This window comes from Sphaerodactylus townsendi, linkage group LG03 (assembly GCF_021028975.2).
Source record: "Sphaerodactylus townsendi isolate TG3544 linkage group LG03, MPM_Stown_v2.3, whole genome shotgun sequence".
NCBI classification, from domain to species: Eukaryota; Metazoa; Chordata; class Lepidosauria; order Squamata; family Sphaerodactylidae; genus Sphaerodactylus; species Sphaerodactylus townsendi.
The window spans coordinates 112,261,140-112,383,035 of record NC_059427.1 but is presented as its reverse complement, the minus strand read 5'-3'; the positions used below and the strand labels follow the sequence as shown (position 1 = coordinate 112,383,035).

General features: G+C 43.3%; 3 protein-coding genes across 5 annotated transcripts; all 3 read left to right on the top strand.

The window, feature by feature from the left end:
• The first annotated feature begins 2,412 nt into the window (after positions 1–2,412).
• PIK3R6 (phosphoinositide-3-kinase regulatory subunit 6) lies at positions 2,413–51,336 on the top strand. The gene is made up of 21 exons (XM_048491935.1): positions 2,413–2,555; positions 13,612–13,801; positions 15,479–15,608; positions 16,267–16,350; positions 18,296–18,387; positions 20,444–20,512; positions 23,386–23,518; positions 25,544–25,613; positions 27,734–27,917; positions 31,422–31,575; positions 34,002–34,094; positions 34,744–35,188; positions 36,730–36,829; positions 36,965–37,087; positions 38,206–38,316; positions 38,807–38,897; positions 39,608–39,678; positions 42,379–42,469; positions 44,412–44,482; positions 47,328–47,440; positions 49,857–51,336. The coding sequence occupies exons 3-21, from the start codon at positions 15,554–15,556 to the stop codon at positions 50,011–50,013; spliced, it is 2,307 nt and encodes a 768-aa protein (XP_048347892.1). The 5' UTR covers positions 2,413–2,555; positions 13,612–13,801; positions 15,479–15,553; the 3' UTR covers positions 50,014–51,336.
• Positions 51,337–57,686: 6,350 nt separating this feature from the next.
• MFSD6L (major facilitator superfamily domain containing 6 like) lies at positions 57,687–63,577 on the top strand. 3 transcript variants are annotated; one of them, XM_048487723.1, is made up of 2 exons: positions 57,687–57,905; positions 60,623–63,577. In XM_048487723.1, exon 2 carries the CDS (start codon positions 60,657–60,659, stop codon positions 62,580–62,582), a length of 1,926 nt encoding a protein of 641 aa, XP_048343680.1. In that variant the 5' UTR covers positions 57,687–57,905; positions 60,623–60,656; the 3' UTR covers positions 62,583–63,577. The 3 variants fall into 3 exon arrangements, with proteins under 3 accessions (XP_048343680.1, XP_048343677.1, XP_048343679.1); XM_048487720.1 differs by having other exon boundaries at positions 57,687–57,996; XM_048487722.1 differs by lacking the exon at positions 57,687–57,905 and adding an exon at positions 57,949–58,082.
• Positions 63,578–72,075: 8,498 nt separating this feature from the next.
• LOC125428061 (bMERB domain-containing protein 1-like) lies at positions 72,076–96,819 on the top strand. Its single transcript, XM_048487654.1, has 6 exons — positions 72,076–72,380; positions 76,999–77,119; positions 87,412–87,485; positions 89,110–89,224; positions 91,264–91,337; positions 94,227–96,819. Exons 1-6 carry the CDS (start codon positions 72,275–72,277, stop codon positions 94,343–94,345), a joined length of 609 nt encoding a protein of 202 aa, XP_048343611.1. The 5' UTR covers positions 72,076–72,274; the 3' UTR covers positions 94,346–96,819.
• Positions 96,820–121,896: the final 25,077 nt, after the last annotated feature.

Sequence of the window (121,896 nt, the reverse complement as noted above, 5' to 3'; positions counted from 1 at the left end):
CTGATAACATTAACTAAAACCAAACTGAAATGAAAACGTTTTCTCTGTTCCCATGAAGGCGGTGTCTAGTGCATGAGGGAGGAAGTTCCATACCCTTGGGGTCAGGATTCCCAGTGTGCTATTGTGGGCCATCAATTAGTTTCCTGGTGCCTATTTGCTATTTCTCCAGAGCATCTCTGTCCCAAAGCAAAAAGTTGCTCCTGACTTTCCCCCACCTCACTAATACAGGAGGTGTGTAAGAAAATCCCTGGAAGCCTCACCTTTGTGTCTGCAGGGAGCACCTGTTCAGTAACATCTGCCTCGATCATAGGAGGATGCTTTGGTTGCAGCCTCCCAACATTTTGTGATTGGCCGCAGCACCTTGTGGCAGAAGCCATTTTGTGGTGGGTCTCACAAGACTGGGAACCAACCCTACTTAGCATTTGTAACTGGGCACTGGACCTCTGATGAAAGTGGCATACTAAGAAAGGCCTTTGCATATTTATGTTATTAAGTATATTTCTATCTCTTTCTTCCAATACCTCCCAGGGCGAATTACACAATTTAAAAATGCATCCAACGTTACAATAAAAACATCATCATAACAGATAAAATCTCCTAAAAACATACCTAAAAGCAATTAACTAAATGACAGTCTTAACCAGGTGCCAAAAGGTTATAACGTTGGTGCCTGTCCTACATCTAATGAGAGAGCATTCCATAAAGTGGGGTTATTGCATAGAAAGCCCTCCATGCAGCCCCCAGCCCCATCACCTCAGAGGGGAAAAGGACTGCTGGCAGCACCCCCCTCCCCTGTGATCTCAGCATCTGGGCCAGTCAGTATGGCAGGGGGCACTTCCGCATGTAGTCTGGTCCCAAGCTCTAAGGGTACCAGTGGGCTATATAGGGATAGGCAGTCCTACAGATAATTGTGCCAATTGTACTATTATACTAGAGGCTCCTTTGTCCTGTAATATTTAAGTCAAATCCTTCCTTAAGTGCTTCCTAGGTACTTTACTCCTCGGCATCCCTTCTTGGTTTCTTCTCATTTACTTCTACCTTTTCCTATTCAAATTGTTGCTTAGTGCTTGGCAAGTTTACGTGATATCAGTTTAGGGCTAGGTTAGAAATACTTGAAAGGCCCAGAAACAGTTGCATAAAGCAGCAGCTGTCTCATTTCTGCACCCCTCCTGCTTCCCATAACCCTGATAAGCTGCAAAACGGAACAGTCCTGTGTAGAAACCTCAGAGACGCTTTACCCTTGTACTCAGACGAAGCCTGTTTTGGATAATTGCACTCCGTTTTATGAAATGAATGTGTTTGACAATCAAACGCCTTCTGTTCACCTGTAACTATATAGGAGCCCGTTGCTGAATCTGTCTGGTTCAGCACCAAAGGACGCAGATGCCTGCTGAACAGGTCTGCATCATGTTGTTGTAGATCCACTCTTGCACAAAATGCTGCTGATCCAAACAAATCAGTAGGCATTGACATCACTAACAACCACTTCATACCAAATGGCAGGATTTTTTAAATTTATGACTGATTTATATGATTTGTGACTGTTTAGCTGTTCATGTAAACAATTGCCTGGTGAGCAGAGCAGCTGCGCAGTCAGGACTGGGGAAGAGCGGAACTGACTGTTGAAAAGCTGGGTCGTTGTTTGCTGACCATCCCTACTGTTTACTGGACAAAAGGATCTGACTGTCCCTCTTACCAGCAATCATCCCATCTCTTCATTGCAACCACTGTTGTTTGGAAGACAGAGCCCTTCTTGGGTCATTGTTTCTAATCACGCTTCTGTAGAAAGCACAGCCTTTCTGCTTCAGCCCTTTGTCAAAACCCCTGGAAGGAAAGTGTTCACAATTCCAGACGGAAGGTGGTGAGCACAGGATGAGCACACCCCATGGTGATGACAGTAGTGAGGGATGTGGTGGAATGCACAGGTGAGATCTTCTGTTGCCAGGTACTGCCAGCAAGCTGGCCAAGCGGGCCGAGCAGCTCCAGAGGACAAGCGCCTGCCTGCCTGCCTGCCTGCCTGCCTTCCTCATAGCAACCTTGTGTGTGTTTGTCTCTGTTTAGCAGTGCTGGTTTCCCGCCAGGGCGATGTCATGCCCAGGGCGCCCAGCAGCAGCACCGCCGCCACCGTTCCTTGTGTGAAGCTCCCGCACTCAAGAGCAGGGCCCGAAGGGTGGGCTGACTCCTGTCCTCTGCTCTTCGCGGGGGCTCCCTCGCCGCCGCCTGCCTGCCCGCCTGCCCGCCCGCCTTCCTTCCTTCCTTCGCGCCTGGCGCTGCTGAAGATCAGCCAAAGGGCAGCCGGCTGAGCTCGGCGCTTCCTCGCCCCGCTCTCGGCGCCGGTGGTGCAGGGGACTGACCCAGGAGATGGGCGCAGCCTTTTGCTCGCCGGACGCCAGCGGAAGCCCGATTGTCCTCTCGGAGGCGAGGCCAGGAGGCTTCCAGTGACTTCCTGAGCAGCAGCAGTCAGAGGTCCCTCCAGGTAGGAGAAGAAGCGCTCTGCTGGGACGGGTCGTGGTGAGACCCTCGCTAGACGGCGCGACCAGATCTCCTACCTACAGGTACGCCTTTGCATGAACTTTCTGCTCCTCCGATTGGGGAAATTGAAGGCAGATAAGGGGCGGTGGGCGCTTAAACTATTGCCCCCCGGGACATAAACTCTCTGGGTGCGGGAGGGAGGGGCGCCTACGGCCTCTTAGGGTTGCCGCGGAGATGTGGGCTCCTCTTCAGAAAGAGCGATGAAACTCGTCCAAGAAAGTGCAAGGAGTGGGGTGGTGGGGACGGGACGGATCGGGCTCAGTCAGATTCCCAAATCTCCCGCTGGCAGGTTGCAGGAGGACGAGGGCGCTGATGCCAGATCGGGGAGAGAGAAGCAGCACGGTTATTAGGACGGGGGAGAATGACTTGTTTGGGGGAAGGGAAGGGAAGGCGAGCGGGCGGGCAGGCGGGCGGGCGGTTGTTGGGCTCAGGGAAGGACTTGGAGGGAAGCCATCCTAACAGGATATCTCTGTTTCCTTTTCCTAATATCATGCCGGGAGAGGGGGGGAGGGGAGGCATCCGACATCCGCGCGGAGACGTCCCCGGTCCAAACGAGCGCCGAGGTAGGAGCAGCAGCAGGTGCTTCCAGGCTGGCTCAGGGCTGGAAACCCCGCGGCAGAGGTGCCTGTTCTCTGTGGCGCAAAGGCGCCTCGGGCTTGTTTCGATACAGTCCCGAAAGAGGCGTGGGAAAGATTGTGGCGGCTGCTGGTGCTGGCAACAAACTTAGGGAAAAAAACTTTGTTCCCCAGAGTTGCGTAACAGGGAGGGAGCTTGGGTTACAGGAGCCTTTTAAAAAAAAAAAAATCCCGAAGCACATTTCTTTGGAAGGCTGCCCTCGCTCAGGCACGCCCCCACGGCAGCTGCTGGGCTTCCCCGGGCCGCGCTATTTATACGACGGAGGGGCTGCTCACCAGCGCCTTCACAGTTTGCTTGCTCTCAGCTGAAGGTGGCAACTGGCCCGTTGCAAAGCTTTGGTTCTGCCTGTTGGGCTTGAATTAAGGGCTGATTTTCCCACGTGTCAATCATCCTTTGGTGGGCACATTTATGGATTTCCATGCATGTGAAGCAACCAGAGGTTTTTGGGAAGCTGCAGGTGCTTCACACCCACAGGACAGTAAGAGGGTCACCATGCGCACTGCACCACCCACAGGTGTCTCCTTCCGTTGGATGAAGGCCAGAGGAATGGTGTGCACTAATGTCCACTCCGAGTATGTTGGCTGCTGGAATGGAATCAAAACCGATGCGCAACTTCACCATTTCAAAAGTGTGGTTATGGTCACTTTCTGTGTAGTTACTTTCGAAGGCTAGGGAGGTGAAATGGCAGGATATAGCCTGGTCTTGTCAGATCTGGAAAGCTAAGCAGGGTTGGTATTTGGATGAGGGTCCATTGAGGAGGACCCTAAGGAAGGCAGTGGCAAACCACCTCTGCTTCTCACTTGCCTTGAAAGCCTTTGCTGGGTTGCCAAAAGTCAGCTGGCACTTGAAGGCACTTGTGGCACAGGCATATCATTCCAGAGGACCACTGTCCCATGTTTTCTCGCAACTGTGGATTCATTTGTGCCATGATAGCTTCTTATCATCTCACTGCAACTTCATGGGTTGACTGTTGTGACTGAGCACACAATGGTGGGGGTGGGGAGTGTTATTACTGCATTGTGGCTGACATGAACATGTTGCAAATGAGGCCACATTATAGCTTGCATCACCACCTGACCCACTGCTGTGGACTGCAGCATTCCCAATTCCAGCTGCTCCATGGTGCGTTTCTACAGCCTGCAACCAACAGTGGAAACAACCCAAGTGGTAAGCAAGAGGTCAGACTACCATATGTGCAGGGTCGGATGCCACAGAAGAAGTAAACTGCTCTTAGCAAGAAGGCTGTAGGACTCATTTTCCTCTTTAAAACACATGAAGGAATCATGTACTACTGAGCCATTGTGTTAGTGCACAAGCTGCATTCCAGCTCTTCGGGAACTTCAGAGGCAGATGCATCGCCAGTAATTTCAAAAGAACAGTTCTTTTCTGCCTTGGGGTGAGATGAGGAGAGCATTCGGCAGGCAAGGTGTAATGCGCTGTCCTGTGTTTGGTTTTCTTAAATTGTGTTCCATCTCAATTCATGACTGCTTTTTATGGAGCTGATTTGGCAACCAGAACTGGAATCCTCACCCCCTTTTAGTTGTTTTTCTGAAACTGTCAATGGAAATGGGAGGAGAAGTGCTACATTTCAACCAGCTGTAGCTTCCTGTAAGCCCTTTTCTTTTCTCTAAAAGTAATTAAATATGACGAGCTGGAAGAATTCTCTGAAGAGCCATTAACATCCAGGAATTGGTCTACATGTTCCTCTGTGGCAAAAGAACTAAAGTCCACAAAATGCCTGTTAGACAGACAGACAGAACTGGCTGTGAGTATTTTGACAGGAAATATGCAGAAATAGTAAATGTCCACCACTTTGCATATCTAAACTTGGGGGCTGATGATCCACTTGCAGTCTCTTTCATTCTGCATTTTATCTACCAACCTGCCTCCCTCTTCTGGGCAAAGGTGCGACTTCCCTTCAGTTTGTCTTAGACAATGACAGCATTAAAATCCAGCAGATGGCTTCCTCCCCTCTCCCCCTCTTATGATGTTGCTACACTTCAAATGTAAGATATGAAGAGAGACAAATATATATCATGAAAAATAAATAGTGTAATGATCTTGGACCGTTTCAAAAGACTGTATTCATCTGATCACCAGGGCTGGACGTTTGGTTAGGGAGAAATTTTCTTGTTCTTCCATGAAGGATCCTGGTCTTTGGAGTACAGGGACATGTAGTTTCTGCTTCTGAAGGTTATAGGGAAGAAAGACAAGACAGAATGTGTGAGGGATGGGTTAAGGGGCAGAATTGGAACGTCTGCAGAGAGCTCTACAAGACAGGGCGTGCTGGGGGGCATGTCTCAGCTGGATCTTGGGCCTGATAAACTCTTTTTCAGAGGGATCATTTTACATTCAGGATCATCTTCCCTTCTGAGAAATATGGTACTTTCTTATGTGTCTCGTGAGTCTTCTGCTCCCATCAATTTCATTAAGTGATAAAGAGTTCTGTCTTATGGGGGAGGGGAATCCCCACTTCTTGCTTCCTCCCCATCATTCAAAATTTGATAACCTTTTGTCTGATAACCTCAGATTGTGATAGTGTAATGATCCAACAGATTGCTTACTTACTTTCCCTGTATTTCCAGAGGCAATTCTTTCATTGAGTTATCTACCTATCCTGTCCTTTCAGCTCTGCAATATGATTTCTGATATGGAGCAACCTCAGTGGTGGGATTCAGCAGGTTCGCACCACTTTGGCAGAACTGGTTGTTAAAATGGTGCTTGTAAGCAACCAGTTATAAAAATATTTGAATCCCACCACCAGAACCAGTTGTTAAATTATTTGAATCCCACCACTGAGCAACCTGCACTATACATAGCATTCCAAATGAAGCAACACCATAGCTTTACATAAAGGTAGCTTGGCACTTGCTGCTTTGTCTATAGTCTCTTTCCTAATACTCCCTAGAATGGAATATGGCCTTTCCACCTTGATCAGAAATTTATTTATTTGAAACATTTTTATGCGCCCTTTCAACCCAATCAAGATTCACAAGGTAGCAAAATACAAAAACACTAAAATATTTGAACAATTAAAAAACTATTATAATTATGAAAAAAATCAGTTAAAACACAAAAACACACAGTGCTAGGAGGGCCAGAAACACTCTTTGGGGGTATGCCAGATGAAAGAAAAAGGTCTTCACCTGCTGGCAAAAGATCCCAGCAAGATAAATACATTAATCTTCCAAAGGAGCAAGTTCCAAAATTTTGGTGGCAAGACCCTTTTTCAGGTTGCCACCCATCACGCTTCAGATGCAGGTGTGTGTTTCGGGGGGGGGGGGACTCCCAAGGATAAGCAGGATGTGTAGGTAGGTTTCTATGGAAGAAGGCAGTCATTAAAGTAAGTGGGTCCCATGCCATACAGGGCTTTAAAGGTCAATATCAGTACTCTGAATTGAGCCTGGGTGCAAATTGGAAGCCAGTGTAGGTGGAACAAAACTGGAGTGATATAGTTCCTATGAGCTTCTCAGTCAACACTCTGGCTGCAATGGAAAACTGAAAGAGATCTTAACACAGAACTTTGGGAAGATAAAGTTCGAGTATATGCTAAAATGGCCAGATTTACTAATCTTGTAAACAGACAGTCAAAACAAAGAGTTTGATGAGAAATGGGAACAGTATTTTTTATTTGAAGCTGAGTCGATTATGTAAGAATAACAATTTTAGTAAGAATATTAAGTTGTTATTAAGATATAAGTAACTGCTTATTAGATACTTAGTGCTGTTTTGGAATTAAAGGTTAGAACTATCTTATCACCTCAGTTTGTCTCTGTTCTTCAGATGCCTTTCCCTATCCCTTCAGAAGTTTTTCAGGTATGGGAACCTATATGATATCTTCAATAGAAAACACTGATGCAAAGAATTCACACATTTTCTCTGCAATTTTCCTATCACTTCAGTAATCTTTTTACATTTCTGTCATGCAAGGGGGCTTGTGCTGTCCTAACTGGTTTCCTGCTTCTGATGTACTTAAAGACATTTGATTGCTCCTTTTAGTAATATAATTCTCACCTTCAGAGCTGTGCAGTGAAGTATACATGAGTGTATAATATAGTATAGTGTATAGCAGTGATGGCGAACCTTTTAGAGACCGAGTGCCCAAACTGCAACCCAAAACCCACTTATTTATCTCAAAGTGCCAACACGGCAATTTAACCTGAATACTGAGGTTTTAGTTTAGAAAAAAAAGGTTGGCTCCAAGGTGCGTGCTACTCGGGAGTAAACTTGGTGGTAGTCGGTGGCTACCCCGCGAGCAGCAGCCGCCAGCCTGCTCCAGTCTCCAGCAGGTCCTGTGTGCACCTGCAGCTCTGCCCTGCGCTGCTCCAGAGCCTCCAGCAAGTCCCTCGCGCACTGGTCTGTGCCTCTGTAGCATCTCCACCTCCTCTACCCCTTCCCCTTGGGCAGCAGCCACCTGGAGCACAGGCACCAGCCCACCCCCCAGCCGAGTCCTCCCTGCTCATGCGCACGTCATACCCAGCGGCCCAGGCCAGCCTAGGTATGTGTGTGCATGTGGTGGTGGTGGGTGGGGGTGATTTTCCACCCCCCACATGACGAACTCTGTGCGCTTGTGCCCACAGAGGGCTCTGAGTGCCACCTCTGGCACCCATGCCATAGGTTCGCCACCACTGGTGTATAGTATAGTATATAGCACATGGCAGGGTATAATATAGAGAATATTTGAATATGAACCTCCTCACCCAGCAGTTAAGGTCCCTGGGTGACCTTGGGCCTGTCATTCTCCTTTAGCCTAAAATATTTCATAAGGTAGCTGGAGGAGCATGCTAGGTGGAAATAGAAGGGCAAAGAACCATGCATCTTTCTTTGAGCTACATAGAGGAAGTGCAGAATAAAAATGTGACAGTATTTTTCCTGGCCTTATTTTGATACAGTTTGTATTCCCCTGAGCCCCACACCATTATGGAAACACCTCCAGGTGTTAAAGGAAACTTTTAAACCCTTTGTGGTTTCTTTGATTCTGTTCATTAGTCCAGTGAGCATCTTCTTGGCCTTGTTTGGATCTTTCTTTATGGAGTGAATTCTATCTGCTTGTCAAGTTTCAGTAAGTTGAAATAACCTCAAAGCCTTCTGAAGAGATACCTTTCAGTTTCTTTCTAACCAATAGCCTAATTTTTAAGAAGTTTCTGGGAAACTTTGACTTGCATATATGTTGAACTTGAAAGTGTTTTTGTGTCTGATTTTGTTCATGATCCTGGCACCATTCTTATTGCTGGGAGCTCTCTATCTGTTTAAATTCTGCCTCTGTAAATCTGGCATCCCAGATACCTGTGGAAACTATATTAGGGAGCAACAGTGGCATAGTGGTTAAGAGCAGGTGTACTCTAATCTGGAGGAACTGGCCACCTGAACTGTGGAGCTTATCTGGGGAATTCAGATTAGCCTGTGCACTCCAACACATGCCTGCTGGGTGACCTTGGGCTAGTCACAGTTCTTCTGAGCTCTCTGAGCCCCGTCCACCTCACAGGGTGTTTGTTGTGAGGGGAGATGTGAAAGGAGTTTGTAAGCCCATTTGAGTCTCCTTTTGGAGAGAAAGGGGGGATATAAATCCAACCCTTCTTCTTCTTATGTAATAATCTCTCACTCTTTTATGTTTGGTCCCATTTCAAAATGAGTTGTTATGCAGGGTTTTGGGTTTTTTTGTTTTGTTTTGCCTCTGGTGGCTGCTGTCAAAGGATAGTTACACTTTTTTTTCTTAACTATGTGTTTAGTTGTGTACTGTTTTTAACTTGGTGCTGGACACTTATGATGATTGTGTCATTGAAGCTTTTGCTGTTTTGTTAGCTGACTACAAATATTTTACATAAATAAATGAGTTCTTTCTCTTTATGCTATTTGAGACCCTAGTCAAATACGTACATTAATTATTTTTGAATAAGGGACATGGCAGTAAGAACCACATGTTACATACATGGTGTGGCAACACCAGTTTGGGAATCTGCCATATTACTAGCCCCTAACCATTTGATTTCTTTCTTTTGAAACATGGCTAAAATAATGTGGGAAGCAGCAATGTCCCAGCAGACCTTAAACCATTCAGACAGACCTCACATCTTTGTGCTTATTTGTATTCATTGATCTGCTATCTGTCCATCTATCTGTCTACATATTTTACTTTTCTTACACTTGCAGCTTAAAAACAAAATCTGTAACAACTAATAAAGGACAAGAAACAAGTCAAATAGATTAACAGTGATCTACAGCAACATTTTCCAGCTATTTAAATTAAACAAACCACCATCAGGGACAATTCTGGACTACTTCTATGAAGATATTCCATACTCCTGAGGCAAGTTTCAGAAAAGGAAGATGGTCTTACACTTTCAGTGATCATCCTTATCTCCTGCAATGATATCCAAGAAGAAGATTTCATTGGGCTGGGTACCTGTGGGGAGAATCAGGCTTAAAATTATGGGTCAAGCCAGGGTGTCAGACAGTCATTGAATACCAATATCCAGGGAAATAGAAAATAACTTGGGAGTTAACTAGTAATAGTTCCTTTCTCTTAATGTACTAATCTCTCTTTTTCTTTAAGCCCTGAGGCTGTCCACTTTCTTGGCAAGTGTTTTCAGATAGTATAGGGGCTGGTGTAGGGCCCTTGGCACTCCAGAAGTGGACATTCGGCCTTAGTCAGCCTCGTCCATGCATGGGCCAATTGGCCATGCTGGCAGGGGTTGATGGGAATTGTAGTCCATAGCATCTGGAGTGCCAAAGGTTCGCCTCCATTGGTATAGGGTTTCCTTGAAGATCATGTTTCAACATGATTGCATGCTCAGAGGAAGATGGCTTGGAAATTGATTTTTAAAATCACAGCAAAAGTGCTCAGGAAAACAACAGAGGGAAAATGAAACCAAATGGAGGGGGGGGGGGAAGTGTAGAATAATTAAAAACCATAGTATTTAGCAACAAGATACACTGTAAACAGCCCGTGCAAAAAGGTTTGGTTTTGTTAAGCAGGAAACCTCTGCTAATGAGGGTCCTTGGGTACAATGTCAATAAAAAAACACTTAGGTCGATTCCCCACAGTCAATTAATCGTGTGATACTCACAAGAAATATCCAGGTTTCAGCAAGAACTCCCCACTGCTTGAGCGACGAACAGGGATTCATCCTGTTTCTGGCGCTCGTCCTCCCCCTTATCCCGCGTCCCAGCAGAACCTGTTTGCAAGTACAACTTTTTCTCTTAGCATGCTTTTGATTCAGTTTCGTGGGAAGGAACGGGGGTCCAATCTGTGTTTAAAATTGCCACTGTGGAGCATGACACAAGTCTAGCAACCAATCAGCTCTCGGCGGGCGCTGAGCAATTCACACGCAGCCTCTTCCAGGTTTCGATTTCGCTGTTGGTCTTGGTGAGAGATGTTAGCATGATGAAAAACCACTTAAATATTAACCGTTCACCCTTCAAAATGAGCAAAAACCCGCTTAGCACTTAAACATTTATCCTTGCAAACGAGCAAACCTTAGGTTAGCAAGTAGCAGGGAAAAATTTCCCACCCCAAAAAGGTCCCGCCCCAACACGGCATGCCAGCCAATCAGGAGAGACCCACAAAGGAGATTGCATGGTTGTAGGGATTGCTACATTTCTGGGATCCAAGATAGGCCTACATGTCTTCGCTGAATACATGCTGCAGTGGGGAGGTTGAAACCCCGATGAAAAGGTGCGGTTTCTTTACAAACTTGGTTTGATCTAGATAGAATTTCCCCGTGGGGAATTGACTGTAATCCAGGGTTTTCCTGATGTGAATTAAGCATTTATTGAAGGCTCTATGTATAATACACTATAAAACAGTGTGATTGCATGCACGATACATGCATACCTGGTAAAAGGCATGGATATTAGAACACCAAAAAGATGTCTATGGCTACAGCAAATAACAAACCATGAGCACTAAATAATCAAGGAAGGCACGAGTTCACAGTTCTAAGCAAGATCCCAGCAAAGGGTGACGTGGATAACAGAAGAGAGACTTCAGAGAGATGAGTTTTAAACCTCCATGCGCTGCAAATAGGTTGTCAGATAGTGAAATCAAGTTTACTGCATATTAGCCATTCTAAAAAAAAAAATTCTTGCTAGGTCAGTTTAGGGCAGTTTGAGCCAGATTATCACTCAGACCATTGTATTACTTTCAAGTCTAGATTTACGGATGTGCAATTGCTCTCTTGGGGCACTTGAAAAAGGAATGAAAGTTGAAGATTGCAAACAGGTTATAAGTGTGATTCCCAAAGTGAGAGTGATGTGGGAGGAAAAGGACCCCTCACCTTCCTCACACACATCTCTGTAATCAAATGTAGTATCTCCTGTGACTGTTTTAAACTAAACAGAAATAGTAAAAGATCTTGTCATAGCTGGATCGCCTACATCACATATGGTTTAGCCCAGTGGTGGGATTCAGCAGGTTCGCACCACTTTGGCAGAACCAGTTGTTAAAATGCTGCTTGTAAACAACCAGTTGTTAAATTATTTGAATCCCACCACTGCTTTAGTTCTTATAAACAAACTGTAAATCCAAACTTTCTTTTTCCCAGCCTGTGTGCAAAATGGCCTGAATATAAATATGTCATATATGATTCTTTCCTGTAAATCATAGGGCACGGCAGAGGTGTAAGTGTAATTGGTCAGTGTTGGCATGATTTCTTCTTTATCTTTTAGTCATGTTTTCTGTGAGCCAAGGCCTTGGCCAGATGGGATACAAGAACTCTTTCCTCAGAACACTATGCCCAGTGAATTCAGGAAAATACCCTCTTTGTTGCCATTTCATCATTTGCAGTTTCCCTGTAATGTTTCTGACCTAGAAGACAAAAATGCCCAGACATTTTTAGTATTTTTTATAATGACACAGCTGAATAACTTGAGAGCTTTGTGGGCTGGAGTTTATTTGTAGCTTTGGTGGTCATTGTAGAGGAGGTGTGAAGAGGAAGCCAGGCGGTCTGTATTCATTTCCTGCTGAACAGGGCCCTAAAAATAGACCAGCGGAAAAGTTGAGGTGACAAAGGCTCCATAAGGTGTTTCTACACAGGCCATGTGATTCTACATTAGTGGTTGATGCGCCTCATCAGATGCAAAAAGAAGGTTTCATTATCTCAAGGTATAGATGCTGCTGGTACAAGTGGAGAACTTGTAAATGTATTTGCTATGTTCCATTCAAATATTATGTATAATTCATCCAGTTTTTAAAAAATTGAAATCTTAGCAGCTAGAATCCAAAGCTACTGTTTTCTATGTGATCCTGAAATTCTGACTTGGTTATAATTTGGAAGTTGCTCCCTGGATTTTGGAGGTTTGGTTATTTAGCACAATACCATGAGAACTCCTGAGTCCTTCATCCTAAATATGAATGGGACATTTTCAGGTTTGTGGGTGAGTTGCAATATAATGTTCTATCTATATCAGAGATCAAGTGTTAGAGAGTTCTGTGAGGCCATGGAGAATAATTTCCTATGGATCACTAACTGAGGTGCTCTTGGTTGCCTTTCCCATTTGATTGCCAAGCAGTGTTACATGCCAGGATCCCTTAAATGAGATGGGGGCCTAAGAACTTGCACTCTTCCCAATATTAGCCAAATGAGACATTTCTTAGCAGTTAAGGAGCACATTAAGTGAGAAGGTGAAAGAGCCATAGTTGAGAGTTTCTATATTACACCAAAAACCGTGGTTGGTCCTGTGCTTGTTATCCTCCCTTTCTTGTATAGGCAAATATCCAATATGTTCATTCCTTGTTACCTGCATAAGGATAACACTGCAATGAAAAGTAATTTCATGGCTATTTTTGGTGGCTCTTTATGCCTATTTGTGGAACAAAACTGTCACAAGCATCCCTGTATGCAAGCATGTATAGGAAAAACTAATGGTGTGAATTCACTCATATTTCAAAGACTAAGGAGACTGCACTTTCAGTCCTGCTACTGAGGAGAATTTGAAGCCATCTCTGTGTGTCTGCCTATTGGGTTGTACTATGAACTGGCTCAGGAAAAGAACTGCAGGAATCCCTGGGGTGAGAGCCAGGGATGTTTATGTGGAGGGAAGTCAAGTGGGTTTGTTTGTTTTTTGCAGTATGTGCCTTGTATTTGAAAATAAACTCACACAGCAAAGTGCTGGGGCATCCACAGTCATCCCAACAGAATGCACAGGAAAGCTAAACACTGATGAGATGTGGGGGGTGGGGCAGCTCTGACATCGAACCAGCTTTCCAAATGCCTGCCAGAACAGCTTCTGTGTCAAAAGGTGCAGAAAGTGCTTGGGAGAGAGTCAGGTTTCCTTTCCATGGCTCTTGTCTCACGCTATCACTTTGAAGATAAGGATGTTTTCAGGACTAATGCAAATGTTAGAATAACTGGCCTAGTTTTACTGGCTTCCCTTACAGCAAGGAGCTTCTGGGCAAGGAGGAGTCTAAGTTTTCCACATTTTGATTCTTTCACATGCTTGCAGGTATTGACTGGAAGAGGCGAGGCTGGTAAAGCCAGTTTGTCTTGGGCGTGCTCATCCATGAGGAAGATTGGCAGGCTCAAAAGTAGTCCAGCAGCATCTCAGCTGAGAGTCAAGGTGTAGTTACTGGTGGCTGCCTTGTTGCTGTCTCCTATGACTCTTCGTTCTTCTCATGCACAGTGTCGAGCACTGGGTAAGTGGCACCACACTTTTGGTTCTTGGTACGTCTCCTGCTGTTACTCCTCTGGAATGTGATTTTAAACATTTATTTTAAGATGCTTATATTCCACCTTTCAGTGCAGCTCATTCCCAAGGGAGATTACACAATAATTCTTGGGATACTAATTGGAGAGTAAGTTCCCTTAAGGGAGCAGCCTTGTTAAACCCTTTGCAACTGCTACAACAGCCTGAATGTCAATCATGCGATGCAGTCATGAGGTGGATGTGATATGCGTGACTGAGACCTGAATGAGGGAAGGTGAGACTGTAGCCCTGAAAGAACTCCCCCTCTAGGGGGTCTGGTCTTTCATCAGTCCAGGACAAAGGGCCAGGGGGAGGGCTGCAATATTAATTTGGGAGCCCTTCTCATTCAGGGCAATCCCTACCCCAAGATTTCCAGCACTGATGGTGTGGGTCTGGGATGCTGATGAGAGTGTGGCTATTTTGTTGATGTACAGCCACACAGTTCACCAACAGATACCCCATTGAACCTATTGAAGGCAGCATCCAGGTGAGCCTTGCAGTACCCTAGACTGAAAGTTTTGGGGACTTCAGTATCCATTCTGATGTGGTCATCTCACAGGCTTAAGATCTAGTGTCTTCCACGCAGCACTGGGCCTCTCCCAAATTGTTTCAGGTCCCACACACCAAGTAGGGCACATAGTGGATCTGATTTTTAGGGTGGGTGTGGATATGAGTCTGATTGTTATAGACAGAAAGCTGTGGTCAGACCAATTTGACCTGAAGGCCCAGCTGGAATTCTGAACCACTCCATGAATAAACAACCAGAGGGAAAACGGTGCCCGGAGACAACTCGCTAGGTCTCCGAGCGCTCTGCACCCTGACCCTGAAATGCTCTTCCAGGTTCTAGGCCCTTCTTCCCAGGGATCTCCTGGAACAGTCAGTCTAATGAGTCTGTACTTGGATCTTCAGTTTGACAAAGAGTTGCCAGTCTCCATGTAGGGCTGGTAGATTTTCTGGAATTACAGTGGCTCTCTAGACTGCAGAAATCAGTTCCTCTTCAGGGTGTGGGGAGGGCCTTTTCCTGCTAATTGAGAATGGTACATCTTACAGAGGTTCTTCCCTTCCCCAAAATCTGCCCTACATCTACAGGGTTTTCCCAACCTGGAGTAGGCAGTGGCAAAGCTACAAGGGGGTGGTGTGTGTGTGTGCACCAAACGTGCACCTGGGAGGTGCAAAAATCACCCCCTTCCCCCTTGCCCTGCCTTACCAGACCTGGCCCTGCCCTACCAGCCTTGCCCATTTTCACCTGGCAGAAAGCTGTTTTCTGCCGGCTGGAAAAGGCAAGGGAGGGCCACAGAGAAGGGGGCAGTGCCGCGGGGGGGGGGGGGGGACATGGAGTGCGCCCCGATTGCACTTCTGCCCAGCTATGCTTCTGGGAGTAGGTTACCATAGTTAGATAGCAGGAGTCAGAAGTTTTTGCTTTACTTTTACTAGCTCAAATGGTGTACTTGCAGCTCCTACAAGTCTGTTTTTTTCTACAATTTTCCTGTTAGATTTCTACTCCTCTCTTTCCCTTCTCCCCTTAGGACAAAGGTAACTGTTACTTAGGTCAGAGTCAAGGCTGTTGGGGAATGCAGTCACTCAGTCTCTCCACTTTCATACACTCAGTTGTCAACTTGTTTTCCAGAAGCAACAGAGGATAGAAGGCCATGCTGAGTGAAACCAAACTCTCTAGTTACACGCTTCTCCAACAGATATTAGGATGGATAAGCCCACAACCACGTCCAGTGGCTTTACTCCAACGGTGGAGAACCCAGGTTTGTGACTGTAAAGTGTAAGATGTCTCAGTAGGAAGGTTGAAGTGCTCCTGTTTTCACCACTACTACACAGAGGGGAGAAGCTAGATAATAAAAGTCTTTGTGTCAGTGTAAGGCCTCATGAGATCTTCAGCTGCAAACAATCAAGGCAAGCAATATCAGCAAAGATGGAAGTGACTAGATTGAGTTAATTGGTGGCCACCTACTCCAGGTGTTTCACATCTCATCTGCAGAAAGTGGTAATTTTTTAACCTATCACTAATTGTGTATACATTTTCAGAGTAGCAAAGAATAGTGTTTATATGCATTGATAAACTTAGGCCTTAGTTTTCTGCATATTTTGGCACAGGAAATGAAAAGTATTGTATATATGGCATTGTACATAAATGTACTACAATGAAAAGTATTGTATATAATTGTATACATGGTTTTGATTAATAATCATTGGAGATATGCAGATACTTTTTGATCAAAGAACAAAATGGTTATCTACGTAATAATTTCTGTGCTATTTCATATAAATGCTCCAAACATTACATACCATTTTTGGAAGGGAGTTAAATTAATTTGAGGCTGAAAAGCCTCAGCTTGTAAGATACAAGGAATGAGAGAATGAAATGATTCAGTTCTTTACACTGTGCTTTTTCTTTTTCTGAAGAGGTAGAGTCAGATTTTCTCCGAAGTGTGCACGCTCTTCTCCGAGAACTTGATGGTCACCATCCAGCCTTCCAGAGTGATCGAGGTAAGAGCCACTTTTCTACTATGGCTTTCTGATCTGGTGGGAGTCTGAAGTGTATGTCTTAGTCTTCCTGACCCACTGCAGATCAGAGTAGAAGAATCCTAAACTTTTGTGTCAGAAGGCAGTTTTGCTGGCAGCCCCAGAGCTTCTGTTTCTAATGTCTACCTAATGGAAATAGCTACTCACAGATTGTCTGTAGGAAGGCTGCCCTGGTTCCTTTGAAGGGATTGAAGCTAAATTCCTATTTTTACATTCTCTTATCCTGTGCTTGAGTGCACCTGTTCAAATTCCAGATAGCAAAACATTGCTAGCCATATTATTCTTTACAGGCTTCAAAAGTATGTGGAAGGAGTATTTGTTCAATAGTGAAATATGTGTTTTGCTAGTATGAAGGCTTCAGGTAGCAGTATGGTAGGGAAGGGACTTTGCCTGACACCAGGCAAGTGTGATCAACTACACTTAATGGCACATTATTAGCGTAGTTACTTGTATGATGGCCATAATGTCAGGTAGCATCGCTGAAAGTGCCAGTGATTACTGAATCACAAAATATCCCAATCGCCTCTGACCTTTATGATGACAAGATACTGTCAGTGTACCATCTCATTGTTGCCGTTTTCTCTGTTGATTATATTGGCACCTAGGCCATCTCTATGTAATGGCTTCTGTGAGCATTAGAGGGAGCAAGAGCTCGAGTGATGGATACATATTCATGGCCCCATGTGACTGCTTGTAAGAATACTTAAGCCTCTGCCAGAGGCCTAGGGCAGGTTTCCCTCTATTTTGCTTTCCTTTATACAATTTTCCTTTGAAGAATAGACAGGGAAGTTCTCATGCATCCCATGACTGAAGTCCCTCCCTCATGCTCTCTTTTCCTAACCTTCTCAAGATTACCACTCTTAAGGAGCCATCCAGGGGTTGAAGATGGCCAGTGGTGGGATCCAAAAATTTTAGTAACAGGTTCCCATGGTGGTGAGATTCAAACTGTGGCGTAGCGCCAATGGGGCTGGGCGGGGCATGATGGGGCGTGGCCAGGCACTCTGGGGGCAGGGCATTCCTGGGCTGGGCTGTGGCAAGGACACAGCTGCTGTGCCAGTCCTTGGGCGGGAAACGAATGCACGCAGGCGCAGGCTTCCACGCACGCTGGTGCACCTCCTGCTAGACTGCTTCAAGTTCTGCGCGCTACTGCTGAGAGGAGGGGTGTAACTAAGGCAAAAACCACGTGGCAAAATCACCAATCAGTAACCCCCTCTCGGCACACACAAATAATTAGTAACCTACTCTCGGGAACCTATGAGAACCTGCTGGATCCCACCTCTGAACATGGCCCCCAGCTTCACGCCCAATGTTCTCTTCCCAGGCCCAGTGCCAGAACTCTAGTGGAATCCCCTCCCATCAGAGTTGTAAAGGCTTTCCATCCGTGACCCAGCTGATTGGAATGTTGTCACAGCCAGCTTGTAGGCCTCCAGGACAGTTTCTGTGGGGAATCCCACAGCCTTGGGCAATTTTTCTCCTGGAAAGGTCTTCCACAGTTCTCTCTTTTGGCCTTCTCTGGTGTTACCCAGTCAGCAGAGTCGCAGATTGCCTGTAGGGAGGGTGCCCTGGTTCCTTTGAAGGGACTGAAGCTAAATTCCTATTTTTATATTCTCTTATCCTGGTTTTTTTGAGTTACCCCAGAAACTACTTTGTCTTCTAAACAGAAACAGTACATTTCACTATAGAGACCTGAGTAAACTAAAATGACTATGGAAATTAATTCAGTTAATTGTGCACATTGTTTGTCCAAGTAAGTCTACAGAAACACACTGCAAATCGAGCATTCCTACATGAAAAGCATCTCCATGGTGCTGCTGACTTTCCCTCCTCTATCACATAATTGCAAGGTCCCACCCTTCCCCACTTACTAGCCCAATGAAACCCTGACAGTTGCTTTGACTTGGTCTCATAGGAATGTTGCGATGGACCTTGCACAAGAAAACTGACAGAAGTCCAAGCAGTGGAGTCCTCCTGGTCAGAATCTTGGTGAAAGAATTGGAAAGGGTAAGAATGAACAGCAGAAAGAAGGAATTGGAGCAGGGTTTCTAAAAGCAGAAGCCTATTGTTTATTGTTCACCCTTTTCCTGAACATTTCAAATGGGGTGTCAAGCTGGCTTTGTGCCTGCTAGGGCATTGAACTGCATTTTTACACATCACAGCTATGTAAAACGCCAATAGCTATCCCCTTCATTGTAATCCATGAATGTGAATCCTGCTCCCATCCACTATCAGAGAAGTGCCTAAACACATGTCTCTTGACTTTTTAACAGCAAGTACACCAATGTCCTTTGTTGTGAAAAGATTCAGAATAGCACCATGTATCTGAACATCACAGGCTTCAGAGAAGATATAATAAATAACCACATACGTGCCTATTTCAAGGTTTGCTATCTCAATCAACCAGACAGGGAACAATAGATCTTTCTGCCCTTTGCTTTATCTTGATTTCTGTGAAGACAAGGCTATAGGCTCCCTGCCTAGTACTGAGTATTATACTAGTGTATATCCACTCTGTACAAAAGCCGTCCTGGCCTGCTAATTGCCTGTAAAAGTTCACAAGGGGAAAAGTTAAGGGACTTCAGAGTGTAGAACTGCTTACAAGAAGCAGCCTTAGCTCTCTCCAACAACATTAACAGCATGCCTGATAAGGCGACAAGCAGGGCCCATTCTTCATATTGCGGCTTTTGTCACCATTCAGAAAGGGAACCAGCTTGTCCTGCAACCAGGAAGTGTTTAGTAATGTTTATTGTCCATCTTTCTGCTGCTTGAGCCCTTCAATTATCTCTTCTGCAATAACTCTTTCTGGGAAAGAACTAGCAGAACAGGCATCATGACCTATGACACACATGCTCATTCCCAATTGGAAAATTCAGCCAATAAATCATGACAAATGGAGATATTGGGGAAGAGTGACCTCAGCCTCCACGGACTCTTCCAAAGATCTGAATATCACATATGTACAAAGCATGGTACATACAAACAGTAGATACGATACAAGGTGCAGATCACATGGAGAATGTCTGTGTTCAGAACTTCTGGGTGAATGTTTGGAGGCTGGAGCCAGAGACAGTGGGCACAATCACCCCGATGTATTCATTCTACATGCTTTTTTGCCTGTATAGAGTCACTGCTGAATATAAGGTCTGCCTCTTTTTATATTGTGCCAAAATACTTCCACCGTATTCCTTTCAAGGCACTTAAAAGCATTGGTGACTATAAACTATTTTGAACTATTAAAAAAAGTATGGCATGTAAATTTTTTTACAAGGATTATCCATCAGTTATTCAGTAGTGTTATTATACAAAGTGCTTTCCAATATTTTGCTTCTCTCTACAATACTTGGTGGCAGTAGTAGCTCCTATTCCTTTTGTGTTACTTGGAAGACATAACAACTTGCCCAAGCCCAGTTAATGGCTTTGTAGGAATTTGAACATCGATCTCATTGGAATTGGACTCTCCCCTGTGCTATCTGTTAGAATGTCTAAGCTTCCCTCTCCCTTTCCCACAGTTTGAGACATAGGCCCAGCTCTTTAAAACCTTCCTCCTGTGTTTTATTTTCACATGTAATGACTTTCCCATTTACATAAATACTCCTAGTTCATGTTACTTGGTAGAGTTGCCAACTCAGGGTTGGGAAAGTTCTGGGATTTGGGCGTGGAGCCTAGGGGGTGGGGTTGAGGAGGAGAGGGACTTCTGCAAAGTCTGTTGCCATGGAGTCCGTCCTCCAAAGCAGCCATTTTTTCCAGAAGAACTCATCTCTGTCATCTAGAGATCACTTGTAATTTTGGACAATCTCCAGGTCCCACTTGGAGGTTTGCAACCTTAGAGGAAGGTGACCTTCTTCGCAACACATACCTTAGGAAAGATCTGACCAGCTCCATGGTAATATCTCTTGTAGAGCTGCCACTAGTTGGGGTGCAGCTATGTTTTTAAATAGCTCTACTGCTGTAGTGATCGGGTTGCTTGCTCTGCTTTTCCAGGGATTGTGATAGTCACAAAGTGCCAAATTCAGTTTCAGCTTGTTAGAGGAGTTTGAACATAATTGTATGTTTTCTTCAGGCAGAAAGATGTGGCTATCGCCAATATATCATCCCTTTGCTTCATACACTGATGTACACGCTGGTGAAGGTGAGAACCACTTTTATGGGGCTGTAACATCTGGGGAATTCAATGCTGAACTCCACTGAGGCTTATGTGATGTGCCACGTTATACTGTGGACAAGTTTTCTAGCTTGGAACACTATGGTTGCTACTAGGACTCAGCCCCAAAATCTATTTTGAATGTGAGGACTAGATAAAATCAAGATTGGCTCTAAACATGTGTGGTATCCTTTTCTGTCACTACTGAGAAACTACAGCCATTGGTTTCAAGCCAAAATGTTTGACTTCTAGAATCTTCAGGTTCAGAAATGTCTAAGCACTGGATACTGACATATGAGCTCACCATCATAGACACAGACAACTGGGGCAAATGGATTTATGAATATTCTTTGTTTCTCCTCTTCTTCTACTGTGCTGATTATACTTTTCAAGCAATCAATTCACAATGTCTTTAAAAATCAATAGTAAAAAAACTGGATCATCCAGATGATTAATGATCCATGAATAACTAGACTTTTATAATAGTTGCATGTCTATGTACTTACAATATCCATATTTCATTTGTTAATTCTGTAAAGATATGTTCAGTTGCAATAATATCCTCTTTTTGTCTTTGTGTTCGGGTAATTCAGGAGAGGTGAACTTAACTATTCTCATTTTGGAAAATTGTATGAGATAAATATATATGCAACCTACTAACATATTTTTGTGAGAGTATGGATTAAATTACTGCAGTGTACTCTATGTAGGGCTGTCCTTCAGCACTGTTTGGAAGCTGCTATTGGTAGTGGTACAGAATTCTTTGATCACAGACTAGTTTATAGAGACAGTATCATACCATTCTGTTTCCATCTACAGGTGCTTCTAGTTTGCTTTTGGGGTCAATTGAAGATACTGGTATTGACCTTTAAAACCTTGTTTAGTCTGAGACCAACATACCTCAAGCACTGCCTTCTCCCGCATGAACCTAACTGTTCACTCTGCTCACCTTTGGCAGCCCTACTTCAGTTACTCCTGTCATCTGAGGCTTGATGGGTGGTAGCAGTGCCACACCCCTACCAAGGGGAGGGGACCCCCACTTTGGACCTCCTTGCCAGCACCATTCAGCCAACTAATGGGAGGTCATACCAGTGGGACACTGAGGCCTAGCCCGCACTTAGTTACCAACATATTATTTCCAGTGCTCACTGGAAGTGACATAATCACATTGCCAGTGATGTAGGGGTGCTCTGATATTTGGACAAAAGCTCTATGTAAAAATGGTTTCTGTTACAGAGTTTTTGCCCAGATACTAGACTGCTGGGGGTTCAATGCTATGGGCCCCCAAAAGGGTAGGGCCCATCTCTCACTGCCCCCTTATGCAAAGTTCCCCAAACCTGGATGGTGTCATCCAGAGATTCTCCTGAAGATACCCTGAAAGTTTTGTGACTGCGCGTTCAGAAATGTGTACCCCACAGACACCCCAGAAATTCCCCAATGACAGCAATACAGAAGTCACTGGCAGAACAAAGAATCTTGGGAAAATTTCTGGGAGCGCATTCTGGGGGCGCATTTTTAGACATATCAAGACAAAAATTTCAGGGTATTATCTGGAGACTGTCATGATGACACCCCTCAAGTTTGGTGCAGTTTGGATCATGGGGGGCCAAAGTTATGGACTCTCAAAGGGAACATAAGCATTTTCAATGAATGCCCTTTGGTTCTAGTATTGTGAGAAAGAGAAAAAAATTTCTCTCTGTCAACATTTTCTACCCCATGCATAATTTTATAGACTTCAATCATATCCCCACTCAGACGCCTCCTCTCCAAACTAAAGAGTCCCAAACGCTGCAGCCTCTCCTCATAGGGAAGGTGCTCCAATCCTTCAATCATCCTCGTCTCTCTGCACTTTTCTACTGATATCCTTGAGATGTGGCGACCAGAACTGAACACAGTACTCCAAGGCAGCGGTCGCATTCAATGCTTATATATGGGCATGATACCCGCAGTTTTATTCTCAATTCCTTTCCTAATTATCCCCAGCATAGAGTTTGCCTTTTCACCGCTAAGCCATGCATTGAGTTGACATTCTATGGAACTATCAACTAAGACGCCCCTTTCCTGGTCTGTGACTGATAGCACTGACCCCTGTAGCGTGTATGTGAAGTTTGGATTTTTTGCCCCTATGTGCATCACTTTACATTTAGCTACATTGAACTGCATTTGCCATTTCTTAGCCCACTCACCTAATTTATCAAGGTCGCAATCCTTTGTGGTTCTTACCACCCTACATAATTTGGTATCATCTGCAAACTTGGCCACCACACTACCCACCCCTACTTCCAGGTCATTTATGAATAAGTTAAAGAGCACTGGTCCCAAAACGGATCCTTGGGGGACACCACTCCCTACATCTCTCCATTGTGAGAACTTCCCATTTACACCCACTCTTTGTTTCCTGTTCCTCAACCAGTAGCCATCATCTCCTTAGCTCCCATTGGGAACAATGGGAGATAGGGGCACCCCTTTGAGGGTCCATAACTTTGGCCCCCCTGAGCCAAACTCCACCAAACTTGGGGGATATCATCAGGACAGTCGTCTGATGGTACCCTGAAATTTTGGTGCCGATACGACTAAAATGACCCCCTTCAGGCCAAAACATGAAAAAACAACAAAAAATAAGAACGCATCTGAATTTCTCGGATGTTCCCACAGGATCGGATGTATCCAAGCCTCAGGAGGTGTGAATAGGCCTAACTCCTTTAAGTTCCAATGAGAGTTACTCTCTTGACTTCAAGGTCAATTGTTGGTCTTCAGCACAGAGGTACTACTTGTTTCAGATGAGAACTGCTTTCCTTTGGATTGATGTGGCATGTTAAATTATTTCTGACTTGAATTTTACTCCCTCTTTGTTTCTGTAGGCACCTAGCATTCCTGACAATTTGTATGAGAGGGTGTATGATTTCTGCAAGAAATTACTCACCTTGCCCAAGCCTTACTGCACCATTGGACTGCACTATGCTCAGCAGTTAAAACTGGAAAGGACAATACCAGGTATGCAATATCTCTTTTGGTTTGTTTGATTCATTTCTGCAGTGCCTCAGAAGTGTGTATAGGGAGGGCTGCAGTGGCACAGCGGGAAAAATGGGAGCCTCGAGGGGCCAACAACAGGAAAGTGTGAAGAAAACCCCATGTAGAAGTTCAACTGCCAGTGCTCATTCCTCCGAACCTATTTTTTGCTTGTCATGATAGCAACATGGAGAACCTTTACTGTGTGGAAGCAGTTGGAGACACAAACAATTTTTTTCACTTTGTGATACAGAAAGAAATAACTGATATTGAAGAAAGATAGGGCAAATTGGAGATAAATCTCTTTCTTTCTAATAGATCCAGAAGGCCAGATTACCTGCACTCCTGGTTAAATGCTGTAACATGTAAGGCAGCAATTTTCTCAGTTATTTTGCTTCTGCTGGTCATTCTGTCAGCCATATCAGTTATATTTTTGGTGCTGCCTCCCAGGGAAGAGATACACCCTTTCCTCAACAACATGTTACTTGCTCCATGCTGTGATTTTTGTTAAAAACCCACCTTTAGAGTGGTGTGAAAATGATTAAAGATCAATTTGGACTTAGGTCTTTACTCAATTGGTCTTCCACAATCCATGGAACACTGAAAGCTATATGATCTTGCTTTCTGTTGGCACTTAGTTGTTCTGAAATGGATCTTCTGAGGACCCAAACTAGGGCCTTCTTGATGTGCTTAAGGATAACTCGAAGACATTGTGCATGTGACAAAATAGATATCTCTTCTGTACAGGAAATGGCATGTAAACCATCCAATATTAAAAAGTGTATGCCTACATTTCCCCCTTCATATTTATGGACTTGGAAAACTTTCTAGAGATGGCTTCTCACAGTTGTGTATATGAAATGTAATAGACCCATGATTGTGCTCCACATGTAGGAAATTCACCACATGTGAAACAGCCTTCTGGTAAGTAGAAAGCCAGATTCAGAGAAGTCCTTTCCATTACGACCCTCCTCCAAAATGTCTTGTGCTGCCTTTGACCAAGGCATGGTCGTCCCAGACTCATGTATATCTATTCTAGCCTACAGTTGAATCCCAAGGAAAAACAAAGGGAAGCACCTGTTTCCCTGTTGCTCACTTTTGTCAGCATTGATCAGCCCTAGACCCAAATCGCTGCTGGGATTCCTTGCCTGGAGCAGTGAGAAAACCACTGATCATGCTAAACAAAAACTTGAGTTCCCTTTAATGGAGACTGCCTGAAGGATATGTGAAAATACCCTACAAAGCTATTCAGCAACTCACTTATTAAAGAGTATCTCTATGCTTTTCTTATTCATTTCCATCCGTTAATTTATTGAATCACAAGATTAAGTGAACCTTGGTATTTGATATCTTTGATGAACTACCCAAATACCTTAGGTCATTATTTCAAGGAGACTTCAAACAGGAAAAGAACAATGTTCTAACTCAGTGCCATACACTGTCAGCCCTTTGGTTTTTACCCTTCAGCTTACTCCGAAAGACTTAAGTCTCTGGCTACCAAGGGTTAAATATCTGCAAACAAAAAGGCAAACAGAAGCTCTGGCTAGATGTTATTCAACTGGCAGAATAACTACCAAGAATTCCCCTCCTGTGCTGCATGTAATGTGGGCCCCTAAATCATAGGGAGAATTGTCATGCTAGTCAAGAATCTTTGGCACCAGAATGAGGAAAATCTCTGTAATTCAGAGGATTTTCTTGGTAAACATTGAATTGTGCCTCATATCTCTGAACCAGCCATCACCTGGAAGTGTTTCCTTACAACTTCCCCTTGGTTGAATTTGAAGTATAAGCTGGGCATTGACCTTTTCCCTTTGAAACCTTGATGGTTTTCTTAGGGCTAATTTCATGGCTTCTGGCTCTCAGGCCTTACATAATGTTTTATTTTTATTATTGAAATTGATTGCCTTCTGAAGATTTTTTATGATAGTACAGTTTACGATTGCACGGGTTAACAATTCCATAAACCTTTTATAATGTTATAGCAACATTCGTGCTTGTTTTGCTTATCAGGAATATTATATCAGAGACTGGTGACTGCAGAGCAAAATCTGAAGAATGACTCATTCCCTTATCAGGAAAAGTAAGTACTGGGCTTTCTACTTGACTTTGAAATGCCAGTTTCATTCTGCACTAAACTCAGAAATTATGCAAAGCAAAGAACAAGGCAATAACAAAACTCTGCAAAAGTATGTAAAAAGCCAGCATTCATCTAGACACATTTTCAGTTTGTATCTGTAATAAAGGGGTTCAGTAAGGATTTGTCAGACTTCAAGACTTTAAATATTTTGCCTCAAGAGGTAGCCAGATTCCCCTTTCTGTTATATAGAATCTATTGAATCTTGAAAGAGTGCCTGTACAGTATACACCAAAGGTGTATCTAGGGAAAATGTAGCCCAGTACAAAATCTGAGTCCCCCCTCCCCAATATAGGTGGCCGCCCTCCCTCACCACAACCAAACAACTTTTTTTGCACCAGGTCTCGAAGTCAGTGCATGGACCCGGGGGGAAGGAAGAGGGGTGAGGTGGGGGCGATTTTCTAACCACCATGTGACTAAATGGCCGCAGCCTGGGGACATTTTACCCCATATGTTCTCCTAGGCGGTACGCCCCTGGTATACACTGAATTCAGTGGTGATGCCTCTGAATAATGGGGTGAGCCAAATATTTATGGCAGCACCACATATTATGATTGCTTCTGGAAACACTAGTGTAAATGTGTGGACTTCATCCACACTTGCGTGGACCTTATTTATTTATTTATTTATTTATTTGTACATTTTTAATCTGCTCTACCTTCACAGATCTCTTTTTAATACTCCATTTTATCCTCACAACAACCTTGCAAGTAAGGTTGGGCTGAAAAAGAGTGACTGGCCCAAAGTCACTCAGGAAACTTTATGACAAAGCAAGAATTTGAGCTTGGGGCTCCTCAATCCTGGGCTAGCAACCTGTTGCAACTTCAAATACCTATGCTTGTGTATTAGGAAGCTCTTGACCAAACGCTTTGCCAGGCATGTGTACCAAGGTGTTTAAAAATGAATGCTCAAATGTGAGTGGTGTGCATATGCTACATGTTTTGTTCAGAGAGCAGTAGTGTGATACCTGTGCAACTGAAAGTGTGGTACTGCCTGATTGTTCTGACTGTGTGTTTGTGTGTATGTACACGTGCTCCATCAAGTCACAGCTGACTCAGAGGTGGGATCCAGCAGGTTCTCACAGGTTCCCGAGAGTAGGTTACTAATTATTTGTGTGTGCCGAGAGGGGGTTACTAATTGGTGATTTTGCCACGTGATTTTTGCCTTAGTTACGCCCCTCCTCTCAGCAGTAGCATTCAGAACTTGAAACAGTCTAGCAGGAGGTGCACTGGCGTGCGTGGCAGCCTGCACCTGCATGCATTCGTTTCCCACCCAAGGACTGGTGCAGCGGCTGCGTCCTTGCCACAGCCCCGCCCACGGATGCCCCGCTCCCGGAATGCCCGGCCACGCCCCCGTCAAGCCCTGCCCAGCCCCATTGGCGCTACGCCACAGTTTGAATCCCACCACATGGGAACCTGTTACTAAAATTTTTGGATCCCACCACTGAGCTGACTTGTGGCAACTCTGTAGGATTTTCAGGGCAAGAGACGTTCAGAGATGATTTGTCATTGCTTGCCTCTCTGTGAGCTGAGAAAGTTCTGAGAGAACTGTGACTGTCCCAAGATCATCCAAAAGACTTCATGTGGACAAGTGCAGAATCAAACCCAGTTCTCCAGACTAATGTCTGCTGCTCTTAACCACTACACCTCACTGATTATTGTGAGTCAACCAGAGTTCTGGTACAGCACAATTCATTGGTCTAGATTTGGTCCTTTTACTTCCAGCAGTAAGCTCTGCCCAGTGATGTGGAACTAGAAACTAACTTTTAGCAAACCTGTGGCTTTGAAAAAGAGTCATCATAAAGTGATATTGCTGAGGGGGGGAGGGATACACCAGGTGATACAAGACAAAGGTCCCTACTAGCATTTTAAGGAACTCCTGGCCTTGTGGTATGAGGTACTCCTGAACATAGTAGTTTCTAGGTTGGAACATGAAATTAAGTGTCTCCAGTTGCTTTTCATTTCTAATGTGAGTTCTATACTTTTGGCCATGAGAACTCCTGGTTTCACTTTCTACATTCTTCATTCTTCTCAGTTATAATAAATGTTGATCTTTATTTTTTTCAGGGTTTTTGTATTTGCAGATCCAGATTTGCTCTCTGAGACTGTATGCAGGGCAGTTGTCACTGAAATCAAAGCTGCTCGGACATGCCAGCACACCAGATCTTGCATGATCCATGTGATAGAACATGCCTTCCAAGAAGGGCTGAAAGAACACTGTGATTTTAGGACCTTGCAAGCAATTCTTCAGGTACTAGAAAGAGACCAGGAGTTATTGTGAGGCTGATGTTGGGTCATTGGATTAAGAAATGGGTGATGGCTGAAAAGAAATGGATTTACTTGAACCAGAATGTTATTTCCACATGTATCAAAAGAGGTGGAGTGGGGAGAAGTCCCAGGTTTTCAAAATGTTTCAGGTGTTTCACTTCTGCCCACTACAAGTTAGGACTGGCACAATAGTCAACTGATCAGACAAATATTCTCAGCAATCTCTTACCGTATATACTTGAGTATAAGCCAACCCGGATATAAGCTGAGACAACTAATTTTACCACAAAAAACTGGGACACTTATTGACTCGAGTATAAGCCTTCGAACTTGACTCAGTAGCAGCTAAAAACAGAAGAGTTGGGAGCAAGATGAGATTGAGTTGCTAAACAGAGTTTGCATTAGGGATGAGCAGCTTTCCAGCACTCTAGGAACACAAATGAACCACTGTTTTCCTCCAAATGTAGAATAATTCTGGGATTCATAGCCATGCCAGCCTAAACTTTGCTCCAAAGAAAGTCTTTGTCTTCAGCAACATCAGTATTTGGCAGTAAACTACTGTATGAAGAATTGTATTCATCTAGAATGCAACACACCAATAACCCTTAGGAGAGAAATGCCTCGGTTTCTTTTAACACACACACACACACAACCTAGTTGTAATGCTATGCAGGCTGTCCTTACAGCTTGTTTTTATGGCTCTCTGATGAGTTAGGAAAAAAGCAGCAACATGCTTACCGGATCCCCACAGCAGTCCCAGCTCCAGCCACCATCTTGGAATTACCGTATATACTCATAAAAATGTGCAGAAAAAGTTGACTTATACTCGAGAATATACGGTATTTTACCATGGTTAAATATTGCTTCATTATTCCATGAAGTCAAGAATACCATTTGGGTGGCAGCTTTTCCTTCTAAAAAAATCATCATCCTGTCATTTGGTGGCTAGGGCAGGGTGAGGGTTATACCCCTTAGCCTTGTAGCCATCTAAGCCATCCAGTTGACATAACACAGCAAATTCTATTAGCCAGTACTGTAGCTGCAGGCATATCCAAGCAGATTCTTAATATTTGCTGTTAATATGAAGACTTCTCATAAGCAAATTTTTTTCAATAACTTAATAAAATTGATATGATTTGTTTCTATTTTAATTTCATTTTTAATGTAGACTGACCCTGGTGATCCAGAATAAAATCCAAACAGCAGAACACTGACTCATTTGTAGTTATGGAAACATTATGAAAGACTGCTAGAAGTTATGTTCATTAATTCCAGTTTTTGTTACTGTTTCACAATGCCGGTTAACCAATTTGTTTTGTAATTAGTATAAATATCATATGATAATTAAAGTATTTGCTGCTGCTGTTGTTCTATCCTTGCCATTGGCAAGGTTCAGTCTGCTCCCGTTTGATCAAGGGCTTTGGGGTGCTGTCACCACCCTTATGAAATAGGTTGTCTAGCAAAATAACAGCTGTTTATACCCTTACCAATATTTTTGCAAAAGGGAGAGAGAGAGAGAGAGAGAGAGAGAGAGAGAGAGAGAGAGAGAGAGCAAAAATAACATCCCAATAACAAGAATAAAAACAGAGCTCTGCAGTATTTGGATGAGCTATGATAATACTGTATTCTGTTATGATGATCTTGTGTTTAAACAACATTAATTTTTTGGTGACATTTCTGGGATGGTATTTTTTTTCTTGTTGATCCTGTTTAAGTTGTAGATAATGTCTTATTTGTTCCCTTATTTATTCCATTTCTATCCCACTCTTTCTCAACACATTGAGTTCAGGACAGGTTCCAACAAATTTCTTGACAATAAAATGTTATGACAAAAATATTAATAATCATATTTAGAAGAGTAAAAGAATGCAATGAAAGCAAACGGAGCCAGCATGCTGAGTGAGATTTTATTTAAATGCTTTACTAAATACTACTAAAACAATTCTGGGAGATTTAACAAACTGGACAAAGCCCAAAGGCTGTGTCTCTGTAAATTTGGACAGATTTAATCTTTAGCCCCCTCCCTTCTTTATTGCTGAAGAACTGAAGGAGTCAGAGAAAAGTATGCAACCCATATTCCATTGCTTACCACTAATTCTGCTGATTCAGTTGTAATCTAAAGTCTTTTGAGTAATCCTGACCCTATATACAATGAATATCTTGCAAATTTCCTTCTTGAAATAATTAAGTGTAAATGATATATTTTAATGTTTTTATGCTTATCAACTGTAAATTGTATTTTATTCTCTTTTTATACTGTTTTAAATTTATGCCAGTAAAGGCTCATCCATCCATCCATCCATCCATCCATCCATCCATCCATCCATCCATCCATCCATCCATCCATCCATCCATCCATCCATCCATCCATCCATCCATCCATCCATCCAACCATCCAACCATCCAACCATCCAACCATCCAACCATCCAACCATCCAACCATCCATTCATACTACTAAAATAATATTGTAATCTTAATTAATAAAACTCAAATGGTGCTGAAACAACCCAGGCCAATCAAAAGGAAGGTTAGGCCAAATTAAATTTTAATAGAAAAACAGTACAATTTACAATAATGGATAACATGAAAGAGGAAAAGAGGGGGAGGGGGAAGGGAGAAGGTAGGGAAACAGCCACAGGGAAAGAGGAGAGGGGAGAAGGAAAAGGGAATCATTTTTGTTGAACTCTTCTTTCAGTGTTACTGAAAAGTGGCATATAAATAAAGTTAATGCTTTAAAAAAACTTGACCAGTATTTGATGGTCCAAACTGTTTTGACTGATCAGATGTTTAGCCTGAATTAGTCTTTTCTGGGACCACATATGTAATTACCACGAAATGAGCCCTAGCTGTTTATAGAATGGTTGTACTCAGAGCAAACAATCTCTCTAACAAAAGACAAATGCCTCAGGAGGGCTCTATCATTCTTCAGGACCCCATCTATTCAGAATCTGGAATTTCACCCATTCTTCTGTGTAAATAGTTACATTGGCTAATGAAAACCAAGTGAATCAGTCTTGATCGATGGCAGATTCTCTGGAGTTTTGTTACATTCCAACAAAAATATAAGCCTACATGGTTGATATTCCACCACTGTTTTGGTGGGCTCCTGGACAGTGATTTCTGGACTTAATGAATCTAAAAATTCTGGGAGTAGAAGATGAATTACAGCGTAAGACATTTTTAAAAAGTTTTTATCTTGGGAAAATTATATTGCAAGTAGAGCATTTTTATTAATGTAAGTTTGTAGCAATGAGGTAAATTTTTCCGAAGGTCATAAAAATAGTTTTTAAAAGAAATTTCAATGTGATACAAACTTTACTTTTTGAAGAAACCTGATACATGTGGTCACATTGTGATGCCATTAGCTCACAGAGCTCTCTTCCCTGTGTTCATTTCTACCCAGAGACGGACTTGTTTTCCAGTGGGACAAAGCTAATTGGGCATTTCCAGTCCATGATCTTCATTCCATTTCTCTCCCTATGACAGGCAAAGCCCCTAGATGTGATTGAGCACTGTTTCCAGCAGGTCGTAGCAGCTATGGAACATGGAAACCATGGAAGAGATATGAATGCAGAATACAATCAGTATGTTGAGGAACTGGAAAAAATCTATAGCGCATTATTAAGCACTTTAGGGAACGGTAAGTGGGTTCCTGAGAGAATGACATGAACACGCAATCTCTAGGCTGTGCTTGGAACTGAGTCCTGACCAGGGACGTAGGTATAGAATTTTTATGGGGTGGGTTTGGAGGGGCGGGGCTCAGGGGCGGGACTCCACCCCCACCCATCCCTGGGGTGTGGCCCCGCCTCCCCAAGCCCCGCCACCAGCCTGCAAGCCAGCCGGATCCCTGGAAAGAAAGTCTCGCCTCTTGTGACACCTGCTTTGTGAGCGGCAAGACTTTCTTTCCCGGGCTCCAGCTGGCTTGCAGCTTGCAAGTGTGCAATGCGGGCTATGCCTGTGTGGGTGTGTAACCTCAGCTTGTGGGTTCTGTGGGGCAGTACTTGGAATGAGTTGCAACAACAATTTTTAAACAACAAAATGGTTTACTTTTCTTTACAATTAACACTTTTAAAACATCAACATTTAACGTTACAATTCAAGGTCCTGTTCAGGTTGCATTTCAAGTCCTTCTATTTACAGTCTACTGATATTGCCAAGTCCAAATTCTTCTTTGCAAGTGGGTTGGCTCCTGAAGACTCCAAGGGCTTGATGAACAGGTTGCAACATGATGAAGGTCTCCAGGAGAACTCTCACCCATTACAACCACAAAAGAAACCCTGAAACAATAAACTCCAACATTTACAACATAGCAAAAACAACTACCTTCCCAGTAGTTCCCAATAATATTGCAATTACCTTAACAAGGTGTTAAGGGCTTATAGAAATCAAGGTCCGAGTCTGGTACCCTTGTCTTCTGCAAAGAGCTCTTTCAGCCTTTCTGCTGCTCTGAGTCTCCACCCCCTTACTGGGTCAACCCATTCTGGGCCAACCCATTCTGGGCATGGGGGTTACATTCTCCCCCACTAAAATTCTGTCGTCCCAACAGTAATTACAGTGCAACTCTTGAAATCATTCAACAATGATTTCCCCAGAGATTACTGTACTTGGAGGAACCACATTTGGTGCATCTGAATGCAGAACATTGTCTTTCCCTTGCAAGGCTTTCCAACTGTTCCAAACTTAGCTGCACTGGAAGTTTGCAAATGTTGCAATTCAGCCAATTAGTTTGCAGAAGGGATGGGGGGTTGCAACTGGAATCCCTTCCTTCATATAACTGCCAAACAGTGTTTCAAATTAATACAGCAACATCTCTTGAACTTACATAACAAAACAGTTTTATGGGGATCAAACCCCAACTTGCTGCACACTTCCATTGCAAGCAATTTATATTTGCAATCTCACTTCCAAGCCCCACGCTGGTTGTGTGCCATTTGTAACCTCAGCTTGTGGGTTCTGTGGGGCAGTACTTGGAATGAGTTGCAACAACAATTTTTAAACAACAAAATGGTTTACTTTTCTTTACAATTAACACTTTTAAAACATCAACATTTAACGTTACAATTCAAGGTCCTGTTCAGGTTGCATTCAAGTCCTTCTATTTACAGTCTACTGATATTGCCAAGTCCAAATTCTTCTTTGCAAGTGGGTTGGCTCCTGAAGACTCCAAGGGCTTGATGAACAGGTTGCAACATGATGAAGGTCTCCAGGAGAACTCTCACCCATTACAACCACAAAAGAAACCCTGAAACAATAAACTCCAACATTTACAACATAGCAAAAACAACTACCTTCCCAGTAGTTCCCAACAATATTGCAATTACCTTAACAAGGTGTTAAGGGCTTATAGAAATCAAGGTCCGAGTCTGGTACCCTTGTCTTCTGCAAAGAGCTCTTTCAGCCTTTCTGCTGCTCTGAGTCTCCACCCCCTTACTGGGTCAACCCATTCTGGGCCAACCCATTCTGGGCATGGGGGTTACAGGTGCACAGAAGCGCCCACCCCCACTGGACATGCAATGGGGGATTTAAACCCGAGAAACCCCCCTTACCTACGGCCCTGGTCCTAACCAACTGCTGTGGTCGGAGCTTCAGGATGACCTGTGGCAACAGTGTGCAGTGCTTTGGCTTTACATGATATAGTATTCTACATCCTTAAATCAATGTAGGAGGGCATCACAGGCTTCCCACACCATATTTGCGGTAGAATTTTACTACTCACCTGTGTTATATGGCACTTTAAATTTTATTGATTGGCTGGCAGGCAACTGTGCTAAACAAAACCATTTTTTTTTCAGTAGGAAAGATAGCATAAAAGTAAAGATTCTGAAAACAAAGATCTTTTTCTTGCTACCTGAGATCTCTGTTGTTCATAGATCTTCACAGAAGTTGCTCCCTATTGTACTAGAGTGTTTCAGTGCAAGGCTCGGTGAGAATCTGTCATCACATGTAGTGTAAAATCTCCTGGACTGTCATATCTCTCACTCATGTCCCTACACTGTAATCTGAATCTCTGTTTTTGACTGGCTGTTGCGTAGAATAGTATGATAACAAGCCCCTTGTTTTGTGCAGACGTGGAGGAGGCTGCATCAGATGGGAGCCCGGGCATCCCTTTGCCCAACCCCAACATCAGCTTCCACTTGTGGACAGATGAAGACCAGCTCTGTGAGTGTCTTACAACTAGGCTTGCCAACTCCAGGCTGGGAAATTCTTGGAGATTTTGGGCTGGAGCTTGTCAAGGGCAGGGTTTGGGGAGGGACCTCTGTGGGAAATATGCCATAAATTCTGCCCTCCAAGTCAGTCATTTTCTTCAGGGGAATGATTTTTATAGTCTGGAGATCAGTGGTAATCCCTTCAGATCCCCAGGCTCTACCTGGATGTTGGCAACCCTATTTATATATATATTGATATGTATTGTGACTTGTAGCTAACCCACCCTGCCAGGCCCAGCAGAAGCTTTTCAGCTGGCTGCTCTTTGTAGCCGGCTGAACTAAAGTAAGTGGGTGGGGCGAGGTGGGCACAGTGCCATGGGGGCGGGGCCCGGGCACCATTTTGCCCTAGGCGCCATGCCCCCCCCCCCCTCGGCGCCTCTGCTGACACAACATCTTGGTTGCAAGAGGCAGTCTAAACTATATTAAACACATACTACATACTTACACCTCTTTGGGGCACAAGATTAGATAGTCAGCCCTGGAGGAATAGGCAAAAGCTGTTTCAGTATAAATAACATTGACACAGTCCCCCTCTTTGTCCTATTGGGCTCCAAACTTTGTGGTAGTCTTCTGGAAGCCTCACAGCCATCTCCTCCTTTTAGGGAAAGAACTAGTGCTGTTCCTCCGCCCGCAGAGTCAGACCTGTGAGGAGATTTCTCTGAGTCAAGTACTGGATAGCTTTGAGATTCAAGACTTGGGACTTGACTATGACGACTGTGAGCAGGCACGCTTCTCTGTGCTGTCCACCGACAGTGGTATTGAGCGGGACCTCCCTATGCCCGATGATGAAGTTCCTGAGGCTGAGCACTCCAGACTCCAGAGGAAGGGGGGCGTAAAGAAGAGGGCTTCTAGTCTAGACTGCTTATCACTCCTACAGACTGGCTCCAATTGGCAAGGTGGAAAGCCTCCGGGGAAACTGTACCGGAAATATGGAGGTAGTGTCATGCAACCCATCGCTCAGATGAAAAGACTGCACACCGCTCGAGTCTTGGTGCTAGGTGACGATAGAGTTTTGGCACGCCTTGTCCAGGCCTATTACTCTTTGAGGTAAACTGACATTCTTTACTAGTTTGGGAAAATGCATTTCATAGGCAGTAGTGGGAATGGGTCTGGCAGCTTTTGAGCAGAGATTCATTGAAGCTCCTTTAGAACTCTGCAGATGCTTCTGAACACTGTAGATGTGAGTGCCTATCGATCATTTGATTAATGAGTTATTAATGGGAAAGCAGGAAGACATGTTATCATGCTAAGGAAGACTAATAAGGTATATTGGCTCGCGACTAGAGTATTTAAAGCACTACCTCCTTCCAGACATCCACTTGACCAGTAAAGATCCTCCTCTCTGTCCCCTGTTTGCATCTAGGGCTGCCAGCACCCAGGTGGGGTAGGGAGATCTCTCAGAATTACAACTGATCTCCAGACTATGGATCAGTTCCCCAGGGGGAAAACAGCAGCTTTGGAAAGTACAGTATATGCAGAGGTGGCCAACCTATGGCACTCCAGATGTTCATGGACTACAATTCCCATCAACTCCAGCCAGCATGGCCAATTGGCCATTCTGGCAGGGACTGGTGGGAATTGTAGTCCATGACATCTGGAGTGCCATAGGTTGGCCACCCCTGGATGGTGTTATGCCCTTGTGAGGTCCCTTTCCCAGCCTGGAGCTAAAACGCCGGTGAGCCAGATGACTTCTCTTTGAGGCCCCCCCTTGGGTTGACTGTACTGTCTTTTAGGGGTCAGTCTAAACCAGGGGTAGGGAACCTAAACTGCGAGAGCATGCGTAGCTCTTCTGCCCTTGCACCAATGTGGCTCCACAGGCGAGCGCGCATGAGCCCATCCTTGCCCGCCCTGCAGGCAGCAGGGCGGGCGCATCCATGCGCTTCTCAGAATGAGCGGAGTAAAAGGTTAAAAAAAACCAATAATATATGAGTGTTATCTTTATTTTAAATGTCAAAAGAAATTATTTTCGCTAAGGTTCCAGAAGTGTTTTTTCTTTTCACCTGCACTATGGAAGCGGGTCCAAATGAGCTCTTTGAGGGGTGTTAAAGGTTCCCCTACCCCTGGTCCTATGGCTTATTCTTTTAACCAGGCTATTATTTGATTAGGGGGCTGATCTTGTAAATTGTGTTCAATCTGCTCCAGCCTTTTGGGTAAGACTTTTAAAAAGCTGTTAAATGCGTCCTGTACTGATGCTATGGTTGAGTAGGTTTTTTTTAAAAAAAAAACATTAATTGTTAGTTATGAAGGGTTTTTAAAAACTTTTAAATCTTCCTGTTGTTTTCATTCGATTTTACTTATTAGCTGCCTTGAGCAGATTTTCCTGGAGAGGTGGCGTAGAAATGTTCTAAATAACGAACAAATAGTAAATCTTTCTGAAGTCTAATGGAAGAGCGAGGGAGAGGTTTCCAAGAGGTTTTATAGAGAACAGTGACACCCCTTTCCCTGGTTAGAATATAAGGTGGGTTTCTGAATTCCAATCCTTAATTCCAGAACACTGTATGCAGATGCCTTGCAATCTTCCCTCCTGCTGAAGATATGAAATTGCTGAGGTGGCAGTACTAAATGCTGTCTGTTTTTCTCATTCCCAGGAAGCGGGAGAGCAGACGTGCATATCTTACACCCAGGCTGAAAGTGCACTTTTATTATGTTCCTGTGATAGAAGAACAGTCCAACTCCTGCCCTGTGGAGGTATGTACAGTAGTGACTTCACTCAGAGCCTTGTTGGAAAAGAGTGAGTGTTCAGACTGTGATGGGGAATGAGGCATCCTTTTTTGCCACAATTCTGCACTAGGAGGATCTCCTGACATATTTATCCTGTTCCAGGAACACGCTCTGCCTGACCTTACAGAGCCTTGTGAGTTGGCTGCTTATCTTGGAAGAGCTGATCCATGGTACGAGAGCAATGTCAACACCCTGTGTCACATGATTCCGAAGCTGGCCACCATGGTAGGAGAGGAGCCCTTTCTTCTGCTTGTATTCCCTAGAACAGGGGTGGGCAATTATTTTTTCCATGGGGCCGCATAAGAAACAGAAAATATTGTGGAGGGCCGGGCCAAAAGGCTGAACTCAATTCTGCATAATATTTATTGTATTTCTTTATATAAAAAAGCAGTAAATAGCACTGTTTTGACAAGCGGGCAAGACTATGTTAAAGTTATGCAATGAAAAAGTGAGGTTGCCTTCCAAAAAATGTAATTTATTCACACAAATTTCTCAAAACAATGGTAGACAAAATGTTAACATTTTTTGCTATTTGTGACTCATACGGGCCAGTCAGAGACATCTGGCAGGCCGGATGTGGCCCGCGGGCTGTATAATGCCCAGGTCTGCCCTAGAAACAACAATGAGGCGTTCTGCCCTGTTCCTCTGATGATTTAAAGAACAAACAAAGCCTCCCTCACTGAGAATGGTATTTAGTCAGGAATGTGAGCTGTGCACCAAATTCAGAAGCTTGCTATGGACAAAGGCTTTTTTTACCTGGACTGAAATTTAGTTTTGTTGGAGGAAAGGCCAGTCCCTCTTCCTCAGCTTACAACCTGCATCCAGCTTTGCTAGGCCATTAAACTATCAATGGAGAACTGCAAGAACAATCACATACTGACATTGATCTCCCAGAAGTGTCAGCCAAAGAGTGGTGGAACTGCTCCTGTGTGGGTGGGGGAAGGCAGGGAGGAGCAGAAAACCCAAAGGAATGCAAACACACACCAGTCTGCTTCAATTTCCCTACTCAAGCAGAGGAAAAGTGACACTTTACCCACTTTCACAAACCACAGGGATTATTTGATCTGTGGCACAGTGAGTTTGAAAGGAAAATAAACATATGCACAACTGAAAATTTGACCCAAAGGAAATGTGGGCTTTACTGCAGGACAGATCACAAAAGTATAATTTACCACTGTAAAGATAAAGATACAGAGAAAGATACTGTAGGTGCCTGTGTTGTTCATGGCCTCCTGGAGGTGTTGGAATGTAGGGGTAGGGATTCCTACATGCCATGCAGGTGTAAGAATGGCAGGTAGCTTTACAAATGGTTTGGACTGATGCAGCTGTCTTCAACCATGCAGCCTTCTTCTTCAAGCAAAACGTCAGTCTCTGAACTGTTCATCATTGATGTAATTGCATATTATGTGCGTCTGGGTTTGCAGCCAATCTTCTTCCAAGTATATACAGTGAAGGTGAGTGTCCTCTGCCTTGATATGTAAGTGTTGAGAAGTTTGCTATTCATTCGAACAAAACTTTATATTTCCACTCTCTGCAAACATAGATTTGGATCCTATGGAATCTACACATAGGATGTGTGTAGATATGATTCTTTCCTACCTACCACCAGGAGCCCCACGAGTTTTTTTTAAAGCTGATGTTTGAGGCTGATGGGAACTGTATAAACAAATATCATACTGTCCAGCATGCTGCACTAAAGAAGAGAAAGGGGAGGGTACTTTCCTCTGGTACTCTCTTGTTCTTAGAGCAACTCACTGGGTTGTGTGGCTTTGTGTCCATGGATGTCCCACAAACTCCAGCATCGGCATTTTTGAAATCTCAGGGGACTTCCGTGGGAAAAGAGATAGAAAAGGACTATTTATTTACCTCTGCACCACATAGGATCCAAGCCTGTCTATTCTATCAGCAGGAATGATGCCCTGAAGCTTTCTTTTTGCCTTTCAGCTTTTCTTCCAGAATGCAAGTCTGGAACCAGCTGAGCACATCTTCCTCATAGAACTGCGTGTAACCCTGGAAGAATATGAACCCTCCAGAGGTCTGACTCTTATCTCAAGGGTCCCCAGCTATCACATAGCTCTTTTCAACTTAGGTTTATTTACAACATTTTATACATTAGTTTTCAACTGATGACTCCAAAGCAATTTACAAGAACAATAATTTATCAATTTAATCAACAATTACAAAAAAAGCAGAGCAGCAAACAGCAGATTTAAATAAGCAGGGGTTCAGAATTTTTCTCATCACTCTGGCTGTTTCTCAGGTACATGAGAAGCTTGAAAAAAGGAGTCAGCAGCTTAACTGGTTATTAGGAGATGCAGCCAGGTGTGTGTTCTTTTGTGACATCATCATCATCCCCAGAATTTATTGGTGCTGTCATTTATCCATGTGCATGTAAAAGTATCCAGCGCACAGTGTTTTTACTCAAACCCCATGGAGTGCCATTTGTTAGGAGAGGAAAGAAACACTGGGATAAAACATCCTGTTTTTCAATATTCACCAGTGGCGTAGCGCCAAGGGGGAAGTGGTTTGTGTGATGCACTGGGCACACGCTGGTGCGTGGATGTGGCAGAGGCATTCTGGGGCATTGGGGGGCGGGCAGGGGCAGGGCGTGGCAGGAGCGCAGGGTACATGCACGCCCCGGTACAGTTCCCCCTTGCTCCGACCCTGATATTCACCCCTCACTGTTAGTGTTAACTCGAAAATCCAAGTACTGCTACCCCAACTCACTGCAGTCTTCTTTTGCAGACAATCTGCTGATGAAGAAGAAAACTATGGTAGAGGTTCCTGGTGCAGATGTTACGCTCATGTATAAAAAGGTGAGAGAATTAGAAGTGTTACAAAGACCGAGCTTCTCATTAATATGGGTAATTCCTTGCTGAAATCACCAGCCACAAAGGATTGTTTGTAGTGTGGAATGTTGGGTAAAAACTAAGATGGAACTGAGCAAGAATGAACAAGAAATGGAAATTGTCATGAAATTCTGGCAATATATTTTACCTACATTAATAAAACTCACAGTATTGTTATAACTTATAACTTGCTTTCATCACTAGCCCAGAAAGTACAGATACCATGCCACTTTGTTAGATTTTCACAGTTATGTGGTCAGAAACCTTAAATATTCCAAATGATAAGATTACTACCAAGACTATTAGCTTGCCTTGTCTTTTATTCATTCACACAAGAATGCCCTGTCTTTTGGTTCCCCGTCTGTTTGCTGTGCTAACCAATAAAAGCATAAGGCATTACCTTAAGTAAAAAATTAATACAACTCATTGTACACCGTATGGCTGACATAATGATCCCTTATCTAAAATCAAAGTGATTTTAACCTACTTGGAATTCTGTAAAAGCAATGATTCTCAATGGTATGCTTTGGATCTACTAGAATGTTTTTGTGGATTAAAGGATCTCCACATGCAGAACCTGACTTTCTCATCCCCACTCACCCCTGGCCAAAATGCTCTGATAAGTGCAATCATACGAACAAAAGTTTTATTGCTTTTGCAGGGAACAACCTGTTAGTTTTATTTTGACACATTAGATGCCAGAATTCAGTGCAGAATCGTAGCACACAATTATCAGCTTCTTCGCCACCAGCTCAGGTTCCAGACCCATGTCTGCCCTGAAATCTAGGTCTGGAAAGCTTGCTGGAGAAAAACAGCAGAAGAAACAGAGTTCGAAGAGAAAAGCCATGGATGAAGGGGGGGGGGGGGTCTTGATTGCCTGCTGGAAGAAAAATGGCTGTAGAGGAAGTTGGATGGGGAAAGTAGTAGACAAAGCTACTTCTACATTAGAAATTGTATACTCCACAGGGAAGGAGAAGCAGATTTATTAGATTTTTCAAATATTACATAACATATGGAAACATGTCATACTCCAAGCTACAGAAAGAAACAAAAAGTCATTGTAATAGTTCATAAAATGCACAAGGAAATACTTTCTCTATTAATTTCTTATTAAACTAAAACATTATAAACAATACTGAGTGCTCAGCCAGTTTATCTGAACACTGAAAAGCATTTTGTGGGCACTCTGGTGATGTTTTGATTTAGCTAATGCAATATTTCACCTCGTGGAACTATTCACCTTGGGAAGGAGATTTTAACTTTTTTCCATTTTGCAGCTGTTGTTGAATTTACCGTGATAATTATGCTCAGGGAAACATTTAATTTTAAATAACCTGGTGGAATAACTTTTGGATTAAAGGTTATATTACAACCCAATGTTTCATTGACAAACTTAACTACTGATTTCTAAGAGGCTGAATTTTTGAACATGACCAAAAATATGTTTTAAAAAATCTGCCATGGCTCAACCACAATGCAAACACTGATCCTATGGATTTCAGTCGATAATTGCTAACAAATGTGCAGTGAGATACCACTGAAACAAACTTTTAGCAAATTTGTCTTTAAACCCTTAGAAAAACATGTAGGTGGTATTAAATAATTCCAAATCAGGCTCTGTTCCTCTAAATCAGTATTGATTTGTAAATCTCTGTTCCATTTTCCAGTGTAAGTTAAAGACACACTTACACTGCAAAATGGAACAGGGACTTACAAATCAAATCTTTGTTAAACTTATTCTTTGTTACTAATTAAACTCCCGAGTAGCTGATATGCTTCTGTTTTTGTTCTTGGTGGTGGTGGAAAGTGCTACCAAGTTGCCGCTGACTTATGGTGACCCCAAAGGGTTTTCAAGGCAAGAAATGCTCAGAGGTGGTTTGCCATTGCCTCAATCTGTATTATGACTCTGGTATTCCTTGAAGGTCTTTTATCCAAATACTAGCCAGTGCTAACTCTGCTTAGCTTCTGAAATTTAACAAGCTCAGTCTAACCTGGGGTTACCCAGGTCAGGTTCTTAAATCACTATAATTCCCCAACACCATGTTTGCCAAGGGTCTAATCAGAAAAAAAACCCTGGAATAATGGTGGTCTAGCCCCTGATTTTTAAATCATAATACATGAGAATCTTTTACTAACAGATTGTTCATTATGTCCAAATTGTTCTGTTTATCAAATCTTAAATTAATCTAGATTCTGAATTGACAGTAATTGTAGCTACAGGGATGGTGTGGATGTAGAAGTTCTGCCCTTAGTTCTTTATTCATTATGTAGTTCTTGTTGCATTTCAGTCTCATCCTCTTTTATTGGGTGAACTTTCCCCACTAACTTTTACAATCACTCTATAAATAGATGACCTTCTAAGGGGTACATTTTGAATGTATGCCATAGCTGAAAACCCTCATTTTCAAAAACTTGCATTAGAACCAGAATGTGGGTTGACTGAGACATTGATGCTACTTTGTTTTCTGAAAAGAAAGTACAAAAATTAAGAAGTCAAAGCACTGAGTTTGACTCAGAGAATAGAATATTATGGAGGACTTAGAAGAAAGTAATAATCCATGAAATTGTTGTTTTGTACTGGTGGCCTCTGGGCTGTTTGGCATATGGTTCCCATTAAGCACTGAGGCATTAATCATTGTGAAACTTACAGGTGGTCTTTGTGTCTAGGTTTCGCTGAGTAACCGTGAAAAAGAGGAGACAACTTCTTTGCGATCAACAGGCTTGGTTATGAAAGCCATTCCCTCAAACGATACTGAAGGTAAAGATAGTAGGGATAGCAAAAGTTGGAAGTAACAATGTCTAGTGTGCAAAGGAACTCAGAAGAAGACCCAGCAGGGGACAGGCAATTGGGGACAGGCAATTGGTCATTGAGATAGGGCTGTAACGTTAGAGATCTTTCCATCCTTTTGTGTCACCCCTTATCTGTCCTTAGACTGATGCTCTTATATCTGAATTCCTCCTCCTTTTCAGAAGTTTCTTCCCCCTCCTTCCCTAGCTAGCAAGGCAACTGAAGTCTATCCCTGTCTCAGCATTCTGATCTGAAGTGTAGTTCCCTAGTACACATTTAACTTTATCTTTAATCAGTGAGTCGCTACTTCTATGCATAATTAGTATTCTCCCAATATTGATCATAATCATCATTATCATCATTATCATCATTATCATTATTTATTTATTTATTTATTTATTTATTTATTTATTTATTTATTTATTTATTTATTTATTTATTAAATTTTATAAACTGCCCACCCTTGAAGGGCTCTGGCCGGTGTACAGCAAAACCACAACTAAAACAATGTGCACAATAAATAAGTGATAAATAGTTAAAATACATAACTCAGAATAAGCAGCATTCTAAAACTCAGTAAAACAATATTAATAATACTAATGATGGTTCCCAGTCCCAAGGCTCGGAGGGGACAGACAATACCAAAAGATGTCACACCGGTAGTGCCGATGATGGTACAGCACGTAACATAGGAACATCCAATCTGCGGCTGGCCTCCCCAAAAGCCCGGTGGAACAATTCGGTCTTACAGGCCCTGCGGAAATCACTAAGATCCCGCAGGGCCCGCACCGCTGATGGAAGTGATGAAAGTATTAGACACCTTTGTATGCTGCGGTTACAGTGCTTATTCGTTAAGGACTTCTAACTGTGCACTTTGACACTCTAGCTGACCCATTCCCCCAATAATTTTCCCTATTAGCATGATGCATGCACTTTTGCTGAGACAACTCTTTTTACTTGGTTTTTTCCCCCTAAATAAGGGAGTGTGGAATTACAGCATTGATCATCTTCTTTCAGAAGTCAATAGATTTTGTTTTCCTGCTAGAGGAAAACATAGTTGAAATGTCTACACCCATTCTGGAGACCAGAACAATTGTTTAAATAAGAGAGAAAGAAACAAGGTCCATATAATACCAGTAACCTTTGCATGAAAGAGATGTTCTGTGTCACTTTGCTGCACTCCTGACCATAAAGGTTCAACCAGAGAGACACAAAACCCACATTTTAAAAAATTGCTGCAGGGTAAGCCCCTTTTCTCTTCAGCTTCACCCATCCAATGATATGCCTACTTGTATCTAACACTAACTTTCTTAAGCTATTTCACCTCGAAAGAGTGAATGAGAAGAATGGCTCCAGATGTATCTGCTCTTGCATGAACCCAGTGTCTCACAGCTGGGCAGTGAACAGCCACTAAAGGGGTTTTTTTTAAATCACAAATAGGTCTTGGTTATTTGTATTGATGGCAGAAACACCATCCAATAGGTGCTTGTGAAACTCATGCATCCACAATTCACACTACATTCATGAGCACAGTGGCACTGCTAACAGGTAGGGTGACACACAGAAGCACTTTTCCTAACAATTTTGAGCAGCTGAAAAGCAGAAACATCCGTAAAATACTTCTTTGAGGTCACTAGGATAATCCACAGCAACACAATCACTGTGTAGTTATTGTGCAGTCCTACATATCATCATTAGTAGTCCTTGGAAGAGCAGCAGCCAATGAACCTGAGAGCACATCATTATTTTATGTCTTGATGAAGGACAAACAATGCACTGTACTGTATTCTAGACCTCACTGTGGCTACTGCTAATAATAATAGGGTTAGCAACTGTTGTGTAAAGAATTCTTCTGGCCACTGAAGCTGCCATTAGGTTAACACCTCTCTGTCTCATCATTATTTCTCTGCAGATCTGGTGTGTTTGAATGTCAATATTACTGAAATTACAAAGACTGCCAACCTCTCAGGACGATCATATACTGTAAGTGGCACTCTGACTAGTCAGAATTATGACTTTGTTGGTGCCTTCAAGAAATGATTGGACGACTCCTGATGTATCAGTAGTAGGAAACAAGAGACAAATACGATATATTGAATACTCTTTGTGGACCATATCCCAGGTATTTGAGATAAGCTAGGGAGCAGCTCTACAAGTTTTCAGAAGTAATAAATTTGAAAGCCTGGGCAAAGGGCTGTAGCTCAGTTGAAGAGACCATCAGCATCACCAGTTAAAAAGATCAGGTAGAAGGTGCTATGAAAGATCTGTGCTGAGATCTTGGGAGAGCTGCTGAGAGACTGGGTAGATAGTGTTGACCTTGATAGACTAATGATATGATTCAGTATCAGTTAACTTCATGGTGTTTATTAAAAACTAGCAATAAACCTGTTGTATGAACAAATACAATGGGCTCTAGGAAACTGTTCGTGGGAACTGTGCCCTCTGAGAGGGGCAACTTTCCTTCCCCCCCCCCCCGCCCACCGGCCCTCCTGCCCTCCCTTTGCAAAGTCAGGATCAAGCTTTAAAAATGGGGGGAGGGTGCCTATGGAAACTCTCCTCATCTTCACAGGTGCCTTACTGCTACCCTTTGCAAAGCTGGAATCTTGGTTTTGTGAAGGAGGGGGAAGCCAGCAGGGTGCCATAGGCAGCCCCCCTTTGTAAAGCCAGGATCCTATCTTTGCAAAGTGGGGGATGAGTCAACAGGGTGCCCATGAAGAAGGGGGGGGTTCTCCCCAAACATACCAGCACCCTCACCCCTGGTTTGCAAACCTGCATTGAGACATTGCGAAGTGGGGGAGCCACCAGGGTGCCTGTGAAGATGGGGTAGTTCTTCCCATCTTCATGGCCCCTACTGTTGGCAAACCTATGATTCTGGCTTTGCAAAGGGAGGGGAGTCAGCAGTGTTCCTGTGAAGATGAGGAGAGTCCCCCCCATCTCCATAGGTACCCTCATGCTGTTTTCTCCCCATCTCACTTTCCAAGGCCCCCACACTTTGGGAAGCAGGGTGTGAGGGTGCAGAACGTACAGAACGGAGCTAGGTCTGGCCCCATCAGGCTCGTGCTGTCTTCCCCCCAAAGCCTGGAGGCCTTGGAAAGCAAGCTGGGGAGAAAGACAGCCTGGCTTGCTGTCTTGTGGCCACTTTTCTTTCCACCTCAGTTCCGGAGGTTTGGCTCTCTGTCTTGGGAACAGAACTGGGACCCCCAATCCAGTAGGCAGGATCAAGCCCGCTAATACCCCCACGTCCCTTTCTGAGGCCTATGGGCCCATGGGTCTCAGGAAGGGAGGTGGATGCCCAATCCTGCTTGCCGAGTCCAGCAGGCAGGATTGGGTCCTCTCCCCCCACCTCCCTTGCCAAGGTCTGTGGGTCTTGGAAAGGGAGGTGGGGACCCTGATTCTGCTTGCTGGATTGAGTCCAGCAGGCAGGATCAAGTCCACTTCACCTCCCTTCTCAAGGCCCACAGGTGTTGGGAAGGGAGGTGGGGGTTGGAATGTGAGGGACACACTTCCAACCAATGGGTGCACAGGCATCAGTGAGCCTTGCATGCCCATTGGCTGGGGGTTTGTCATTGAACATTCCAAACCCTTAGTGAATCTATGTCTATAAACGCGAAATACCACTGACTGACTCACTGACTGACTCATCAACAGAACTCAAAAACCACCGAAGCCACACACATGAAATTTGGCACACCTGTTCCTTACGTACTCCAGGTGCTCACTAAGAAAGGATTTCCCAAAATATTCACTTCCACTCAATTTATTACCTATTTACTTTTTTAACTGCTCATCTCTGGCCATCTGCACGAACATTCTAAAGGCAAACCAACCGCTCAGTCCACAGACATGCTGCACAAACATTCTAAGGGTGACATTTCAACACCACCAGCTTCATGTCCTTCACCAACTGCACTTTACCACCGCCCTCCACAACACACATGAACCTATTTGAAAACAAGCCCATCAGTCCACAGACAGGCTGTGAGGAAATATGCTGCATGTCACCCCAAAGTTCACAAACAGGCTGCAAAAAAGTATGCTGAATGTCACCCCGAAGTTAACAGACAGGCTGTGAAAAAGTACTCCTCCACCCACCCTCACGTTAACAACACCGCTACAGCCAAATACTATCAAAACAGATTACAAACCACACTATCACCTTGGACTACTAAACATTTGTCAGGTTTTGCATATGGACATCAGATTTATTACTGTGGAGACAAGTTTATTGCTCTCTGCCTCCGATCACCCTGTGCTTGGTGTCGTGCTCTGAAGTGGTGGGATGAGTCCCCAGGAATGTGCTGCAGTAGCGGTTCAGTCCAACTCCCTGCCCTTCAACCCTACTCTGAACAGCCTTCTCACTCATCAGCATCCAATGGCAGAACACTTCCTTTCTGCATCCCAAAAATACAATGGCTGCTTCCAAATGATATCTTTTGGAGCCCACCAGGTGAAAGAGAGCAATAACACATTGCATTAGAAAAAGACAACTACAGGAAGCTGCTGCAACATATGCAAAAACAAACCCATCAGTCCACAGACAGGCTGTGAGGAAATATGCTGCATGTCACCCCAAAGTTCACAAACAGGCTGTAAAGAAGTATGCTGAATGTCACCCCGAAATTCATAGAGAGCCTGTGATGAAGCATGCGTAGCGAAGTACGGGTGCCCTGCTAGTTATATATAAGGATAAGTTAAGTACATTTTCAGAACATCAGTAAAAACAAGTTACCAAACCAAACCCTTCATGCATATACTATATTTAGATTTGGTCTTGGCTTAGGAAAGTTCAACTTTTGAATGCAAATTTCTTGTTTCATGTTTATAACAGCTTGTTTCAAACAAGATCCGAGCACGCAACATCAAAATGCAAAGCACAGAACAAAGGTCCTTTACTGTGTGCCTGGACAAGGACTCCAGAAGAGTCTACAAGAATGTGATTGGGTAAAGCCACTTAAGAAGCTATTTGTTATGTTATTGACTTTTCTCTTGTGGTTTTCCTTCTCCTTTCAAATGCTTAAACTATGACTTGATCCTGGTTTAATATCCAGTTGGGGAAGAAACGAGCTCCAATTTGTACCGGCACCCACATTCAGATGTCATGGCAGATTGGAGTTTGACTTCTAAAACAAGGAAGCTCCAGTCACATTCTGAATGATGATGGGGGTGGGGGTAGGGAGAGTACAGTAAGACAGATATATGCCAATCCTGTTTCTTTGTGATGCCTGATATTATGAGAGGGAGGATCACTGGTGCACTAAAGCCTTCCCATTGCCTCAGGCCCTGAGGATTTTTTCCTTCCAAAATTCCTAATGGTCAATTATGCTTTGATTGAGGCATACTTTTGTTTGTACATACGCAATGCAGAAGTGTGAATGTGGTGGTTTTGACTTTGCATACACTTTGCATTTTGCCACTTTTATTAATTAAACGGTAAGAATGTCTTTAGTTGTTCAACTGGGCTATTTCACACACATGAAGATTAGTAGGAGCTCTGTATGGACATCAAAATAATCTTTTCCTTTCTGGCCAAAAAATATGAACTGGCACCAGAGGCTTGTAAAGTTTAAACCAAGAATCAAACGTTTTTTATTTACAATAAATAAATCAGGAAATTATTCTGGCAAAAGATAAAATTGAAGTTATATTCTAGAAGTTGGTTTCTGAGAGGTTACTATTTTATAAGTTGTTTCAGTATCTTTGTACAGTTGATACAAGGTTCACACAGGGCCTTCAAGTTGTTATAGTCACTTAAATTCTCCCCACTAGGATAGTTGTTCAGTTTTCTGTTTGGCTCTCTAGTTAATGTGCTAACAAAACCTTAATTTCTACCATCAGGTTAGTATAACCTATGCAGTTCCTCAAACACTAACTCTAAGACAGTCTCTTCTCTAGAGTGTCTATCTCACACGATGCTTATCAGAGAAGGACTTTTTCTCTGTACTTCTGCACAGGTCTCCCTTTGTCTCTGTACCTCTGCACAGGTCTTTCTGCATCCCCCATTCTCAGTTCCTTCTTCCTCTTTTCTCTCTCTCACTCAGTGAACAATAATTACTATAGATCATAGTACATTTGTATAACAGCATTTTTACCTGAAGTAATTAGGCTGCTAAGTATTTTTTTTATGGGGAGATCCTTTTTTTCTTGTCACACCTAGGTCCATTATGCAGGGAGCACTTTCCTAGGGTTGTTTACTCCACACTGGGGCCATAGTGGGGTCTCCTCATGTTTCTCCGTTTACACATGAGGAGATTCTCCACTTCTAGGTTGCTCCCAACTAGTCACAAGATTGCCAGCTTTGTTTTTAAAAAACCCTTTAACTTTTTATATCGGTATTTCTTATATGGATCTTTTTATATGGATATTTTGATTATTTGATATTTGATTATTAATTTTTGTGGTTTTTGCAAAAGTCAACTGTCAGTTCCCCAGAAATGCCTGTGAGGAGGGGGGGGGGGGAGACCGGCTGGAGCTGACATCCCAAAGCAACGGAAAACATTGTGGGTTTGCCCACTCTCAGGAACCACTCTCAGGAACCACAGAGTTTCTGGAGTATACATTGTCATACGTGTGAACACGTTTGCAATGGAAACTCTGCTTCAAGGAAACATACCCTCTTTGCAGGGAAGAGCACCAGTGTGTAATCAGCACTAGTTTAAGTAGCAGCTAGTATGAATAGCATCTCAACCACTGCCAACTGATTTCTGTCTACTGCAAATTTGATATGTATTCATTTTAACCTTTAATGGCATATAAATTATTTCCATTTAAAAGAGAAAACTTTTAAAACATTTAAATACGGGTGTTTAAAATTCTTTCCAAGAATTTATCCACTGCCAAGGTGATCGATGGATTACAGTCACTTAGCAGAAAGCGAGTGGCCTGGAACTTGGAGTGCTCCAGTCTTGGAAGCAGCAGAGGGTGAATTAAAATCATGCGCAGGTTACTGTGAAGACAGCATTCCAGAAGAATATGAGTTATGGTTTCTATAGATCCACATCCGCAACGCCATAGTCTCTGATGTTTAGGGATCTGGAGGTATCTCCCTGAGGTTTCCGCTGATGGGAAAATATTGAGGCGTGCTAGCGTGAATGCACGGTGTTGGTTAATGGATAACAGAGATATCTCTGGATAACAGAGATGAGAGATATTTAAAATTTGATATGTGTTCAGAAGATATTGAATAGCTTTGTTGTGCTGTATGAGATATGATCTGCTGTTACTGAATTTCAAATTCCCTCAAAGTTTTTCTCATAGTGTCCCCCCACCCCCAGAACTGTGTATTTAAATGTCACATCAGATTTTGATGTACAGTGTATATTAGTTAACAGACGGTTATTTTGTTTTTTGTTTTTTGCAGCATCGAAGTTTCCCCATGTCTGGAACCTAGCTACTGCTTGCAAAAGACAAGAGCCAGGCGGACTAGCACGCCAGGAGATGAAAATGTGGGACTGGCCAAATATTTACCCAAGTCTTTGTTACTACCCATTAATACTTTTGCAGGCATAATTCAGTGAGGAAGCTGATGATCAGAGATATTAAGATCCTTGGGGTATTATTGAATGCCCCACAGCATGGGGACTAGACAGAAAGGACTCTAGGGGAAAGGCAAACAAGTCTGTGGAAAGAAGCAGCCTGGCCCAGTTCAGAGAAGGTGGGAGGTTTTGTAATAGGACCGTTAATAAACTAGGCGACAGATGAAAGAAAAAAACACCCAGATGTGAGATTTTCAGCCTGTTTCAGTGTATTTTGGATAAACCCAGGAAAAATTCTTGCAAGGATAATTTACTTGAGCTTTTCCCCTCATATCGTGAAAGGTGAGGACAATACTTTTTGTTTTACCTTTCTCAAAGCAAATTGTAATGATGGTAAATAAATGTTAAGGTGAATTTATTTTCATTACAGTATTCCTGAGGGACTCAAGTCAAGATCATAGCTCTGTGGAATGAGACCCTGTTCACATGTGTCAGAGATATGGATGCTATTCTGTACAATTGCCACAGGGTGATTACACTCACCAGAATTCACATGGCAGATTCAAGTATTTTGTTAGACAATTCTTGGGATAAGGTTCTATATACAAATCCATAAATTCCCATTACATGCTACCAGTCAAGGAAATACAAAATATACTTAAAAACCAGACTACTTGGAAACTGTACTATAGGAGATAAGGGAAACTTCACAAAATGGCATGTATCAAAGACTGGACAAAATATCTGGGACAGAACTAAAGCATATGAGAACTAGAATATGCTTGTTTTGTAGGGAGTTTTGACTGTGAAATCAAACATGTATGAACAGCCTCCAGCACAGGCATGGATGGAAAGAACTTGTGACTGGTCATTTCCCCACTTTTAAAATGACGTCAAAACTCACCAGTTTTGTTTGCTCCAGGACCTTTTTAGCGTGGGTTCATGTTCCCCACTGCAGCTTCCACCCCTTCTTCCAATGAACCTGGCAGCCGCGCAGCAGGCAGGACTCCCCACAATCCGCTCAAGGGGTGTCCTAATTGGCTGCTGTGTTGTGCTGCAGCGAGATTTTTTTTAAATTTTCAACTGGACAAATCAACGTCCTGACAAACCCATGACTATTTGTGGATACATCTATGTTTACGTGCTCTTAAAACGGCGTGCAGATGTGGATTCCTTGTGTTAAAAATAAAAAATTAAACCAGCTGCGCGCGCATTGCGCACGCCCCGCCATGCCCAGATTGGACAGGAGGGTCCACGTCATCAAGCGGCGGGAAAATGGAAACCCGGGGTAACCACACGGGCTTCCCCACTGCCAAAAGGCACTGTTCCGAACAGCACCAGAAATGACGCGTGCTGAGGGGGCGCGAGAGCAGCAGAGTCGGGGCAGCTGCATTGTCGCTGCCCCTGTAGTGGGGAGTGCCGCTGGACCCCATTTTATTTGGCGAGAGTAGCGTGCAACAAATGGTGAGTGGGGAAACGGCCTTTGATTCAGGAACAGGAAGGTGATGTGGCTGACTGTGCCATGATGTGCCAAACCTAACTTTTTGCTCTCTCTCTAGAAGTGTACTGTTGCTTTCCCTGCAGCTTGGTAGAATAGAGGAAAAAGCCACCACAAGGCTCAGGATGTTGTATATTTATTGCAGTGTGCATTAGAATGGGATTATGTTTGACCTTTACTTGTGACACACTTGGCCACCATGAATTAGAGCAGAGATTACATACCTCCCACCAGCTGTCTGACTGCTCATGTGCAGCTGTTCTTCTAAGATGGAATCTTGCTAAACAGCAGACCAACCATTAAGATGTGGAGCCTATCCTATGTGTTTTCAAACTGCTGTCTTCTGATTCACATAAGCTCTGTAGCTTCAGTTTCACATTCTGAGGATAATAGCCCTGCTCCATTGTGACTGGGTTTATGAACAATGCTTATTGGATCTCATGCCCTTTTTGGCCACATGGCTGGATTATCTCAGCTTTCCAGAAAAGTCTTTTAAAATGGAGGTATGGACTCTCAGTCTATGTATGGCAGACACTAACATAAAGTGACAGTGATTCCAAGACTAATAGGATGGTTTTCAGAATGATGGTCTTTCTGCATGAGATTCTCAACCTTGCATATCAAGCAGGTGCGCAGAACAGTAGGGTTTTTTTTGGGGGGGGGGGTAATCAAAATCATAACAAAAACCATGAAATAATTCAATAAAGCACTTAAACTATAAAGTAACTTCCTTCCATTTTGGTGCTTTCTGAAGATACTTTAAAATATTCAGATGCTTGTAATCATTTTTTTAACAAACTTGTGTCTGTAAACTACACAGTAGGACTATTCTTGCTTACTATAATATCTTTACTTAGCTCTGCTTAAAACCTTTCTTGCAGAATGCTTTGAACCCTTGTGAAAACTGCCAGGAATCAATCCTCCTGGTGTCACACTGTTCTATTTGGAAAATGTGGTCATTTTGTCTTTACAAAAAGATATCAGTTCTGTTGTGTTATACAGTTTGCACCAGAATCAGAAGAAGTTTAGGGGTTTCCATTTGGTGACTTAGTAATTGTCCTAGGGTTTTATGAACTGTTCCTCCATGACTGTCATCCTACAGACAGATTTGGGTTGGTTTATAATGGCAGGTTTTTAAACTTCCTACTATAGCTGTTTGCTGCATTCATGCTTAGCATTCCAGTAATCAGGGTGTATTTTATGTTCCCTTTATCTTTAGAATACACCTTGTTTACTTGAATTACTCCTCAGTCAACATGTATTTTTATACATAGCTTTCACTCTTGAGAATGCTTTTCACAATAAAATGCTATGTCTCCAAGGGGTCATAGAGTGTTGTCTGCCTGCTGATATAGACTAACATCCATGATACAGGTAAATGTAATACAAATGGCCCTCTAGTCATGCTTGAGGAGTTATCGATTGCTCAGCAAGTCACATCCCCATGTTTCAAGAACACATCAGAAGATGTGCACACAGTGAGAACTTTTGCAGAGCTAAGCATGCAGACTTTTCAGTGAAGCAGTACTCTCTATTATAGTTGCTTCAGATCTTAATGTAAGCAGTTGAGAACCAGAGCCATAAGATTGATCACAGAGGTCATTATGTGTAAAAATGTGTTGGTATGTCAAAAAAAGAAAATGTGCTGTGGAAAAGATATCATAAAAGTTGTGATCGCACAATACTTGTTGAGCCAAAGATATGTCATCCATATTACAATGAGTAACTACGAAGAACAATGACTTTAAAAGATTTAATACATATGCAATCTTGAGTTTTCTCTACTTGGTTCTCCATGCATGGTGCTGCAATTAATGTTTACAATTGCTTTGACTTTTATATTAGATATATTTGAATTAATATGTTTGTACATTATGTAAACAAATTATAAATTATTTGTATAGATGTAATAAATATGCTTTGGAAAGTTGAAATGAAATTAAAGAATCAAAAAAGATATTTGACACTGTGTATGTTTATGATTGGTTGAATACAGGAGAAAAACTGGACAAGTCTGTTATCAAAATATTTTTGTATTCCCTTTTCATTCGTGTTTTCCTTCTCTGAGTTACTCCACTTAGAGCAGAACAGATGTTCTCCACTGCGAGGTTTTAATGGGCCTTGCAGCCTTCATCTGATCAACTAATGTTAGGAATACCCTTTGCTTCCAAAGTGAAAAATGAAAGAAGGTATTCTGACTCTGCAGATAACATTCAGACAGACAACCCAGGGCTTTATATACCACCCTTTCTGGAAATTAGGGAAATTAAAGCTTTAAGTTTGTGAGAGATTTTAAATGTTTGTGGAAACATTATGAAGGAAAAAAGGATCCAAGTGTATCTCTTTTTACGATATGTTGCCCTACTAACTACCCAGTGACAGCGCTCTGTTTTCCTTTTATTGTTGGTTAAAACATGGCTTGCAAACAATAATGGAGACAAGTTAAGTCTGCCTCCTCTTATTAGTTGCTTCCAATTTTCTTCCAAACCCCACTAGAGCAAAGGAAATATCTGTAATTCTAGTAAAAAACAGCTTTGCACCAGCAAAGGATCCATGTAGGCCCACTCTGCCCAGGCCAGTAAACACAGGTGTAGAACAGTTTAAAAAACATTTTTTTTGGGGGGGGGGGGGACTTTGTACAGATCCCACCCCTAAAACAAGTCTGCCCTGTGTTATTTCCCGCAAACCGGGTTTTTTGAGAATTGCGCTATTCACGAGTCTTTTAAAAAATCCCAGTTTGCAGCCACTCACAAGTGAACGGCCAGGGAGGAAGCGGGTTTTTTGGCCTCCATTTCCCTTTTTTGGAAAAAAAATTTCGTGGCTTACATCTGCGTAGCTATGCATGTGCAGATAGTCGTTTTGTGAGATGTCAGCATGGCTGCGGGGGTTCATTTGTGCATGCCTGCATAGCTATGCATTGGTGGGAAGTAAATAAAAAAAGAGACGCATCTCCATGTGAAGACATGACAGCAACTCGCATTCTTTCCATGGGCTCCAATTGCAGTCTGCACGGACGCATGCAAACTCAAAAACAGGAAAACGGGTTACTTTATCCCAACTGCAACCTGCTACACATTTGCTGTGCAGAAAGGGCCATAGACTTGCAAGGGGCATCTAATTTCCTACTCCCCTACTTTTTCTTCTTTCCCTTTCCTGAAAGTCCTGATAATCTCATCACTTTTCCTGCTTCTCTCTCTCCTTCCGACTAGCTAGCCTACCTTATCTGCTCACCTGTCTTCCTCCTTCCCTTTCTCTAACAGCTTCAGCTGAGGAAAACTATGGCCCAGTTGTGTTGTGGGGAACCCTCAAGGACTTGTGAGGAGTACGGTACCTCACTTATCCCTATATTCACCTTCTCACACTATTTCCTCTTTTCTTCTTCATGGCATTTTTCCACAAAACAACCTACCTCAGTCCCCCCTCCTCCTTTTTATCTTCACAGCAACCCTTTGGGGAAAGTTTGGCTGAGAATGTGTAGCTGGACCAATGTGACTCAGTGAGCACCATGGTAGAACTGAGATTTGTACCAGGGTCTCCTAGATCCTAATTTGAAACTCCAACCAGCATATCACCCTGGTTTTTATGTGGTTGCTGCAGTTGAACAGCAGGGAGCAGCCAGGCCTGGGTGTGTCATGGATGGCATGCAAGTTGCCCATGGTTGTTGCTGGCAGAGTTGCCAACCTCCAAGTGGTGGCTGGAGATCTCCTGTTATTACAACTGATCTCCAGGCAACAGAGATCACTTCACCTAGAGAAAATGGCTGCTTTTGAAAGTGGACTGTAATTATTTAAATGTGCTCTCTGTGTGTGTGGTGTGTGGTGTGTGTGGGTGTGTCTTTCTTTAAATCTGAGATTTAAGTGGAAAAAGGAAGGGGTAGAGAAAGGGGATGAGTGTGATATGATTGGTTGATTCTGGAGCATGTTTGAGAGAAGTGCTGTGCTGAAGACAGAAAGTGATAAAAGGGTTTTGGAATTTATATTCCTGGCGGCAGCAACCATATGGGGACAAAGGAGGGATTAAACATTCGTTGGCACCTATTATATCATTTTATTTAGAAAGAAAGAGAGGGGACGTCACAGGTGGCTGCAGTGATGGGATAGAATATCCTGAGGAGAAAAACATATTTTAGGCAGGAAAATACACTTTGAGGAGGGAAGCATATCTTCGGTGAGATAATACATTCTGAGGCTAAAGTCAAAAAGTTCCTGAGGGGGAAAGAACATTCAACCAGAGAGAGATAAAGAGAGAACAAAATTTTAAGAGGGACAAGTAAAAACTAGTACAATGGCTGAATTTTTAAGTATGAAGAAAGAAGTTCTGATTCAGAAATGTAAAGAATTACATTTACCTCATGAAGGGAAAAGTGTTAAAGCATTGAGAATTACACTGATGCAGAGTTTTGTTGAGTTCAGTGGCACCACAGCAGGGAAATCTCTGGAGCAGTAACCCTAGTCTCTCTCAAAGGCCAAAGCAACTCTGGAAAGGCCTTGCCCCTCACTATCTTTTACTGATAGAAATTAAGGTTTGAAGGGAGACAATACTGTGTGGTTACCTAGTAACATCCAGACTGCAGCATGCATTTCTTAAAGCTAGTACTGCTTCTGTTATTGGAGGAAGGTTAGCTTCTGGATTTTTTTTTGTTTTTGCTTTAGATGTCAGATTTTTCTGCAAACCTGAGGGTTTTCCCATGTTTTCTGAAACATTTGCATTGTCTGATCATGGCTTCAGTCTCTGGCTTTCATCAAGATGTTCTAATACCTTTTGTGATGGGCAAGCAGCCTGTTGGGCCAGAAGTGGGGATAAGGATATAAAAGAGGTTAAACCCATGGGCTGGGTGGGTCTGGCCTGAAGGACACGACATGGTGCAGCTGGGCTCAGATGCAGCCTTGATTGAGGAAAGAGTGCCCTTGGGTTGGAGAGGACATAGTGGGAGGCAGGGCAAGAGACCACTCCCCCTGGTTCTTGGGGGCCACAATATCTGCTTAGTGTGGATTTAAAGACAGTTGTGGAAAGGAGCTGGGGACAAACACACAGGTACATTGTGACTATGCAGGTCAGTGAAGGGCAGTAGGTGGTAGGAACAAAGTGTAGCACAACACCCCTCTACAAGAAAACTGAGCTTTATGGACACTTCTATTTAAACTAGTTTTGAACATTTGTCTGCAAGTGCTGATCTGTTCTTGCAGGGGTGTCTCCTACTCAGCCATCCCCTACTCAGACTGCTCTGCCCACAGGCCCCACCTTTTTCACGTGCAACTAAAGAGGCCATACCTTTGACTTTCCCATTTTGATATATACACCCATAGTCAGTGGATTTGCAGGCAAACTTGTGAGAAAGAATAATTAGAGACTGAAAATAAGTCATAAATGTTTGCATTTATGAAAGGTTGTTTGTGCATCTTTGAGGCCCCTGCTGATTCTGACATTATAATTTGGTAATGAATATATCAAACAATTAAAGGCAAACCCTAATGTTAATAGGCCTAGACCTAAGGAACCAACCTAAACCTCCCCCGGAAGACTTAAGATAGTTAAATATAAGTTGGCTATATTCATGGGGGTTTTATTTTCTCAAATGTTTATCTCCACATCCCATTTCACTTGAGCGCCAGGAATTTTCCATCTTTATTAGAGACTTTTATTTAGAACAGACTTTTTATTAGATCAGAAAAGTTTGTGTTGCCTCAAATGATCCTAAGTTTGGCTTTTAAAATATTTTCCTAAAGCAGCATTATGTATTGCAGAGTTCTGGAACGAATCAGTGTCAGGACACCAAGATTTCTAATCACCCCCGAGATTACCCTGAAAAGACAAGGAGAACTCTGAAGATAAATCACATCTCTTCCTAATTGCATTCTAGGCATATCTGAAATGCCATTTCACCCTTCAGCTTTGTGAGCTATTGAAAATGAGTATTAAGGTTTGTGAACTAGCAATAGTGGAATAAAGCACAATATTCCACTATTGATAGTGTGCGGCCCCAAAAGGAAGGCGGTACGCGCTTTACTGAACGGGGGGCGGTGTGGACCTGCGGTAAAGATGGACACGTAATTCTTTGCTTGTGAGCAACTTTCAGAGTAAGAACGAAGGTTCGGTCACAGAAAAGAACACGTGACAGCACGGAAAACGACTGAAGGAAGAGGAAGTGCCTAAACTACGCGGGGATGAATTGACAGGATTCATAGCAGGGGGAGTTAGGCGACTAGTTGCACTTTATCGCGTCTGACGCTGCGAATTCCTCATAGTCTCTGACGCCACCCGTTGTATCCTAGCGACAACGTAGACCTCGCCCTTAGGGCTCTCTGCAGGCCCATTGTCATCCTCGAAGAGAACTCCAAAGGAAGCGAGACGGAGAGGGAGTTTTCGAAGGAATAAGGGGCAAGGCTAACAGGTGCAGGGGGCGGGGTCGAACCGCCCTTGATCTTTCTCGAGACAGGTGCGTTGGGCGCATGCGCAGTGAGTTTCCTCATGACAGCAGGCCGAGCCCGGGTTCCTCGTGGAAGGAGTGACTCAACCCCGCCTTTCAGGTACGAGTATCTTCGTGCGCGTGTGGGAATGAGCGCCAGGCAAGCAGGCAGGCGGTGGCAGTGGTCGTCATGGCAACCTCCCGAAGGTAGGAGGGAGAAAGACTTGATCCCAAGCCCATGAGGGATGCAATGGAGGCGTGGCCTGGGCAATGCAGAGAGTTATTTATTTAAGTGGGTTTGTTTGCCAGCCGCCGTAAGTCTATCTCAATATTGATCCTGAGGAGTTCAGGGTCGCCACCTTTTAATCTGGCACATTTAGGGAGAGTTCAAGCATTCACTCCCTTGAGCGGGGCATGACAAGAAGGAAATCAGAGGCCTGGTGACATCAGTTTAATTATTTTAACCTAGAGTTGGAAGATAGGTCACTAGTATTTCATAGTTATTGGCACACAGATTTCACGGTGGTAATGGCAAACAAGACAGTCATATTATGGGTCTATAAAATGGCGTTATTCATTATTTTAAAAAGCTTGATTGTATGTGTGTGTTCAAAAGCTGTTTCTTCCCTGACATGTATTTTTGACACTTAAATTGTCATTGATTGAAATCTCTTCAGGCACACCATCTGCCTTCACAAATAAAATGAAATAAAGGACACAGATCATACCCAAGTTCTCGACCTATTATGGACGTTTCCTCAAACCTGAAAAACATAAATATTAGTTGACAGTCATAAGGCAGATGAGGAGGCACCAAAGAACACAGCATTTTCTCCTTGCTGGGAAGATGGTCATACTGACTTTAGATTCTTTTCTAGCTATCTGTGCTTTGTACAAATAATTGTGTACAGCCTAATTTCACAGTGTATGCTACTGGTGTCCCTGCTTCTTCTATAATGAGGCAAGGTTCTTTGGTTCCTTTCGACTGTCATTTTTCCTTGGCAGTTTCCTGAAAAGCCAAGTCCAAAGTTACGAACAGAAACCATTTCCTGGTGTCCTTTGAAACTGTTCAGTGTTTTATTTTAATAATTGGCCTGTTGTCATCCACAGTTAACATGATAGCGGTCTAATATTTTTTCTGTTTCTGAGTATGGAGGGCTTTGCTGTAGCAGTCCCATTACTGGATTTAAAAAACAGTAAAAATGCTGACCACCCAGGGTGGCACCATTGTGAGATCACAGTTGGTCAGGATCTGCACTAGCTTTTGAAACTAGGAATGAATGTTTCCAATTTGAAGGGGGAAGGGAAATTTTGGCATTCTTAGTCCTATGAATTTGAGACTTCAAGCACCTGCAGTAGGACTGTATCTAATCCAGAGAACTAGTAAGAACATCAATCAACAGTAACTACAGAAAATAACCCTTGACTCAGTTCTGCTTTACTGGTTTGCCTCACAGTATTCATCTTTGATGCTTATTCTCTTGAAGTGTAAAGTCAAAATGATGTCAATTCCTCATAATTTCATAGAATTGTAGAATCATAGAGTTGGAAGAGACCACAAGGGCCATCAAGTTCAACCTCCTGTCATGCAGGTATAATAAAAACACACCTGACAGATGGCCACTCAGCCTGTGTTTAAAAACCTCCAAAGAAGGAAAGTTCACCACCTTCCGAGACAGGGTATTCCATTATCGAACAGCCGTTACTGTCAAGAAGCTCTTCCTAATATTTTGGTGGGATCTCTTTTTGTGTACCTGGAATCCATTACTCCTTGTACTTTGGAGCAGTTAGATAGTCGTCGTTTACTGCCTCTTCAACAGCGGCATCTCTCACAAATATTTAAAACTTGTGACTATCATATCACCCCTTATATCCAGCAATTTTATCCATCTACAGTAAGATTTCTTGTACAAAGCGCGATTTCTCGCTCTTTTCCCACGTTCACTTTTCGTTCTCTCCTTGGCAAGCAAGACCACTTCTAGCACAATTTTAATTATCTTTGCCACCAGAGCAGGACAGATTTCCCAGTAAATACAATTTTGCCCTAGACATCTTCCTTCTGCCCATGGCTAGCCTTCCCACTTCCTCGCACTTCCATCCATGCCTTCCCCCTTGCCCCCCTTCCATGTTGCTACTTGCTTCAATTCATAGAAAAAAGCTCACTCATACAGGATTATCCAAAACACACCAATCTCTAATTCTCATATTGCTACATCAAGATGCAGATATAATAATAACAGAAAGTGCTTGGAACTAACAAACCTCTCTGTTCTCCCACAGCAGCAGCAGAATGTGTGTGTGTGTGGGGGGGATATCAGCTCTACGATGGACCCCTTCTTTATCAGCCTGCAGTCCAGGGAACTGCTTTGCCTCTTTCATGGGGGAGGGAATTTTTAAAAAAGTAATATCGATATAAGTGCAGCTTAAAGGGCTAAGCCATCAATCTTGAGATCTGTAATGAAATCTGTGCCTTTAAGGATCAGTTGATGGGCGGAGTTAAGGGAACCAGGCCCGGGAGAAAAGCTCAGTGGCAGAAGTGAGTTTACTTCTAGCTTGTAAATGGGGAAACCAGCCCACTGTGCAGAGAACAGCCCAGAGGTAAACATTCCATTAATATTGGGCCTTTGACTGTGTTACTTGTTTGATTACCAGTTTAATGTTTCAGTGGTAGTGTGAGATAATGTTTCTTGTTCTGTTCCTAACTTACTCATGTGATTCTGACAATTATTTACTTTATTAATTTGCAGGGCACAATTAGGAGTCAAGCCTGCACCTGAAGCCATGAGTACAAATAGCCAGTGGGATGTGAACAAAACACTGACTCTTGCGAGCCTTTTCCATTTACTCTATGGGGCAGGCAATGCCTGCACAATCCCCTTTTTAACTCTGTACTTTCGGCAGCTGGGGTTGACTGCACCATTAGTAGGGATTATCATAGGGCTGAAACACTTAATCACTTCCCTTTGGGCTCCTCTGTGCTCCTATCTAGCAAAAACCCACAATAAAAGGAAAGTTCTCATTGTTGGGTCTCTGTTGTGCTCAGTTGGAGCAGGTTTACTTCTTACTCTTGTCCCACCTCTGAGCGCGGACATTGCCTATAAATTCTGTAATGTGAGCCAACGCTCAGGGAAACTACTGACTGCCACCCAGAAGCCTGAAGTTACTACAAATGGTCTGAGTATGCTGAATTTCAGCCCCATCACTGATAACAAAATACTGTCTGATGGATCAGTTGGAATGGCCTCTGTTGATACCGTTACTGCTGGAATGCCAACAACAGCACATACATCATTAAAAGACTCCTCCTCTGTAAACAGTCAAGACATTGGCATTAATACTAATAAATTGCAGTTCACTGATGGCTTTTCAGGCGAGACATCTACTTTTGAGAATGACATTGCCACAACAGAACAACACTCAAAGATTCTTCCCGTGGAAGGGTCTGCAAAGGCAACTAGAAGCTCCACAAGCAGCATTGTGAATATTACGAAGAGTTTTGAAGAAGGTGGCTCATCAGAGACAACTGTTTTCTTCGCTCTTCACACAGACCCAGGACCATTTACAGAGACTTCCTACATTTTGAAAAACCTATCAGGCCGATGGGGAAGAGCACAGGATGTAAGTTCTCAGCTGCTGCAAGGCATTGACTTCTTAAACAGGGAGCATCAGGTCTTTCTCATGGTTCTAGGTGCTGTTGTGCTTTGGGAGCTTCTGGCAGCGCCTCTTGGGTGGATGGTGGACGACAGCCTCTATGAGTACCTTGATTTTGTTGATGCTGCAGACAAATATGAGAATCTTTGGATCTGGAACTACTTGGGAGCATCTGTGGCAGTCTGCGGCGTATCAGTATTTGTGGATCAGCTGAGCTGCTTCTTGAGCACAAATATCCCACGGTTTGCAGTACATTTTTATGGCTATGCCTTACTGATAACCTTAACATTACTTGTCAGTGTCTTCTTCCCCATCCCTAAGTCCCAAAACAATGAACATATAAATAAAACGGGCAAAGTTTTGAACCTTATTGGGAATGATGGCCAAACCATCCTGTGTGCTGTCACTGTCTTCCTCACAGGGGCCATTGACTCAGCTGTGCAGAACTTTCTTTTCTGGCAAATGCAAGACCAGGGCAGCAGTGAGCTAAACATGGGCCTTGCAGTGGCCATTGGACTGATTGCTGAAATTCTGCTGTACATCTTCAAAAGCAAGTTGCTAAAGGCACTCTCGGGCACTGGCACAGTCGCCTTGAGCTTAAGCTGCCTGGCCTCGCAGCTGCTCTACTACTCATTCCTGTGGAACGCCTGGGCAGTCCTGCCAATCCAGATCCTCTGTGCCTTCAGCCACGGTGCTTTGTGGTGGGCTGTGAACATGTTAACAGATGACATTGCCACTCCTGGCACAGAGAGATCTCTGCATCTAGTTTTACAAGGCCTCTCTTGTGGATGTGGAGCCAGTCTGGGCAGCTTTGCAGGAGGGTTTGTTGTGAACAGTTTTGGCCTGGCAGTGCTTTACAGAGCATGCTCCATCACTTTAGTTCTCTGGCTAACAATGTTCTTGATTGTCCATTCCAAATTGCCACGGCAGAAGAAAATTAACTATTCCCGTCTGCTGGCTGCGGATTCGAGTGATGTGAGTGACTCTGATGATGATAAAGAAAGAGACTGGCTAGTGAAAGCTATGAAAGACGAAAACTTCAGTAGGAACTGGTGACAGTCTTACATTTCTTCAGTTTGTTGGCCAAAATCCAGACCTAGGAGAAACAGGATGCATTGATGAGAAAGAAAGCAGAACTGTGAACATGGAATCTATAAAACGATTCTACTACCGGTTGGATTTACAATGTACGTATTTTCTCAGAAGGCGATTATAAAGATTTTATAAAGATTTATTTTCTCAAACTTAATTTATTGTAAATATTTGTAGCAATTTTACTTTTCTAAAATTTACATTTCCAAGATCCAGGGAAAAGGGATATTGAATAGTCCGGTAAAAAGCAATTAACTGTAGTCTTCCAGATTATTGTTATACTTTTAGAGACATAGCAAGCTGTACTGGAGGTTGTAATTCATAGTGATCAAATCATTTTTGTGTGAAAACTAGGAACCAGGAGGTTGCTTTGCCTGTGAACTGCACTCTTTGGGCAGGAGAAGTAAAGAAAGAAACTATTCTGCTAGCTTTTTACAAAGCTAGCTGCCCTTGTGAGTATAAGAGCACTTTCCAGAAACAGGCTCTGGTTTGGGAGTGATTGTGTTTAAATACTCTTACATATGCTTTATTGCTGGCAACCACCCAGTTTCCTTTCAATCAGTATTTTTAGAAGGATAAGATATACACTTCTGATCTGTCTGTCATAGTTTTAACACAAAAAGCACATTTTTGCTTTCTTATACCTGTAGTGCAAATATAAAAAGCTAATTGACTAGAATTCACATGCAGCTTACAAATGGCGATTTTTTTGCTTTCAGTTCTGCATCAACAACATTCACATATAACATAAATAGCACAAAGGCTGAGAAGCACTTTTATTGTCATGTAGGAGTCAGTCAGTGCCATACCTTTTTCAAGCACACAATGGAAGTGGGAGCCATTTTTTCAGAATATACTAATGTTCTTCAACTGAGCTGTGTATACTGAAGGATTTTGCAAGTACTTGAGGTATGAATATGTGAAACATACAGAAATAAACGTAAACTCATCTGCTTTGATTAATTCAGTTTCATTACTGCAACTGATCGAATGAACAGTATATCACAACAGTGGCCCTGAATGCCTGTATATTGCAGAGACTCCCCCCCACCAAATCCTGTACACCAAATGGTACCCATCAGCTCTTTCCTATAAGGTGGCCCACAATACCTGTATAATCCAAAATGATAAACCTGAGAGTCAGTGCTAGGTAAGGTTAATTCAGACTAAAGCCCCTAGTCCTCCAGGGCAACTAGTTGGCTATGTGAGAAACAATATGATAAGCTAGATGGTTGTGTGGTCTGATCCAGTTGGGCTCTTCTTATACCTCTGTGGCCTGGCTGCCAGTGTCGGACAGTGGGAGTGAATGTGCTTTTAACATAATGGTGCCCCAAAATGCAACTTTTGTGTGTCTCCTCCACAGGAATTAAATGCTGTCACTCACAGTGGAAGAAAGTGAAGGGATATGTTGTTATGTGAGATAAAGATGCTCCTCTTAAGCCTGTAGACACATGGGAGCAGACTTTATTCTCTCTCATAGTCTGTCTGAATTGAAGTTCTTGATCAATGTAAGCTAGTGACCATAAGCAGGTACAATCAGATGCATGACTGGATGTGGGAACAAGCCCTAGGGTGGTCTTGACCTCCTCACTTGAGCCCCAGATTGTACTTTGTTTGCTTTGCAATATCATTTTGTGGTAGCCCCTGAGAACCAAAGCTATCTGTTCTGTAGATCTGCTCTTGATCTTCATAAGTTCTGAATTTTCTGGGCTTTTTAAAACTATCTGAAAATGTTGCCGCCAAGAGATGGAACTGGCTTTTAAATATATGATGATGACATTTTGAGGGTCTCATTTATCTACAGGATGATCTTTGGCATTATTTTTGGCAAGTCATACTTGTGAAGACGTGTTCAGATATGCCATCCACATAGTATGTTCAAAGATGATTGCTGGATCCTAAATTCTTCCTCTATCTAGCTGAAGAAATCCTTTTACAAACAAATGGGATCAGAGGTGGGATCCAGCAGGTTCTCACAGGTTCCCGAGAGTAGGTTACTAATTATTTAAAATGAAAGAGGGGATTACTTCACTGGCATTCTTTGCTAATGATTTTTGCCTTAGTTACGCCCCTCCTCTCAGCAGTAGCACGCAGAACTTGAAGCAGTCTAGCAGGAAGTGCACCGGCATGCGTGGCAGCCTGTACCTGCGTGCATTCATTTCCTGCCTGACACTTGAAAGTGGCTGCGTCCTTGCCACAGCAGCTCACTTTGCAGAAATGCCCCCGCCTCTGAAATGCCCGGCCGTGCTCCTCGCTGTGGTCTCCGCCTAGCCCTAATGGCGCTACACCATTGTTTTGAATCCCACCACCATGGGAACCTGTTACTAAAATTTTTGGATCCCACCACTGAACGGGATGGATGCCTAAATCTGATCATTTGTTTTACCTGTTTTTCTGTGGAAATAATATCTGAAGAATGTTATTTCAGAGAAGTAAATGTAATTTCATCACTGATCCAAAATGATTACTTGCAGTATTAAATACTATTTATCTACAGCTAATAATAATTTGCTGTTGCAGTAACAAGTATGTTAGTTAAGTGTTTTGATACATTACTGACTTGGGAATAAGTTCCATTAAACTCAATGAGATTAATTTCTGGGGGTGGGGGCAGGGATGCTTATGTTTGTGCTAACTGTAAAGGGAATGATTTGATGGAACTTGTGCTTTTATACATCATTGAATTTGATGGGAGAGTGTTAAGGATTTGTTTAATTCTTCCACTGAAAGGAGCAGGACTTCCAAGTTCTTTTCTTTAGCTGGATTATCACATTCCTTTCTACAGAATGTAATCAGGAGGGAAGACCGTTCACCTGCACGTTACTTCTATAGGCTTGAATCATTACGGGCTTCATATATAATGTTTACACTCAACCATAGGATGAAACTGGTTTTGTAACTTGAATGTATACAACAAGAACATTGTATCAATTCTGTCTGGTCGCTTTCGTTGTCTTCTAACGTATATATCATTCTAATGCGACATAGTTATATGTGTTTGTCTTTCTATAAATAAAATAAACACCTTTAAAACAGCTGTAAAAGTACATGTTGGAAGGGGAAGTCCATATGATGATATCGTAAGGGCACCATTAAAAATCTTAGTTTTTGAAAAGAGACTTTGGCAACGAAATTGGACAATGGAGGGAAAGAAGATAGAACAGGTCAAAAGCTTTCAATATCTGGACCTTTCTTTCCATCATACATTGTCCTGGTCAAATCACAAATCCTGTATAACTTGGAAAGCAGAAGGTACTCAATCTGCCATTTTACTTTTTTTCACATTTTTTTCACATTTTACAGTTTTTTTCACATTTCACACTTTTTTCCCACACATCTCAGCTAGGATAAAGGTTTATAACGCGAGAACAGTGGTTCAAATGTTATACTCAATACTAGTTGCATTCCAGGAGTCACTGCTGTTTCCGAAATGAGTACCAAATGCAGTGCTGTTCCTTGAAACTGGAGTTCTTCCTCTATAAACTTGAGCCTGGCAATTGGTTTTAAATATTGGCTCAAAGTCATTTTTAATATTGGTTCGGGGCTAATAATGAAAATAGGTCAGGATGGTAACATAAGCCACTGGTTTAAGGTAATGGAATGTAAAGCAGTCTTGATTGGTCTCTCCTCTACTTTTCTCTTCCATTTGAGTGATAATACTGCCCTAAATTCTTCAAATGAAAGATTAAGAGATACAGCTTATGCAGAACTCTGATACTGTGCACATGCTTCATGTTCTGCTGTTGTAGCTGACATTGAAATTTCAAGCTCCTTTTAAACAGCAAATTACCTAGTAAATCTGACAGTTCCCAGATATTGTTTACTTTTCACAAAAGCCAGCTCAAATGTTTTACCTTCAGAACTGCTCTATGGCTTATTTATTGGCATTTCGTATGCACTCAGAATTTGTGTCCTGGGTAAAAAGTTTGTAGACCTCAAGAACATGCTCTTATGTTTGTGATTTATAGGATTCACAGTGTGTAGACAATTTATCCCCCGCTGAACTCAATTCCAAATCAGACGTCTTATTTTTATGTTAGATCTTTACTTGAGGATAAAAATCCTAAAATAAATCTGTCAGTTGCAAAGTTTTTATCTGAAACATTGAAAAGTATGTCCTAACTCATAGTGGCATTATTATCAGTGAAATGAGAATGTTTTATGTAAATTTTTTTTGTGTGTGTACACACACACACATATCCCCAACATGTGAAATTTGAAGAAACCTTTCTCCCAAATGTGCAGAACTATGTTTTCTAGAATTTGCTCCAGAAAATTAAAATGTAACTGCGCTTTCAGGGTAGCACAGTTGCTTTCAGATCCTGCTGAAAGACTTAGAATGTTACCCGTGCAGTCCTATGCAGAGGGATGTAATTCTGTTTAGGATTGCACTGCATGCCTATTTGTAGCCCAGTTTGCCCCTCTCCCCCCCCCCCACAAGATGACTCTTTCAGACGCCTAAACGACATCAAATTGTGCTTCTTTATCTTGCAAACTGGTCACATATGCAGATCTCTGACTCTATAAGTTTGGAAGATTTTTTTAAAAAAATCATAGAAAACTAATGGGATTATCTGGAGTTTTTGGATGACTGGAGTACTAATGCATATGAATAAACTACAGGACCTCATGAGAGACTTTCCTGTCAAAATGATGGGGCTTGAAATTGTGTAACGTTTGTTGTTCACCTAAAAGGATCATCTTCTTTCATGGTGTGTTTAAAACAGCAAAACAACAAATGAAGACGGTAGAAGGCTGTCACACATTTGCAGTTATATTTTTATAGTCCTTGATTTCTTGAGATTTCTTTTAAAAGCAAATTATTTTCTTCAATCTTTGATTTTGTTCCCTAATTCAAAACCTGCAACATTGCTGAATTTTCAAGGTCAACATATTTATAACATAGATTCTGGATTGCTGTAAGTCAACTTAAAGTATAATTTAATGATTGCATGATCTGATAGCAGACATAACTTTGTTCTTGAAACCCACAGAAATTCCTTCTCTAATGCTTAAGGTACCTGCTTTCTCTCAGTGCCTTACATCCACTCTTCCTTGTTAATTGGAACTGTGCAAGCCTGAGTTTAGTGTCTTGCTTCACAGGATCAGGCTGACAAGCATTTCTGCTTGGTTTGATCTCTTGTGGAATTCAGGGGCCTTAGGTTTTGGTGTGAGGGGGACATATCTTTCTCCTTTAATAGAGGCTTAATATGTGGGAAAGGACAACTGAAACTTCTCATAGCATGGAGGTAAATAACTTCACCTGGTAAACAATAGCCCATTTAAGCCTCTGCTGAAAGGGGCATGACATTTCCCCCCTCCAAGCAGTTAGCAAACCTGGTTGACAACAATGTAGTCTAGTTGGAGTTATCTGTTTTTCGACATTCGTTCTGATACTTTATAAATAATTCTGAGTTCCTTGATAGATTCAGCATAATCAGCAAGCATTTTTACAAAGGTGATTTCAGGGAGAAATGTATAAAGAAGTATCGGATCTGGTAATGTTGGGGGAAAAAAACCTCTTCCAAAATCCGTGCCACAAAAATAGCACTTTTTCCTCAGCTGCACTTCCAGCAACTAGCTCTCATTCAGACTTTTTCTGTAGAATGACTGAAAACAGCTGCATAATTTCGGATTCTTTTTTGTAGTAATACATTGCTTTGAGGATTTAAAAAAAATAACAACAGAAGTTGCCTTTCTGCACAATGGAATATATTATTTGGTCTCTAAAGTTGCTGCATTCATTTTACAGCCATGTTTTGGTGACTCTTTATTTGGCCATCATGTGAAGCTCTGACTATGATGTGTGCTGCTGGAATCTAATTCCATTTGGGTCATTCTTTAGGGGAAAACAACAACAACAACAACATAGCAGCTATTAACATCATGGTCCTCCCCACCCCCACCATTTCTTTTTCTTCCACAGACTTCCTGGTTTGGTTTCTTCTATACTTCCTAATAAATTGATTTGGCTGCTGTATTCTCATAGGAGATACTCTCACTGAAAAAAACTAAAATATTCACAGGTGTTAACAGAAGTGAAAAACTGATGTTTACCTGGACCACTCTTCACCCTACCCTATGTGTGCAAAAAAAAAACCCCCCAAACAACCCCTGAATCAGTCTTGCCTCTCCCACTACAGTGTCAGTTCTGTGGAGTGGTTTTTATTGCACAATGAAGGTATGTTCAGTAAAGCAAACTGAACTGCAGACTCAGATTGCCTCATAAATTCAGTCTTGGCGCTTTCAAGTGTTATGAGATTAAATCCCTGTACTTGTAAATAGTCTCAAATAAATGTCTAACGTTTGTGATGCTCTGTTTTTTTAGCTCACAGTGAATATCTGGCTCAGAAAAGGGGGTCTTCCAGCTCTTGCATTAATGTGAGTTATTACACTATTCTGTTCAATGCACAGCAGAAAAATCAAAGCAGGTGTGAGATGACACATGTTAAGAGCTCACAATTTGATGTTGTGCTTCATTGAATGAGATGAGTCACTATCATTGGCTGAGCCTTTCCCCATTTCATGCATGTCACTTAAGTGCAATAAGAGGTGTCTTGTTTTTCAAACAGAAGAAGCTCACAGGTGTTTCTGATTCAACAGGAAACAGCCATTTTTGGTTCTCCAGAGATCTGGCATATCTCTCCCTGCCATTTGGTAATTAGTCTGAGAAGCACCTAGAGTCAGTACAATACAGCCTTGCTGAATACAAAAAAAAACAAGACATTCCAAAGGCTTAATGACAACGTATGAAATCTACATTTCAAATATTTTTAAATGCTTGGCTGGTGTCCTGAAAATGCCATTGTTTCATCATTTAGTGGTATTTTATTCGTAAAACAAACAACTGCTATTTCAGAGAAGGGAGAGTCATTTAGGGGGCACTGGCAATTCGTGGGAGACTAGGCAGAGGAGAGGGAGAGCAATGCTTCTTCTTAACCCTTTTCCTTCATACTCCCATTATCCATCATAGTTTTATTGCACTGTTCCTCTGACATGCTTAAGGAGGCAGGCATACCTATTTCTTTTAAATTACCCTCACAACAGCCCTGTGAGGTAGAATAGGCTGAGAGATAGTGAACTTCAAAGCAGAGACCAAGATCACTCAATGAATTCCATGGCTGGGTGGAGATTTAGGTCTCCCCAGTACCAGTTTATTAGTTTATTACCAGTTTATTACCACTATACCACACTGACTCACTGGGTTGGAAAGATTTCAGAACCTTGATCTATGCATGTGGATTTTTGCTTTCTGTCTATTCTGGCCCTGAGTTACTACAGAAAAAAATAAACCCTTTTCCTCCTCAGAATTGTTCCTTTGTCTGAATCCTCCCTTTTGTCCCCTGCAAAATACTGACAGAGCCGCCACTTGTTGATTCTTGCATTCTACTTTTTTGATTGTATTACTTTATTATAGTTGCAATCTCAAGAATACTCCCAGGCATGTAAGACCTGTACTTCTGAGTAACTTACTTGGGGTTGGGTTGTCGATCTGTTTTTTAAACTAGAAGTTTGCTCCATTTGACAAGGTAATGGGCAGTAAATACTAACTGATCTTATTTCCAGGCTGAGGGTAAATGGATTGAAATACCTTTCTCAATCCATACAGGATACTGCCCTGCCCACATTAGGGCTATAAGGGCTCAGGGATCTTCATTCCTACTTGTATCTGATGAAGTTTACATCCTGGGAATTGTCTTGGCCTTTAACATGCTACTCAAGGACGTAGGTATGGGGGGGTTCTTGGGTTCAAATCCCCCCCATACATGTCCAAAGCTCCACCCCCGTTTGTGTTTTTTTTTGTATTTTAAGTTATTTTTCTGTTTTGGCCTGCAGGGGGCGCAGTTTTTAGGCTAGCAGTGCCAAAATTTCAGAAATCAGGAGACTCTCCTGATGATTCCACCCAGGAGTGGAGAGGTTTGGTTCAGGGGGTCCAAAGTTATGGACTTCCAAAGGGGTGCCCCCATCCCCCATTGTATCCAATGGGAGCTAATAGAAGATGGGGGCTACACCTTTGAGGGTCCATAACTTTGGACCCCCTGAACCAAACTTCACCAATCCTGGTTGGTATCATCAGAAGAGTCTCCTAAAAGTACCCTACAAGTTTGGTGCTGATAGCTTAACAATTACACCCCTGACAGCAGGCACCCCCCAAATTTCCCCAGATTCTCCTTTTAAATTCATTCCCTTTGACATGGATTTAAAGGGAGAATCTGAGGTCCCCAGTTTAAACATTGAAAGTTATGCTGTTTCAGGGTGGGGGAGAATCGACCCCAAGACAGCATCACTTTCAATGTTTTTTTTAACTGGGAACCCCATATTCTCCCTTTAAGGTGGATTTAAAAGGAGAATCTGGGCTCCCTAGTCTAAACACCATTGAAAGTGATGCTGTTTGGGAGTGGATTCCAGCATCACAGCGGCCACCCACAAGGTGGGGGGGGGGGGGGCAGGGTGCAAAACTTTTGCACCAGGCTCCATTTTCCCTAGCTACGCTTCTGCCTGGAGGGGAGGGCAGAAGGGACTGCTGGCTGCTGGCTGAGAGTCCAGCCTGTGGGTGGGTGGGGCAGGGGAGTCTGCTGTCCCTGGCCTCAGAGAGCTGCTTTTATAAGCTGTGAGGCCGGGGGCAGGGCTTGGGGAGGCATGGCATGAGGATCCTCTGAAGATGCCAGCCACAGATGTAGGCAAAAGGTCAGGAGAGAATGCTGCTAGAACATGGCCTTACAGCCTGGAAACCACACTGCATCCCAAGAAGGGTTTGTTGACCAATTTCCAGCTTTAAATCATGGGACCATCTTGTTGAACCCAGGTGACCTGTTGGATGGGGAAAGATGGTCAGAGGAAAATTTGGACACTAGAGAGTGAGAGAGACGTGTTGATGGTCGGTGGGATCTGCTGCGAAGCTGGCAAAGGCACCGGAACCTTCTCCGAACAAGTTTGCTTTTGCAAAAATGTATGTTTCTTGGTGAAGGAAGGGAGATTGGGGGAAGTTCTTTCTCAGCTTCTCCCAATGCTTTTCATTCAAGAAGCTGCCGGGTGTGTGGAAGGTGTAACTGTGCAAATAAGGTCTGGAGGCTACCGGATGCTTCATTCCTCACTGAGGAATCCTCAGTTGTCTTTTAAGATTGCAATCAGCAGACTTCCACTTTGGGAAAGGGGTCAGTTGGAAAGTATCAAAGGCACAAGTTTACTCTCAAAGGGCAGGGGGGAAATGCCGTTTTCGGGCTGTTTAGCTGTGGAGGGAAGGGGCGGGGAGAGAGAGAGAGAGAGAGCACAATAAATCCGGGAGGAACGGTAGAGCAACCAGTGTCTCAAGGCCACAAGACCCGGCCTTTCCAAGGATTGGAAACGAAAACTAGGAGCGGCTATTTCCACTAGAGGGCGCCCTTCCGTGTCATGATGCCCCCAACTAGTCGCCCGCTGCCTCCGCTTCTATTTCATCTCTTGGCAGCATCTCGGTGTGGAAGAGGCGGCTGGCGGCGGCGGCTGCTGCTGCTGCTGCCGGCGGGTCCCAGGCTTGACTTCCCTCCCTCCTCCTCAGTGTAGTAATTCTTCTTTCAGAGGATGGGCGCTGGCTTCCCTGCAAGGTGGGTTCCACAGAAGTAGTGCCCTCTGCGTAGGAAATTCGGACGATTAAAAAGCAGCAGCAGCAGCAGCAGATGCAAACCCCAGGCGAGGGGGCGAGGATGGAAAAGGAAAGCCATGCACCCCCCCACTATGGATCCCTGGAGACAACCAAGTGGAAAGCAGCCGACCCAGGCAAAGGTGAGATCCTTGCAACATCTGGGGACCGAGTGTGACCAGCCAACTCCTGGTCCTCTCCTTGCCCCTCCACCCACGCAGTGGGGTCCGAGAGGCAGGCTGATATCATGTTTGGGTGCTACGAAGGGATGCGAAACGTCTTACCTTTCCTCCCCTTCTCTTCTTAAAAAGTTCCCTCCAGTGGAACGGTCAATTCCCCCCTCCCCCCTCGTGAAGGCAGCAGGGGCTTCTTGGCCCCCCACGAAGCTCCGGGGCAGCGCGAGGGTAGCCAGGCTGTCTTCCGTAGTGACGGCACAGGGAAGAGGAGCGAGCCGAGTTCACGAGCAGGGAAAGCTGGCTGGGTACCAAAATGCTCCAGCCCTTGCTCATTCACAAAAAAAAAGCATCTGGTGTGGATTTCTGCATGCTGCACTGGCAACGCTCCGGCATCTTGGGGAATGCCTTAGTAATTTCTGCACACGGATTTCAGCGATATGGAAATGAGAAATGCTTTGGGTTTCTCCTTGGAGGTAATTAAACCACATGTTTGAATGTTCCCCAGCACCCCCAGGACAAAGGGGGCGGGAGTGGGGGTTAATATGTGTTTCCCTAACTGCTGAAAATATAGTTAAGCTCGTGTATATTAGCTGGTATGTACCCTTGCCAATGATGAATTCCTCCTCTGCTCAGCTAAATACTATCCATTCTGTTTTGTGAATGGGCACAGCCAGGTAAGACATAAGGGAGTTCTGACAATGGATGCGCTGGAGTAGGAAGAAAACTTCCTGTACCTGCCTGGCTACAACAGTTTGATGAATGATTCCTCCCTTTTTGTGTGCCTCCTCGGCCACTTTAGAGTGGCAACTGCACCTTGGAAGTTCCGTGCCACTGTTCAGACCCCAAGCACAGTGTGGGTAAGTGCTTAAAACAGCAGGAGAGGGGCAAGCTGCTGGGACTCTATTTCTCAATGCATCCCCTCCTTTGCTATTTTTCTTAAAAAAATATTTTTAACCTTTGTTTAGTTTGCAACATCAAAATATAATCAAGACCATAAGAGAGACAGATTGGAGGCAGGAAAATGGCACTCTTTGAAGTGTCATGAGATTCCATTTTTCTGAACAGAAGCAGCATCTGCTTGTAGGTCACCACAGCAAAAAGATCCCTCTAGGAATTATAGCTTTATATTTAAAAAGAGTGTGACTGCATTTCACTGGTAGCATGGATGTTTTCCTGCTAGGCTTGCTTTGTGATTGTATGAAGCACATTTGGCAGCTGCTAATTTGCATCAGTTTCGATAAAGCCTTAAAAAGTCTTACCAAATTCTTGGCCTCTTACAAGAGCCAGCCAACAATGTGGGACCACAGCCAATCACTTGGTCGTTGCTCACCATCGGGGGGGGGGGGTCTTAGCCAAGGGGCAACAGGGCAGTTGCCCTGTGCTGAGGTGCTCCAACTGCTCACAAAGGAAAAGAAGAAGAAAAACAGGTTTTTGCCACCACTTGATCCTGCCCTTTCTGGGGCTGCTGGGGCAGTCAACTTCTGAGGGCAGCCGTGGTTTCTGACTACCATACACTGGACAAGGCCTCTCCTTGGTTGGCCCCAGCAGGGGGGAGTGATTCTGAGGCTCCCACCCAGGACTTTTGCCCAGGGCTCCAGGATACTAGGATCTTCCCTGATCCCCATCCCCTAAGCCTCCCAGAATGCCATGTTTCATCCTTGACTGTGATGCTAGGCACCAAATCCAATAACTGATGCTTTCACCCCAAGCCACATTCAGACCGTTTTGGACTTTCATTCTCTTCATTAGTGGCACTCATTTCCCAGGCAGTGATCAAAGTAGCATTTAGCTCAAAGACCTGCTGTTTTGTCTGATGTGACTCACAGGCAGGCCTGTTGGGAGGTCATTTGGCTCCAGTAATGTTGTATCGATCTTGTTGCTTGGCTGTGCCAGTACATGCAGAATTAGCTGGGATGCATAGCTGGCCTGAGTAGTCTGTAGAAAGACGATGCCGTGGTAAGCTTGTCCCCCTGTTTGAACAATATCCCATTGGACTGGTTCCAGCTAGTGGAGAAGAACACACAGCCAGGTAATCTGATTGCTCTTCCTCTCTCTCTTCTCTTCACAAGCAATCAAGACTGGAGCTACATAAGGATATTGGACTATCATTATTATTCCCTCTCCTAGATTTTCCTTTGTGGAAAAGGAAAAGATTATAGTGTAGTGCCCAACTAAGTGTCAATTTATTCTACTCTACTTATTCTATTCTATTGCAAGATACTATTGCAGAAGATACTATTGCAGCCTGCTGGCACATGACAAAAGAAAGCACAGAAATAACTGGTTTAAATTTCAGGGGGAAAGGTACTGGATGGATATTAGGGGGGTTTTTTTACAGTAAAATTGTTGCTCAGCAGTGGAATCAGCTGCCCTTGGGAGAAGATGATCTGCCTGTCATTGGTAATCTTCAAGCTGTGGTTAGATGAACGCTTGTCAGTAATGCTTCAGGCTGATCCTGCATTGAGCAGAAGGTTGCAATAGGCAGCCTGTATGGCCCCTTCTGATTCTGCATCTTCAAATGCTATGATGGCTAATCCTATGGCACGAGTGCCAGAGGTGGCACTCACAGCCCTCTTTGCGGGCACACGCGCACAGAGTTCATCATGTGGGGGGGCGGAAAATCACCCCCCCACACACACATCTAGGCTGGCCTGGGCCACTGGGCACTGTGACCTACAGCGAGCAGGGAGGACTCAGCTGGCAGGCCTGGTGCCTGTGTTCTGGGTGGCTGATGCTCGAGGGGGAGCAGAGGAAGCGGAGTTGCTAGACAGGCGCAGAGTGGTGCATGCGGGATTTGCTGGAGGCTAGAGCAGGTTGGCTCCTGCTTGAGTGGGTGGGGCAGAAGCAGAGGGGTGGGGTGGAGGCACTGGAGCAGCGCAGGGCAGAGCGGCAGGTGCACGCAGGACTATAACCTCAGTATTCAGGTTAAATTGCCGTGTTGGCACTTTGCGATAAATAAGTGGGTTTGGGGTTGCAATTTGGGCACTCGGTCTCAAAAAGGTTCTCCATCACTGCTCTAATGCATATACTGCTGTTGGACTTAAAACTGTCATAGAATCTACTAAGTGGAAATTTTACTGGGCTTCAAGTTCATCTCCAAAATTAGACAACTTTCAAGCGACGTGGCAGGATGAGGAGCGGGAAAATAAGGTCTGCTCTCTGTTGCTCAGCAGGAGTGTTAAGAAGCCCTTCTGCAGCTGAGATCAAATACCTTTCCACAAACAGCAAACTACAGTGCAATCCTAAACAGAGTTAAGCTCTTCTAAATCCAGTGAAGTTGATGGGTTTAGAAGGATTTAACAATGCCTTTAAGATCCTGCTTTGGTGCCTCCTGCTTTGAGGCTGTCCCCCCACCCCCACCCCAGGGCACTGGCTCACCTTGCTCCGGGGCTGTTTTAGTACACCATCTACTTCTGCAACACAGTAAAACCATCTAAATGTATTAAAGCAGGTGCTAATGAAAATAACCTCTTAGAAGCCTGAAAACAAGCCTGAAAACAAGACATAAAATGTAACATGTTGGAAAATATGGGCCGAGCCAATAAAAAACATGTCAGCTAAAAAATAAAATAAAAGCCTGAGGTTTGGTTTGTTGCTAAATGATAGTAAGGTAAGTGCCAGGTGAGCCTCCATGGGCACAGCATTCCATAGGTGAGGTCCTTCTAGAGGTGTCAACTCTGGGTTGGGAAACTCTTGGAGATTTGGAGGGGACAACCTAGAAAGGACAGGGGTGGGACTCAGCAAGGTATAAAAGGGTTCAGCAGGGTATAGAATTTACTTTCCAAAGCAGCCATTTTTCTCTAGAAAAACTGGAATCACATGTGACTCCAGGCAATCTTCAGGCCCCACCTGAAGGTTTTCAGTCCTAGGTAATAACCACTGAAACAGCCCTGTTCTTGGTCTCCACTGACCCACCTCTGCAGGAGGGGAAACAGAGGCAGCAGGGCTTGAGAAGATCTAAACTGGTTTGCTGGGCACCAAGGAGATGGTCCTTCAAGTACATGTCTCTAAGGTAACTTAAAGGACTTTGAAGATAACATCTGGCACTTTGAATTTGCCCAGGAAGAGACAGCAAGATAGTAGAAAGTAAGAGAGTAGAATAGCCTAAAATTACTTCCACTCTCTTGTCAATTGAAGGTGTATGGTAATTGAGACATTAAGAGACAGCAGTGGAGGGTTTATGTCTTCCCAAGAGAGTTTGGAGGGAAAAGCTGAGGCACCCCTGCCATTCATTGAATTCTCCACATACAAGGACTGTACCACATAATTTCCCTTTTACTTTTCAATAATCACTGTTGCATGTTGTTTCTCATTTGCTGCTGATTATCAACAGCTCAGTCTTGGTTCCAGTTAGAAGATGTGAAATGAAGTGGGACAGACCATAGCTGGCTTGGCAGCAGCAACCTGTAGAAGCTTTGTCTCAGATATGCTGGACACATTTGAAATAGCTTCAAAACAATCACTCAGACAGTTTCTGAATGATGCCTGAGATTCACTGACTTAAGGCGCTGTAGTACTTAATCTGTCTGGTCTTCCTTTCTTTCTCCCATCTTTCCATGTAACAGTTCTTTCCTGTTGCTTTCAGAGGATGAAATAGTGTCCATGGCAGACTCCACAGCCACCGTTGATGATATAGAAGGGGAGCTGTTCAAAATCGAGCGGATCCGCGAAGTCCTCGTGCGGAGGGAGTCGGAACTTAGATACATGTGAGTTGGGAGGGCTGAGTAAGATGTAGCAGTCTCCCCGCATTTCATCTGCTAGTCTGTGAAGTTGCAAGAGAAAGGTAGTGTCTCAGATAGCATGCAGTCGCTCCTTAGATTAATATGGTTCTGCATGCAATCACAGCCTATCACCATAATGGAATGTTACGGAGTACAAACAAAGTTAAGTCACAGCCTTGAATCCACCCTCAAACCAATAAGAACCTAATAGGGCTAAGAGCAGTTCTCCCACCCCATTTCAGAAGAAGAGAAGAAGAATTTATACCTGTAAGGAGACTCAAAAGCACTTACAAATTCCTTTCCCTTCCTCTCCTGACAAGAGACACCTTGTGAGGTAGGTGGGGCTGAGAGAGTTCTGAACAAACTGTGGCTTCTTACATGAAGTCAGTTTCTTTTTCTTTTTCTTTTTTTACCTGGGTACAGATCCTGCAAATAGAATCTATAGTGTGAACATGCATGACCTGTATGTAAAAACTGGGATGAATGTATAAAGATCCAGGACACTGAGAGGAAGAATAATTCTTAGATCCTCCTCCATTATAAACAGAATATAGCAGTCTGAATAGAGGATAGTGTGCAGCTGTGAAAATACTTTCCCAGTTATTTTTCTGAAATATTTAATAGTTTCCTGCCTTCTTGCACTGGGCAGTGTTTTCTCATTAGGGGCAAATTAGGTCCCTGGGGAGCTTTGGGTTAGGACTCAGCAGCTCTGCCAGACTATTCATAAATGGCTCTAGCTTATCCCTTCTGCTTTACCACTCCTCTTCACACATACACACACCCTGTTCATTATATTGTCCAGCATGTGAAAACAACTTATAAACGATGAACATTTTCACCTAATGGCTGTCAGTGTGAAGACTTCAGTAGTTCTATCAAGAGGAGCCTGGGGTAATAAAACTTCAGAAAGGCCATGATGTTAGTCATGTGTCAAGGGAAAGATGATGGGAAAGATAAGTAACGTATTTAAATGTATGTGACAAATGAGTTGTTTTATTCTTCTAGTTAGAGGCAGAAGAAGAGCTGTAGCCTCTAGTTAGACTGAGGCAGAAGAAGAGCTGAGCCGTTAGCCTCAGATCATTTACCTCCTAAAGATCCTAAAGAGGAGTAGGCACACCTTTCTGGGATAGTTGTTCCAAAATTGTGGGGCTGCCACTGAAAAGGCCTTCTCTTGTGTACCCACCAGATGAGCTTCTTTGATGGATGGGAAAGTCAGGAGAGCCCCTCCCTGTGATCTTAATTCCTGGATAGAATGCCTGAGCCGGAATGTGGGTGTTCCTGTGAACCACAAATGAATTGTGTTACTAGTTCAAAACAAGGCTCTTCCAGACCCATTTTTCTATGTCAGGCAATAGCTTTGAAAGGTGATAGCAGTGGCCATCTGATGCTAATTCCTCCATAGATTTCACAGCCTACCATAATGTCAACTTCATTGGGAGATTCTAAGTTCTGGAATTACAAGAGAGAGAGGGGAAAGCTTCTATCTACTTTCTCCACCTTATTCATAATTCTACAATACTGCAGTAATGCCCTCTTTTAGTCACTATTCTCCATCGACTAACAGGTCTCAAATATTGTAGCAAGTCCTCATAGGGGAAGATGCTCCAAGTTCCTGATCATTTAAGTCTTTCCAGCGCCTTTGGAGGCAGTATGATTCACTCAGTACACAATATTCTAAATGTGGCCTCACCAGAGGTTTGAATAGTGGATGCTGATACTTGCTCATTTGTTTCAAATCCCTTTCCTAATAACGAGATCGCATGTTTATCTTCAGCAGCGCTGAGTCAACACAAGTTAATGGTGCAATATGTGAAGAACTGCCTCTCTCTGCCTACCCCAAGCCCACTGAACCATCAGGCTTTCAGTGATTTTAAATCAACTGGAGATTGTTTGCAACTCTGAAAGGACCATACTGCTTTACAAAGTAGCATGGCTCCGATTCTGTATCAAAGCCACCAATAGCATGCCACCAAAACAAAACGGAGTCCAGATTCTACATAAGCATTCACTGCAGGGCAGCCTTTCACTGGTAGCATGATGGAAAGAAGTATAAGGGATTCCATCTAACCACAAGACAAGAACAATAAGGTCTCAAGAGCAAGCAGTGATGGTTTATTCTGGATGTGACACATGGAAATTGACCCAACCATTTTCTAGGCCTGCCCATTGAAGATAAACAATATGCCACACAGAGAATCTGGAAAGCTCAGAGAATTTATCTTGAGCTATTAAGATTAATGGAATTTTCTTCATATTTATGTTGTCTCCCAATGTCTGTACTGCAGAGACTGCTGGTCCCTGCTAAACATACTTCAGATCAAGAATGACTCAACTAAGAATAACTAATCTGATCCAGTTCTAACCTTCCCCCCACCACACACACTCTATTCCTATGCCATGGGAAGAATGGTCATTGTCACAGGCTGTACAGTCATTAGAGATTTAGTGGAAAGCCCTTTTGGGTTCTTCTAAGAATTACTCATTGAGTATACTTTTAACAAAATATGGCCTCCTGCTATAAAAATGTTCTTGAGGCTCAGTTGAAGAGAAGTGATATAACTACATTGATGTACCTGGTTGCTCTTGTGCAGCACAATGCCTGCCCAGATCAAAACATGCCTTTGAGCAATAATGGATCTTAAATTCTGATATATTCATTTATTTACTTAAGTTTTTATACCCTACCTTTCTTTCTGACTTAAGGAGGCTTAAGGTATCTCTGGGGCTGGGCTATGAGGGAAGACATTGCTTGGCTACTAGGACAGACATTTTCAGCATCCCTATACTTGGGGTGGCCAGCAATGTATAGATCTTACTACTTTACTTGTTTGAAAATTTAAAATTAAGAATATGAGGTCAGAGGGGGTCATACGCTATTGAAGCTGAGGTTAGCTTGCTCCTGCAGAAGGACTTCACATTTGTGGTCTGCTCCCTGGCTTTTCCCCACTTTGCAGTGAGAGATGTCTTCAGAGAGAACAGGGAAGAACCTTCTGTAGTTCTGATTTTTGCAGTAGGCAAAACCATCTTTGCTTCATTCTCTCTAAACACCAGATCACTTCTTAGCTAAAGCACCAGAGCTTCTGAAGTTGAGGGCCTGCACCCTAGAAGATAGCTTTGCCAAAGATAGGGATTTATTATAAGCCCCTTCTGCACATACACAATAACGCATTTTCAATCCACTTTCAATGCCTTTTGCAGCTGTGCGGAATGGCAAAATCCACTTGCAAACAATTGTGAAAGTGGATTGAAAGTGCATTATTCTGCATGTGTGAAAGGGGCCATAGATTCCACAAAACCACCTCTTTTCCCATGGAAAGAACAGAGGAAGCACAAGAGGCATGGGATAGTCATTTCAACTAAAGATCTTTACCATTCCTGACATGGAAGAAAATAACTTTTTTTTTACCCCTGCTCCTCTCTCAGGGACTGGAAGCAGATGACAGAAAGTATCCTTTCAGCCGCCTTCTTGACAGTACTCCATATCAGTCTGTACTGGCTAATCTCTGGCAATACAAAATTTTCACAAGAAATCAGTTTCATTCCTGTTCATGGCCATGGAAAGATGTCAGAGATGTAAGCTAAAAAGGACTCTGCTATCATCTAAAGCTCCTGATGGTCTGTTACTCTTAAAAGGGACTCTCCTTTTGAAATTAATGATTGGTAATATCCCCTATTCTCATTTTGAACCTGGAACTATGAAATGTTACATTTCTTCTTAAAGGGATCTGTAGTAAGTGAGCACCCTGACCTGAATGACCCAGGCTAGCGGCTAGCCTGACCTCATTAGGTCTAAGAAGCTAAGCAGGATCAACTCTGGTTAGTACTTGAATGCCACAGCACCCAGCAATGCCTGGTTCACTCCCCAGATGCACCCCAACGGCACTGCACCCATGAACCCCTGCCTGCTTGGAAAACACTACTGGTCACTATAAATCAGCTGCAACTTGATGGCCTTTTATTTCACCTTTAAGTCACAGCTGACTTATGGTAACCCTAAAGGGTTTTCAAGGCAAGAGACATTCAAAGGTGGTTTGCCATTGCCTGCCTCTCTACATCATGACCCTGGTATTCCTTGGAGGTCTCCCATCCAAATACTAGCCAGGGAAAGGGCCAACAGTGTATGACTGGCCCAAGGTCACCCAGCAAGCTTCCATGGCACAAGTAGGGATCTGAAACTAGGTTTCTCAGGTCCCAGTCCAACTTCTTAACCATTACACTATGCTGACTCTCATAACAGCACTCAACTCACAGTAAATAACCAGCTGGGCTGGGCAGGGAGTGAATTGTGGCACAATCTTGAGTTTTTTCTTTGTTTTGTTTTGCTGAAGAGCTACCTGGAATAGGAGCTGTGGTATACCTAGCCTAAATAACTAATAGACAGCATGAGAAGGAAAAGGGAAATATTTTTTTTTCAAATCAGTAAACACGGCCTGTGGCTCCAAGAGAGAAATGCTTGGCATCGGCTTTCAGTATTGTGCATTGCTGTAGCCCTTACTCACCTGCCTTGTGCCTCATATAAGCTTTAATTCAAAGGTTTAGGCTGGAATGGATGGGGACACAGAAAAGACTTTTCCTGGTTTTGTCTTTGGCTGTTTACTCCACACTGGTTTCACTCTCAGAACTTCTGGCATCTCTCAAGCAAAAGAATCTGTGGGCTGGTGTCTGCTCCCTTCAGAGTTGTCATGGACTTAGTTAAGACTTCCAGCAGCTAGCTGATATTGTTGTTGTTCCAGTGTAGAGACATGCTAGCCATTAATTGCCTTTTTCTTCTGGGTATGTCTTAAGCAGCATTTGACATCTAAACTTCTCCCACACAGCCACCCACACTGGTAATTCTTAACTGACCCCATATGAGTCTCCCTTCTGAAACATTCGTCTCCTCCACAGTAGCTTAGCCTTGTCGTGTCCTCCCACCTGAGGAACGCCTGTGCAGTAATACATCTCTCCCCTCAACAGTCTGAGCTTTTCCCAAATGGGGAATTTCTTTTATTCATGCTTTGTTGATAAATAACTTGACTCTTGCAACACATGTTTAGTTGAATTGTGACATGAGGGCATCAGGCTTCTTCCTTAGACTTCTTCCTCAGGCAGCCATTTTGCTGTTGGTTGCTCAGGCAGCTGCATGTCTCCCCATAAATGGGGCCCAATAAATGGTGCCCTACTGATGGGAATGTACTTATTCTTCACCAGTACCAACTCAGTACATTTAGCTGCCTGCACAAAATGGTGCCCACACCTTTGCTGCTTACCACCCTTCTAAGTGTATGGCTGTGATCTGTGCACACACACACCCACTCACAGCCAATCTCTGTTCTTATGCCGGAGCAGCTTCTCAGTGCCTCCTCACTCCTGCATCCCCCTTTGAAAAGCATACTGGGCTCTGCATGCCTGGTTGGGCTTCTTGAACCCTCACAATTTTTTCCCCATGTGTGACAGTGTGGCAGTCATTTGAGTTGCCTGTGCAATTACAATGGGCAGGATGGCCAGAGCAACCAAACAATGACCAAATTATTTACATGAAATCTTTGGCTCTTTGCTTTCAGTGATGTATGGTTTAAACATTAGTCAGCAGATATCTTCTCTCAGAAGAAGGCCTGTGTAGCAGCTCACCTAGGCATTTTAAAGCAAGATTTTAAGCTGTAGTCATCTATCATAGCAGATAGCCCTAAAAGAATAGTTCCATATTATATAAATATACACTGATCAATTAGTTTTAATAGCAGATAGATCTTTGTCTCTTATTACTAAGAAATCAGCTTCCTTGGTTGACTTACTACCCAACTGAAATGAAAGCTTGACCTTTTTTTCAGATTCCCCAAAGGTATTTGATTGTGTTAATTGAAATGACATGTTCTAGATGGTATGAACTTACAACAGCAGCCCTGTGATCATGACCCTGCCATAATGCATGGAGAGGAATGTGTTCTGACTCATAAAGTCTCATGCTAGGATAAATTAAGATGCAACTGAACTTCACTTTTATTTTGCCATATTGGCGACTCCTCTGAAATGAGCATGCTGGCCCTACCTCCTGCCTTTGTGTGATTGCTGCTTGCCAGCAATGTGTCTAACATGAAGGAAGCATGCCTGCATACCATCTCTTCTGGTGATCAGGGATAGTGTTTTCTGAACAGTCTGAAGTCCCCTAAGATGGTGACTGTGCTTCCCTTCCTACTGCTTACTCCATTCAGAATTTGACTCGGTTGCATCACTTTCTCCAAAACAGAAGCACAAAGAGTGTCTAACCATACGGTCTGTTATCTGCTGCCAACCGGCAGGGGGAGTGGCAAAGAGAGCTCACAAGTCTCTGCTATAGTAGGAATGAGAGCCCATGATGGAAGCCACTCGTCTGATTGCTAAAACCTCTGCTACAGCAGCCTAGCCAGCCACTATCAGACTAATTAGCCAATAAATGAAATAGTCTTATAGTTCAACAAAGAGACACATTAGAGTAACAGCAATTCCACAAGAAACACTCTTTAAAAGGCTGTGCATTGTGGAATGTTTATGAGCATGATGTCACAATGCTTAACAATAAAACCGCCCAGTCACCGTAACCGAGTCCCACTGATTTCAGTATTAGATTAAAAAAATTTTCCATAGGATCGTACTGTAAAATACTTAATTCAGGCATTGTGCCAAGCCAGCCATATTCCCAGGAAAGGCACTGAAGAAAACCATGGACAGCTCCTCTGCAGCTACTTAGAGTGTGATAAAATATCCATAGTCTTTTGCTTCACTTGTTCATTGTGGACTGTCAATATATTGTATGGGCTCTACCAGAGCAGAATTTCTGCCCACAAAGCATGACTGTCTAATAGGTGCTCATATTATTTGTATAACCATGTCCTATAAAACTTCTGGAATCACAATGGAAGTTCTAATTTGGGAGGCGGGACCATACTTTTACAGTAAAAACCGTTGTTATTTGGGGGCTGTAAATCATGCTATCCCTACAAAATAAGTTCAGCCTGCAGGAAAGATGGCTGCATCCTATGCAGCAAATTGAAAACTATGGGATTGTTTAATTTTTTAAAGGTATATTGTTTATAAAAGCCCTTAGAACCTGAATGTATCAATGAAATGCTCTGGGAGTAGGCAGTGGGGGAAGCAACGATACCAAATGACAGACATTTGTCACTGCAAAATAACTTTTTAGTTCACAAGACTATTTCCAGAAATCTGTCTTTTTCCCCAAATTCCAGATTGAGTCCATGGGCTGCAAGCCGACTAGCTTTATATTATTGCAAGGAACACAGAAGGATAGTGCATAATGCAGAATCTGATCTTACCTGAGAAACACCTGAAAAAAGAGAAGTATGTTTCTAACCTTGAAGGCTAAGAAAGGGTTGTGGACCTTTTGATTATGATGAGCATAGTGGCTATCAAATATTCAGGTATCAAACTGTATCTAGACCTCAGTCATCAGTGTTCATCATAGCTTTCTAACAATGAACTGAGCTGTGCTATGCAGATTAACTTACTGAAAGACTTGAGAGAAACAGAAAATTCCAGAAAATAGCATTTTCCAAGGAAGTTATATAACTGTAATGCAATCAAATGCATTTTCTCACATTCTAGTCCACACACATTATATGCTGAGTTCTTGTTTCATTTGCAGAGATTATGCTATAGCAGATTATGATATAGCAGGGGAGAAATCAGTATAACCACATACAAACAGTTAATCCAAATGCAATGTATTGTCGAAGGCTTTCACGGCCAGATTCAACTGGTTCTGGTGGGTTTTCAAGAGCAGTTGTGGAAGCAGAGTTCAGGATTTAGTTCCTTGACAAGCTACTTCAGAGATTCAGGGAGTTGAGATTTTCAGAGGTGTATCACAGAGAAAAGTCTGTTTCACACTGTGTCATGTGTGTCTGAAACAGACTTTTCTCTGTGATACACCTCTGAAAATGCCAGGCACAGATGCAGGCGAAACGTTAGGAACAAAATCCACCAGACCACGCCCACACAGCCCGGAAAACCCACCAGAACCAATCCAAATGCAGTCCATCAAACCACAAATATAGTTAACGTCTGCATTTACGGTTGAACCACATACTTGCTCCAATACATGGCTATTGGCATTATTGTAGATATGATGGTAATTCCAACCACCTGTCTTGTGACAGAACAATATTTTTGCTATATTAGCAACAGAAACACTGTCTCCTTGATACTCACAGATGCCATGTTTACATACAGCTTCTTGGTCCCTAAGCATAATCCCATTTTACACAATTCACAAGGCATGAAGGTTATTGTTAATATTTAGCACTACCATTGGCTAACAAACATACATACATATGTGCTCCCATCAGCCTTAGACTGTTCTTTTAGTTATCAATATTCCTCAAACTAGATTTGCAGCTAGAGTTACAGATAGCTTCCCTGGAGCTTGTGCTTATCTGGAAATTGACTTCAACTGCATCACAGCTGGTGTGAAAAAGTATCCTCTGAACTATTATCAGATTTCTTATTAACCTGGTGCAGTAGCGTACCTAGGCAAACAGGTTTTACCCAGAATCTGGACTCCCTAGTTTCAACGAGTGATGCTGGAATCCACCCCAAAACAGCATCATTTTCAATGGTGTTTAAACTAGGGAGCCCAGATTCTTCTTTTAAATCCACCTGAAAGGGAGAATCTGGGGTCCCCAGTTGAAACAACATTGAAAGTGATGCTATTTGGGGGTGGATTCTAATTTCTCCCCCACCCTGAAATAGCATCACTTTCAATGTTTAAACTGGGAATCTCAGATTCTCCCTTTAAATCCAGGCTGAAGGGGTGGATTTAATAATAATAATAACCTTTATTAGGCATTGAGAAAATAAAAGAAAGAAAGAAACCAAGCATTGGCAGGAAGGGGGTGGATTTAAAAGGAAAATCTGGGGAAATTTAGGGGTGCCTGCTGTCAGGGGTGCAATTATTAAGATAGCAGCACCAAAATTTTCGAGTATCTTTGTGAGCCCCTATTTATGATACCACCCAGGTTTGGTGAAGTTTGGTTCAGGGAGTCCAAAGTTATGAACCTTCAAAGGTGTAGCCCCCATCGCCTATTAACTCCCATTGGAAACAATGGGGGATGGGGCACTCCCTTTGGAAGTCCATAACTTTGGACTCCCTAAACCAAACCTCACCAAACCTGGGTGATATCATCAGGGGAGTCTCCTGAAAAATCCCTGAAATGTTTGTGCTGCTAGCCTAAAACTGCGCCCCCTGCAGGCCAAAAGTGGAAAAAACACTGGAAATACAAAACAGTCCCACAAACGAATCTGCATTTTTGGCGCCCACCACACGGGGGCGCCCTGGGCAACTGCCCACTTTGCCCAATGGGAGGAACGCCTCTGACCAGGTGAATTAAGCATCTTTATGGAGCCCAATCCTTGAACTCTTTGCAGTATTTCACTTCTTCAGTAAAGGATTGAACAGCTAGCTTTGCAAAAACACTGTGATTGACTTTTGAACTTTACTTGTTTGCAACATCTGTGTTGTGCCAAGTTGAGCATGCCAGAAGACCATCTCAACAAACAGCAGGAAAAACAACCATCCAGCAGCTAGGTTTCCAAGATTTCCCTCCCCTGCTAGAACATAGTTTGCTGCAAAGCAGTATATTTTAGCTCTGAGTAGCAGCTGTTGCCTCATAGGGTTCGTCTGATGACCAAGGGAAATTAAATACCTGCTTATTTATAGTTAAATTCTGGCTCAGCCTCAGCAGCACCTTAGAAACCAACAAGATTTTTGGTGTCTGAGTATTTGAGAGTGAAAGCTCTCTGATGCTTTGACCCTTGAAAGCCCATCCTCCCAAAATCCTGTTGGTCTCTAAGCTGTTACTGGTCTTGAACCTAGCTTTTCTACTGAAGATCAACACAGCTACCTTCTGGAACTACTCCTTTATAAAAAGGCATCATCTTTGGTATTATTCACTCTGCAGCTGCTCTGAGGGTTAAACAGTTAAAGAAGCTAGAGAGCATTCCTAAGCAGTGCTACACAGAAGTCCCTTTTTGGCCTATGTGATTTCTCCCTCTATACTGGAAACGTGCTCTCATGTTTGTTTCCCAAAGTCCCAGTTTGAATCTGAGTTACATCCAGTAAACCTTGCTGGAACCCTGCTTAAAAAATGTCCACAGCACTTTTAGTAGACAACAATCCTTTCTGTTATTTATTAAGGTAGGTTGCTTGAAAACATATTCCAGAATCACAGAACAGATGGTGCTTATTTGTCATGTCTGTGTTATCCCTTGTGTACATGGGTTTTGGTTTTGTTCTGTCTTTACAGGATGGACGACATACAGCTGTGTAAAGAAATCAGCCGATTGAAAAAAGACTTGCAGAAGCTGATTGCAGTGCCTGGTAAAGCCAATACTCATAGCTACTCTTCCTGGAGATCTATTTTTGAGACCTTCCCCTTCTGTTAACTGAAATTCAAATAAGTTCTGCCAGTACTAGGGTTTGCCATTTTTGGAGTCACTGGGCCACAGTCACATCTTGCCTCCAAATACTGATACATCAAGAAAGGGCTGAAAAGGAAAGAAATCCAATAGAAAGACACCTCTTAAACTCTTCCTGGATCAGAATGCACTCATTACTTGATAGTCTGCATGTTTACATTGACTAAAGTTTAAGGAAAACATACAGAACACTCAAATCTTGTTTGGAGGGTGGGGGTGGGGCTTGAAATATAAGCCCAGATGTAGCTAAACATCTGCTGTGATTGTGATCATATATTATCATCCACTCCACATTTTTGTGGCTTGGTTGCTGCTTAAGAGAGAGGTAGCCATGAATGCAAAGGAATCAAAGAGGCTTCCTCAGAGTGAACAAACTATGGTTTATTAAGGTAATATAGTACTGAAGTATGATATCTTACATGGGTGAAGAGGTCACAACTAAACCTTTCCAGATTAGCAAGCCTATGAAGCAGCTCTAACTGTTGCTTTTTTAATAACATAGCATGAACAGAATGTGTCAGATAAAACATGTGAAGCTGCCTCTGTCTGCCAGTAACACTCCAGGGACTCAGGTGGAAGCCTTTCTCATCACCTGTTTCCAGAGCTCCTTTTAAATGGAGATGCTAGGCTCTGAACTTGGGACTTTCTCCATGCGAAGCGCACGGTGTCCCTGGTGAGGGACTTCCTGTCAGTGTGAGGCTTCTTCTTTCAAGAAATCTCTACAGGTTTTTGACAATCTGTCTTGAATGTAGCATTTATTGTCACTCAATACCTGTTAAGAAAAATATAACAAAAATAACAGTATAACAAGGCCCTGAGCCCAGCTGTGGTTAGGAAGGGTAGGATAAACATTTAATGAAATAATAAAAATAATAAAAATTAATTATTCAAACTGCAACTGAGAAAGATCCTTATGCAAAGAAAATCATGGGTCACTGCTAAAGGAACTTGGGAAGGGACTGGCTGCAACCTGTGGTCGTCAATGGACCTCATTATCTGAAGTGGATTGTGACTGGAAGTCATCATCTGGAAGTACTAGATCAGGGGTAGGGAACCTGCGGCTCTCCAGATGTTCAGGAACTACAATTCCCATCAGCCTCTATCAGCATGGCCAATTGGGGCTGATGGGAATTGTAGTTCCTGAACATCTGGAGAGCCGCAGGTTCCCTACCCCTGTACTAGATCCTGAACCACAGCCCTTTGTGTTAACAATGTTCCTTGGTACCAGATTGCACCCACCTTTTCCTCATGATTTCATTCAGCATTGGACCCCTTTCATTGTGCAGGATAGTGCCCCACAATATTGGGGTTTTTTTCAGAGCCTGACAATAACGATGACAATAACCTGCAGTCCCTTCTTCCATACACCACCACTGCTAACACAAATATCTGAAAAATCTGGCTTATCCTGACAAAGTGGTTTGCACCCCACTGACAGACATCAGCTGAAAGGTTGTCCACATGCCCAATCTTCATATTAGTAATTCCCTGCCATGATCTTATTATTTTCTTTTTTTCCTCCATAGAGAATAAAAAATCCAAAGAAGACAAGCTGCAAGAGGAGGAGTTAGTGCAACGGATTCACAAACTGGTCGAGACTCGGGATTTCCTTGTGGATGATGTGGAGTTTGAAAGGCTCAGGTACATGTGGAAAACTACTGCTGTGCCAGTTTCTTGTATCCACACAAGTGTTTCTTTTGCTTTAGTTTACATCCGTATGTAAACCTTTTCCAAAGGATCCCAGGGCAGCATCCAAGGAGGTGATCTTATTTTACATTCACAAAGGGTGACAGGTACAATATCTCTGGGTCTGGTGAGCTTTACTGCCAAGCAAGGATTTGAATATGGGTCTCCCAGTCTCAGTGGCATAGCACCCACGAGGGGTGAAGGGGCACGAGACCCCTGTGGTGGAGAAAGGGAGGAATGGCCAGGACTTGAGGGGTGCATGTTTAGGACGTAACCTGGGGCGTGCCATGCTTCAGGGGTGAGGAACAAAGAAGGCGTGGAGGCCCCATCATACTTTGTGGATTTTGAAAGGATTGGAGGATATAGACAGAAAAGGCTATCTGTATTTATCAATATATTTAGGCTTTACTTCAGGTTTTCTCTCAGCTGTGCTTTATAAAACTAGAAAAACAAACAACTTCCTTCCCCTGGCAGTTTAAACAGACAGCAAAGTCTAAGTGTACCACAACCTACTTCTTGGGCTGGTCCTGGATCCACATTCACCTTACTCAAAAACATATGCTGTGAGCCAGGGCCTAAGGAAAAAAAAGATTTAAACATTCAGGTAAGGCTTACCTTTTAATCCATGGGCTTAAATACTTGGTAAATAAAGTGTTTTAGCTGTCATCCCAGATGTAGCTGGCAAAAAAAGCTCTGTTCTCAAGAATTTCTCATTGCTATTAGAGCATTCCTGCACACTTGGTAGCATGTAATTCAACACTGTTATGGAGCTGGAGGTGTTTGTTTTTCAGAAGCGGTACCTATTTCAGTCAAAATGCCCTGTCTCTTTGGGAAAACACTTGCAAATATAATTCCATGCTACTTCAGTATTTAAAACCGGAATCTCTTAATGGCCCACCACAGTGTAAGCCAGTTTATATTTGGCTTATTTATAAATAATACATAGCATAACCTGGAAGAAGCTTGCCAGGATCTTGAGTCCAGCAGTAACCTTGAGACCAACAAGATTTTGGGGGTATAAGCTCTCAAGAGTCCTTTCCTCAGATATCTGACTGAAGAAGCTTTGACCCTGAAAAGCTCACACTCAAAAGTCCTATTGGTCTCTAACGTGCTGCAGGACCTGGATCTAGTTCTTTTACTTTGTGATCTACTTTGTAGACCAAAATGTCTTCCCTCTGAAAATAACTGAGGAAGAGGCTGTATCTTATAACCTTTTCACATATTATGCAGAAGAAGCCCACATTTTCCATCAAACCTTCCAAACCACCTCTTCCAACTTACCCTTTTCCTTCTTAGCCTCGTGAACCACCTGCAAGACTGTCATGGCCCACTTTTGGATCCTGATCTACAATTTGCGAACTGCTACCCTAAAATAAATATGTTTCAGGATCAAGGAAGGACAAGACAGCAGTTTGTTCCTCATGAAAACTTGGAGTGTCTTACTCGGGAGACCTCCACTCAGAGGAAGGAAGGGCCAGAGGCAACCCGTGCACACTTCCTGGCTTTTTTTTCACTGGTGCCCCCACCCCCATGGGTCTCCTGCCCCTGCTGTGGCCCCCCCCGCCACTGCAGGGGAGCCCCCCACTGGGCTGGCACACCATTCCACTTTACTTAGAAAGGAACAGGCCGATCCTGACCTGCATTGCCTCAGGACCTGGTGGAAACTGAGCATCATTCCAGGATCACGGAAAATTAGTTCCCACCAGGCCCAGGCAACGCAGGCAGGCTTCTTCTCTGGGATGTTCCATTCCTAAAAGTAAGTGTGCCGTGGGGGGTGCGCCGTGGGGGGGCGGGGGGATTTTTCCACCCCCCACGGGACTAGAATCGGTGCGTCCGGTGCGTTGCGCACCCGTTCGTCCCCTGGTGGCTTCACCACTGCCTCCATTCCAAACCTTTAATGTATCTGTAGTTACCTTCATCTTCACACCAAGTGAAATGTAGCTTGCAATTCATATACAACTTGCAGGACAATAACTAGAGTCCTCCTTTCACAGAGAACGAGAAGAAGACAAGGAAATGGCTGAGTTTTTGAAGAACAAGCTGTCCAAAGGCTCCCTTCTGAAAACAAGTATTTATTCATATGATTATCTAAAATATTTCTATTTTGTTATTTCTGTTGTCCAAAATGGTTTATAATAAATATATGTGCATAATTATAAACATGTATTAAAATCAGCACAAGTGACTAAATTAACCATAGTTACATTAGTCAGAACAACTGCAGTTAAAATATAGCATTATGTAGATCTTTTTAAAAGAACAATATTTTGAAACAAAAAAAAATGAAAAATATAGGCAGAACCAGCCTTAAGCAGCAGTCCACAACCATTTGAACCTGTGGGAACATTTGGAATTCTGACATGATATGAGGGTCACAGCAGCAAAATGGATGGAACAAAATGACTACCTCAGAAAGTGGCACCAGCCACAAAATGATTGCCACAGTTTACCTTACAGTACAGTACTGTAATACAGTACAGATTATTGTGTTGCGGTGGCAGCTGCTGCCAAAGCAATGTTTTAAAAATCTGCACAGCCAATCAAATCTCTAACAGTCAACCAGAAGCTTTGCTGGGCAAAAGCACTACCAGGCCTCACCCCCTTCCTAGAAACACTTGGTGAGCACCAAAAAAGGTGTCAGTGGATGCTGTGGTACCTATGGGCGCTATGTTGGGGACCCCTACCTTAGAGGAACCAAGCTCACAGTCTAAAATATAATAACAAGGCCTCCAAACAACAGTGAATCAAAATGAGAGAAAACAAGCATGGTTAAAGAAAAATAATGGCTTCAATCGTTATCCATTTCCATACAAAGAAAACACCAGATGAACTACAGGGGAAGGGAATTCCACATGTGGCAACAATACTGCGAAGGTGCCTCAGTCACCATCTGTCCCACCTCAGAAGGTCTATAGATCCAGAATAGAGTCTCTCCAGAATACATCAATAGACAGGCAGGTTTGTAAGGGACTTCATTACTTGTGCTCAGATCCCTTTCAGAACTCATGAGTTAATTTTAATGCAAATCTGGCTGAACATGTGATCCACTGAGCATTCAGTAGACTTTCCGCTTGACTGCATGGAGAAAGTGTTTCACCACTCAAAACAAAGCTGCTGGAGGACAGTTCCAAGTAGCTTCAATAGAGGCAAAGAAGCAATCTATTTTGCTACAGTAATAATCAGTAATATGTAAAGTGACCTCTAGCCTGTGTTTGGTCCTGTTCATCCCGAGATTGCCTCCACTTTCACTCTTCAAATTTACCTGTTGCTACATCATCCCCTTCCAAGCTGCCTCATACACTAGAATGCTACATGGGGTTGTTTTGAGGAAGGGGTGGGGGCTGTCTATGAGTTATAGTCTTAATTGCCCAACTCACCCAGATTTCAGTAAGAATGTCCAGCAGGTCCTATGGTAATCCCAAAACCCATCCAGATCTATCAGTCTTAAAGGACAAACCAATTACACTAGTCCCCCATTCTTATTGAAGCCTCCATTAGCACAAACCTCATCAGATAGGATATGTCCAATGGCAAAGGAACTCCCACCCCCAGAAGAGAATACAAGGTCAAGCGTGGGCTTAGCTATATGTGTGGGATCAGTGATATTTTGGAACAGCCCACAATATCACAAAGTTCTGTGCTGACTCAGATCAAGAGAGCCTTGGTTGAAATCCTTCAGGACCAACAGTTCAGTGTTCTCAAACGCCAAGTTGAGACCTCCTCCATCTGATAGGACTACATACAGTGCAGTCCTGCTTCTGGTAATACAAAGCTGGTCATCTTCTGTTTTATCTTGTTTTACTTTGAACTGACCTGGCATTTTGCAACCCGGCATTTAGCAACAGTATGCATGAAAAAACAATGACACGATGAGGAGGCTGACTCTGCCTGGAAGAAGCTTGATAAGGACCCCAATATTTTGCCTCTCTTCCTCTTATCTGGATAGATCATCCCCCGTTATATTTCTCTCAGGAGCATGAGGTATCCTTTCAACTTCCTGGGAAGGTGAGGCATAGACAGTGCTGTTATTCAAACAACATAGTGAAACAACTAATGTATGCACACAGAAAAAAAAACTTATATCTTGTGCCACACTAATCAAATGTGAGTGTTTTATCTTTGTGTGAATTTGGATTCCACAGATGTCATTCATTTGCATAAACTGATTTCATCTTTTTAATCACGAAAGCCTCGCTTCCAAACAGCTGCCAAGAGCTGTATTCAGCCACCTTTCAGATTTCTGACATTTCAGCCCACACTCTTTAAAACATATCTTGGTAGCCATAAAGGCTAGAAAATTGATTTTTCTAAAAAAAAGAAAGAAAAGAAAATGAGTCTTCTCAGGTAGCTGAGTACTGTGTGTTTCTCTTGGCACCTGCAGAATCCCATTTCTCATATTACTTTACTTATGAGAAACTCAGTTAATAGTTTAGCCATAGCTTGGTGTGACTGAGACAGCCATGTTCCAGACAAGATAACATGGCCTGTTTGAGGTGGGTTTTCCAAGCTGTGTGGCCATGGTCTGGTAGATCTTGTTCCTAACGTTCGCCTGCATCTGTGGCTGACATCTTCAGAGGTGTATCACAGAGAGAAGTCTGTTCTACACTGTGTCTAGTGAGAAGGGAATGTTTAGTGGGGTATATATTGTCCATGGCCCAGGGTGGGGAACCAATCAGTAAGTGTTTGGCTGGAATTTGCTATGCAAAGGTGTGGCTCACTGCATTGTAATGCGGGTGGGGTTTTTCAGTCCAGGGAGTGATTCACATTTGCAAACCTCAGCTTGCTGCCACATAATATGCAAAATGGCCTTTAGAACAGACCTGAGTTGGGTTATGATACATCAATTTCAGCTCACATTACAATGCTACTGGACACACCCATACATACCATATCCTAAGATGATTTGTCACTAACACTGAGGTTCCATTACACACAATAATTTGTTCTTTCTTTACAGCTCCTGTAAAAGAAAATAAGGTAACATCAAGAGGACAGCAAACTTCTACACCATATGTAACAAAGACAGGCCTCACCCTCCTGAAAGAGTGTTGTGGCTTCACCTGCTCCATCATGTAGGCTGGGGTCATTGCCTGCATCTTCCCAGCCCAAGATACATTCATGGGTAAGCCCTCCCCTTCCCCAGTCAACTGGAACCATTCAAATCATAGAAGATTCACTAGCTTGTGGAGAAGAGGCCTGGGATTTCCTTGTGGATGATGTGAAATTTGAAAATATGCACGAAAACCGTCAGGAGTCCAAAAACAGGACTACCCACCCGCATCTCTCTCCAGTCAGCTTATGGAATTCAGTCCACAGTGGATGACAAGAAGAGAGCAGATGAGCTGTGGAAGAGACAACTCAAAGAGACTGAGTGATGTTATTCCTTTTCCACTTATTAATACCATAGGCAGAGGAATGGTCATTAAATCAGGAAGGTATCTGCCAGCAGGCTGCCGGATAATAAAGCAAGGGAGAGTTGGTTGGATTGGAAATGGGATGTTAGTATCATAGATGTGACCTCCCCAATACACTTCAGAAAAAGCTGTATTCATCTTTCTGTTTCCTGACAAATCTAAAAACAGAAAGAATAAGCAGAACTACCTTCCCTTACCCACCAGTGTGGAAGGCTGCCTTTCCCCTTCCACTCCCTCATTAGCAGGTTACATCTAAACCATCATGATCCAGTGGCAACTGAAGTGCACAGAGCGGTTCCCTATTCCATATCATGTCTGCAAAAACCACTTCAAAGGGCATAATAATAGCAATCTGTTTAAAGGAGAGCATTATTAATTACCGGTCAAAAGCAATGCTAGACAGAAATCAGTCCTCCATTCTTCGGAGATTACAAGAAGGAGATTAATTAAGGGATGCTTCACTCAGGAGTCTTATACAGGTAAAGAAGTATCAGGAATATATATGTATGTATGTACACTATTATACATGCATATGCATATGTTTAACTGCAACCGTGTAAACTGAAAAAGTGCTATGCATATGATTTATATGGCTAGTTAGGTGGGGCAACAGTGTAGGGGTGAAAACAGTGCTGGATTAACATAGTAGCAAAAGTAGCATATGCTACAGGCCCTGCATATTCAAGAGCCTTGCACTAAATGTTTGGAAGCTGTCTAGTGAAATGTCAGACATTTGTCATATTATCTGGCTGCATAGCAAATGAAAAAATTGAATTACTTTAATATTCAAGTAAACAATTTGTTAAATATTTAGGGCCCCTTTATAACATGTGCTACAACCCCCCCCCCTCCCCCTACTAACTTTATCCAGCCCTGGGGAAAAACATGTATGAAAGAACACTAAGACTCCCAGAAATTATGCATTCCCAAGTCTTACACTATCCATAATGACACATCCAGTCTCCTCTTTGGGATTTCCTGGGAATGTTTCCACAGCATCACTTCAATCATTTCCCAATTAGTTTCAAAGTTGGGCCAGCCATCCCTGAAAAAGTTTTAATAGACATGTCTGCAGCATTTTCTGCTTCTTGCCCTCTCCTCTGTAGTCAATAGTTGTTCTTTTTCTACTTTGTGACATCTTCTGATTTGAAAACGCCTTTTAAAGCCCCAACCAACCCTTTTTACCCAACCCCCTTCCTCCAGTTCCATGGTGCTTTTCTCCATTGGAAACTGGTTGGACATGACCATTTCTCCCACTCTTAAATATTGTGTCATAGAATCCACAGGAAATCAGAGCAGGGGGCACTATGGCTGCCAAGACAAAGATTCCCTCTAGGTCTCTGCACACTACATCCAGACCCAGCCCAAATGTCATTTGAAAAGAAATCACTTGACTCATCTGACTCAACAGACGATGGTGACTGGGTTTTATCCCCATTGTCCTGCCTCCCCTAGCAACCCTGAGGATCTCAGATGCCTTTTTTGCCATAGCCTTTTCCTAACACAGTGGTTCTCAACCTTCCTAATGCCGTGACCCTTTAATACAATTCCTCATGTTGTGGTGACCTCAACCCTAACATTTATTCATTTTACAGATGGAGAACACTGATGCAGAGAGACTTAGGTGACCCCTGTGAAAGGGTTGTTCGACCCCCAAAGGGGTCCTGACTGCCAGGTTGAGAACCACTGTCCTAACACCATCCACTAGGTTATTTGGGTATCTTTGTGCCATTTAATGGCCAGATTCTGTTTGGGAAGAGCCTAGGGCCACAGCAATGAACTGAAACTTAGCTGTGAATGTCGGTTGTCAAGAATCATGTGAAGCTTTGTAGATGAATCGCTGGGCATTCATATCTTCATCATCTGACATTCCACAACTAGTCAGATACACACGGGGCATCTGCCTTTGCACTGTGTCTGTATATATGCCAACTTCTTGGAGGATTTGTTGATTGGCTTTGCCCAGTGCTAGTTGATGGTTAAGAGGCCAGGCTAGGAAGCAGGTGGGAAGAGCAATGACTAATGGACATGAATGCTACTTTATTAACACCAGCCAAATTGGATTCAACCCATGCAGGCTCATGTGGTTCATAGGCGCAGATCAAAAACCTCCATTAATGTGGTTCTGGTGGGTTTCCCGGGCTGTGTGGAAAAGTCAGGCCCTCAGGATTAATTGTTCCTAGATATTAGCTGAGTTTGCTGGTATAGGATCACAGGAGAAAAAAGTCTGCTCTTCATTGCACACACATGACACAGTGTGAAACAGACTTTTCTCTGTGATACACCTCTGAAGATGCCAGCCACAGATCCAGGCGAAATGTTAGGAACAAAATCCACCAGACCACTGCCACGCAGCCCGGAAAACCCACCAGAACCAGTTGAATCCGGCCGTGAAAGCCTTCGACAATACACCTCCATTAATGGTTGCACACTCTATTTAGAAAGGAAAATGAAAATTTCAGCTGCTGTGATAACCAAACTAAAAAAAAATGTAAATGATCCAAGAGAAAGAAGAGAGGGTGACATTCTGAATGGCAGAGTAAGACAGAAGATAGCCTCGAACTGGCAGCTTCACACAGCAGAATCTTTCTTCATATTTCACTGCTCCTTGAATGGTCCTCCTTGAATGCTGCTCCTTGAATGGGACTAAACAGAATCCCCTCCATGTATGCCTTTTCCAGCAGACACAATATAAGTCCTTGCAGGTCTCTGAGAATTTTGTGCCAAGGCTTATTTTGGCTGTGGTTACCTGTGGATTTGGACTGGCAAGATATTCAGTTTCAGAAACCCCATCAAAAAATCCCTCCAAGAAATCCCTCCCATATATTGTATTTTAATCCAACAATTCTTCCAAGGAGCTGGTGGCAGCACCTGTGGTTCTCCATCATCTGTTACCCTCACAACAGTCTGGTTTTCTAGGTTGGGCTGAAAGAGAATGACTGGCTCAGGGTCTCCACATGGGTCTCATGGCCAAGTGGGGATATGGACTTGGGTCTCCTTGATCTTACTGCATATCTACAGCAGTGCCCTGGTTCTCGCATTTTTACAAAGGCTAGATCAGGGGTTGGCCAACTCTTTTAGACTGCCAGCAGCTCTGGAATTCTGACAGAGAATTCCATTTTGTGGGCGCAAGCAACCACAAAATGGCTGCCACAGAAGGTGGCGCCAACAACGAAATGCCAAGCAGTAAGCTTATGCATAACCCATAGAAATTTTTCAACACATCAGGCAAAAGTTCTGCTTAACAGAATGCCTTTCCAAATGGGCAGATTATTTAAAACCTTACCTTCAGTCACGCAGTGAAGATCTTTGTGCAGGGGTGCAATTTTTTAAAAATCCATACAGCCAATCTGAAGCCCTGGAGGGCAAAAGACCCACCAGCCCCGCCCATTTAAAAAACACTTGGCAGGTACCAGGAAAAGTGTTGCCAGGCATTACAGCACCTGCGGCACTACATTGGACGCCCCTGGGCTAAATGCTATGAATCTTCTAATTCCATACATCTGCACAACAGTCCAAGGCAAAGCCATCCTTTCCTCCTACCGCTCAGCTGATTTGTTGGATCACTATCTCTTTGGTCCTCTTTGGCTAATCTTCTGGAAAGGGCAAATAGCTTTAAGTTACATTTTCTGTGTGTTTTGTGTGGGCAGGAGAAACTGATTTAAGTTACTTATTGTTTATTTCCAGGATGGTGGGCACCAGGTTTGATTCATAGCCTGAAAAGTCCCACTGCTTTCTTTTAAAAATCTTATTTCTAGTTTGGAAGGATTTATGTCCTGGACTTCAAGGCGCTGCTTAGCAAAGTCACTGGAAATCTGAAAATTACAACCTAAGAAGAGTATTCAGATTATTATTCTGAAAACAAGAACTGATTACAAATGCACAATAATACAGGTTGATGTCTCATTGATGTTGCTAAAATATTTTCCACATGGGGACAAGCTTGTATAGTTTCCCCATTATTGTTGTGGCTGCTAATAAAGAGAATCAGCAATGGGGCTTCCACATAGCAAATTTTTCCCCCGAAATTGGAAATTGAGTAGCATCATATCTCTATACCATTACATTAAAATGTGTACCAGAGACTCTGAATTCTCAATTTTCACTTTTTTTAAAAGCAAAGTCCCCAGCTCCTTTCCTTGAGGAGACATGCGTTTTCCATTATATCTCCACAAGAAAAGGACTAGAAACCCATTTTTAAAAAAATGCAAGCTGAGAATTCAGCCAGCCTGGAACATATAATGGTACAGGGATATGATGCTATTCAGTTGCCAGGTTTTTTTTAAAAAAACAAACAAACAACAACACAGTAACAAGGAGACGAAATGACTGTTGTGGAGAAAATGGCTGCTGTGTGCGCAAGCATAGGAAAACCTGAAGTTTCCCATCCACATTGCAGACATACAGACATTATTGTGATCTTCCCAAAAACTTTGAAGCAAAGCCAGTTCCAAAAGCTGGGGGGGGGGGGTCCTGGGAGCAGCACAAATCTATCACAATGCTGTGGGGAAGTAGAAAAAATACCCCCTTTCCAACAGCAGTGAACTCAGGGCAAGTAATCAGGGCAAGTAAGATTCAAACCTATTCCTCTCAATGGTCTCAGATTAGATCTTCTAGATTAGGAATACCGCCTCTGGCTACTGTGCACATGCTGCTGTCTCTCCGAACAGTTATGTGTATGGGGGCGGGAGGGGGGGTGAGGCTCAATGGCTGTCTACAGGCCTTGGAATCTCTTAACTAAGTAATTAACTACCAGTTCATTCAGAAAAGCAGATACATGTATGCTGTGATCTTGAAGAGGAAAAAAAATCACACTAAACAGAATTCACTACAGCAGAAAGCACCCAATGGTTAAAGAGGTGTCATTCTAGAACAAGAGACAAGATTCTGTCAGGAAATACATATTTAATGTGTGTCTGATAACCTGCATGCCAGCCTCACTCACAAGAATGCCTCTTGACCCTGTGTGTATAGATCAGGTTGTTTGTTCTTCACTATCCATGATGGAGGCACAATTTAAGAACCTTATCAAAAGCTATGAACTTTTCCATCCTGCACAGGCAGAGGTATCTCAAAAAATGGACATGTTTCTGGTTTTTGTGAAATCTATCTGCTGACTATTAAATTAGTGTCTCCTCACTTTCAGGTGGGCTTTGTATTTTATAGCTACTGCAAGGGAGTCTGCTTCTCCATGGTTTCCTCCCACAACACTACTGTATCATTTAAAGGCCCAGTCCCACATGCACAGAGCCAATCAGACATAGCATTTCCCTATAGTTATCTCCCCTCTAGATCAGATGAGAAGGTCCTGAATGAATAGTGCTGCCAAGTCTTTGCATGTGATAGCAATGTTGTGGGATGCAGTCACATAAAAGTAGCTCTCCTACCGCTACTGCTGTAATGTTGAAATGGGCCACAACATGTGACACTTGTGCATCCAGATAGAACAGTTAAAATGTGCCATTATGAAAACTGCAACTAATTAATTGTTATATTTTACAACAACATGGGAGTGAGCCCCTCCTAAGCACTGTAGAGATCTGGATATCAGTTCAATGAGAAGAACTTTTAGGACATGGCCAATTTTCTTGGGTTTCCCTCAGTGTGGCATTCCCCCTCCTCGCCCGGGCCCTTTGGGCGGTGTATCCTTCCCTCCTACCCTAACCTGAGGGTTGGTCTCCCCAGACAGTGACTCTCCCAATTGGCCCAAGGGGCCAAGAAACAACTGCGCCCACAGGACGCCTGGTGCACGTGGCAACCCTTGCCCATGCCAACCTCCTCCTAGCAGGTCTCTCTGCCTTCCTTCCCCTGGCTGACTTGAGGGTTCGCACCCTCCCTCTCTCTCTCCCTAGTTGCTTCATAGGGAAAGGAGTTTCCAGTGGTTTGCCTCTCCCCTGTGGCCTCACAGGGAGAGGTGTATCCAGCCTGTGTGAAAGACTCCCACCCTGTTACTGCCCAGGGTGGGGACCAGCCTAAACAGTACTCTAGATTCTGGCAGGGGGTCTGGGCTCCAGGGTCCTCTTCCCTCTTTCCCCCTTCCCACCATTGAGCTGTCCCTTTCCCTTGTAGGTTCACACCACAACCCCAATTCCCTGCTGCTGAGGAGCAAGTCCCTTTTTTGGACGCTCCCTTTCCCACTTCCTTATATCCCTTCTGCCCTTTCATTTCTCTCCCTCGTCCCAGCTGCTTCCCCAGCCCATCTCCTGCATCTGCCTCAGCTGTAAGCGGGCAAGTCCTGCTGGGCCTAAAACTCCTCTCTTCCTTGCCTTCCTCTTTGAACAAGGCCTCCACTGTCCCTGCAAGAGGCTCCTCTGCAGCCTTCCCATCTCCCGTGGTGCCAGCCTGTGCGTGACCCAGCGGGGCAAGTCCGAGCACTGCGGCCATGCCCAGACACTCAGGAATTCATCCATGGCTACTAGCTGTAAACTTTAAACAGAGGAACCAAACCTTTGAAGCCCAGTGCTAGCAGGCAGCATCAGGAGAAGATCTGGGCCTCTATGTATTCTTTGTTTGGCCCCTTGGTACAACTGGCTGACCACTGTGGGAACAGGATGCTAGACAAGATGAACGGTTGACCTGACTCTGCAGCCTCTGTTTAAGTTCTTATTGTTGGCCTAGTGCACAGCGGAAGGACTAGGTGCCAACTCACCCTTGCTAGAACAGGAGGTAACTGCTTGCAGTATAAGAAAAAGAAACACTCAGACAGTAGATTTAGTTCCAACAGGAATACTTTATCTCTTGTTTCTCAAAGGAACAAAATAACAATGTTTTACTCATCTAACTATCCACTCTCTACTCTAACAACAATCTGGAGTCCCGAACCTTGAAAGGTGAAGGGAGAGGTACTGAATTGGGTATGCGTAGTCTTTCTTTATATAAGTTTTGTTCCAGCAAATCATTGAAGCTAGATGATCTAATCATCCTGGCCTGTAGACCTTTTTTCTACTTCTGCTGACTGTTACATGCCAATCACTCCAGACCCATACAGAGAGGCTCCGACCTTTACAATTCGGCTGACTGTTACATGCCAATCACTGCAGACTCCAGACAGAGAGGTTCACCCTATGTAATTCTGTTGACTGTTACATTTCCAGTCATTCTAGGACCAGCATATGACTACCTTTGTAATTTTTCTAATATCCTGACACCCCCCTTCTCATATCTAGGTTGGAATGTTGCCTCATTACATAATATTTACAAACAAAATTAATTACAAACAAAAAAGTCATTCACATTATTTATAATTTCATTACATAGTTAGTACATAGTCAGTACACAGAGTTACTTCTTATTTTCACTCTTATTTTGTACAGAGTCCTTTTTGCCAAATTAGTACATCTGGCGTAAACCCAAAACCTTAAACACCTTGTTAAGTCATTATGTTTTTGTATTGGTAATGGCTTTGTTAAGATGTCGGCTATGTTTGCAAGTGATGATCTTCACAGTGCACTGCAACTTAATTCATATTTGACTGTATCAGCTTGTTTTACATTTTGGAATTTCACAGCTACTATGTTTAGTACCAATTTTAAGGTTTTCGCCTCTGCCATGGCTATACATGTCTGTGAGTTCTTCCAAAAACTAGTTATAGGGTTGGTTCATATTTTCTCACTCCAGGTCTTTTAGCTCCCGCTAAACTGCATAACCTTTTGTTCAGCTCATTGCTAAATGCTCTTCGATTAAGGAGTTTTCCGATACTCTGGCTCTCTAGCAGTTGAAAACCGTTGTTTGTTTCCAGAGATCTCCAACAAATCGGATGGCTGGCATATTGCATATATAGATAAATCCACTCACTCGACTTTACATCCTGAGTCCTCTGCAAATGAGCTGTCTGCATACACCATGTCTCAAGTCCTTATTGTTTTGGTTAGAAAAGTGTAAACCATAAGTTAGCAGTTCCCTTCAAGTCAACTAATTCACTCTTTTTAGCCCCTGCCAGTCTTTTCTCAGTAGGTTGTTGCAACTGTTCTAATTTTAATAAACCTACATGCAAAGCTATGTCTGGTCATTGTCCAGTTAGCAAATGTGCAGCAGGCTGCCAATTAAGGAACGATATAGGTGTCGGTTTTCAAATGCTTTTGTTGTTATCTCTTATTAGCAAAAAATCAGCCGTACCTATTGGGGTTTTGTGCCACTTTGGCATCTTTGCAGACCAGCTTTGTTGTATGACACCCTTTATCTTTTTGTTTTTGTGTCAGAAACACACCCCTAGTCTTTCAGCATATTCTACTTGACTCTTGAATACCCAGGTATTGCTTTAGAGTACCCCAAAGTCTTTCAGCTTAAAGTGTTTCACTCAAACTCAGTGTAAAGTTGTTTGATTTGGTTCCACAGTCTGTTTTTGCAACCACATGTAGATCATCAACATAAATTTCCATCAAACATGATTACATTCATCACCAGTAACCTCTGGTATATATACAGGCATCGGCCACACTTTGGTTGTCACAATTTGGCATGTTCACATAATGCTTTGTGTATGCACTCTGTTCCGCAACATCTGAGCTTGACTGTTTCAGCCTCAGCACAAAGCTTCTTTGTTGAGCTGAGTATAAACTTGTTCATGCTCTCATAACCTGGTGCTTGCTTCATGTATATGGTCTCTTGCAAATTCTGCATTTAAATAAGCTTAAGTTTCAAAGTCAAAGTGCCCTCATTTTAAAGTGCTCTTTGCTCAGCCAGAGCAATCACTAATCTCATGGAGTTCTGCCTTTGCAGTGGTGCATAAGTCTTATCATAACTGTCAAACTTTTGTTTTGAGAGAAGCCTTGTGCTTAACTAATCTTGCTTTTATATTTCCAGTAAGTCCCATCGGGCATAGGTTTGCCTCAGTATACCCATCTTGCACTCTAATGGATCGGGCTTATCAGTAGGTTTATCAACAATGTTAAACACTTTTAAGTTCACTTGCAAGGATTCAAACTCATTGTCCATAGCCATGATTCCATTTTTTCCAAGGTTCCTCAGGTGGACATTTCCAACATATCATGGAAAACCTTGTGGTTCTGTCCCCTAATTTGGCACACTCTCTACTTCTTGTACCTATAAACCTTTTTGGTGGTATGCCTCTATGTCCTGCTCTTTTCTTGGATTCATGCGTGGTATAGCTTATTTCTCCAGTTTGCTCAGCCCCCCCTCCTCTCCCCTGGCTTCCTTCCTGATCACTATCACTGTTCTTGTTGTTGCTTAAGGCTCGAGCAGATGTGTGACCCTGGAACAGTGGAGTGGGGGTTGTGTGCTGTCACTAGGTACTGTGTCATGGCTTACTGGGTGGTAAGAATTACACACTCAGAGTTTTGATGCACATGTTCCCAACCTGTATGCTTTTCAAAGTTGGTGCACTGCGTGAGATGGAAGCAATTTCTTCCAATGAAACCCAATGAAAAATCTTATAGCCTTTCAGGTATTCTTCTAAGTGGCGATATCCTACAAAACGCAGCTCTCCTGCCATTTCTTTTGTCCTTTTTTTCGTTGTCTGTCTGGGGAATGAGGATCGCTAGCAAAACTCCCAAATAATATTCTAAGGTAAGTTTCAGGGAAGGCTCTCTTTTTCCAAACATTCCTGAAAATGCCTGTGTTTCATTGGATACTTGAACTCCACAACCTGTTTATTAAGCAGTGTGTGTGGCAGCTAAGACAGCCTCTCCCCAGTAAAATGGAATGGAACCTTGGCATCATTTATCATGCAATCCCCCAAGCATTGTTTGAAGAATGCCTTAAGTCTCCTCTCAGCCACGCTCATTTTCTTAGCCGGGCTGAACGGATTTTGTTCTCCTGTGGCTAATAATTCTTTCTGTGTCAGCCATGTTTGGAATTTTGTTCCCATGAACTCACCCCCCGCCTCTGTCAGGATTGCAGGCAAGCCACCTTGTGAGGGGAACCCTCCGCTCAACTGCATTGAGGACTCTATTCCTTAAACCTTGTAAAGGCTAGTTCTATCCTTAGGATTTCTAACAGCAAGCAGTAAGAATATCTGCTATAATCATCAATCAGCAGAAATATATATCTGCACCTCCCTTCTGCTTGATTTCTGGAAAGGACCAGCTAAGTTCGTGCATGGGACATAGTTCAAATGGTCTTTCCATTTTGTCTGTAGCTCTTTTGGGGATTGGACTGAGGATTTCACCTTAACCCCACTACAGACTGGGAACAATAGTCTAGGAATGCTTTGCAAGGCTCTTTTACACTCCCAAATCACATACTTTTAAGCCAACTGCTTGATGGTGGCAAAACTTGCATGTCCTAGGACTCTGTGAAGATAGTGCACTACAATCATCATGCGATAGGCTTATTAGCTAGACTTGGAAACATCTCATTACATTTTCATTTTGCCCTGATTATCAGTCAGTAACAGTACATTTTGTCAAAGCAGAGTGTACCTTTTGCATCACCTCTATGTCCAGGCTATTCTGCCATACTGTACAACCCCTGTCTATCAAGATAATAGTTGTACCCCTTTGTTCAAGCTAAACTTGGGACGCTTCAAACAAAACAAAAATCCAGTCCAGGAACACACAACACATTTTGCAACTTTTACCTTAGGGTATGGTATGTAGGCAGTTCCTTGTGTAGCCTTAACAGAAAGCAGCTGGTGATCCATCGCCAAGCTGATATGCTTCATCACTTGCTCTTGGACTCCTCAGTCAATAATAGGTGATGAGCATTTACGACATGCTCTGAGCAGGCAGAGTCCAAGAGCCAGATGGGTTGGTTTCTCTGGACATCGGTTCTCAGCAATGCCGGCCAAGTAGTGCTCCTTCTTTCCTCTTCCTCGTTGTCCTTTAGCTGGCCCCTTCTTCTCCCCTTCTGTGGGCATTCTGGAGAAGATGATTAGTAGAGCCACAACGGAAACAACGCCTCGAACTGCATATGACCTTGGACAGTTCAGGGAAAGCTGGGTTTCACTTTTGCCTCTGGAAACAGCAGGCTTCTCTCTGGCTGTGGCTTCAAGGCAAAACTCTCTTTGTTTCTGGAGCTCCAGAAGCCGTGCAGTCACATAGTCTAGAGTCAAATCATCTTCCTTTATGCTCTGCATACTATAGACAAAATTGTCCCAGCTGTCATCTAGGGAAGATAGTACAATATAGGCCCTATGCTGTTCAGTGAAAGTCATGCCTCTGTCTTCCAGCTCGACCTAATAGTGTACGCAGCTGTTGGACATGGTTGGCCACATTTTCACCTCCTTTCAGCTTCAAATTGTATAAACGTCTGGTCAAGATTACCTTGGAACCAGCAGTTCATGCCTGGTACAGGTCCTTCAACACCTTCCAGCAGTCAGAAGCCTTCTCAGCAGCCCGTAGATAGATGAGCTGGGAGTTTTCCACAGCCAACATTATGGACGCTTGGCTCTGGCATCTGCCCTCTGCCTCTGCTGCTGTGCCTGGGTTCGTGGGGTCTCTGACTACAGCCCATAAATCTTCACGTATGAGAAAGCTCTGCATTTTCACACTCCATGCTGAGTAGTTCCCTGCAGTCAGCCGTTCAAAAGGCAAACTGCACATGGTGGATGTCATCGTGTCACACTGCCTCGACACTCTCTAGCTTCAGTGGTTAGGATACTGGGCCCATAACCAAATTGTTGGCCTAGTGCACAGCGGAGGACTAGGTGCCAACTCACCCTTGCTAGAACAGGAGGTAACTGCTTGCAGTATAAGAAAAAGAAACACTCAGACAGTAGATTTAGTTCCAACAGGAATACTTTATCTCTTGTTTCTCAAAGGAACAAAATAACAATGTTTTACTCATCTAACTATCCACTCTCTACTCTAACAACAATCTGAGCCCGAACCTGAAGGTGAAGGAGAGGTACTGAATTGGGTATGCAGTCTTCTTATATAGTTTTGTCCAGCAAATCATTAGCTAGATGATCTAATCATCCTGGCCTGTGACCTTTTCACTTCTGCTGACTGTTACATGCCAATCACTGCAGACCCAGACAGAGAGGCTCCGACCTTTACAATTCTGCTGACTGTTACATTCCAATCACTGCAGACCCAGACAGAGAGGCTCCGACCTTTACAATTCTGCTGACTGTTACATTCCAGTCATTCTAGACCAGCATATGACCACCTTGCAATTTTCAATATCCTGACACTTATGTAGCTCACTGTACATGTGCTTAAGCTGCCTAATACATCTTTTTCATGGACATCAGCACTCTTTTCTTCTAGACAATATTGAGCCTGTTCTCTCTGTGACCTGTGGAGCTCCAAGTCTAACTTTTTCATGGAGGTGGTTTGCAACAAATACATGTCAAGCTACTTGAGTTCATTGATCATCTACGAAATATGGTCCATAATTCATGTACCCCCTTCTTCCAGTAGAATGTCCCAGTGTTCCACTCTAGCTTGCGATAAAAATGATTAAGAAGTGCATACACAGTTAATACTGACCACAGACACCAATTCAAATGTCTAATATTTTGTTCAAAAAAGATCAGGCAAGAGTTTGGATCAGACACTTTCCAATTATGCAGTTTGTTGATAATCCATTGTGTTTTTATTAATATTACAACTCATAATTTCTTCTCTTTTCTGTTTTACCTCAGCTTAAACAGATGAGTAATATCAATACATTTATTCTTCTCCCTTCATTATAAACTTGTAAACAAATTAGTATATGATGAAGAAATTTGCCCCTACTAGTAAAGTTTCCCCTTCAGTCGTGTCTGACCCTGGGGTATCACTGCAAGCAGTTATTTCATAGGCAAGCCTCTTTTGTGGGGTAGTTTGCCATTGCTTTCCCCGACTATTTTTTACCCCCTAGCTATGAGCTAGGTACTCATTTACCAACCAAGAAATGGATGGATGGCTGAGTTGACCATGAGCCAGTTACTAGGATATCTGACCCATAGGGGGCTCGAACGCTTGACCGTGTGAGTGGCAGTGCAAGCCCTTAACCACTACGCCATTTGGCTCCTGTGCCCCTACTACTGTGCCCCCTACTGTGCCCCTACTACTGCTCCACAAATACCTAGTTTTATTTTTAAAAGCAGGATCAGCTCATCTTCATAGCACTGTTACTTTGTAAATGAGGAGGAGGAGGAGGAGTTTGGATTTATATCCCCCCCTTTCTCTCCTGTAAGGAGACTCAAGGGCTTACAATTTGTTTCCCCCCCCCCGCCTCCACAACAAAACCCTGTGAGGTGGGTGGGGCTGAGAGAGCTCAGAAGAACTGTGGTTAGCCCAAGGTCACCCAGCTGGCATGTGTTGCATAAGCTAATTTGGTTCACCAGATAAGCCTCCACAGCTCAAGTGGAAGAGTGGGAAATCAAACCCAGTTCTCCAGATTAGAGTGCACCTGCTCTTAACCATTACACCATGCTGAGGAAGTGTTTCTGAAAATTATACATTCTAAAATAGCAGCCCTGTGCCAAAAGTTCAAGAGGTAAAAAGTGTATTGTCAAGGTCTCTTACAGCTGGAATCAGTTGACTGTTGTGGATTTTCCAGGCTGTGAGGCTGTGATCTGGCAGTTGATTAACAAATGTGTTGGATTAACAAGAAAGTGTGGGAAAGAAAGAAGTCACAGCACTGATCTGTCAACAGTGTGTGTGTGTGGGGTGGGGGGGGATGAACCAGGGTAACAGTTGGGTGCTAATTGGCTCCCCCAGAAGATTCCTACCTTGGGCAGCTCTTGGTTACCCAATACAAAGGATTTGGGGGACATGGGAATCATGCTGGAGAACTGTCCTTCACCTCCCACCTCCCTTCAATAGAAAGGCTCACAATAACAACTGCATTTGACACGATAAAGAATGCTCTGTCTGCAGCTCTCATTGATCTTTAGAACTGTTTCAGTTGATCCTGTGAGGGGGGAAGGAGCTTCTCTCCCACCTCCTCTACCTTAAAAAAGAAAAGAAGAACAATTCAAATGAGTCTCTTGCAAGGTATTTTCCACCCAGCAGTTTAAATGTTTCTTTAAGTGCAAATTCTCAATATTTCTTGCTAGAAAACAGCTGTAGTTTTACTAGTACCTGAGAGAGGGAAGAAACGGGAAGGGGGGGGGGGAATATCTCCAAAACTAAAAGGAATACATCAGCATCCAGCTTTGTCTTTTAAAAGATCCAAAAATAAAAACGTTTGTTTTCTCTTGTTTAATTCAAAAGGAGGGGGAGAGATTTTACTTTTTAAAGGAAAAGGAGAGAGAAAAATATTTGAGAGGCCTAGAGCAAAACTAAGTAAGACTGCGTAAGTAAGGCTAAGTAAGACCAAGCAAGGCTGCGATCCTCTCTGGTTCATTACAAGATGGAGCTCAGAAACCAGGAAGGTACACAGCAACAAGGAAAAGTCAAGAATTGAGGTCCAGAAGCCAGTCTGTAATCAGTCAGGGTCTGGAACCAACAGTGGCATGCAGGCACATGTCAGGAAGAACACACTTTGCGATCACAACTGTAGTTCCTGCCAAAGGCCTCAGAGCTACTTGCCTGGGACTGCCAAGACTCTGGGTAATCCCTAGCCTGTAACCTTACTGAGCGCCGCCTCTCCTTTAAGGCCAGTCTCAACCTTCCTCTGCAATGCAGGCTTACATCTGGAGACCAAGAGCTACTGGCATTTTCTTTAGTCCTGTTAATTAGCTCTGAGCCAGAAGTCTGTGCTGGTTCAGGGTCTATTGATTCAGCTGGCATCTCTCAGCAAGACTCCATTAACTCGTCCTTGGATGAGCTGTCAGCTGCAGCAAGAGGGGCCATGACACTGTTTTCCTTTTGGGCAAAGACCGAGACAAATAAGGTGTTGAGTAGTTATGTCTCTTCTCTATCCCCTGTTATCATTTCACCATCTTCTCCATACAGTGATCCTACCAATGGGACTAGTGCTTTTCAGAGGACTTGGGGCATTTTTTGAAGGGGGGTTGTCTAGAGCGAAGAAGCTTCTGCTGATGCAAACTTGCAAGCTCAAGAAGATGGAATGTGGATTGAGGAAAGAGAAGCCAAGAGGCTCATTGACCATGGAAAGCCCACCCTGGCCTAAGAATGAGAGGATCAGCATGAATTTGAGTTATCTTATTACATCACTATTCTGTATTTGTTCCCTCATGAAACACAATACAGTATAAAAAGGGTTTCCAGGAGCTCTCCCATTCAGTTATAGATTGGACCCATTCAGCAAGGCGGCAGTATCCTGTGGCCTCCAACCACACCCTGGTCCAGTGAAGTGAGCAATGGCGCATTCTCCTCAGTTGCAAATGGATACTCTCTGATGTTTCAAGCTGATACATTCTGCCTGGATCCCTCCCAAACATAGCCTCCCCATTCCTGCATGCTTTAACTTTCACTGTTCTATTGGGGGGGGGGGGGATAGGCTGGCAGACATTTTTATATTTTTATTTGGAGAATGTATATGCCACCTCTTCAAAGAAACTGCCTGAAGTGGCTTATAAAATACTAGCAGGGCACCCGTGCTTCGCTACGCATACTTCATCACAGGCTCTCTACGAATTTATGTATGTGTGCGTGCGTGCGTGTGTGTGTGTGTGTGTGTGTGTTTATTTGACTTCTATACCGCCCACCCCTGGAGGGCTCTGAGCGGTGTACAACAACTAATATAATCTAAAATAACAAGAAGAGCACATTCAATAAATACATACAATATAATAAAATTGATGGGGTGACATTCAGCATGTTTCCTCACAGCCTGTCTGTGGACTGATGGGTTGGTTTTTGCATATTTTGCAGCAGCTTCCTGTAGTTGTCTTTTTCTAATGCAATGTGTTATTGCTCTCTTTTACCTGGTGGGCTCCAAAAGACGTCATGTGGAAGCAGCCGTTGTATTTTCGGGATGCAGAAAGGAAGTGTTTTGCCATTGGATGCTGATGAGTGAGAAGGCTGTGAAGTGGTTCAGGGTAGGGTTGAAGGGCAGGGAGTTGGACTGTACCACCACTGCAGCACATTCCTGGGGACTCATCCCACCACTTCCAGAGCTACTCCACACCAAGCTAACAGAGGGTGATTGGAGGTCGAGAGCAATAAACTTGTTCTCCACAGTAATAAAATCTGATAGTCCATGTATGCAAAACCCAACAAATGTTTGCAGTAGTCCAAGAAAGGTGATAGTGTGGTTTGTAATCTGTTTTGATAGTATTTGGCGTGATTAGCGGTGTTCTTAACGTGCGAGGGTGGGTAGAGGGAGTACTTTTTTCACAGCCCGTTCTGTTAACTTCTGGGTGACATTCAGCATACTTTTTTTTTGCAGAAGCCTGCTTGGTGGAACTTCTTTGGGGTGACATGCAGCATATTTCCTCACAGCCTATCTGTGGACTGATGGGTTTGTTTTCAAATAGGTTCACATGCGTTGTGGAGGCCGGTGGTAGAGTGCAGTTGGTGAAGGACATGAAGCTGCTGGTGTGTAACTGTCACCCTTAGGAATGTTTGTCTGTGGACTGAGCGGTTGGTTTGCCCTTAGAATGTTCGCGCAGATGGCCAGAGATGAGCAGTTAAAACAGTAAATAGGTAATAAATCGAGTGGAAGTGAATATTTTGGGAAATCCTTTCTTAGTGAGCACCTGGAGTACGTAAGGAACAGGTGTGCCAAATTTCATGTGTGTGGCTTCGGTGGTTTTTGAGTTCTGTTGATGAGTCAGTGGTATTTAGCGTTTATATACCCTATATACTCGCGTATAAGCCGAGTTTTTCAGCCCTGTTTTAAGGCTGAAAAATGCTCCCTTGGCTTATATGCGAGTCACCACTTACCAGCAATCTACCCTCTGTGGAGGGTGAAGGGGAAACCCCTGCAGCCAGCAGGCTCTTCAAGCCTCTGCCAAGGCTGGGGGCATGGCCCGGGACAACCTCTGTGGGACTGCACAAGCCGCTTGTTGCTGCCCTCCTCGGAGGGTGAAGGGGGAACCCCCACAGCCTGCGGGCTCTTCAGGCCTCTGCCGAGGCTGGGGGCGTGGCCCGGGACGACCTCCCTGCAGCTGTACAAGCCGCTTGTTGCTGGGCTTCCTCAAACCCCATCCAGGAGGCAGAAAGAGCTCCTTATTTGGGCAGTGACTCCCCCTGGTGTCACTGCCCAAATAAGGAGCTCCCTCTGCCTCCAGGCTGGCTGGGCTTCCTCAAACCCCAACCGAGGTACCACTGTATCTATTTTATTTTATTGGTATCTATTTTTATTTTTGAAATTTACCAGTAGCTGCTGCATTCTCCACCCTCGGCTTATATGCGAGTCAATATGTTTTCCCAGGTTTTGGTGGTAAAATTAAGTGCCTCGGCTTATACTCTGGTCGGCTTGTACACGAGTATATACGGTATATAGATAACAAACAATTAAAATGTAAATTATTCTTACATTTATTGAAAGCTATTATTCAAACATTTCAGCTAGGTGTTCAAGAACTTATTCCAGATGCAAGTTATTACTTTTTAAAAACGTATATATGTGTATTTTAATACACTGGCGTTTATAATATAGGTATCAGTATATTTTGCTTCAGCACCTGTTAGATAAGTTGCTCTTTGCTTGTTTGGTATTGTTCCTGTGCTGTGCCTTGCCAGTATCAAGTGCCAGGGGCTAGAAATATCAAAGTACCAATGGAAAGGGGCGTTTTCTGATGCTGAAATACTTTAGGCCTAGTTTGAACACCCTGGTAAGTAACTGGATTCATCTGACCTATTTCAAGATCAGAATGAGGGCAATTTGTCCCTCCCAAAAGGAAGGTCTTTCACATAAGTAAATTATAGCACAGAGTTTCTTTACCAGAAAGGAAGAAGATAGTTCATTATTTTATCTAAAATAAGGCAAAATGTTTCCTATTTTCAAAAAAAGAGAAATTAAACTTCGTCTTCCTCCTTCCAAAGGATAGCTCTTCTACTACAAGACTTATTTACATATTTGTTTGTTTTCACACAACTGCTGCCAGAAAAAGATAAATAATGGCACTATGAAGAAAGTTGCTATTCTTTTTTTTTTAATTTATTTATTTACAGCATATAAATTTATATACATTTTATGTAAAATTTTATTTTATCAACAAAAAATTACAGGAAAGGGAAAAAATGAAAAATTAGTAAACAAACATAATAATAATAGCACAATTTTAAAAATATAATTGTATAAGAATTAAGTATTAAGTGGATCTGCATTTACAATTTTATAAGCTTCATAGTCACGAAACCCATGTTATAATGTGGTTACTTTTCTGTTCTTCACGAGAGTAAAATATAAGCAGGTCTTCTACGTGGACTCATTTTTTTCTTGTAAATCTAAGGATGAAAAACCCAGGAAACCCTGAACTTCTGACCAATCCGTTCAGTGCATCTCACCAGGACTATCACCAATTAATCTGTTACCCTCCGTTCCTCAGATCACTTGCAAGCTTTAATGTAGTGGGCTGAAATAATTCTGAACTTTTACCTAACCTATGAGTCAGTGTAATAACATAGTCTTTAATTATTTACTTTAATTATTTACTTTTTTAATGTAGCATTTTAGATCACTCTTGCAAAAATTGATCAAGGTTCAACTGCCTGTCATTTGTGAAAGCTTTATTATAGTTACTCAAAAAGGGCCACGATTACTAGTAAAAATTATAAAACAGGCTGCAAAGTAAAAGTTTCTTTTGAAAGTCTGAAACAACTGGTGGAATGCAGAGGTTAGAGTCTCAGAGTAAAACGTAGGAAACTCAAACTTGAATCCCTATTCTTGAATGAAAGCTTGATGATGACCTAGAGTCAGCCACTCTCTTTCAGCCTTGAAATGGCAGAGGAGAGAATGATGGCATCAGTCATTTTGTATCCTCTCTGAAGAGGAAAAGAGGTCTTTCAGCTGCTGACTAAATACATGTCAGCCTTTATCACCACTTGCATACTGGTTGATGGAGATAAAGCAATGGACACTTACATTCTCCGCTCGAGACTAGAGATAACATTTGTACTACTTTACTATGTATTGAGTTTATGGGCGCAGCGGAAGACCAAAGACATAGCTGAAATCCTTGGTCTAAGGAATCTCCAGTCTGACAAATTCCTATGGCAGATTTTGCAGGGCAGCCTTTAGTCTGGAGAGCGTACAGTTCAGAAAACAGATGAATCTCCATCACTTCCTGACATCATAATAAGGAAGCTTGGAAGGAATGTAGACAGGCCCTAGATCGAGCCAATAAACCACATTTCAAAATATTGTGATTTGTGTGGGTTTTTGTTAAACATGAGGCAAACAACTTGTGGGTGTATTTCAACAATCATCCGTTCTCTCTGTCAAAAAAAATTGCTATCTAGTCAAACCCTGCAGATTTCACAGCATGCCAAAGTGGGTATGCTCCCAGCTTGTTGAAACCTTGATGTCAGGGAATTATTTGGCTGGCAATCTCAGCTGCCATTACAATGGAATGGAGTTTTCAATCATGCAGGGGTGAGACTGTCTACACAATTCTAATGCTCTCAGTTAAGAATTTCAGGAAACAAGGTAAATTGCCAGTGCCTTAGATGTTTCCATATCCTACAAGAAATGTCAAAATGACTTCTTTCCATTACCTGTTCATGCTGAAATGGTGCATAAAGATGGGGACCAGTGAATATAGGGAAATGGTGCCTGCTGTGGAAGTGGCCATTTGAAGCAATAGCTTCACGTTCCTTCATGATTAGACCAGCTCACAAGCTTCCTTTCTTTCATCAGTTCATCTAAAATGTAGAAGATTCTTGACATGCACGGAGATGGAAAACAGAAGACCCAATCTAAAAAAAGGATACATTTTTGAAAAACTGATATCTTGGTTTGTCTGAAATTCAAATCAGTTTACATAACTCTAAGAATGCACAGGATCTTTAATAGTTGCAACACATAAAATAAAAGGAACAACTTTTGAATGATGGAAGTAACCTCCTGCAACCCACAGGTTAAGGGAAATAATGTGAGAAGGAGGAGGAGGAGTTTGGATTTATATCCCCCCTTTCTCTCCTGTAGGAGACTCAAAGGGGCTTACAATCTCCTTGCCCTTCCCCCCTCACAACAAACACCCTGTGAGGTGGGTGGGGCTGAGAGAGCCAAGGTCACCCAGCTGGCGTGTGTGGGAGTGCATAGGCTAATCTGAATTCCCCAGATAAGCCTCCACAGCTCAAATGGCAGAGTGGGGAATCAAACCCGGTTCCTCCAGATTAGAATGCACCTGCTCTTAACCACTACGCCACTGCTGCTATCAAATGGGCATGAAGATCCCCCTTGACTAGAAATGCTTTCAGGAAACTGAAGGAGGAAATATTAGGGGAAGGGATAATGAGATGCTTCCCACAAGGTCTTGTGGGTTCTCCTTGTTTATGCCAATTCCTCTTACAACTTTCCTGCTTAGGGAAGAACATGATGGAATTAGTACCTCACAGTACTCAGTACTTGGTGGACAGGGAAAGAGCATAAAACATTTAATGTACATAGAATGTTCCTGACATAAGGATAAACAAACTTGCTGTTCCTTTCCTCTTAGGAAAAAAAAGGGGGGGAGCATGTTCTTAACAACCTCTTATAACTAGTTTAGTCTCTCCTCACTCCATCATAATGTGTTTCCCCACTCTAAAAATAACGTGGAGACTTACCAGTTTCGTCTGCTGCGGGACCTTTTCAGCACGGGGTCATGTTCCCCACCGCAGCTTCCGCCCCTTCCTCAATGAGTGCTGGCAGCCGCGCAGCAGCCAGGCAGGACTCCCCATGATCCGTTCAGGGGGTGTCCTGATTGACTGCTGTGTTCACGATTTTCTCACCGCCTGATGACGTGGACCCTCCTGCCCAATTGGGGCATGCCGGGGCGTTCGCGATGCGACGGGATTTTTTAAAAATTTCAACTGGACGAATCCACAACTATTTGTGGACACATCTTGTCGACATCTTGTGTCCACAAATAGTCAAGGATTAGTCCAGTTGAAAAAAATTAAAAAAATTCCCGCCGCATCGCGAACGTCCCGCCATGCCCTGATTGGACGGGAGGGTTCATGTCATCAGGCGGCAGGAAAATGGAAACCCGGGGTAACTACCCGGGCTTCCCCACTGCTGCGCGCTCCGTGCGGGGTCATTCAAAAGGCGCTGTTCCAAACAGCGCCAGAAATGACCTGCGCTGAGGGGCTGCAAGAGCTGCAGAGTCGGGGTGGCTTTGTTGTCGCCACCTTTGTCGTGGGGAGTGCCGCTAGACCCCGCGTCATTCAGTGTGAGTAGCGCACAACAATCGGTAAGTAGGGAAAGGGCCATAGTCTTCCCCAAGCAGGAAAAGTGTGACAGGAGTAGGCATAAATGAGTGGGAACCCACAAGTACTTGTGGGAAGCATCTAATTGTCCCCTCCCCTGCTATTTCCTCTTTCAATTTCCTGAAAGCACTCAAGTTTCTCCCCTTTTCCTGCTTCTTTCTGTCTTTCTGGTGTTGTCAACCTCCAGCGCATAGAGCATGGAGAGCTTCTGGAATCACAATAGACCACACAACTATAGAGATCAATTTCCACAATTAAGGTTGCCAGGTCCAGGATGAGAAATTCTTGGAAATTTGGGAGGTGGAATTTGGGGAGGGTGAGATTTGAGGAGTAAAATGGCCTCAGGATTGTATAATGCCCTCTACCCCAAGACTGTTTCTATGACCAATGGAACACAACCCATCAATACATTAGGGCAAAGAGTCTCACCCATTATGCCGGCCGAGAAGCCATAAAGCCCCCATGTAGCTCCGCCACATGATCGGCGGCACAGCCTGCAGAGCCCCATACCATAAAGAGAAAAGGAGGAGCGGGGGAGGGGCAGTGAGCCAGGCGGTGAACCCCCAAGCCCGAATTGCCACAAATGGGAGGAATCAGGTAGGCACCCCCCATCGCAAAACCCCTGTGGAGAAGACAGCATCCAAACTCGTGGCCACGCCCAGGCCAACTGCGGCACACTGCTAGCCCGAGTAGCTTCTCCCTGAGAACCCAACTATTTTGTGCGGAATACCTGCCAACCGGTCCAGAAACTACTATCCTCCCAGAAACCTGCAGCAGGCGAGGGGTCAGCCCGGGCTATACCTACTGACCATCTAGGAGGCACTATGCCAAACAGCCCATCCCCTTTTAGCACAAGAACCTCAACCCAAATCAGGGGCGTCTGATGCATGCCAAATCGGTGTCCCAAAAAGCAAGAAAAACTCACTGAGAGGAGATGAACTGGGAGACCGGCAACTCACGTCAACCTGACTGGGTGAACAGCGTCCGCCCGGGTCCCGCTCCTTTGGCCGACAAGATAACTCCACTGGCAGGGCCGACGCCTTAATCTCCCACCCAGGAGCTGGCAGTCCCTCTGGGGGTGTCGCCCCAGGAAGGTTGGCAGCAACCTCGATCTTACAACACCGCATTGTCACCAAAACAGGACCAGCAATGCCTTAGGGCTTGGGTTCTGAGGACGGGGCCTCTAAAACCCTAGGTGGTGCCGTATCTACTTCCAAAGCCCCGGTCCAGGGTATGAAATGGGGGGAAAGGCCACTCAACCAGACAGGACGGTCCTTGGAGGCTGAGTCCAAATTAGCTGCAGACTGCACCACGTCCCCAGATGTACCACTGCCTGGCCCAGTTGACACCAACAGCAGGATCACTAAGCTGGAAGGCAGTGGCGCCATGACTGGTGGGGGAGCAGAAGGACCCACAGTTGGGGATCTCCCACCCGGTTACTGGCTCTCCGAATCTGGAGCTACCTCCCCGTAAAAAGCGGAGGAGGGGTCCAGGGCTGGAAGAGCCCCATGCCCTGAAAACCAACACCCAAGTCGGGACCGGGACCTTCTCCCAGGCGGTGTGGCCAAGGCTCCTCTCTCCATTCCCGCCCAAGCTAACTCACATAACACCTGGTGTGCCAAGCAGCTCCTGTTGCAATTTCCCGCCGCCATGGTCGAGCAAACCACTCCCGCTGTATGAGTTAATGAGGGGAGGATACCGACGCAACTCCCAATGCTTCTTCCAAACCAAGACACACAAAGGGGGAGGGAGGGGTGAGGGGTTAACCCAACCCCCTGAATAGCAACTGCTACCAACACCTCGACCTCAACCCCTTCTCAGCCTAGCTCCCCGCCTAGCAAACCAGCACTCGTTCAGTTTGCTTGAGGCGTTGAAGAAGGCCAGAGCAACCACGTGCTGCCTAATATATAGGGAGCGTGCTCCACCCCTAACACTTGTGCGCATCACATGCTCGGACCAAGTGTGGCTCAGCCGCCCGGCCGGCCCAGGGCACACAATGCTCACTGCTCCAGAGCTCACCATATGCCCTGCCCCCTGTCGCAATTACAGTCCAGTTGATTCTGGGGCTGTTATTAATATAGAATCAATGTTAGTGGTCAAGTCACACTGAAGGCACACCATACCATTTCTGTTAAGTTCACTGATCACTCATTATGGTCATTCAGAACAAGCCATGGACAAGGAACCTTTGAGCTGTTTGCTGTTTTGACTAGTTGGATATTTGTAGGCTGATAATTCAATTAGAATTTGAAATCAAAACTATGCTCACTGTCACTGCTTGAATGAATTTGCCTCTTGCTTTTAGCATTCCTCATCCTAAACAGAGTAGACTGGAGCTTAGTGCTCATTTATAAAATAATTCAAATTTACCACCAGCTGCTTTTGTAGATTAAACTGCTCATTTGGGCACACAACCCCATGCAAAATTACACCCAAACCCATTAATTTATATTAGCTTAGACTAAAGTAACTCTATATAGGACTGCTCTGAAAATCACAGATCCCCAAATATGCAGTTTAGTCCTTTAACATCGGAGAAATGCTCCCCCCATTCCCCCTACATACAGGACAAATGTTGCTGTAAGCCATTGCTTCACACTAACATCCTGTTTCTTGATTCTGGCACAGGTCAGTGTGACCCAGCCAACCTCTCTGGTTCCCTCTGCTCTCTTTACTAATTTTACTGTTCTTATGTGTTCCTTGTTCACTGTTAAGGAGTTATATTGTAACCAGTTTATTTCAGCACCAACTCCTTGTCAGAATGGCTAATGCCATCTCTTGCAACTTTCTTGCTTTGCAATATTGTATGTTAAATGACTTCATAGGAGTTATACGGATTTCTTCTGCTGCTGTACTTAACAGCCTTCTGTTTTTCAATGAATGCTGATTTAATTCAACCTAACAACTACTACTGTGGTTTGGCCCAGTATCAAAGAACTTGCTTTTTGAATCTGTTTACAAAGGGCCAAATAAATATGAAACCAAGGCTGTTGGGGAGACTGTCAGATTTAACATCATTTCATATCTTAGAATCAAAAGGGGTAGTATCCAAAACAGCAAAGGGACATCATAACATCTTGAAAACTAATTTGCTGTGGCATAAGCTTTCATGAACCAAAGTCCACTTCATTAGATGCATCACAGATACAGTTTATGTGATTGGTACATTTTACACACACACTCTCTACAAAAATCAAAAGCGCAAAACAGAATGGGATAGGGTAGGATGAAGGGGCCTTTACAAAGAAAAAAGGATAATTTTCACAGGTACAGCTGTCAACTGTCTTGAAGGTTAAAAAATGCCCTGTTCCTTTAATACAGGACTAATGTGTAGAAAGCAAAATGTTTTCATGGCATGGAGATAAATAACATTCTCTAGTAAATAACATCTCATTAAGCTTCTATTTACAAGAGATGACATATTTTCCCAGGCATGTTGGCAACTGATGAAAACAGTGTCCAGTCATGATAAAATTACAGTTTGATCAATACATAAGATGCCTAATTCATTTTTATCCTGATGTTAATCCTCTAAATTCAGTAGTGATTGCTCACAAGTGTGTGCACAGTGTTGCATGTTTGGGTTGCCTGTCTTGTACACATGTTTGAAAACTAAATCCAATAGAGCACTGTGGAATTTTAAGGAGACATGGCCAGAACTGGACTGCATGTCACGTACAGAAACATTTTATTTGTCAGGTCATAATAATTACAAAAGATAATTAATACTAGCCTGTAACAAGATGGCATCTCTCTCACACACACCCCAACACACACCCTTCTCACTCAGTAAATGCTTCTTTGTAGTTTCAGTTTGGGAAATGTGGTTTGTTGTCCAAAGTTTGCTGATATCGAAGCCTATTGAATAATGGAGGGTTAATGGAGGAGTTCAACCCATCAAGAGCACTGAGAATACAGTTGTGAATGTATAGTGGTGACATCACAGTGGCAATATTGTGCAGGCTTGAAGATGCAAAGCAGTCATACTCAGGGCTTTTATGCATTTGTTGTCTCCTTCATATTGATTGCACATTTCCTTCAGGTCTGAGTTTCGATTGCTTACATGTTGCCTTCTTTGTCAGTCACTTCACCCTCAAATCAGAGAAATCCCTCAGTTTCTGAAATCTGCTTTAAGTGCATCTGTTTCTCTCCCTTCACAGGGAAAGCGAAGGAGGTCCACGTGCATTAGACTTTTTTCTGATTTTCTCGCTCCTCTCTGCCTTCTTCCATCCACCGCACAGCAGTTCTTCCCACTGTTCAGTCCACCATTTCAAAATGATCAGAAGGGTGTTTTTTTTTAAAAAAAATGATGAATTTTAACACAAATTTTAATGCAAAAATGACATGAAATTGACATGCTACAGTGAAGTAATGCTGGACCAAAGACTGCAACCCCCAACTTCCCCCAAAAGCAGCAGGCAACCAAATGGTTGCAGCAGCAAGTGGGCAAAATAGTGGATCAACTCAGCCAGGGACACTTTGCAGGAGGGGAATTCCTGTGTAAACAAAAAAATCCAAGAAAAACCCACTGCAAAGTAAACAGCCATGGGATAATTAGTGCATGGATGATTGGCCTCAGATGAGTTCAATAGTCTGCAATTGTCAGTGGGCAGAAAGCAACGCTATCGTCATGATGACTGCCAGGTTTTGTCTGTTTGCTTTCCTCTTCATTGAAAATGAAAACTAGATGAGATGGCAACATTTATTACATCAACTTGTTTCTTCAAGGCTGAGCTAAGATTTGAAGGTGGGCTTTCAAGTTCTTATCAAATATATAAACCTACTCCTATCCCAGCCACTAAGGAGCATGATAGTTAATTTACAGATCCCCTGTGTTCATCTAACAGGTTACCTCTAACCAGCTTTTCTGCTAGTGAAAACACATTGTGGAATCTCCTTTGACCATTAAAAATCCTGTTTGCTGGATCATGAGACCTACAAGGATAAAAGCCAAATGGAATGGTAAATGTAGTGTGGATGAGAATTCAGTGAGAGAGAGCTAAAATATGATTGACTTTCAATTCAGTGCCTGGATACTCTGCAGGCCACATGTGCTTGAGAGACTTCAAACTGTTCTGGTCTCCTGCTGATCCTTCTGTGGAACCAGTATATAGCAGACATCCCACAATCAGCATTAGCTATGTCTGCTGAGAAACAAAATCTTCCTTTTCAGGCACACATCCAAATGCTTCTAGTTACATGCTGCCAAACCAGAAGCACAGGCAGCTGCTATGATGTGAACAAGTTTATAATGACCTAGTTCTACAGTGGTCCATAGGCCATGTGTTGATAAATCTATTTTTCAAACAAAGATGAACTATTAGCCTCACTTCCTCTGTATTTGGGTATATCTTTGACTCGCCCCTGATGGCCAGATCTATACCCTTACAAAATGAAGGAAAACTGCTGACTTCAGCAGAATTAAGCTGATTTGCACCAGCCAAGTCTGGTTATTTCCAACCCAAAACCATTCTTCAGAAAAATCAGCTTCCGCTGTGACCACACAGTTATGAGTCCCAAGCCATTTTCTCTCTGGCTAAAGTGGAACATTCAGAAAGGATGAAAAACAATCTGGGCTCTTAATGTTAGTTCACAAAAGGAGCAGAGGTTCAGCAGCAATAGCAGGGACAGAAGTACCAGTGCTTACTACCTGGGCCTGTGAGGCTCTGCCACAGGAATAAGAGGTAGAAACGAGGCAGTCCTCTTGAAGGCCAGAGATCTTGCAATGTCATGCAAAAATCCTGATCTTTTTAAAATTTACTTTTACCCAAAGTTATTAAAAATCACCATTCTACAAGCTATCTAGATTATTTCGAGAAAACACACAAATATATATCTCATTGTTCAATGAGAGACAACATGGTGTAGTGGTGAGGAATAGAAGATTCTGATTTGGAGAACCACTTTTGATTCACTACTTCTCCACCTGGACTGCAGACTCTTATCTGGTGAACTGGACCCCACTGCTACACACGAAGTCTGCTGGGTGACCTTGGGGATTGTCACAGTTCTGTGTGAATTCTCTCAGCTCCACCTACCTCATAAGGTGTCTGTT

Bases quoted from the DNA above. Each gene is read 5' to 3' on its own strand.
- MFSD6L (XM_048487720.1), top strand. From the start codon at position 57,938: ATGACAGCAGGCCGAGCCCGGGTTCCTCGTGGAAGGAGTGACTCAACC. The intron at 57,997-60,622 runs GTACGAGTATCT...ATTAATTTGCAG, and splicing joins GACTCAACCCCGCCTTTCAG to GGCACAATTAGGAGTCAAGC.
- PIK3R6 (XM_048491935.1), top strand. From the start codon at position 15,554: ATGGATAAGCCCACAACCACGTCCAGTGGCTTTACTCCAACGGTGGAG. The intron at 16,351-18,295 runs GTAAGAGCCACT...TTGGTCTCATAG, and splicing joins AGCCTTCCAGAGTGATCGAG to GAATGTTGCGATGGACCTTG. The intron at 25,614-27,733 runs GTAAGTACTGGG...TATTTTTTTCAG, and splicing joins TCATTCCCTTATCAGGAAAA to GGTTTTTGTATTTGCAGATC.
- LOC125428061 (XM_048487654.1), top strand. From the start codon at position 72,275: ATGCAAACCCCAGGCGAGGGGGCGAGGATGGAAAAGGAAAGCCATGCA. The intron at 87,486-89,109 runs GTAAAGCCAATA...TTTCCTCCATAG, and splicing joins GAAGCTGATTGCAGTGCCTG to AGAATAAAAAATCCAAAGAA. The intron at 91,338-94,226 runs GTATTTATTCAT...CTTTCTTTACAG, and splicing joins AGGCTCCCTTCTGAAAACAA to CTCCTGTAAAAGAAAATAAG.